The sequence below is a fragment of the Salmo salar genome, chromosome 13 (assembly GCF_965601325.2).
Source record: "Salmo salar chromosome 13, fSalSal1, whole genome shotgun sequence".
NCBI classification, from domain to species: Eukaryota; Metazoa; Chordata; class Actinopteri; order Salmoniformes; family Salmonidae; genus Salmo; species Salmo salar.
Window position 1 is genome coordinate 102,328,012 of NC_138303.1, and position 135,112 is coordinate 102,463,123.

General features: G+C 43.3%; 6 protein-coding genes, 2 long non-coding RNA genes and 1 pseudogene across 11 annotated transcripts; 6 read left to right on the forward strand and 3 right to left on the reverse strand.

Moving 5' to 3' along the window:
• Positions 1-17,227: 17,227 nt before the first annotated feature.
• Positions 17,228-29,101, forward strand: LOC106568392 (ras-GEF domain-containing family member 1B-B). Of its 2 annotated transcripts, none has more exons than XM_014138700.3 (11): positions 17,228-17,336; positions 20,291-20,488; positions 22,992-23,114; positions 23,317-23,454; positions 26,301-26,516; positions 26,708-26,782; positions 27,100-27,192; positions 27,344-27,446; positions 27,584-27,855; positions 27,990-28,186; positions 28,309-29,101. In XM_014138700.3, the coding sequence occupies exons 2-11, from the start codon at positions 20,297-20,299 to the stop codon at positions 28,337-28,339; spliced, it is 1,440 nt and encodes a 479-aa protein (XP_013994175.1). In that variant the 5' UTR covers positions 17,228-17,336; positions 20,291-20,296; the 3' UTR covers positions 28,340-29,101. The 2 variants fall into 2 exon arrangements, with proteins under 2 accessions (XP_013994175.1, XP_013994176.1); XM_014138701.3 differs by lacking the exon at positions 17,228-17,336 and adding an exon at positions 17,347-17,500.
• Positions 29,102-29,145: 44 nt separating this feature from the next.
• Positions 29,146-31,376, reverse strand: LOC145860088 (uncharacterized). Its single transcript, XR_014380208.1, has 3 exons — positions 31,250-31,376; positions 30,851-31,076; positions 29,146-30,604 (listed from the first exon to the last, which is right to left on the reverse strand). It is a non-coding gene; the product is annotated as an uncharacterized LOC145860088 (long non-coding RNA).
• Positions 31,377-32,418: 1,042 nt separating this feature from the next.
• Positions 32,419-47,346, forward strand: LOC106568391 (anthrax toxin receptor 2). The gene is made up of 17 exons (XM_014138699.3): positions 32,419-32,835; positions 33,136-33,207; positions 33,783-33,854; positions 33,971-34,052; positions 34,141-34,245; positions 34,366-34,434; positions 34,918-34,998; positions 35,094-35,154; positions 35,272-35,367; positions 35,905-35,974; positions 36,750-36,828; positions 37,475-37,570; positions 37,688-37,744; positions 37,859-37,954; positions 38,159-38,338; positions 38,479-38,559; positions 46,593-47,346. The coding sequence occupies exons 1-17, from the start codon at positions 32,699-32,701 to the stop codon at positions 46,629-46,631; spliced, it is 1,473 nt and encodes a 490-aa protein (XP_013994174.1). The 5' UTR covers positions 32,419-32,698; the 3' UTR covers positions 46,632-47,346.
• Positions 47,347-50,100: 2,754 nt separating this feature from the next.
• LOC106568390 (progestin and adipoQ receptor family member 3) lies at positions 50,101-55,178 on the forward strand. Its single transcript, XM_014138697.3, has 7 exons — positions 50,101-50,496; positions 50,846-51,077; positions 51,298-51,460; positions 51,683-51,838; positions 52,094-52,291; positions 52,418-52,508; positions 53,229-55,178. Exons 2-7 carry the CDS (start codon positions 50,887-50,889, stop codon positions 53,363-53,365), a joined length of 936 nt encoding a protein of 311 aa, XP_013994172.3. The 5' UTR covers positions 50,101-50,496; positions 50,846-50,886; the 3' UTR covers positions 53,366-55,178.
• A 7,772-nt stretch (positions 55,179-62,950) lies between these two features.
• Positions 62,951-72,109, forward strand: LOC106568389 (progestin and adipoQ receptor family member 3). 2 transcript variants are annotated; one of them, XM_014138693.3, is made up of 7 exons: positions 62,951-63,166; positions 67,370-67,595; positions 67,815-67,977; positions 68,190-68,345; positions 68,513-68,710; positions 68,842-68,932; positions 69,063-72,109. In XM_014138693.3, the coding sequence occupies exons 2-7, from the start codon at positions 67,411-67,413 to the stop codon at positions 69,215-69,217; spliced, it is 948 nt and encodes a 315-aa protein (XP_013994168.1). In that variant the 5' UTR covers positions 62,951-63,166; positions 67,370-67,410; the 3' UTR covers positions 69,218-72,109. The 2 variants fall into 2 exon arrangements, with proteins under 2 accessions (XP_013994168.1, XP_082816655.1); XM_082960529.1 differs by lacking the exon at positions 62,951-63,166 and adding an exon at positions 64,529-66,579.
• A 743-nt stretch (positions 72,110-72,852) lies between these two features.
• On the reverse strand, positions 72,853-80,153 carry anxa3b (annexin A3b). The gene is given in 14 exon segments (NM_001140943.2): positions 72,853-73,247; positions 75,395-75,517; positions 75,818-75,876; positions 75,953-76,048; positions 76,165-76,258; positions 76,508-76,564; positions 76,717-76,796; positions 77,460-77,550; positions 77,677-77,790; positions 77,936-78,030; positions 78,370-78,457; positions 78,539-78,586; positions 79,202-79,232; positions 80,137-80,153. Coding segments are annotated over 13 exon segments (1,020 nt in total). The 5' UTR covers positions 79,217-79,232; positions 80,137-80,153; the 3' UTR covers positions 72,853-73,187.
• LOC106568388 (uncharacterized) lies at positions 79,502-87,830 on the forward strand. The gene is made up of 3 exons (XR_001320278.3): positions 79,502-79,679; positions 86,400-86,801; positions 87,415-87,830. It is a non-coding gene; the product is annotated as an uncharacterized LOC106568388 (long non-coding RNA).
• Positions 87,831-93,996: 6,166 nt separating this feature from the next.
• LOC106568386 (ribosome-recycling factor, mitochondrial) lies at positions 93,997-111,894 on the reverse strand. The gene is made up of 7 exons (XM_014138692.3): positions 111,789-111,894; positions 106,315-106,509; positions 105,863-106,018; positions 101,648-101,766; positions 96,799-96,890; positions 95,743-95,902; positions 93,997-95,571 (listed from the first exon to the last, which is right to left on the reverse strand). Exons 2-7 carry the CDS (start codon positions 106,505-106,507, stop codon positions 95,494-95,496), a joined length of 798 nt encoding a protein of 265 aa, XP_013994167.1. The 5' UTR covers positions 106,508-106,509; positions 111,789-111,894; the 3' UTR covers positions 93,997-95,493.
• Positions 111,895-111,947: 53 nt separating this feature from the next.
• Positions 111,948-132,727, forward strand: LOC106568415 (putative RNA-binding protein 18; annotated as a pseudogene). The gene is made up of 7 exons (XR_014379952.1): positions 111,948-112,130; positions 112,502-112,895; positions 119,425-119,450; positions 124,363-124,463; positions 126,628-126,712; positions 131,721-131,740; positions 132,568-132,727. The product of XR_014379952.1 is annotated as a putative RNA-binding protein 18 (transcript).
• Positions 132,728-135,112: the final 2,385 nt, after the last annotated feature.

Sequence of the window (135,112 nt, forward strand, 5' to 3'; positions counted from 1 at the left end):
TCAAGTGAGCATAGCACAACAAGGTGAGACCAAAAATGTGTTGTATGCTGCTGAATAAATTAGGTAATATGCCAGATATGTATACTGTAGCTAAGAAAGTAATACTACTGTATGTGATTGTTGTGTAGTAAGATGTTGGTAGCCCATGTGCCTCACCCTAATAATTTGGTCTATTTACCCTTCTAATTTCGCCGACTGTTCTGACTTGGTGGTGCACATGTAACCTATAACCTGTTTCAGAGAAATGTAATCATCGAATATTGTTAAGAACCTTCATTGTCTACTTATATGCCCCCTTTATTTATCCTATGGTTCTGACTTGGTGTACAGGGAGAACACTGTAAGAACGGCCCATGTTCTGAATTCTGTCGCTGTACATTTCAAAAGTGCTATACAAATAGTTATATTTACTACGTCCGTCCTAGCTCGCTCATTAATGTCTTAATCGAAATTCCGAATGCCTCTTATCCGCTTGTCGTCCCCTTATGCCATAGTTTGTACATTTCAATTGTCATTAGAAACCATATTTGTTTAAGCAAGACAGCCATATCAGCCTGATAGCCAGGTGTAACAGTGGTAAGATGTTGGGACTGCGGTAGGGACAGCTTTATGTAGGCCCTAACAGTTTGTAGGTACCGTTAAAGTGCAATTAATGTATTGTTCAGTGTTGTGTAGTGGCTTTGCTGGCATGCATCCCACTTTAATTTTTTTTTGACCCACCAAGATTTACATGCTAAAATCGCCACTGCTGATGGCCCCAATTCCACTTTCTTAGGTTGGCTACATTGTGAAAACAGTTACACAGATGCACTGTCATCAACAGCTCAATTCACTATTCATAACATACCTCTTCAACATACCTCAACCCAAACAATGAGAAACTAACTATGGCCATTGGAAAGCCATTGCAGCCAGGGCACAAACAGAGCTTTCAGCCAACACTTTACTGCTTGGGTCAGCCCAGCTGAATTTGTTTCTTTGTCAATGACAGAACACACCGAAACAGTGCAAAAGTTCTTAGAACTCGTTACAAAGATTCTTTAAAACTTTGGAATCGCATTTGATTATCCATCAACGGAACTCCATTCGATATTTTGGTAGAAATGTACTTACTGGTAACTACTTGTAATTGCCATGGTTATTACTATGTTATAACCCAATGATTCTGAGCTGTAGAGTAAAGTGCAACAGGTTACTTATTTTCTTGTGGCTCTCAGTATACCTCAGCTAGTCAGCACTGGGGCTTATTGTGGCCAAGACACTTCACACTCCTGGTGACTCAGGGGCTGAGGTAATGATGAGTGTCCATCCAGCCCAGTAAAATCTGGATTTCATATTCCCTTTGGGCAGACGGCTAAACAGTATGAACAGAAGGTATTATGCAAGAGTGCATGACGCTCTTCTCTTCTCCTCTCTTCTCTTCCCCTCTCCTCTCTTCTCCACTCCTCTCCTCTCCTCACTTCTCTTCTCTTCTCCTCTCCTCTCCTCTCTCCTCTCCTCACTTCTCTTCTCCACTCCTCTCTCCTCTCCTCACTTCTCTTCTCCTCTCCTCTCCTCTCTCCTCTCCTCACTTCTCTTCTCCTCTCCTCACTTCTCTTCTTCTCACTTCTCTTCTTCTCTCCTCTTTCCTCTCTTCTCATCTCCTCTTCTCTCCTCCTTCCTCTCTTCTCACTTCTCCTCTCTCCTCTTCTCTACTCTTTCCTCTTTTCGCTCTTCACTTCTCTTTGCTTCTCCTCTCCCCGCCTCTCCTCTCTTCTCATCCAGAACAGTAAGTGCCTATTTGAACCATATTGAATGATTTCTCACTCTGTGTTGCTGATTAACTGAATTAGCATAGTCTACTGTACATTGACAACTGCCTAAAGCACCAGGAAGAGGAGAGGTAAGTGCCCATTGCCCAACAAACACAGGGTTAGAGGCTGACAATTAGCTTGATTCTTAGGGTAAACCAAAATACGGTAACTAATGGTTAATTTAAAAATAATTCTGTCCCAAACCAGGAAGCAGATAGCCTCAGTATTTTTGTATTTACTAGGGATCCCCATTAGTTTTTGCCAAGGCAGCAGCTACTCTTCCTCGGGTCCAAACACATTAAGGCACTTACATTACCCATAAAACAAAAGATAAAACAGTACAGCATAAAACATTATTACACCACTACATATCTACAATACAAAATGTATAATACCACCATATAACAATATTACAATGTAATGTGTGTGTAGAGTGCATGTGCTAGCGTTTGTTTGCGTATGCGTGTGTCTGTACCCGTGTGTGTCTCTTCACAGTGTAATGAATACTCAGGGAGAAAAAGGTGTAGATTCACGCGCAGAGCGCGGCAGGTGTTTATTTCACCTTCGCAGGAGGCAGGAATCGGGGTCACAGGCAGGCAATGGTCATACACAGGTAGACAAACAGGCAGGTGAATCAAAACTAGAACTGAAGGCTATTACTGCTTCTCACAAACGAGCTAGGAAAAAAACTTAGTAGAGTCAAAACGAACAATACCTCATAAAGGCCCAAACAGAATGAACTGAACTAAATAAGGAGCTGAGACCAGGTGAGTAACTAACACAGGTGAAATCAATGAACAAAAATGAAAAATAAGGCTACATTCAAGAACACAACGAAACAGAACACAAGGTTGACTAAGAAAATAAATACAAAACCTTACACACAGAGCTCGCTGTTCCATAAGATGCATTTTTATCATTTTTTTTCAATCTGATTCTACTGCTTGCATCAGTTACCTGATGTGGAATAGAGTTCCATGTAGTCATGGCTCTATGTAGTACCGTGCGCCTCCCATTGTTTGTTCTGGACTTGGGGATTGTGAAGAGACCTCTGGTGGCATGTCTTGTGGGGTATGCATGGGTGTCCGAGGTGTGCTAGCAGTTTAAACACACAGCTCGGTGCATTTAGCATGTCAAAACTTCTTACAAAAACTAGTATTGATGAAGTCAATCTCTCCTCCACTTTGAGCCATGAGAGATTGACATGCATATCATTAATGTTAGCTCTCCATGTAGATTTAACGGCCTGTTCTGAGCCAATTGTAATTTTCCTAAGTCCCTATTGGTAGCACCTTACCACACGACTGAACAGTAGTCCAGGTGTGACAAAACTAGGTCCCGTAGGACCTGCCTTGTTGATAGTGTTGTTAAGGCAGAGCAGCACTTTATTATGGACAGGCTTCTCCCCATTTTAGCTACTGTTGAATATATATGTTTTGACCATGATAGTTTACAATCCAGGGTTACTCCAAGCAGTTTAGTCACCTCAACTTGCTAATTTTCCACATTATTCATTACAAGGTTTAGTTGAGGTTTAGGGTTAAGTGAAGGATTTGTCCCAAATACAATATAAAATACAATATAAAATACAAAATATTTCGGACTAACTTATTACTTGCCACCCATTCTGAAAATAACTGCAGCTCTTTGTTAAGTATTGCAGTAATTTCAGTCGCTGTAGTAGCTGACGTGTCCAGTGTTGAGTCATCTACATTCATAGACACTCTGGCTTTACTCAGGCCAGTGGCAAGCCAGTGGCATGTCATTAGTAAATATGGAAAAAAGAAGGGGCCTAGACAGCTGCCCAGGGGAATTCCTGATTCTACCTGGATTATGTTGGAGAGGCTTCCATTAAAGAACACCCTCTGTGTTCTGTTAGATAGGTAACTCTTTATCCACAATACAGCATGGAATGTAAAGCCACAACACATACGTTTTTCCAGCAGTAGACTATGATCAATACTGTCAAAAGCCACACTGAAGTCTAACAAAACAGCTCCCGCAATGTTTTTATCATCAATTTCTCTCAGCCAATTATCATTCATTTGTGAAAGTGCTGTGCTTGTTGAATGTCATTCCCTATAAGCGTGCTGAAAGTCTGTTGTCAATTTGTTTACTGTGAAATTGTCACGTCTTTCGTAGGTATTGGACCAAGACGCAGCGGGTATGTGAATGCTCATTTTTATTAAACACGAAACAAAAGAAGAAAACGATGAACGGATGACAAACAGTCTTGTAGGCTCACACAGCAATACAAAGAACAATCTCCCACAATCCCCAAAACAAACAAACTCCTAATTATAGGACCTTCAATCAGAGGCAACGATAACCAGCTGCCTCCAATGGAAGGCCCCAATCCCAAATACTAAACATAGAAATAAACACCCTAGAAACAGACATAGAACTGTACAACATAGAACTAAATCAAAAACCCCAGAAACATAAATAAAACACTCCTCTACATAAACACACACTCAAAAGCATATAAAACAAATACCCCCTGCCACGTCCTGACCAAACTATAATAACAAATAACCCCTTTACTGGTCAGGACGTGACAGTACCCCCCCCCCCCCCCCCCCCCCCCCCAAAAGGTGCAGACCCCGGATGCACCTGACAACAAAAATACCCACAAAAAAAACTCAACTAAAGGGAGGGAAAGGAGGGTGGCTGCCGTCAGCGACGGCTCCCGTGCTACACCCCCCCTACCCAATCCTCCTACAGTGGAGGTGGCTCAGGCTCAGGCCTTAGTCCCCTACCTGACCAGTCCACCCCCACTGAATACCTCTGCCTGAAGCCTGTCACTGTGGACCCTGGACTGTACTCTGGGAGCTCCGGACTGTAGGATGACTCTGGGAGCTCCGGACTGTAGGACGACTATGGGAGCTCCGGACTGTAGGACGACTCTCTTGGTTCCGGACTGTAGGACGACTCTCTTGGTTCCGGACTGTAGGACGACTCTCCTGGTTCCGGACAGTGGGCCGTCTCTCTTGGTTCCAGACAGTGGGCCGTCTCTCTTGGTTCCGGACACTCTGGACGAGGCACTGTTGCCGGACACTCTGGACGAGGCACTGTTGCCGGAAGTTCTGGACGAGGCACTGTTGCCGGACACTCTGGACGAGGCACTGTTGCCGGACACTCTGGACGAGGCACTGTTGCCGGACACTCTGGACGAGGCACTGTTGCCGGACACTCTGGACGAGGCACTGTTGCCGGAAGTTCTGGACGAGGCACTGTTGCCGGAAGTTCTGGACGAGGCACTGTTACCGGACACTCTGGACGAGGTACTGTCGTCGGAAGCTCGGGACTGGGCTGATGCACTGGAAGCCTGATGCGTGGGGCTGGTCGTGGAGGTACCAGACTGGGGACACGCACCTCAGGGCTAGTGCGGGGAGCAGGAACAGGACGTACTGGACTGGGCTGATGCACTGGAAGCCTAGTGTGTGGGGCTGGTACTGGAGGTATCAGACTAGGGACATGCACCCCAAGGCTAGTGCGAGGAGCGGGAACAGGACGTACTGGACTGGGCTGACGCACTGGAAGCCTAGTGCGTGGTGCTGGTAGTGGAGGAACCAGACTGGGGACACGCACCTCAGGGCTAGTGCGGGGAGCAGGAACAGGACGTACTGGACTGGGCTGATGCACTGGAAGCCTAGTGTGTGGGGCTGGTACTGGAGGTATCAGACTAGGGACATGCACCCCAAGGCTAGTGCGAGGAGCGGGAACAGGACGTACTGGACTGGGCTGACGCACTGGAAGCCTAGTGCGTGGTGCTGGCATAGGAGACGCCAGATTAAGGACACGCACCTCACGGCTAGTGCGAGGAGCAGGAACAGGATACACTGGACCGTGAAGACGCACTGGCGGTCTCGAGCGCAGCACTGGCTCCACCCTTACTGGCTGGATGCCCGCTTCCCCCTGGCAAATGCGGGGCGCTGGCACCACGCACACCGGCCTGTAAATACTTGGCCTTGATGCAGTGCGCATTACTCCGAAGCGCGGGACCTGTCCAGTAGTAGTTTGCCTCCAAAAAGCACGGGGATTTGGCTTGGGGCTTAATCCTGGCCCTGCCAAACTACCCGTGTGTCCCCCCCAATTTTTTTTATTGGGGCTGCCTCTCAGGTTTAAACGCCAACCGTGTACCCCTGTAACATTCCCGGTCCTCTTTAACCTTCCTCCATGGGCCCTCTCCGGCTATAATCTCCTCCCAGGTCCACAACTCCTGATAGTCAACCTGCTGCTCCTTTCTCCGCTGCTTGGTCCGTGGTTGGTGGGAGATTCTGTCACGTCTTTCGTAGGTATTGGACCAAGGCGCAGCGGGTATGTGAATGCTCATTTTTATTAAACATGAAACAAAACAAGAAACCGATGAACGAACGACAAACAGTCTTGTAGGCTCACACAGCAATACAAAGAACAATCTCCCACAATCCCCAAAACAAACAAACTCCTAATTATAGGACCTTCAATCAGAGGCAACGATAACCAGCTGTCTCCAATTGAAGGCCCCAATCCCAAATACTAAACATAGAAATAAACACCCTAGAAACAGACATAGAACTGTACAACATAGAACTAAACCAAAAACCCCAGAAACATAAATAAAACGCCCCTCTACATAAACACACACTCAAAAGCATATAAAACAAATACCCCCTGCCACGTCCTGACCAAACTATAATAACAAATAACCCGTTCACTGGTCAGGACGTGACAGAAATAGCATTGTATCTATCAAACACCATTTTTTCCAAAAGTTTACCAAGGGTTGGTAACAGGCTAATTGGTCGGCTATTTGAGCCAGTAAAAGGGGTTTTACTATTCTTAGGTAGCGGAATGACTTTTGCTTCCCTCCTGGACTGAGGGCATACACTTTCTAGTAGGCGGAAATTGAAGATATGGCAAATAGGAGTGGCAATATCATCCGCTATTATCCTCAATAATTTTCCATCCAAATTGTCAGTGCCAGTCTGTTTGTGCCATCATGCCAACTCCTTGTCCCTCATTGTCATGCCAATGTTTGGTTTGACAATGACGGCAGTGGAGTTGGCAAGAGTACAAACAGATCTGTGACACAGCTGTTTACCATTTAAAGACAAAATACACTGGTCTCAGCAATTACTGTAGGACCAAATCACAATCAGTGAGTAACTCTTAAACTGTTTAGTAAGTAGACTAAAATTAGACTAAATACGCAGAAGGGACCAGAACAAAAACAAACTGTCCTAAAAACATTCTTGTCCCACAGGCAATGTTTGCTGTGATAAGATGTGACGCATTGTTTGCTGTGACAAGATGTGATGCACTCATTGTTGAACCAGACCAGTCCAGACCTCTCTTGTGAGGGAGGGAGGGAGGGAGGGAGGGAGGGAGGGAGGGAGGGAGGGAGGGAGGGAGGGAGGGAGGGAGGGAGGGAGGAAGGGAGGGAGGGAGGGCTGTGGGAACAGTTCTGTCTAGGGTGTTCTCTTCTAGTTTCCTCATCTTCCTGAACGCCCCCTCCTCATCCCCCTTCTCTTTCCCGTTCCCACCCCATTTATGTCCAAATCAGGTCAAGTTACCAGACACATGAGACACACACAAACCCTGCCCCTTGTGCACTCAGACTTCAGTAAACAGAATGGTTAACTTGGAGCACTGACTCACTGAACTTTATCATCTCAAGTGTCTGGAAGAGATTATACTGACAACTCAATATAACACTGGTGTTCTCAGATTGAGGATTAGCTCTCTATATAGAGACGGTAGTGAGTTCAGGGTGTCCCACACAGCAGGCCTGCAGGGAACACACTGCTTCCTGTTTGTGTCACATTCATATGCCCCATGCACCTGCAGCAAGGCACATGGCCCTGGCCGTGGCCCTGGCTGAAAACACTTTCAGCCCAATTACTTTCTACCAGGCAGAGAGAGAAAACAAAGCAGCACATGTTGTGGAACAGTAGCATGGTGTAAAAACATTCCTTGCCGCTGGAGTAAATATAGTTCAACTAAACCCCATTGTACAACGCCTACAGACTGGTCCTGGTTTAATAAAAGAATGCAATGATAGTTTGTTGTGGATGGATAGAAAGTAAAAGGTACTTTCCACTAAAACTATAGTCTTGAGTAGCTGGCCAATGGATGCCAAGATCACTAAAACTAGTAGAGCCACATCTGTAGACTGCAGCAGCTATAAGCATAGTTTACAGTAAACTGCAGTAAATCACGGTATAGCTTACAGTAAATCACCTTCAAATGGCTTTTGAATTGCATTGCTCACCATTCACAGATGTTCCTATTGGACCATCTCCAAATAGACACATGGCTTCTGTTCTAAGCCAATGAAACACAGCTATCTTCTTGTGTTTCTATCACAATATTCTCCAACGAATATGTCTGCATGTGACATGGAAGTAAGGGTGCATGATCTCCGGGAAACAGGGGCCTCCACTGGCACTTTCCATTTACCAGAAGTCCTCATTGAAAACAGACAGGAGGGGAAAACAGAGGGTGGAGGAGGGGGGCATAGTGTGTGGGGGCGTATAAAACAACCAGATCCTGCCAAAAGAGTGTATAACTTCTGGCTAGTAACTCTGTCCCTCATCGCTCTGACACACAAAGAGCTCTGTGATCATCCATAGTGCTGTGCCTGTGTTAGTGTGTGTGTGTGTGTGTGTGTGTGTGTGTGTGTGTGTGTGTGTGTGTGTGTGTGTGTGTGTGTGTGTGTGTGTGTGTGTGTGTGTGTGTGTGTGTGTGCATAAACATTATTGTCTAAGGGGAAACTAGTTTGATGTTGATTTGTTTTCCGGTGTACCAAATACAGCAGATATTGTTGTTGTGGGGGGAGACCACGGGGAGGTGCTCAGGTTGGAAGTGGGCTGTTAAATTGACAGCTCCATGGAGCAGGCCTTTGCCAAGAAGCTGCTTAAATACCAGGCCCTCGTGGCACGCTGGGATGCCTCGGGTGTAGGTGCAAGCTGGTGGCGCTGATATTTGGCAGTCTCGGCCAGGTACACAGACTTGCAGGGCGTGGCCTCCAGTATGCGGGCCTGACAAAAAACTAGGGCAAAGCAACTGGCTAGGTACTGCTCTGTTTCAGCTGTCGTGGACAGCCTAGCTGTTTGGAGAAGGAGATGCTTTCTGTACCCTTGAGTGCCACGCATACAGGGACCTTTGAAATGTTTGGATCCTTTTCTTGTCTATGTGCGTGTGTGCATGTGTGTGTGTGAGTGTCATTCATACCAGTGTTGCATGCAGAGTGAATGTGTCAGTTGACACCCATTAGGCCTTCCGTCAGACAGTGGCTGGAGACAGAATACTTTGCAGGGTCGTTAAATCTAACTTGTCTAACAGAGAAAGCTCCATGTTGGACCTAGTCGGGTCAAATGGGAGAGATTGGCTGCTGACTCACAGGCCACTGGGGAACTATAAGACTTACTGAAAGATCTCTGAGTCAGATAGGGCACCCCTCCCTCATATCCACCAGTCTCCCCCCTCTACCCCAGCCAGTCTCTCCTCTGATCTCACAAAGTGGTCTGTCTGTAATCCCAGTTAGACAATAACACACCAAGGCCATACTACGTTGATGTTTGGTGACCTCGTGTTTTCTACAGTTTTTTTTTTTTTACAACAAACAAAAACATACATAGACAAAAACAATACACAACATAACATCAATGGAGGACCATCCTCCTCAGTGAATTTCATTAAAAAAAATGTGTAATACATTTTAAAAAGTTATCCTTTTTTAGATTAAACTTAACTAAATATAATCACGTCACCAAAAATAATGAATAAAACACACTATTTTGCAAAGGTCGACAGTAGCCACAACAGCACTCTGTAGGGTAGCACCATGGTGTAGCCGGAGGACAGCTAGCTTCCATCCTCTTCTGGGTACATTGACTTCAATACAAAACTTAGGAGGCTCATGGTTCTCACCTCCTTCCATAGACTTACACAGTAATTATGACAACTTCCGGAGGACATCCTCCAACCTATCAGAGCTTGCAGCATGAACTGACATGTTGTCCACCCAATCAAAGGATCAGAGAATTAATATAGTACTGAAAGCATAAGCTACAGCTAGCTATCACTGCAGTGTATAAAATGTGGTGAGTAGATGGCTCAAAGAGAGAGAAAGACAATAGCTAATTAATTTCTTCCAAAATGAAGGAGAAGCAAGAGAGAAATATACACTGCTCAAAAAAATAAAGGGAACACTTAAACAACACAATGTAACTCCAAGTCAATCACACTTCTGTGAAATCAAACTGTCCACTTAGGAAGCAACACTGATTGACAATAAATGTCACATGCTGTTGTGCAAATGGAATAGACAACAGGTGGAAATTATAGGCAATTAGCAAGACACCCCCAATAAAGGAGTGGTTCAGCAGGTGGGGACCACAGACCACTTCTCAGTTCCTATGCTTCCTGGCTGATGTTATGGTCACTTTTGAATGCTGGCGGTGCTTTCACTCTAGTGGTAGCATGAGACGGAGTCTACAACCCACACAAGTGGCTCAGGTAGTGCAGCTCATCCAGGATGGCACATCAATGCGAGCTGTGGCAAGAAAGTTTGCTGTGTCTGTCAGCGTAGTGTCCAGAGCATGGAGGCGCTACCAGGAGACAGGCCAGTACATCAGGAGACGTGGAGGAGGCCGTAGGAGGGCAACAACCCAGCAGCAGGACCGCTACCTCCACCTTTGTGCAAGGAGGAGCAGGAGGAGCACTGCCAGAGCCCTGCAAAATGACCTCCAGCAGGCCACAAATGTGCATGTGTCTGCTCAAACGGTCAGAAACAGACTCCATGAGGGTGGTATGAGGGCCAACGTCCACAGGTGGGGGTTGTGCTTACAGCCCAACACCGTGCAGGACGTTTGGCATTTGCCAGAGAACACCAAGATTGGCAAATTCGCCACTGGCGCCCTGTGCTCTTCACAGATGAAAGCAGGTTCACACTGAGCACGTGACAGACGTGACAGAGTCTGGAGACGCCGTGGAGAATTTTCTGCTGCCTGCAACATCCTCCAGCATGACCGGTTTGGCGGTGGGTCAGTCATGGTGTGGGGTGGCATTTCTTTCGGGGGCCTCCATGTGCTCGCCAGAGGTAGCCTGACTGCGATTAGGTATCGAGATGAGATCCTCAGACCCCTTGTGAGACCATATGCTGGTGCGGTTGGCCCTGGGTTCCTCCTAATGCAAGACAATGCTAGACCTCATGTGGCTGGAGTGTGTCAGCAGTTCCTGCAAGAGGAAGGCATTGATGCTATGGACTGGCCCACCCGTTCCCCAGACCTGAATCCAATTGAGCACATCTGGGACATCATGTCTCGCTCCATCCACCAACGCCACGTTGCACCACAGACTGTCCAGGAGTTGGCGGATGCTTTAGTCCAGGTCTGGGAGGAGATCCCTCAGGAGACCATCCGCCACCTCATCAGGAGCATGCCCAGGCGTTGTAGGGAGGTCATACACACCACGTGGAGGCCACACACACCACTGAGCCTCATTTTGACTTGTTTTAAGGACATTACATCAAAGTTGGATCAGCCTGTAGTGTGGTTTTCCACTTTAATTTTGACTGTGACTCCAAATCCAGACCTCCATGGGTTGATAAATTGGATTTCCATTGATTATTTTTGTGTGATTTTGTTGTCAGCTCATTCAACTATGAAAGATTATTTCTTTCATTCAGATCTAGGATGTGTTGTTTAAGTGTTCCCTTTATTTTTTTGAGCAGTATATATATAGAGAGATTATCATTTTTTTCACTTTCAGTTTCACTTACTTAGCTAGCAAATACAGCTAGCTAGTTTAGCCTACTGAAACACCCTGCTCAAACAGAGGGATGCTATGTTAGCTAGCTGGCTATGACTAGCCAACACAACACTGGAACTCTTCCAAGTCAAGGTAAACTTTTGATTTTGCTAATTTATTGCCACCGGGGCCTGCCGGTGTAACTGCTTACTGACTATACACTGTAACATTACTGCATGATTGTAGCAGGTTTACTAATGCATTTGTAACGGTTGTCTGAAGGAGAAGTGGACCAAAGCACAGCGTGGTAAGTGCTCATGATTCTTTATCATCACAACACACTCAAACAAAGTAACAAAAGCGAAAAAACGAAAATGTACAGTTCTGTCAGGCAACAGATGCTAAACAGAAAACAACCTCCCACAAACACAGGAAGAAAACAGGCTGCCTAAGTATGATTCCCAATCAGAGACAACGATAGACAGCTGCCTCCGATTGGGAACCACACTCGCCCAAAAACAAAGAAACAGAAAACATAGACTTCCCCACCCGAGGAGTCACACCCTGACCTAACCAAACATAGAGAATAATAAGGATCTCTATAGTCAGGGCGTGACAGCATTAGTTCTATTAGCTATGTTGACTTTGACGTTACTTTAGCTAATATGGTGACAACGATGTAGGCTGTGTGTAGCGGTTAGCGGTTATGATATGAAGGTTTTCTCGCCTGGTCACAGACAGCTGATGTGTTGTGCATTGAAGTCCACAAGTGAAGGGAAGAGGTGAGAGGATGCAAGAAGTGCGCATGGATGCGAGAAGGAATACAATATGGCTGAGTGTTTACGCATGATCAGGGGTGTATTCATTCCGCCGATTCTGCTTAAAAACATTTCTTAAACGGAAGCAAACGGAACAAAACGGGGATAAACATACTTACATTTGACCAATAGAAACTGTAGTTTGCAACTGTTGAACAAATGATTACATCCTATATCAGCTAGATGCAGACAAGCATGTGCAAGGCGGTATTGAATGTGTCACTGTCTGTCCATGTGTCACTGTTTGTCACCTCAAATTTGTATCGCTGTAACATTGAACTGGGTGAATGGAATATGAATGATAATCATCCAATATGCTGTAATAGAAATAAGACCATGCTAATTAAACAAAAATCCTCCTCCCTCATTTTAAACGGCACTGACCGCCACTGCATCACATTTACATAAATACATTTCCACAAACATTAATGACATCACACTTGCTCAGACTTACATGTACCCACCATGTCCACATCCAACGCTGTTTCTAATACTTGTAAGACTCTGCCTCACATGACTTCAAATTGTATTATGTTGTTTCTGTCTGTAGACAGATTTTCTTTCAATATTTAAATAATAAAGCATTTTATTCTTCCATTCTCTTAATGTTGGAGAATCATATGTTTTTTTCCATGTACATTATTATTGTTATTAGGGCACATGGTTATTAACGCAATATTGTAAGTGATAATGAACAATGCAATGAGAGTTGGTGTTATGTTGGTACTATGAAGTCAGACTAATAGAGGTACAATACCATAAATGATGTGTTTCTTACTGTAAAACAAAACTTTATAAGACATTCAAAACATCAACTACAAAACATCCCGGCTTCTACACTAAACAAAACAATCCAACTCCTTCAGATTTATTTTCAACCAACAGAGCACAGTAAACAACATCCCTTCATCTTCTTCTTCATCATCACGTAACTGAACATCAAGCATCATCAGTAATAGAAGAGAGGTCCATTGTGAAGTGATATGAGTCCTGCTTGGGTTTCACCTGAGAGGAGAGAGAGAGGAGAGAGAGGGGAAAGAGAGGGAATAAATAGATGAGAGAGAGGTAGAGTGTCACGTCCTGACCAGTATAGGGGTTATTTGTTATTGTAGTTTGGTCAGGACGTGGCAGAGGGTATTTATTTTATGTGGTTCGGGGTGGTGGTTTGTTTAGAAGGGTGTTTGATTTATTATTTCCGGGTTTTGGGTTATGTTCTATGTTTTTGTATTTCTATGTTCTTTCTAGTTGAGTATTTTCTATGTTAGGTAATTGGGTGTTGGACTCTCAATTGAAGGCAGGTGTTTGTAGTTGCCTTTGATTGAGAGTCCTATATATAGGGATGTGTTTTGTTTGTTAATTGTGGGTAGTTGTTTTAGCACTGCTGTTATGTGTATAGCCTGCTAAACTGTTTCCTGTTGTCGTGTCTTTGTTTATTGTTTTTCCGTGTTCACAGTTTAATAAATAATAATGATGAGCACGCAACCCGCTGTGCCTTGGTCCTCTCTCTCCTACGACAGCCGTTACAGGGAGAGAGAGAAAGAGGGGAGAGTGAGGGGAGAGAGAGGGGAGAGAGAGGAGATAAAGAGAGGAGGGAGAGATAGGGGAGAGAGAAGGAAGGGAGAGAGAAGGAAGAGAGAGAGAGAGGGGAGAGAGGGGATGAAGAGAGAGGAGAGAGAGAGAGGAGAGAGGGGAGAGAGAGAGGAGAGAGAGGGAGAGAGAGGAGAGAGAAAGAGGGGAGAGTGAGGGGAGAGAGAGGGGAGAGAGAGGAGATAAAGAGAGGAGGGAGAGATAGGGGAGAGAGAAGGAAGGGAGAGAGAAGGAAGAGAGAGAGAGGGGAGAGAGGGGATAAAGAGAGAGGAGAGAGAGAGGAGAGAGGGGAGAGAGAGAGGAGAGAGAGGGAGAGAGAGGAGAGAGAGGGGAGAGAGAGGAGAGAGAGGGGAGAGAGAGGAGAGAGGAAGAGAGAGGAGAGATACAGGAGAGAGAGGAGAGAGAGAGGGAGAGATAGAGGGGAGAGGGGAGAGAGAGGGAGAGAGGAGAGAGAGGGGAGAGAGAGGGGGAGAGAGGGGATAAAGAGAGGAGAGAGAGGGGAGAGAGAGGAGTGTGTGGGTGGAAGCTCAATCTGAGTGTTTATGGAAGGCAGGAGTCAGTCAGTCCACTATGATGTCAGCGTGTGTGTGTGTGTGTGTGTGTGTGTGTGTGTGTGTGTGTGTGTGTGTGTGTGTGTGTGTGTGTGTGTGTGTGTGTTGTGTGTGTGTGTGTGTGTGTGTGTGTGTGTGTGTGTGTCAGTCGAGTTATATACTGCCTCTCTTTGAGGGAAGCTGTGGCCCGCATGCCCTAGCACTGTGGATTGAATCTAATCGAAAGGCTCCACAAGGGCCCTCACCAAGCTGAAGCCAAGCCGGAAGCCATCTCCAGCTAGCAGTGCTTTCAGGTGGCTGGCGTGAGTGTAGGTGCAGTAGAATAGAACGTAGCCTATAGGCATTGCAGGCTTTGGCTATTCCTGTATGAACAATGATGTAAGACTATGATTGAGAGGCTGTAAATGAATACCACCCACAACCTGGGGCCCACACTCTGTTCTCTGTAAATCATGAAACCATCTTTATGTAATATGACTCAAATCAAATTGTATTCGTCACATGCTTTGTAAACAACAGGTCTTGACTAACGGTGAAATGCTTACTTACTTCACAACAATGCAGAGAGAATGAAAATAGAGAAATATTATTAAAAAGTCAAACAAGATCAGCTCATTTGTCATGCTGATGTTGAGGATAGAGGTTGCTGTCCTGGCAACACACTGCCAGGTCTCTGACCTCCTCCCTATAGGCTCCAATTGTAAGAGGACACGCCCACTGCTGATGGAAGCAGGTCATTGCTACTAAAACATCTGTAGCTATCAGGAAAGATGAAGTCCTGTTTGTTTCTCAAGTTCCATTGATCAACTTTCAATGGTCATGATTTATGGTGAATTTGGCATTTCAATTGATTTATGTCCAATTGCTTTATCATTGTTTTATTACCAATACATTGGTAACATTTATAAAGGGTCTATAAGTTGTTTATAAACTATTAATTATCAGTTAATAGATTATAAAGTAGAACTAATAATCAGTAATGAAACACTAGTTGAAACTGTGTGATTGTTAATTTGGTCCTTGCCAAAACTTGCAATAATTGCATGACTGTCGTGCTTTAGTATTTTTTATTCTTACTGTAAAGTATTTTCAAATGTAAAACCGCAAAGTTTACTGTATTCTGAGACAATTTAGACGTACAGTACCAGTCAAACGTTTGGACACACCTACTCATTCAAGGGTTTTTCTTTATTTTTACTATTTTCTACATTGAAGAATAACAGTGAAGACATAAAAACTAAGAAATAACACATATAGAATTATGTAGTAACCAAAAAAGTGTTAAACAAATCAAAATATATTTTAGATTCTTAAAAGCAGCCACCCTTTGCCTTGATGACAGCTTTGCACACTCTTGGCATTCTCTCAACCAGCTCACCTGGAACACTTTTCCAACAGTCTTGAAGTAGTTCCCACATATAATGAGCACGTGTTGGCTGCTTTTCCTTCACTCTGCGGTCCAACTCATCCCAAACCATCTCAATTGGGTTGAGGTCGGGTGATTGTGGAGGCCAAGTCATCTGATGCAGCACTCCATCACTCTCCTTCTTGGTCAAATAGCCCTTACACAGCCTGGAGGTGTGTTGGGACATTGTCCTGTTGAAAAACAAATGATAGTCCCACTAAGCGCAAACCAGATGGGATGGTGTATCGCTGCAGGATGCTATGGTAGCCATGCTGGTTAAGTGTGCCTTGAATTGTAAATAAATCACAGACAGTGTCACCAGCAAAGCACCCCCACACCACCACACCACCTCCTCCATGCTTCACTGTGGGAACCACACATGCAGAGATCATCCGTTCACCTACTCTGTTTCTCCCGAAGACACGGCAGTTGGAACCAACAATCTACAAAAAATCTCAATATCTCAGACCAAATGACAGATTTCCACTGTTCTAATGTACGTTACTCGTGTTTCTTGGCCCAAGCAAGTCTCTTCTTATTATTGGTGTCCTTTAGTGGGTCCTTTGCAGCAATTCAACCATGAAGGCTTGATTCATGCAGTCTCCTCTGAACAGTTGATGTTGAGATGTGTTACTTGAACTCTGTGAAGCGTTTATTTGGGCTGCAATTTCTGAGGTGCAGTTAACTCTAATGAACTTATCCTCTGCAGCGTAGGTAAATCTGTGTCTTCCTTTCCTGTGGCGGTCTTCATGAGAGCCAGTTTCATCATAGTGCTTGATGGTTTTTGCGACTGCACTTGAAGAAACTTTCAAAGTTCTTGAAATGTTCTGTATTGACTGATCTACTTTGAAGAATCTCAAATATATTTTGATTTGTTTAACACTTTTTTGGTTACTACATGATTCCATATGTGTTATTTCATAGTGTTGATGTATTCACTGTTATTATATTTTGTAGAAAAGAGTAAAAATAAAGAAAAACATTTGAATGAGTAGGTGTGTCCAAACTTTTGACAGGTACTGTATTTTACACTCCATATGATGTACCAAAGCTGTTGGATAGCGCAAAAAACCTGGCCATGCCATATGCCTTCACACACTCCCTCTATCTCTCTAGCAAATGTCCTTTTCACGTTTTCCTTCTCACAAAACATTATATGTAATATTATGGTCCTATGTCGTTCAAAGAGAATCGATGGCTGGCAAACTGACCAATGAGAGTGCGCTAACGTTTCGATTTTTCTGATTCTTCACTGTGATTGGCTTACTGCCATGCAGAACGATCCGCCTCTAAGCCTATTATAGGCTGTTTCACCGCTTTCTGTAAGTCATTTGAATACGGCTGGTCGTGGTCACAGTTTCAAATGACTTGTGATTCGAAGGACTGCATGGACACAATGGATGGACCATACGAATAGGAATTTCACGCTCTGAAACACTGATCGGTAGTATTCGTATGCTTTTTGTGCACATATTTCCGAGGAATATCTTTGAAGGATTCATTTCTTACATATGATATTATTTTGCAAAGACTTGGAATAGCTGTATTTGATACACATAGTCTACATCCTTTTTATAATGTTACAATTGTTAGTTTTTTCTAGTCGGGGTAAGTTCATCACAATATGTCCACTATGAAAGTCTTATTATTTGTAATAAGGAAAACATGCTGGGAACTTTCCAGACAAAAGTGTTAGGCTATGCTATGCATTCCCAATAGATGTCTATTTGACCTATAAATTACAGTGCTTTCAATGGGTTTGAGGGTTGCACTTTGAGTGAATGCAAAAACGGCTTATGATGGCAGATCTTGACTTTTACAAACAAAAATTCTTTGCAAAATCAGTTACATATCCCAGTCACTTATATATGATATAATTACAGCTAATTTCAGTTGTTTTGTACTTCAATTGTGTTATTGTTTTGCTTTAGTCTGCAGCATAATGCCTGCCTGTGTAATTAATTGCCTGGCATGCATTAGCCTACGTTACTCACTAGTGTTGTGACTGAGTGTGGTTCAGCCCAGGAGGGTTCTATGGAAGACTGCTTTCCACATAATAAGACCGCGCGAGTCAAGAGTAATAAACAGCCAGAGGAGTGGGTTGGGCGGGCTGTGATTATCCGGTCAGTGTTTCAGTACCGTACGGTGGTTAGTTCGTTTGTTACAGTTAGCTGGATACTGGGCTGAGAATAAACATAACAGGGTGGGACATGAGATTTCTTTAAAACAATATCCATCTTATTAGATAATATGTCCAAGAGGGATATAGTATATGGATCTTATTTTATTACTCTACATTTGCTTCTCTATCAGATTTTAGTTCTTATCTTTTTCTAGACTAGGGAACAGGCAAAACAAGGTGGGACATGTGGGGTAATGAGATATTTTAATCCCTCCATTGTATCAATCTTATTGGACGTTATATCCAAGATGGATACAGTATAATGTATTGTATATCAGTCTTATTTTCTGACTGTTATTTTATTGGCTCCTTTATCAGGTAGATTGAGTTCTTATCTGTTTCCACATAAACCTTTAAACCCATTCAACCCCAGCCAGGCTAGTTTAGTGTAAGCCTGTTGCATCAGTCAGAGAATGTCACTTTCATTCAAATGTAGTAGGTCTATCTAGTACTCTGTACAGGGGTTACTGTGAATTTGATAGTAGCTTACAGGCAGCTCGGGGGCAAGTAAAATTCTATATTTCATATTACAGTACTCCTACTGTAATATAAAGACGGTATCAAAGCAAGTGCTACGTAATGACACAAGTACAATACCGTAAAATGTACTGTATTATATGGTAAAAAAAAAGTCAGTGCTACCGTAATCGGATTGGATGAATGAAATGAATTGAGGGGAGGGGTTTGTATTTCACAGTCATTTACTGTCAATACCAGGGATTGGTGCAAGCAGGTTGGCTCCTAGGTAAAGTGTTTTTACACATTACAGTATATAATTTAATATTTGGTGTTTTAGATCACTTGTACTTCCAGAGGCCTTAAGAACGGCTTCCAAACTGCAGCGACTACGGGAAAAATAGACCAAAAGGACATGGAAAAATGCTCAACCATTACTGTTTAAGACTTGCTGCCATTCCAGTCTGTCCCCTATACAAATTGATGGGGCACTATAACCACATATGCGTTAAATTGGTACAGCATTTTCACTCACTGGTGCAACAAATATAGCCTCTTACAAGGCACACCTCAAAATATGTCAACGAGCCAGAAACAACAATACCATGCACCCACTAGTGGTCAAAAGGTTTTTGCCACTCCAAAGATACGGTACAGTACTGTATTGTGTGGCGTGGAATTACAGTACCATTCAAAATACAGCAATTATTTCCCTGCCCACAACATTTTCCCACAATGCATCATCATTTACAGTATGATACAGTATTGTTGATAATACCCAACATTACCATATCATTTACTGTTTTCCAGTTACAGCGTAGATCTAATCTTGACTGGGTGGGGCGTCCCTGTAGTAGTAATGCTGGGTGGTGATTGGTTGAATAGCTCTATTGTGTTTTAGATCGTCAGCTCCTGTTGTAGCAGGTCGCCTTAAAGGCCACGTTGCAAACGCAGCGACGGAGTGTCGTTTTCTACGTCGTTCTACGTACTTTTGTGCGGCTCAAATATTGGAACGGACTGTATACAACGCTCCATGGCTCTGTTCGTGTAGGGGGTGTAGGGTCCTTTATCCCTGTTTGAACAGAGTAAAGAAGAAAGCACCTTTATTCTCTTAACAGTGTTAAGGAAGCCAGCAGGGAGAACGAGATCAGGGTTAGAATGTGCCAGGATGTCGGGTGAATGAGACAGTGGCAAAAACAGGCTTATACCAGCATGGTGTAGACTAAAGACTCAGCAGTAGTAGGGATATGAGACAGTGACACAGTCAGGCTTATACCAGCATGGTGTAGACTAAAGACTCACCAGTAGTAGGGATATGAGACAGTGACACAGTCAGGCTTATACCAGCATGGTGTAGACTAAAGACTCAGCAGTAGTAGGGATATAAGACAGTGACACAGTCAGGCTTATACCAGCATGGTGTAGACTAAAGACTCAGCAGTAGTAGGGATATGAGACAGTGACACAGTCAGGCTTATACCAGCATGGTGTTGACGTACAGTAATAGGGTAACATTATAGTAACTTCACACACACTGCCAGTACTTATTACATAAGTTGTTACAGTTCAGCTTTTCTCTCTCTCTTACACACGCAAGCATGCACACACACACACACACACACACACACAAACACACAATATCTTTCTTAGGGAAATAACATTGAATTGCAACCATGAAAAATAAAGTGATCAGTTAGGAGTTTAAGAGAAGAAAAACAAAGATTGAACATAGTTTTTATATTTCCACATCTCTTCAACAGGTCAACATGCCTCCTACGACACCATACGCTGGCAAGTTCAGTACCAGCACTTATAACAACAACATTCATCTCCACAAATACCACCAGCCCATGGACGTGAGCTACGGGGACATGTGCTACCATGACAACAGTCTTGTTTCTGGCTCCCTGGAGGCCCTAATACAACATTTAGTTCCCACAGTGGACTACTACCCTGACGTGAGTGCTATCCCTGGTCCAAGAACAACAACAACATAAAACACCAACACTGGAATCATACAAACATATTTGGGGTTATGATTGGGTCAAAACAGCATTAGAAGTTCCCTTCTTCAAGAACATGATGGTAGTGCTGTTATCTCTGGTCCAATACGATCTCTCAGGGGGACTCTAATGACAACAACAAAAACATAAATAATGGACTTCTACAACCTGTTGTTATGCCAAATAGAATACAGCTATATTTTGTGTTGTGTGTACTAACGAAGTCCATAAAGCATTCATAAGTTCTATCCTTCCAGAACAAATGGGTAGACTATGTACAGTATATTATTAGCTGATTTCACAACTGAATAGCAGGAAATGTGCCAGTATGTGCTGGGTTGATACTGGGTTTATGCTGGGTTGATACTGGGTTTATGCTGTGTTGATACTGGCTTTATGCTGGATTGATACTGGGTTTATGCTGTGTTTATGCTGGATTGATACTGGGTTTATGCTGTGTTGAATCTGGGTTTATGCTGGATTGATACTGGGTTTATGCTGTGTTTATGCTGGATTCATACTGGGTTTATGCTGTGTTGATACTGGCTTTATGCTGGATTGATACTGGGTTTATGCTGAGTTGATACTGGGTTTATGCTGGGTTGATACTGGCTTTATGCTGGGTTGGTACTGGGTTTATGCTGTGTTTATGCTGGCTTGATACTGGCTTTATGCTGGGTTGATACTGGGTTTATGCTGGATTGATACTGGGTTTATGCTGGGTTGATACTGGGTTTATGCTGTGTTGATACTGGCTTTATGCTGGGTTGATACTGGGTTTATGCTGGGTTGATACTGAGTTTATGCTGTGTTGATACTGGCTTTATGCTGGGTTGATACTGGGTTTATGCTGGGTTGATACTGGGTTTATGCAGAGTTGATACTGGGTTTATGCTGGGTTGGTACTGGGTTTATGCAGGGTTGATACTGTGTTTATGCTGGGTTGATACTGGGTTTATGCTGAGTTGATACTGGCTTTATGCTGGGTTGATACTGGGTTTATGCTGGGTTGATACTGGGTTTATGCTGGGTTGATACTGGCTTTATGCTGGGTTGATACTGGGTTTATGCTGGGTTGATACTGGCTTTATGCTGGGTTGATACTGGGTTTATGCTGAGTTGATACTGGGTTTATGCTGGGTTGATACTGGGTTTATGCTGGGTTGATACTGGGTTTATGCTGGGTTGATACTGGCTTTATGCTGGGTTGATACTGGGTTTATGCTGAGTTGATACTGGGTTTATGCTGGGTTGATACTGGGTTTATGCTGGGTTGATACTGGGTTTATGCTGAGTTGATACTGGGTTTATGCTGGGTTGATACTGGGTTTATGCTGGGTTGATGCTGGATTCATACTGGGTTTATGCTGTGTTGATACTGGCTTTATGCTGGATTGATACTGGGTTTATGCTGAGTTGATACTGGGTTTATGCTGGGTTGATACTGGCTTTATGCTGGGTTGGTACTGGGTTTATGCTGTGTTTATGCTGGCTTGATACTGGCTTTATGCTGGGTTGATACTGGGTTTATGCTGGATTGATACTGGGTTTATGCTGGGTTGATACTGGGTTTATGCTGTGTTGATACTGGCTTTATGCTGGGTTGATACTGGGTTTATGCTGGGTTGATACTGGGTTTATGCTGTGTTGATACTGGCTTTATGCTGGGTTGATACTGGGTTTATGCTGGGTTGATACTGGGTTTATGCAGAGTTGATACTGGGTTTATGCTGGGTTGGTACTGGGTTTATGCAGGGTTGATACTGTGTTTATGCTGGGTTGATACTGGGTTTATGCTGAGTTGATACTGGCTTTATGCTGGGTTGATACTGGGTTTATGCTGGGTTGATACTGGGTTTATGCTGGGTTGATACTGGCTTTATGCTGGGTTGATACTGGGTTTATGCTGGGTTGATACTGGCTTTATGCTGGGTTGATACTGGGTTTATGCTGAGTTGATACTGGGTTTATGCTGGGTTGATACTGGGTTTATGCTGGGTTGATACTGGGTTTATGCTGGGTTGATACTGGCTTTATGCTGGGTTGATACTGGGTTTATGCTGAGTTGATACTGGGTTTATGCTGGGTTGATACTGGGTTTATGCTGGGTTGATACTGGGTTTATGCTGAGTTGATACTGGGTTTATGCTGGGTTGATACTGGGTTTATGTTGGGTTGATACTGGGTTTATGCTGGGTTGATACTGGGTTTATGCTGGGTTGATACTGGGTTTATGCTGGGTTGATACTGGCTTTATGCTGGGTTGATACTGGGTTTATGCTGGGTTGATACTGGCTTTATGCTGGGTTGATACTGGGTTTATGCTGAGTTGATACTGGGTTTATGCTGGGTTGATACTGGGTTTATGCTGGGTTGATACTGGGTTTATGCTGAGTTGATACTGGGTTTATGACAACATGAGTTGTTGTTGATTATCTTTTTTCTTGTTCTCCATCAGAGGTCGTACGTCTTCACCTTCCTGCTGAGTTCCCGTCTCTTCCTCCACCCCTACGAGCTCATGTCTCGGCTTTGTCATCTGTGTGTGGAGCAGCATCGATCTGGAGACCTGCTGCTTGATAAGGTAGCTAACAGACACACACGCGCATGCATACACAGACAAACACGCAGGCACAAACCTGCAGGAACGCACACACAAACACACAGCGCAGACACACACACAGCACAGACACACACACACACAGTTGTTCTTAACAACCAGGAGTGGACACCACCTCCTTACAGTCTGTCTCACACTGGCATGTCTTTTTCCTTGTTGTTCTCAGATCAGAATACGGGACGTTGCTCCAAAGATCGTGCAGCTGCTGACTGAGTGGACAGAGACGTTTCCCTATGACTTCAGAGATGAGAGGATGATGCGCTGCCTGAAAGAGATGAGCCATCATCTGGCCAGAGGAGATGAGGTCAGCACCCTGACAGGACCTTTAACTGACTGACTCATTAGAGATGACAATAGACGTGACATCAGACATCTAATTTGACCAGTTACAGTTCAGTTTGACATCAGACACCTTATTTATCACAAATTGAGCTTGATAAAGAATGAACTGAACTGCTGCCTTGTGTTGATAGTGTTATATCATTACAAATACAGTACCAGTCAAAAGTTTAGACACGCCTACTCATTTCAGGGTTTTTATTTATTTTTACAATTTTCTACATTGTAGAATAATAATGAAGACATCAAAACTATAAAATAACACATATGTAATCATGTAGCAACCAAAAAAGTGTTAAACAAATCAAAATATAGTTTATATTTGCGATTCTTCAAAGTAGCCACTCTTTGCCTTGATGACAGCTTTGCACACTCTTGGCATTCTCTCATCCAGCTTCATGAGGTAGTCACCTGGAATGCATTTCAATTTCTACAGCAGAACAATTATCCTGCAGCAACAGGAAATGTGAATTATTATGTGCATTTTTAATGGACATTTTTTGTAGAGTTTTATACATTTGTCATTAGGGTAAATCAAGTCTGATATTAAGTGGAAATTACAACCTTTAGAAGCCTTTTTAAACCTTGAATACACTACAAGTTAAATTTCCTGCTCTGCAGGAAAATTGACAGCAACAAAAGAGTGATCAAATTAAGATCCTACATTTGTAGCATAGGAGGTGAGAATACACACCCATAACAAGTTCACAAATTCCAGAGCCAGATAATGGACTCAGTGCCTTCGTCATTATATCAGCACAAATAAAGATATACCTGGATATTGATTTCTCTCTCTTGTGGCTATACAAGTATACATTGATGTACAGATGTAGGATCGTAATTTGAGCATGTTTGCTACAGCAGGAAAAGAATCCTGCAACAACAGGAAATGTTAATTATTATGTGGATAATTAATGGACATTTTTGTAGAGGTTGATACATTTTTCACAAGGGAAAATCAAGTCTGAAATTTCAAAGTGGAAATTACAAACATCAGAAGCCTTTTAAAACCTCAAATACACTGCAAGTTTTAAATGTCCTGCATTGCAGGAAATTTCTCCTGCAACAGAGTAATCAAATTAAGATCTTACATCTGTAAGTCTATGATATATCTATAGATATTGATTTTCCTTTCTGTTGTTTGTGCTGAACTAGACTATGTAGAAATATACGGTATATATATTATTTCATATCCTCTTTCCGTTGTGTTCAGTACATAAATTGAGCTCCTCTTTACGTTGTTATATCAGTATGCGTATACAGTACATTCTCAATGGGAAGTTTATTAGGTACACCCATCTAGTACTGGGTTGGACCCCCTCTTTGCCTCCAGAACAGCCAGAATTCTTTGGGGCATGGATTCTATAAGGTGTGGCGTTCAAACGTTGCTCAATTGGTATCAAGGGCCGTAACGTGTGCCCGGAAAACATTCCCCACACCATTACACCACCGCCACCGGCCTGTACCGTTGATACCAGACAGGATGGGGCCATGGATTCATGCTGCTAACGCCAAATCCTGACTCTGCCATCAGCATGACGCAACAGGAACTGGGATTCGTTGGACCAGGCTATGTTTTTCCACTCATCAGTTGTCCAGTGTTGTTGATCACGTGCCAACTGGAGCAGCTTCTTCTTGTTTTTAGCTGATAGGAGTGGAACCCGGTGTGGTCGTCTGCTGCAATATCCCTTCCGTGATAAGGACCGACGAGTTGTGTGTTCCAAGATTCTATTCTGCACACCACTGTTGTACTGCGCCGTTATTTGCCTGTTTGTGGCAGGCCTGTTAGCTTGCACGATTCTTGCCATTCTCTTTAGACTTCTCATCAACGAGCTTTCGCCCACAGGACTGCCACTGACTGGATGTTTTTGTTTGTTGCACTATTCTCTGTAAACCGTAGACACTTTTGTGTGTGAAAAGCCCAGAAAGCCAGCTGTTTCTGATATACTAGAACCGGCGCGCCTGACACCGACAATCATACCACGCTCAAAGTCGCTTAGGTCAGTCGTTTTGCCCATTCTAACATTCAATCGAACAGTAACTGAATGCCTCAATGCCTGTCTGCCTGCTTTATATAGCAAACCACGGCCATGTGACTCACTGTCTGTAGGAGCAAACCATTTTCATGATCTGAGGGGTGTAACTAATAAACTGGCCACTGAGTGTAGGTAGATTAACTCTACCTACATGTACATACTACCTCAAATAACCGGTGCCCCTGCACATTGACTCTGTACCGGCACCCCCCGTATATATTGTTATTTTTTACTGCTGCTCTTTAATTACTTGTTACTTTTATCTCTTATTCTTATCCATATTTTTTTTAACTGCACTGTCAGTTAGGGGCTCGTAAGTAAGCATTTCACTGTAAGGTCTGTTGTATTCGGCGCATGTGACAAATAACATTTGATTGCTGTGTTCTATCAGTACTCATATCTCTCTATGTTGTTTTATATCAGTACTCATATCTCTCTATGTTGTTTTATATCAGTACTCATATCTCTCTATGTTGTTTTATATCAGTACTCATATCTCTCTATGTTGTTTTATATCAGTACTCATATCTCTCTATGTTGTTTTATATCAGTACTCATATCTCTCTATGTTGTTTTATATCAGTACTCATATCTCTCTATGTTGTTTTATATCAGTACTCATATCTCTCTATGTTGTTTTATATCAGTACTCATATCTCTCTATGTTGTTTTATATCAGTACTCATATCTCTCTATGTTGTTTTATATCAGTACTCATATCTCTCTATGTTGTTTTATATCAGTACTCATATCTCTCTATGTTGTTTTATATCAGTACTCATGGCGGGCCATGCAGCAGATGACTCAGCGGTTGATCCGGAGATTGGCGGCTCTGGGTCAGTATGAGGAGGCTATCGCCACGCTCAATGCCTCCGCAGCCGAGAGACCCACCGCTCTGAAGGCCAAGCAGCAGAACGGACAGCGGAATGATGTCCTCAGTGTCTGTGATGATGCCTTTATACTAGCCCAGCAGCTCACACACATTGAACTGGTGAGGAGAGATTATATTGTATATGTACCTTCTAGACATGTGGTGTTCAGAGAAGTTGAAACTGAATGGCATTTCTGTTTGAATTAGAAGTTATTGTTAACTAGAAGTTTCTCTTATACATAAACTTAATCCATCAAGTAACGTGAATGTAAGAATATTGAGTTTATACCTTGTGATTTTTCCAATTCCAGGACAGACTGAGTTTTATTGGGCCAGAGGAGTTCATCCAAGCCTTTGGTGTGAAAGATCCCCTGGACAACCATAAGGTAGGCCTGGTCCAATACCGTGTACATAACATTGTCCACCTCCTTCCACTGGTTACATAAGAGACCATATGTCAGTCATTAGGGGGAGGTTACTGAATGGGCTGTGGCTGACTATCATTGTGATAGTCTGTTAACAATCATCCACAGAGTACATCACAACAAGTAGCCAAGAACTGACTGACAGAAACAACTCTAGACCACATTAATTTTACAAGAAAATAAACAGAATTTAGTGGATTGCTCCAACAGCGGTTCGATGTTGTAATTCAGCTGGATAATAAGTTGAAAAGTAACCATGAACTTTCTTTCCCCCTCAGAGTTTCTTCCGGAAACGCAGGACTACTAACCTGGAGGCCTATGTAGCTTGGTTTAACAGACTCAGCTATCTGGTGGCTACTGAAATTTGCATGGTGAGTGCTCTCTGTCTTTCTTACTTACTTTCTGTCTCTCTCGCGCTCTTTAGCTCTCTCCATCTCTGTCTCTCTCCCCACAAGCATTCTCTTTCTGTCATCCTTTCTTTCTGACTCTGTTCCCATGGTTTTGTGTTTTTCTTCCTTCCAGCCTGTAAAGAAGAAGCATAGAGCCCGGGCCTTGGAGTTCTTCATAGATGTGGCTAGAGAATGCTATAACATCGGCAACTTCAACTCACTCATGGCCATCATCAGTATGTTACAATACAGGGCTCTAGAATGATTTCTATATTCTGCAATAATATGCTTAGAATTGGAATTTCAGTTTACTTCCTAAATTCACTGAATTGAACTGAAATTGATCCCCACATTCTGGTCTCTTCTCCCATAGCCGGAATGAACATGAGTCCTGTGTCTCGACTGAAGAAGACCTGGAGCAAAGTCAACACAGACAAATTTGACATACTGGAGCACCAAATGGACCCTTCCAGTAACTTCAGCAACTACCGTACTGCCCTGCGAGGAGCCACCCAGAGGTCTATCACAGCACACAGCAACCAGGAGAAGATAGTCATTCCATTCTTCAGCCTTCTCATCAAGGACATCTACTTCCTCAATGAGGGATGTGCCAGCCGACTACCCAACGGTCATGTGAACTTTGAGGTGAGTCTTACTGTAATGTACGGGATGCATTATTGTTGGGGTTATTGATAATGACAATACTCATCTTCTACGCTTTTAGTAGTGGGCAAAAAAGGCATTGTTGTCAATATTGTTAATTTCGTGTTTCTCTATAGAAACTGTGGGACCTGGCGAAGCAGGTCAGTGAGTTCCTGGTGTGGCGTCAGGTGATGTGTCCCTTTGAGAGAGACAGGAAGATCCTCCAATACCTGGTCACTACACCTGTCTTCACCGAGGATGAGCTGCACTTGGCCTCCTATGAGACCGAAGGTCCAGAGAACCACCTGGAGAAGGACAGTCGGAGGTCTCTCAGGTGTTCACTTTACTTTAGTTCACTTTACTAACTTCATGTCAACTTCAATCAAGGTTTTGCACTCATACACGGCACAGTTTTTATTTAAATAATACCATTGTGTTATGTGTCCTGTGTTTCAGGACATCCCTACTGCATAGAGAGCATCGGTAGGTGACGGTCATGAGTGGGACACTGGGCGATCCTCTTTCGCAACAAGAGGCTCACGGTTGACAGGGTCTGGAAGATTAAGATGTTCACAAAGGATGGGGAAAATAACTGTTTCAAGCACTCAGATTAAGGATGGCTCCTTCGGCTGGAGAACTGAAAATCTTGCCTCTCGCACTGTACATTAACAGATGATTCATTTGTAACTTGTCTACCCACACAGTATTACAGTTCTTTTACAGATGATTCATTTGTAACATGTCTACCCACACAGTATGACAGTTATTTTTTATACCAATGGGTCGAAATGGTTACTGATGATTTTCTAAGCTTTTCTGAAGTGGTATTTCTGAAGTGGCATGAGCTTGTTGCTGGTTGGCTTGCTCAGTGTTCTTAAAATGTAATCTATTTTTCTTTTATGTTTTTGTTCTTAGTAAATTGTGTGATTTGTATATGTCATAAATTACTTAAATATTTGTGCTGAACATAAAACAATTGTCATCTCATCTTTGGTGAAAGGAATATGAATATGACCCAATAGCCTGTGAATAGTTAACTCTGTTTTTTAAATGTTTTTGTATCATCATATGTGTTTGTTTACCTTACAAATATTACTTTTTATAAATGTTTTATTTTTATGTATTCTCATCTTTTTTTACTATTTGGTTTTGTATCGTGTATATTTTATTGTTTGCTCCCCCCCAATGTGTTACTTATCAGGGTAATAATAGGTATATTTTTCTTTCAAAATAAAATAAAAAAAATTAAGTGAGTTTTTTTCTGTCCCTGTAAATAGCTCTCTGGCACCATCTAGTGTTCGCAACTGACCTTACAATCAAGTCATAATACCCAAACTATTGTAATTTGTGTGGAAAACAAACATTTGATGTAAAAGAATATATGGTGTAAAAAAATATATGGCATTCAAAAATTGACACATTTTACAGAATTCAGAGAACAAATGTCATCGCATTGATAATTTACATTATAATAATTAACATAATAGTTTGTGTTTTATTAGTTCTCCAATTAGTATCTTCATCAATATGATGACACATCAAACATTAAAATATCAAGATCTTACCAATGATAAGAAGTAATTGAACTGAACTCATGTGTGAGAGGTCAAGTGTCCGCAAGGTGATGGCGTTGTCTGAAGACCTCGTTGCAGATGCAACACTTGAGCCTCTCTCGCCCTGCGCTGCTGTTGTTTCACCCCAGACCCTGACTCTGTGGCGTTCACCGCCCTCTTGTGGTGGGACCTCATATTGCTGCACCAGGTCTGAGGTCAGGCGGAAGGAGACGTTGCATTTGGCACACCAGTTCTGAGCCGTCAGGCAGAGGGGCGAGAGCCGTGAGACGGAGGGGGACAGGAGCACCGGGGATAGGTAAATCTGGACCTGGAGGGGGGAATTGCCTGTGGTCCTGGTCCAGAGAGCTGCTGGGCTGTATAGAGGGCGCCTCTGTTTCAGAACACCCTGGACCAGCAGGGTGATTGACAGTAGTAAAGGGGGTGATTGAGGTTTTATCCCTCCGAAGCAGGGGGGTAGTCTGGGGAAAGGAGACAGAGCGTGGGGGCTGGGAGAAGACACTCGTCCTGTTCTTAGAGACCTGGCTGAAGGCAGAGGTGACAGTAGTAGAGTCAGTGAAAGAAGACAACTCCTCTGAGTGACATGGAGACCGTAGTGTTTCTGACTTTGTTTTCTTTGGGTCTCTCTGAGGCTCTACTCGGCCACTACCGGGCTGAATGCTCTGGTTCTTTAGGCTGGATGAAGATCTGAGGTCTTCAGGCCCAGAACCTGGTGATGTTGTTGTTGTTGATGTTCCTGGGCAGGTGACAGGAGACTGGGCTGGGTTGCCTTTTCATGGTCAAAGTACAGTATCCTGTGTCCAGTGGTTCCTGCTTAATCACTAGATGCTGTGGCTCACTGCACCTGTCCTCCTCTACCTCTGTGTGTTTCCTTTTGAGGGAACCTCTAGTCTCAGAGTCCCTGGTGCTGGAAGACCCTGTCTTAATATTCTCCATATCCCGGGCTAAGTTATGGAAGTCTGTTGCAGGTTTGCTATCCTGTGGACTTGTTTCTGGACGGCTCTGTTTGAAGGCAGGAACAGGAAGGGAGTCAGGTTTCACATGGTCAGTGTTGCCTAGACCAGGTTTGGTGCTGTGGCTGTTTGGTTGTCGCTGTGTGCAGAGGAATCTCTGATGTGCCAGAAAGGGGAACTCAGTCTCAAAGCATTGGTTACAGTTAGCACATGTGTACGGACCAGTACCTGGTTATAGAGATGGATATGGATTAATATCACCTTATTCTGCTAATATTGCTTGACATAAACCTTTGCCAATACTGTTTAAATTGTACAAATATAATGAATAAATATAGTTTGATGTCCTAATTTATGTATAATTGCAGTCAGTATTAAAATCCTGAAAATTGATATGAACAATATGTATCTATAATGTAATACATCATATTTTATTACTATGTAATAACACATTCATAGAGTATGTAGACATACCTTTGCTTTGTATCTGCAGTGGTTTAGGAGAAAAAGCTTGGCCAGGTCTTTCCCGTACCACACCAACCGCTCCTCTTCCTTCTGGATCGTCCTGAGGGCTCTAAAGAATAGGTGTCCGTTCTTCACATCGTTTGTGTAGGTTCTGTTCTTCAGCGCTCCGGGCTGACTGGACCAGCCGCAGCCACATTGGACCATCAGTGCGCATGTTGGGCGCTGAGGCGTACACCTGTGTAGCCAAATAGAAACGGGTCTTTGTCATACAAAAACAAGTAAAATACAACATTTTATGACCTGAAAGGTTCGATGCATTTCAAACAATTATGCGGGCATGAGAAACTAACCAACCATTCGTTTGGAACACATTATTTTAAGACGCACGGATTTGGTAAGTGTTCTCACCCTCAAAATGTATGGTGCCGTTCTTCGGTCCATAGACTTGAGAGCAGTGAAGGCGATGCTGTCATAAACGGAGGTGTGTTTCAGCTCATACGGTCCAAAAACGGCGTTCTCGGGAACGTAGGAGATGTAGACGCGCGTAAAAATGTCACTTATACATCGTTGCTGAGCTCTCGCCTCTGCGTTCCAAAATAGTTTCAACAGAATATTTGCCTCCGGGGTCACCTGATAAACATATAATTTATATCATTAGGTTTAACAATTGAGAATAAATCATTTAAAAATTAGTTTGGCAAACGCCAAAGAAACCGTGCGTAAAACCGCAGGTTCTAAATCCAAAACAATACGAACAATTCTGCGATAAGGTTTGCTCTTCTCTTATTTGCACTGTCCTTGCTTGTATTATACAGCGCGCGGTTTCTTGTAGATGCCCATCAACACCTGCAATGCGACTGGTCTACTGGAGGAGCTGGTTTTATAGTCTAGTCTAATCTGCACAATGAGATTTAACTGTTCTCCGCTCCTCCTTTATCCTCTTGTTAGCTAGGTGACATTAATGATCTCTGACAATCAGAGAGTGTCGGTGGACAGTCTAAAGAGGTCGTGGGTGTCAGGGGCCAGTGTAGAAGAAGCCAATTTCGATAGGATATTGAATTCATGACATTTGGTAAATAGGGACGAAATATAGTGTATTTAGGTGACGGTGGGTGATGTTCTGGTGTTCATGCCCCGAGGCCACGACGACAAACGCGGGTGTGTGCGCCATAAACGCGCTTTTCTGCGACCTCATGCGATAGAGAAACCCTGTTTTTTGATGGATCACGCCAATGTTGGAATTCACTCTACACAGTATTCTAATGAGTGATGTCCATATTGTCACGTCCACAATGGCATGGCCATCAGAATCTGTCGAATTGAAGTTTTCAAACGAAACAATGTTTTTATTTCAGTGTGTAGAATGAAATTAAAAGTAATATCGACGTCTTTCTATGGTTTTGGCTATAATTAATTGCGTATCAAGCTCCAATAAAGTCTGGTTGTTGAACTGAAATAGTTACCTAAATTGTTAATTTAACAAAACATTTTGTCACCTGCTGTCTCCCCAACGCTGGTGAGGGAGCGATCCGGTTCAACGTGTCCGGATCTCTTGCGCATGCCCACTTCAGATGGGATGGTACAGTATCAGCGGTGATGCGACCGGCCAAACCATTTAATTCTCTCAATTCAGACAATGTATATATAACAACTATGCGAGTGGCAAGGACGATCATCGGTATTTACAAAGACATATGCTAGTAACATGTCGCGTAAAAGTAATGTCAGTTTCTTGTCAATTCTTTCGTTGGAAAATCAGTCAGTCTTGAGCCTTGATTTATCTTGTTTTACATACAAGGAAGCGCATGTAAGGTAGACAGTGGTACAGTGCAATGTGCAAAATATAATTGAGAAAATATGATTTTTATCAAGGCAATGATCCTCAACGGACAAGGGATTGTATTTCTTCTTACCTTTCTAATAAACACATTATTTTGTCAAAGCGAAGAGGCATCTTGCCATGGAGCTTTTGATATTTATTTTGTTTTGGATAGGTAAGTAGCCTAGCCTATAAACTAAATGCAAGATGTAGTTGATATGAACGTGACTTCTTGTTCTGTTTTTTTTTATGTGGAAGTATCTTGTATCAACATGATTCAATAGCATCTATCAAGTGTCAGAGTGCGCGTATCAAGAATTTTATTATCAAATGATGTGTGTGAAAAAAACAAATCTGTAACAAGTAGTCAAAATGCTAATGTAAATAGTATTAAAATGACTAATGTTCTACTTCAGTCTGTATAGTCCTTGTATGGGTTTGTTTGGTTCAGAGAGTTTCATTGTGTGCTCTACAGGTCTGGTAGTGTGTATGATAACTGGGGAGAGATCTATGAATTTGTGGAGCAGCTCACCAACCGCTTTCTGAGGTAAACTGTCTATGCTCTCAGGTCATGCTCTCTATGAGGTTAAATTTGCCTTGAACATGTCACTATCCTTCAGGACAAAGCCCACACAACTCTCTCTCTCCCTTTCTCTCATGATACAAGTTTTCAGTATATTGACTGAATGAGCCCCTTTTATCAATGATTTACCAAGGGCATGTTTTCACAGCTGGAATCAATAGATAAACTTTAGTAAACACGGTCCTGTGAAAGTGGGGCATATCTTTATCGAGCAGAAGCCTAGGCATTTAACAAAAAGTAGGTCCACCAAACACTAGGATGCCTGGGATTATTTTTAAACTTAATAATGGGGTACTAAATTTAACTCCACAAAACATTCGGCACATCTGGCTGTGGTGGCAACTGGTGTATAATTGTAGGCTAATGTAGAAAAAAATGGTTAGCCCCAAAGGGTGTGGGGAGTAGGGCTAAGTAGAGCTACTGTTGGTGTAGTCTTTTAAATACAAAATGACCAGTCATTGCTGGAGTTAATCTGCTTCTGTATCTTCTTGGGTGTTTAATCCCGTTTATCCCCTTGTGTATCCCTGTGTTTGTTCTAGTCCAAAGATGAGAGTTTCCTACATAGTTTTCTCATCTAGAGCGGAGGTGATTCTACCACTAACTGGAGACAGGTACTACTACAGTAAACATACTTCACCTAACGAGATGGCACACACACTCTCTCGCGGTACACATCATCTCTCAGATAATATCGGACCTAAAATGCATATTTCTTGTTCCTTTGTAGGTATGAAATAGAGGAAGGCTTGAAAAAGTTAAGTGAAATCAGACCAGCTGGTGAAACATACATGCACGAAGGAATGAAAGTGGTATGAAGTTTTGATTCATAGCAGTTATATATATTTTTGTAGTTGTACTGTATGTGTTGTCCATTAAAACATGGCTTCCTACATGTAGGCTTCAGAGCAGATAAAGGCCCAGGTCACACGGTCATCCAGCATCATCATCGCTCTGACTGATGGGAAACTGGAGGTCTATCCCTATGAACTGACAGTAGAGGAGGTAATGCCATTATAATAGACTGTGATGAGCAATAACATAGTACTTACTTTGCTTTGAGCTCTTACTAGTACACAGCTATTTTCCATAAATGAATCTATTGGTCCTCTCTTTTTGTTTCAGGCTAATGCGGCCAGGGAGTTTGGTGCTAGAGTGTACTGTGTCGGTGTGAAGGACTTTGATGAGAGACAGGTATGATTTTGAAGTCTCACTTTATCAATTGTAGGCTGGAGAAGCACTCACAAACTGCACACAGCCATGCACAAACAGTATCCCTGCTGAAATATTTGTTTACAATGATGAGAGACTGTTGGATAAGCATGCACAATGCTGTAACAGCTGATTGATATTGATAACATAGTGAAAGGAAAATGAGAGTACCAGTTTAATGATTTGATCGTCTGTCCCTCTCAGCGAGCGTTAGCAGTCTGGACAGGAAGTCCGTTGTACTGTAGTCATCTAATAAGATCACGATCGTGCCAGCCCTGCTTCCTGTTATAGTTTCATTACATTAGATGAAAGCTTTGGAAACCAGGCAGGAAAACATCAACAGAGAGACAGAGTAATGGACAGACAATGAGGGAGAGAGTGCTATGTCGTACGTTAGATGTGGAAAGGCAATCTCTCAGATGTTGTGTAACATCATAGAGTATGCTTGCATTCTTATCCCTACAGCTTGTTGACATTGCAGACAGCAAAGACCAAGTATTCCCAGTGTTGGCTGGATTTCATGCACTCAAAACCATTGTGAATTCGGTGAGGTCACAATAATTACATAGAGCAATATGTCAGAATAAACTTTAAGACACATACCATGTAATTTACATCATCGTTATTTATATTTTTCACAGATTTTGAAGAAATCCTGCAGGGAAATATTCAGTATAGAGCCCACTAATGTTTGTGTGAACGGTATGCTGCAAAGATTTAGTTTGTCATTATACTGATTAAATGTTATCAATATTGGTTAACATTATTATTCGTTTGTGCCCGAAAATCCTAACATTGTGACCCTCCATAACATTCCAGAATCTTTTAACATTGTGCTGAGAGGATATGATTTCACCCGTGGGAGGAGCCAGGAGGGAGTGATCTGTGTACTCACAGTCAACCAGAAGACATACAGTTAGTATACCCTACCACAAGCTCCATAATGCATCACATTCTGCATTGCAATATTGACATACCGACCTACTGTAAGAGTGCAAATTTACAATAACTCCCCCTAACCGCTTGTTACACCACATTCATTCATGTATATTACCAGATGACACAGTCCTTTGTAGTTGTACACCAAACAATGCTCTTCAATGCCATTCCTCAGGATTCATTCAATTTCATCATGGAAAGATGTTGGTCACCCAGTTCATTCTGTAGCCATACTAATAGAGTAATGAGACCATGGAGTGAATGTTGGGGCTCACTATTTTCCAAACCAGAGAGAACAGAACAGTGTCGTATTTAGTAGCTAGAGAACAGAGACGTCATTCTGTAGCCAGCTGAGTGCATGGAGCTAGTCTCTGTCTCATTGCTTAATATAGAACATAACAAGCAATGTCTCCTCACTGAGAGGGCATAGAGCTCACACACCCCTCCCTTTCACACTTTCTCTCGCTCCCCACAACCCCTCCCTCTCGCTCTCTCTCTTTCCCTCTCTCCCAGATGAGAGGCCCAGTGTGGTGCAGGATGGTTATCTGTTGTGTCCAGCACCAGTGCTGCATGAAGCCGGACAGTAAGTGCTGCACTTGATTCTCTCCTTGTGGAACTTCCTGTAGCCATAAATGGCCAGTGAGCTACTGAGCGTGTTCAGATGGCCAGATCAAAGGAATGGCGTGTTGTCTGTTGGTTGCCATGAGAGAAGAACCATGCTGAAACCCCAAGCTCCACTGCCGAAGACTACACACACTTTCATTCAGGGTGGGCAGTTGGTTCCACGGGTAACGGATCGATTGCTTTATAAAAGCAACAAAATCAAATAATTCAAGTATAAAAATAGAATAGAAGTTTGGTGGAGATTGGAGAATAAATGCGGTTCAGTCCTATTCCATTACAGTTACCTGCCTGGTTTCTTTATAAAATATAAACCGAATAGGCTGAACCATTTCAACCCCAAAAATCTATGTGATAACGTTGAATCAACGTGTGAAACTGATTGGAAAAGGACAGAGAAAGTCATCAACATCAGGGCAATTTCTTCTCCCAACTTTTACTCTAAATCCCAATGACATGGTAACATTTGTTGTTGATTGTTGACAACTCAACCAAATACGAATCAAAACTAGACGTTGAACTGATGTCTGTGCCCAGTGGCTTCCCACCGTTGACCATGTAATAGTGTTTACCCTGCCACCAGCATGCCTGTTTGCTATGGCACAGTGTCTTGGCATTTCAACGTTTGGTCTGCCAGGCCGATACTTCAATTAAGTTCGACCTGACCTACTTTGTTAGTCTCTTTCTCTCTCAGCAATAACAGAGAAATGGGCTGGATTGTCTTTCTCTCTCAATAGATCGATAGATGTGCTGATCAGCTTGAACAAGGGTCAGTCCTACATCTCAAGTCCATTCACTATCTACGCTACAGTATGTGTGAGTATCAGTATTACAGACAACACCAACACTCAAAACAAACAGCCTCACGCCACTGACATTCAGTTTGCTCAGTCTTAGTTCACCAAAGTCTAGTCTGATAAAGTCCATCAAATATTTAAGAAATAAGGCCCGGGGGGGTGTGGTATATGGCCAGTATACCACGGCTAAGGGCTGTTCTTAAGCACGACGCTACGTGGAGTGCCTGGATACAGCCCTTAGCCGTGGTATATTGGCCATATATCACAAACCCCTGAGGTGCGCTTTTGCTATTATAAACTGATTACCAATGTAATTAGAACAGTAAAAATACATGTTTTATCATACCCATGGTATACGGTCTGATAAACCACAGCTTTCAGCCAATCAACATTCAGGGCTTGAAACACCCAGTTTATCAAGTATGATATATTATATTTATGTTTGATATAAAGTAATCTGTTCAAGTCTGTGTTGTGTACCAGGCTGCTTTGTTTACCATTCAGACTCAGATTCAGATCAACTTTATATTCCACAAGAGGGAAATGAATTTGGTCATGTGCTTAAAAAGATGGTACATAAAACATAAAAACACAGAAACTATACAATAGAATTCATTCAGAGTGCTATAGCTACACATTTAAAGTGACAGTGTCTCCTGATGCAGTCTGATGGGACAGTGGTGCTGGTGCTGGTCTTGGTTCTCCTCCTGCTACTGGCTCTGGTTCTGCTGTGGTGGTTCTGGCCGCTCTGCTGCACTATTGTGAGTGGTTCAACGCAGCACTTTTCCCCTTGAAAAACAGAAACAGTATGAGTGAATCAGTTAAAATGGTTGTTGGTTGATAGTATATAGTAATGGAAGAAGGCTTCTATTTTACAGGTGATCAAGGACCCCCCTCCCCGTCGCCCCCCTCCTCCCCCTCCTCCACCAGTACCTGTGAGTGGACTGTCGCTTAGATCCTTAAGACTGTTGTTTAAATCAACATGAATGTCAGTTCATTCAGCTCTTCACAGGGTTAATGCAGTGGTTTCGCGGTGTCTCCTCCATTAGGAGCCTGAGGAGGACCCTCTGCCCAAGAGGAAATGGCCCATGGTGGATGCATCCTATTATGGGGGAAGAGGTATCGGAGGAATGAAACGCATGGAGGTATGTCAGAATGAGTATTACCCCATTCAACCCCATCTATTTGGGCTGCACTATATCTTGACAGTGAGTTGTGAGTCACTTTATTTTGAGTGATGTTAGTAACTCTAAAGGTCTGAATGGTTATTTTCTGCTACAAAAAATATATAAATGGTATAAAATGAAAGATGAACTGTATAAAAGAACCTAATGTAAAGTGTGTATTAGGTTCGATGGGGAGAGAAGGGTTCCACGGAGGAAGGTGCACGGCTAGAGAAAGCTAAGAACGCAGTGGTCACAATGGTGGAAGAGGAGGTGGAAGAAACCATTGGAAGAAAACCAATGCCTCAGAGCCCACGCCCTACCTATCACATCCCAGAACAGTCCAGATGGTACACACCCATCAAGGTTAGTTCGGATGCTTTCAAACCCAGTTGACAATGGCAGTCAGTAACTGATTTGATATCTTTAAGATTTTTTACTGGTTTCATCATATCTTTGTTTAAACTGGTTTCATCACCATGATTCTCATTGTTTCTTTCTCTCAGGGGCGTTTTGATGCTCTAGTAGCATTACTCAGGCACCAGTATGATCGAGTTGCTGTCATGAGACCAACAGCACAGGACAGGGTAAGGTACCCCCTTCTATAAATGTTTTCAGATTACTTCCTGAATTGACTGAATTTAAATGGAATTGACCAAACTCTGATTGCAACAAAAGAAAGAGAAAGGAAGAGAGAGAAAGAGAGGGAAAAGAAGAGAAAGAGAGAAAGAGAGAAAAGAAGAGAAAGAGAACGAGAGAAAGAGAAAGAGAGAGAAAAGAGAAAGAGAGAAAAGAAGACTGAGCTCTCTGTTTGGTCATTGTTGTCCAGTTTTCACACGTTAGTAACCTTGTCTAGCTCATCAGTGGCGAGGGGCAGTAAGGGAGAGAAAGAAAACCTACAAGGTTAGTTATGACTCTCCACTGAGAGAAGAGGATGGATGTCCATGTTGGTGTGACTGGCCACCCTGACCCTTAATGTCTACAGTGTGTTCGGAAAGTATTCGGACCACTTTACTTTTTCCACATTGTTACGTTACAGCCTTGTTCTAAAATTTATTAAAATGTTTTTCCCCCCTCTAATCTACACATAATACCCCATAATGACAAAGCAAAAACAGGTTTTTAGAAATATTAGCAAATGTATATATAAAAGAAACGTAAATATCACATTTAAATAAGTATTCAGACCCTTACTCGGTACTTTGTTGAAGCACCTTTGGCAGCGATTACAGCCTCGAGTCTTCTTGGGTATGACGCTACAAGCTTGGCATGACTGTGTGACTATGTACGCTGAGAGGCGGGAAGCAAGTTCAGAGTGAATACATTTAATTAATAAATGAACAAAACAAGAAACACAAACAGCGCAACGACATGAAACAGTAAAAATGACAACTGGGGAAGAAACCAAAGGGAGTGACATATAAAGGGCAGGTAATCAAGGAGGTGATGGAGTCCAGGTGAGGGTCATTATACGCGCAACGCTGGTGACAGGTGTGTGCCCTAACGAGCAGCCTGGTGACCTAGAGGCCGGAGAGGGAGCACACGTGACAGTACCCCCTTCCCCGGAGTGTTCGGCTCCAGCCGCAGGACGCCAACCACAGGGCCGATCCCGGGGATCCGGAGTGGACCGGTCGCCTCCACTGAGGCGCAAAAAACCTGACGAACCGGCTGAGGAGTGAGAGCCTGATGAGCCGGCTGAGACCTCCCCGGTTGCCTCGGTTGAGGCTCGGGAACCTGTTCATCCAGCTTTGGCTTGGGAGCCTATCGAACCCACTGAGGTATGGGAGCCTACAAACCGGCTGAGGCATGGGAGCCTACAAACCGGCTGAGGCCTCCCAGGTAGCTCCAGCTCCAGCTCCAACACCCGGACCCGACATCACCCCCAACACACACAACAACAACAAAAACACTCCCTGATGCTTCCCTTTGTTGAGTCGTCATTCTGTAAGCATGTACGCTGAGAGTCGGGAAGCAAGTTCAGAGTGAATACATAAAATAAATAAATGAACAAAACAAGAAACACAAACAGCGCATCAACATGAAACAGGAACAATGATGACTGGGGAAGAAACCAAAGGGAGTGACATACAGTTGAAATGGGAAGTTTACATACACATTAGCCAAATACATTTAAACTCAGTTTTTCACAATTCCTGACATTTAATCAGAGTAAAAAGTCCCTGTCTTAGGTCAGTTAGGATCACCACTTTGTTTTAAGAATGTGAAATGTCAGAATAATAGTAGAGAGAATGATTTATTTCAGCTTTTATCTCTTTCATCACATTCCCAGTGGGTCAGAAGTTTACATACACTCAAATAGTATTTGGTAGCATTGCCTTTAAATTGTTTAACTTGGGTCAAACGTTTCGGGTAGCCTTCCACAAGCTTCCCACAATAAGTTGGGTGAATTTTGGCCCATTCCAAAATTCAGGGCTTTGTGATGGACACTCCAACACCTTGACTTTGTTGTCCTTAAGCCATTTTGCCACAACTTTGGAAGTATGCTTGGGGTCATTGTCCATTTGGAAGACCCATTTGCGACCAAGCTTTAACTTCCTGACAGATGTCTTGAGATGTTGCTTCAATATATCCACATCATTTTCTATCCTCATGATGCCATCTATTTTGTGAAGTGCACCAGTTCCTCCTGCAGCAAAGCACCCCCACAACATCATGCTGCCACCCCTGTGCTTCACAGTTGGGATGGTGTTCTTCGGCTTCCAAGCCTCCCCCTTTTTCCTCCAAACATAACGATGGTCATTATGGCCAAACAGTTCTATTTTTGTTTCATCAGACCAGAGGACATTTCTCCAAAAAGTACAATCTTTGTCCCCATGTGCAGTTGCAAACCGTAGTCTGGCTTTTTTATGGTGGTTTAGGAGCAGTGGCTTCTTCCTTGCTGAGCGGCCTTTCAGGTTATGTCGATATAGGACTCGTTTTACTGTGGATACAGATACTTTTGTACCTGTTTCCTCCAGCATCTTCACAAGGTCCTTTGCTGTTGTTCTGGGATTGATTTGCACTTTTCGCACCAAAGTACGTTCATCTCTAGTAGACAGAACGCATCTCCTTCCTGAGCGGTATGACGGCTGTGTGGTCCCATGGTGTTTATACTTGCGTACTATTGTTTGTACAGATGAACGTGGTACCTTCAAGCATTTGGAAATTGCTCCCAAGGATGAACTAGACTTGTGGAGGTCTACAATTTTTTTCTGAGGTCTGATTTCTTTTGAGTTTCCCATGATGTCAAGCAAAGAGGCACTGAGTTTGAAGGTAGGCCTTCAAATACATCCATAGGTACACCTCCAATTGACTCAAATTATGTAAATTAGCCTATCAGAAGCTTCTAAAGCCATGACATAATTTTCTGGAATTTTCCAAGCTGTTTAAAGACACAGTCAACTTAGTGTATGTAAACTTCTGACCCACTGGAATTGTAATACAGTGAATTATAAGTGAAATAATCTGTAAACAATTGTTGGAAAAATTACTTGTGTCCTGCACAAAGTAGATGTCCTAACCGACTTGCCAAAACTATAGTTTGTTAACAATAAATTGGTGGAGTGGTTGAAAAACAAGTTTTAATCACTCCAACCTAAGTGTATGTAAACTTCCGACTTCAACTGTATAAAGGGCAGGTAATCAAGGAGGTGATGGAGTCCAGGTGAGTGTCATTATGCACGTAACGCTGGTGACAGGTGTGCACCCTAACGAGCAGCCTGGTGACCTAGAGGCCAGAGAGGGAGCATACGTGACAGACTGTATTTGGGGAGTTTCTCCCATTTTTCTCTGCAGATCCTCTCAAGCTCGGGCAGGCTGGATGGGGAGCGTCGCTGCATAGCTATTTTCAGGTCTCTCCAGAGATGTTAGATCGGGTTCAAGTCCGGGCTCTGGGCCACTCAAGGACATTCAGAGACTTGTACCGAAGCCACTCCTGCGTTGTCTTGGTTGTGTGCTTAGGGTTGTTGTCCTGTTGGAAGGGGAACCTTCACCCCAGTCTGAGGTCCTGAGTGCTCTGGAGCAGATTTTCATCAAGTATCTCTCTGTACTTTGCTCCATTAATCTTTCCCTCGATCCTGACTAGTCTCCCAGTCCCTGACTCTGAAAAACATCCCCACAGCATGATGCTGTCACCACCACCGTGCCAAGTTTCCTCCAGACGTATCGCTTGGCATTCAGGCCAAAGAGTTCAATCTTGGTTTCATCTGACCAGATAATCTTGTTTGTTATGGTCTGAGACTCCTTTAGGTGTGTTTTGGCAAACTCCAAGCGGGCTGTCATGTGCCTTTTACTGAGGTGTGGCTTCTGATGTCTACTCCCCCGATTGCTCAGTTTTGCCAGACGACCAGCTCTTGGAAGTCTTGGTGGTTCCAAACTTCTTCATTTTTAAGACTGATGGAGGCCACTGTCTTGTTTGAGTCCTTTAATGCTGCAGACATTTTTTGTTACCCTTCCCCAGATCTGTGCCTCGACACAATCCTGTCACGGAGCTCTACGGACAATTCCTTCGACCTCATGGCTTGGTTTTTGTTCTGACACTGTCAGCTGTGGGACATTATATATACAGGTGTGTGCCTTTCCAAATTCAATCAATTTAATTTACCACAGGTGGACTCCAATCAAGTCGTAGAAACATCTCAAGGATGATCAGTGGAAACAGGATGCACCTCAATTTCGAGTCTCATAGCAAAGTGTGTTAACATTTATGTAAATAAAGTATCTGTTTTTTATTTTTTATACATTTGCAAACATTTCTAAAAACCTGTTTTCACTTCGTTATTATGAGGTATTGTGTATAAATTGATGAGGAAAAACAATTATTTAATCAATTTTATAATAAGGCTGTAACGTAGCAAAATGTGGAAAAAGTCAAGGGGTCTGAATACTTACCGAATGCATTGTATTAGCACCATTATGTGAGGCCTCTGCCCTGTCACAGTCAGCTCAGGACAGCACTAACGAGATAACAAGCAGAGCAGGGCTGGATGTAAACGAGGATGGGGGGATGTCATACTGTGTTCTTATACTCTGTCACGCTGTGTTCGTGTACTCTGTCACGCCGTGTTCGTGTACTCTGTCACGCTGTGTTCGTGTACTCTGTCACGCTGTGTTCGTGTACTCTGTCACGCTATGTTCGTGTACTCTGTCACGTTGTGTTTGTGTACTCTGTCACGCTGTGTTCGTGTACTCTGTCACGCTGTGTTCGTGTACTCTGTCACGCTGTGTTTGTGTACTCTGTCATGCTGTGTTCGTGTACTCTGTCACACCGTGTTCGTGTACTGTAGTACGTGTTAATTAAGACACTGGTCATTCATACTATTGTCCTGTCATTATAGACCAGACACTCTAGGTAAGTGCAGGATGCTGGTCATCGTCTTTCCTTTAATAAGGGAGGTGGGGTCTGTCTGGGGTGTCAGTTCATGTGATAATACTATACTGAATTTGTTCTGAATTACTACACTACATTTACTATAACAACGTTTTGTTGTAAATGTTTTATTTCTTGGTTATGGTTTTGTAAGTTACAGGTCAGTTGAGGTCAAATGTAACGTATTATTATGGTTCCAGATTTCGGTTTCAACTTAAAACTGCAACCAAAATGTACTATTTCAAGCAAAACTGCGTAAAACATCTTGGCTTCAATAAGTAATTGATAAATGTGAACATTGAACAGCCATACTAGCTGTAAGCATGCGTTTAACCATGCACCAATTCCTCTTCCTGGTGTGTGGCTATAGGAGGGCTGGTACCTACAGTTCCTCTTCCTGGTGTGTGGCTATAGGAGGGCTGGTACCTACAGTTCCTCTTCCTGGTGTGTGGCTATAGGAGGTCTGGTACCTACAGTTCCACTTCCTGGTGTGTGGCTATAGGAGGGCTGGTACCTACAGTTCCTCTTCCTGGTGTGTGGCTATAGGAGGGCTGGTACCTACAGTTCCTCTTCCTGGTGTGTGGCTATAGGAGGGCTGGTACCTACAGTTCCTCTTCCTGGTGTGTGGCTATAGGAGGGCTGGTACCTACAGTGGCTTGCGAAAGTATTCAACCCTTGGCATTTTTCCAATTTTGGAATTAAAATAGATTTTTTGGGGGGTTTGTATCGTTTGATTTCCACAACATGCCTACCACTTTGATGATGCAAAATATTTTTGATTGTGAAACAAACAAGAAATAAGACAAAAAAACAGAAAACTTGAGCGTGCATAACGATTCAACCCCCCCAAAGTCAATACTTTGTAGAACCAGCCAAGTCTCTTGGGTATGTCTCTATAAGCTTGGCACATCTAGCCACTGGGATTTTTGCCCATTCTTCAAGGCAAAACTGCTCCAGCTCCTTCAAGTTGGATGGGTTCCGCTGGTGTACAGCAATCTTTAAGTCATACCACAGATTCTCAATTGGATTGAGGTCTGGGCTTTGACTAGGCCATTCCAAGACATTTAAAAGTTTCACCTTAAACCACTCAGGTGTTGCTTTATCAGTATGCTTAGGGTCATTGTCCTGCTGGAAGGTGAACCTCTGTCCCAGTCTCATATCTCTGGAAGACTGAAACAGGTTTCCTTCAAGAATTTCCCTTTATTTAGCACCATCCATCATTCCTTCAATTCTGACCAGTTTCCCAGTCCCTGCCGATGAAAAACATCCCCACAGAATGATGCTGCCACCACCATGCTTCACTGTGGGGATGGTGTTCTCGGGGTGCTGCTGCTACTCTCTGTTTATCATATATGCATAGTCATTTTAACTATACATTCATGTACATACTACCTCAATTGGGCCGACCAACCAGTGCTCCCGCACATTGGCTAACCAGGCTATCTGCATTGTGTCTCGCCACCCACCACCGGCCAACCCCTCTTTTACGCTACTGCTACTCTCTGTTCATCGTATATGCATAGTCACTTTGACCATATCTACATGTACATACTACCACAATCAGCCTGACTAACCGGTGTCTGTATGTAGCCTCGCTACTTTTATAGCCTCGCTACTGTATATAGCCTGTCTTTTTACTGTTGTTTTATTTCTTTACTTACCTATTGTTCACCTAACACCTTTCTTGCACTATTGGTTAGAGCCTGTAAGTAAGCATTTCACTGTAAAGTCTACACCTGTTCAATCCGGCGCACGTGACAAATAAACTTGGATTTGATTTGATGAGAGGTGTTGGGTTTGCGCCAGACATAGCATTTTCCTTGATGGCCAAAAAGCTCAATTTTAGTCTCACCTGACCAGAGTACCTTCTTCCATATGTTTAGGGAGTCTCCCACATGCCTTTTGGCGAACACCAAACGTGTTTGCTTATTTTTTCCTTTATTAAATTAAGCAATGGCTTTTTTTCTGGACACTCTTCCGTAAAGCCCAGCTCTGTGGAGTGTACCGGCTTAACGTGGTACTATGGACAGATACTCCAATCTCCGCTGTGGAGCTTTGCAGCTCCTTCAGGGTTATCTTTGGTCTCTTTGTTGCCTCTCTGATTAATTCCCTCCTTGCCTGGTCCATGAGTTTTGGCAGGTTTGTTGTGGTGCCATATTCTTTCAATTTTTTAATAGTGCTCTGTGGGATGTTCAAAGTCTCCTTGGTCTTTGTGGTGCCGCTTGCTTGGTGGTGCCCCTTGCTTAGTGGTGTTGCAGACTCTGGGGCCTTTCAGTGTATATATACTGAGGTGTATATAGGTGTATATATACAGGTGTATATATACTGAGATCATGTGACAGATCATGTGACACTTAGATTGCACACAGGTGGACTTTATTTAACTAATTATGTGATTTTTGAAGGTAATTGTTTGCAACAGATCTTATTTAGGGGCTTCATAGCAAAGGGGTTGAATACATATGCACGCACCACTTTTCTGTTTTTTATTTTTGAGAATTTTTTGAAACAAGTGATTTTTTTTCATTTCACTTCACCAATTTTGACTATTTTGTGTATGTCCATTACATGAAATCCAAATAAAAATCCATTTAAATTACAGGTTGTAATGCAACAAAATAGGAAAAACACCAAGGTGGATGAATACTTTTGCAAGGCACTGTACCTGCTCTATACTCGCCTGGGATAATGATGGGCGCTCCCTTCTTGACAGAATGGGAGTGGCTGTCTGTTCAGCCAGTTATGCTCTCGTGCTTGATTGGCTAAAATTGATGTTGTGACATTGCGCCGGCCCATTCGCCATCTCCACCTTACCCATTACAGGCTGCCTCAATTGAGTTTAATTATGATCAATTATTGTAAATACCAACTCTGCATTGTCCAAAAATGTCCATGATATGCCACGTATATAGCGACTCCCATTAGGAGCTCATTTTGTAACTGATGTACCTTATTAATCTGAGATAAACAAGTCCATACATGGTTGGGAGAATGGGTAGATACAGCCATGCACTATTCTTCATGAGGATTAGGCTGATATGGAGGTGGGGGTGGGGAGGTGTTACTACTGTAATGAAATATAGTGTATGCTAAGGAAGCACTGCTGTTCATTTTCTAATAAGTGTAGAATACAATAGGTACATTTAAGCCTAACTGCTCTCTATTGTAAAAAAAGGATGTGTTCTTAATAACTTACCTGGTAAAGTGAAAGGTTTAAATGGAATAAATAATCTGCATTTTGTTTCGTTTCAGGGGCGCTGTGTGAATTTCACCCGAGTTCCCAATCATTAGGTCAAACACACCATAATCTTTGGACTATGAGGCTATGGAGAGAACAGGAGCCCATAGCCGTGGGAAGAATGGGTGCTGAGGGTGCTCTAGGCACCCTGGAAAAAATATATATAAAACATTTATTATTACATATTTTATTTTTATTTATATATATATATATATTAAAAAAATACTTCACAAAAGTAGTACACTGGGGCTTTGCTAGTCCTGTATTTGCGGACCGATATAGCCGCCTGTATCAGCACCACCACCCTCAAACTACTTCCTGCGACTATGCAGGAGCCTATGGACAACACACCTAAACATCCAACTGTAAATGTGCCTCTCCTAGGACTTATTATTTAACATGTATTTATCTGGGATAAAACAAGGCTGTTCAGTAGCATTCAACAATGTTAGCTTGCTTACTTGCTATAAAATCCTCATGTCACAGTTTCATTTATTGTCAGGAGTCATTCAAGTTCAAGTGTGTTTATTGGTCATATAAACATGATATACAATTCAATAGTTCACTTACAGGTTCACCTCTTGACAATAAAACAACAATCGTAAGTAATTAAGTGAATAAAAGAGTACTAAAAATAAAGCTCAGTGAATGAAAAAAAATTGGATAGAAATGTTGACATTTTTTGTACACAGTGTATTTCTCTTATTTTTTACTCAAGCTCTGCTGTTTCAAATGTGGTTTTCTAAATAAAGATATTTTTCAACATTCTGTGGAAAGATTGTAAGGGTTTCACTTTCAAGTAAAACTACAACGGGGTCCTATTTTTCCCAAGCTGCAGACCTAATCTCATTCATGTTGCTAAATGCCATAATACAAATCACATGGTTTATCTAATCCCTTTGACCTAATGCTTATTGTACATAAAAACCCTGCTTCGGTTTCCAGTCCCCGAGGACAAACAGAACAAGAGAGAATAATGTCAGATCCGCGTTTTATTTTCTAGAGGAGGTATTTAGGGGAAAGACTATTATAATTGCAGAATGCAATGGACTTGATACACATAATTTGCATATAAAATCCAATGGGAATCCCAAAATAATTGATTTACATGATAAAATGTACATAAATAAACAGTACGCCTACTCCTACATTTTCATCAGTCTATGTGGCTACTTATTTTCCCATCATTGTAGCTGCCTATGATGTGATCATAAAATCTGGTGAATTTGCTTATCTACAGTACCAGTCAAAAGTTTGGACACACCTCAAGGGTTTTTCTTTATTTTTACTATTTTCTACATTGTAGAATAATAGCGAATACATCAAAACTATGAAATAACACATATGGAATCATGTAGTAACCAAAAAAGTGTCAAACAAATCAAAATATATTTAAAATGTTAGATTTTTCAAAGTAGCCACCCTTTGCCTTGATGACAGCTTTGAACACTCTTGGCATTCTCTCAACCAGCTTCATGAGGAATACTTTTCCAATAGTCTTGAAGGAGTTCCCACATATGCTGAGCACCTGATGGCTGATTTTCCTTCACTCTGCGGTCCAACTCATCCCAAACCATCTCAATTGGGTTGAGGTCGGGTGATTGTGGAGGCCAGGTCATCTGATGCAGCACTCCATCACTCTCCTTCTTGTTAAAATAGCCCATACACAGCCTGGAGGTGTGTTGGGTCATTGTCCTGTTGACAAACAAATGATAGTCCCACTAAGCGCAAACCAGAAGGGATGGCATATCACTGCAGAATGCTGTGGTAGCCATGCTGGTTAAGTGTGCCTTGTATTCTATATAAATCATAGACAGTGTCACCAGAAAAGCACCCCCACACCATCACACCTCCTCCTCCATGTGTCACAGTGGGAACCACACATGCAGAGATCATTTGTTTTCCTACACTGCGTCTCACAAAGACACAGAGGTTGGAACCAAAAATCTCCAATTTGGACTGTCCACTGGTCTAATGTCCATTACTCGTGTTTCTTGGCCCAAGCAAGTCTCTTCTTCTTATTGGTGTGCTTTAGTAGTGGTTTCTTTGAAGCAAATCGACCACGAAGGCCTGATTCACGCAGTCTCCTCTGAACAGTTGATGTTCAGAGGAAGGCCCTAAAAATTGTCAGACTCCAGCCAACCTAGTCATAGACTGTTCTCTCTGCAACCGCAAGGCAAGCGGTATCGGAGCGTCAAGTCTAGGTCCAAAAGGCTTCTCAACAGCTTCTACCCCCAAGCCATAAGACTCCTGAACACATAATCAAATGGCTACCCAGACTATTTGCATTGCCCCCCCCCCCCCCCCCCCTACTCTTTTACTCTGCTGCTATTCTCTGTTTATTATCTATGCATAGTCACTTTAACTCTATCTACATGTACATATTACCTCAATTATCTCTACTAACTGGTGCCCCCGCACATTGACTCTGTACCGGTACCCCCTGTATATAGCCTCACTATTGTTATTTTACTGCTGCTCATTAATTATTTGTTACTTTTATTTCTTATTTTTTTACTTAACAGGTATTTTTCTTCAAACTGCATTGTTGGTTAAGGGCTTGTAAGTAAGCATTTCACTCTAAGGTCTGTTGTATTCAGCGCATGTGACAAATACAATTTGATTTGATTTGTTTTGATGTGTCTGTTACTTGAACTCTGTGAAACATTTACTAGGGCAGCAATCTGAGGTGCAGTTAATTGCCGATTTCTGAGGCTGGTAACTCTAATGAACTTATCCTCTGCAGCAAAGCTAACTCTGGGTCTTCCTTTCCTGTGGCGGTCCTCATGAGAGCCAGTTTTTGCAACTGCACTTGAAGAAACTTTCAAAGTTCTTGACATTTTCCAGAATGACTGATCTTCATGTCTTAAAGTAATGATGGACTATCATTTCTCTTTGCTTATTTGAGCTGTTCTTGCCATAATATGGACTTGCTCTTTTACCAAATAGGGATATCTTATGAATGGCAACCCTACCTTGTCACAACACAACTGATTGGCTCTAACACATTAAGAAGGAAAGAAATTCCACAAATTAACAAGGTACACTTGTTAATTGAAATGCTTTGTAGATGACTACCTCATGAAGCTGGTTGAGAGAATGCCAAGCAGTCATTATTTACCTTTATTTAACTAGGCAAGTCAGTTAAGAAGAAATTCTTATTTTTAATCAGCCTAGGAACAGTGGGTTAACTGCCTTGTTCAGGGGTTGGATGACAGATTTCTTTACCTGGTCAGCTCGAGGATTCAATCTTGCAACCTTTCGATTACTAATCCAACACTCTAACCACTAGGCTACCTGCCACGAGTTTTCAATAAGGCAAAGGGTGGCAACTTTGAAGAATCTCAAATGTTTAACACTTTTTTGGTTACTACATGATTCCATATGTGTTATTTCATGGTTTTGATGTATTAACTATTCTTCTACGATGTAGAAAATAGTCAAATAAAGAAAAACCCTTGAATGAGTAGGCGTGTCCAAACTGTTGACTGGTACTGTACATTTAATTTAGTAATTGTACGGGGGGCGGCAGCGTAGCCTAGTTTGTAGCGCGTTGGACTAGTAACTGAAAGGTTGCAAGTTCGAATCCCCGAGCTGACAAGTTACAATAAATATCCATATGGGCAATACAAATATATTTCATTTCTGGACACAGACTTCTTCAACTGCGGTTCATGAAATCGTATTTTATTCAAGCAGTTTATAAAGTACAGAGGGGGGTCCATGGGCACGTCTGTCGCAGGGCTATTGTGTAACTTCAGAACGCCGATTTTTGGTTTCGTTTATGGACTAGTCGCATGAGCTGCTGGGCTAGCCAGCTGCTTAGCATAGTGTAGTGTGTCATTGATTTAGCTATAGTCTATGAATTAAAAGCTTGCTAGATGACACCCCGTAGACATCGATAGCATGCAACAAAAGGTAACGCTGCTTTTCCTGCCACCGTATCTCTGCGTGCCAGCATGAAAGCTATAGCTAGTTAGCTAGCTAGCATGCCCGGCTAAATTTTCAGTTGAACTTCATGTTATATATTTCGATCAATCGCTTAGCTCTGATTTATTCCTATAAACTAACTTAGCTATTGCCAAAAGCATGTTGACTTTCTGATTGTATTAGTCATATCTTCAGATCCTCTGTTGTCTTTGCTATCAGCAGAATAGTACGTTGTTGAACTACAAAAGCGCTCCATCTATGTCAATGTTAGATTGCAGTGAAACCTTTGTGCCATGCCATAACATTACCCTGTTGTGTGTCCCTTTCATCTTTTCAGCCTTAAAACGGTGCCAGAACTCTGAAATCTGATGGTCCAAAATGCCTCAAAAACTCAAGTTACACAAGAGTAGTCACTACATTGAGCTGGGGAGTTACCAGTACTGGCCAGTTCTGGTGCCTCGGGGAATCCGTCTGTACACATTTGAACAGATCCCGTTATTCTTGAAAGAAAACCCATACATTACAGATGGATACAGAGCACACTTGACATCAAAACTCTGTTTAAAAAGGTATGTGAAATCAAGAGAATAAGCCTAGTTGTTGTAGCTTCAGTTTTGTAATATATAGATAGTTGTTGTGTAGCCTGGTCCCGGATCTGTACTGTCTTGCCAACTCATATGGTCCTCGTCACACCAAACAAAATGACCATAGCAGTTGGCAAACAGCACAATCAGATCTGGAACCAGGCTAGTTGTTGAGTGTGTTGTGTATTGTTTTCCACCCCTCTAGCATCTTTGTGCTGTCCAATGAAACAGTCAACATATGGACTCATCTGTTGGGTTTCCTCCTGTTCTTCCTACTGGGGGTGAATGACATGTCTACAGTCCTGCCGGCTTCAGGTGCCAACAGAGAAGACTATGTCATCTACTGCATAGGACTCTTCTGCTTTCAGGTGTGTGTGTGTGTGTGTGTGTGTGTGTGTGTGTGTGTGTGTGTGTGTGTGTGTGTGTGTGTGTGTGTGTGTGTGGGTGCATGTGACAGAGGTCACAGCGATCTGTCTTATGTCCATGAAAATCTTTAGCTACTTTGCTTTTGTGCCTACACACCTGTAATGTTCTATTCTGCAACTCTGCGTTTAGTACTGTTGTAGTATTGTTACCTGTTGTTTTTCTAGGTGTGTATGCTGTGTTCAGTGGGGTATCACCTCTTTTCCTGCCACCGCTCAGAGAAGACGTGTCACCGCTGGTTGGCGCTGGACTTCGTTGGAATCTCTGTGGGAATCCTGGGCTGTTACATTCCAGGGGTCTTCTATGCCTTCTACTGCATCACTGTATGTTGGACAATATAATAGACATTTCAGCCCATTGTTTTTATTTCACCCATAATGATATATAAAAAAAAATATTTTGCCCATAAAATATATAAATATATAGTCTTGTGAAACCAGACTGATCTGTCTGGTTTAACAAGGCTAATAAAGATAACATGTTAAACTAATGGGGAGATATACCTACATAAACTGGCTCTGAAATGTAATCTCTTCTTCTCCTGCCCTTTATTCTTGTTTTCTCTCTTCACCCCCCAGTTCTGGAGACAGGTGTACTTGGTGATTGTTCTAGCGTTGATATTGGCCATATTCTCGGCTCAGATCCACCCTCACTACCTCTCTAAGGAGTGGCAACACCTGCGGACCACCATCTTCTGCTTTGTGGCTGGCTACGGAGTCATCCCAGCTATCCACTGGGTCTGGCTCAATGGAGGCTTCAGCTCCGCTGTCGTCCAGGTGAAACTGCAGAATTGTTATACAATTATTACAAAGATGAAATGCATACAAAGATTTATAAATACAAATATTACAATGCAAGAAAATATTCTGCGCAGGAGTGAAGTATTTCTTACTGTATTGCAGTTGTTCCTCCCTCGTGTGATTGTGATGTATTTGATAGCTGGAGCTGCGTTCCTCTTTTACATCTCTAAAATCCCAGAACGCTGCTTCCCAGGTGAGCCTTCATGCTTGACACATCTATTCCACAATATTACAAATGACCTTGCATAGCAAATAACCACTCATGTGATTAAGATGAGTAATTGTGCACCTTGCCTTCCCAGGTGTGCCTTCATGACTTCATGCTTTTGACCCATTTATAAGACATGTATAACATAATACTCTTTCCATTTGTTACTGTACACTGAGTGTACAAGATATTAGGAACATCTGCTCTTTCCATGACAGACTGACCAGGTGAATCCAGGTGAAAGCTATGATCCCTTGAATGGGGTATGGTAGTAGGTGCCAGGTGCACCGGTTTGAGTGTATCGAGAACTGCAAAGCTGCTGGGTTTTTCACGCTCAGCAGTTTCCCGTGTGTATAAAGAACAGTCCACCACCCAAAGGACATCCAGCTAACTTGGCACAACTGCGGGAAAGATTGGAGTCAACATGGGCCAGTATCACTGTGGAACGCTTTCGACACCTTGTAGAATCCATGCCCCGAAAAATGTAGGCTGTTCTGAATGCAAAAGGGGGTGAAACTCAATATTAGGGTGTTCCTAATGTTTTGTACACTCAGGGTATTTTTCAGTCACCTTTTTTTTTGCCAACTTTTGATTGGCCAAATAGCCTGTCTTCCATTTCCTTATTCCAATCTCAAAAAAAACTTTGAACACTTAATATTTGAAGTGACCTTTTGATGAGCTTGTGATGCCCTTTGACCTCCACAGGTCAGCTGAACTATCTGGGTGCCAGCCACCAGGTGTGGCATGTCCTGGTAGTGTTTATGTTCTACTGGTGGCACCAGACTGCAGTGTATATAATGAACTTCAGACACAACCAGCCATGCCCTCCTCTACACCAATAGTAGCTAGCTGGAGCCACACAGACTAGCATCCAGCCACCAAGCAACCACAGCCTGTACTGTAGCCACTCAATGCAATCAAGCCAGAATACAGACCTCCTATATAAGCCTATTCTACAGATGCCCAGTCAAGACCCATATCCAAGAACACCCATGACAGTACTGTTAAACCTTACAGGTGTCTGTAGAAAGCTTGAAACCATCTCTGGTTTTAAGGTTTGCTTTTGGTGGTATGCAATCATGTCTGCTTTCTGCTGAGACTTCTGTAATGCCAGGTTATAAGAGATGGAAAGACAGGTCAATCATAACCTGGTCGCAGGTCTGGGAAGCAAGATGGTACAAACAGATCTGGGACCAGGCAGGGTAAGTCCCTAGACACACTGTACACAATACATATACCGCTACAGCTGAAAATTTTCTGTGATTCTCCAATTATCTTTTCATATTCAAGATTTTTTAACCTGATTTGTATCTATTAATTTGCATGTAAGCTACTGTTTGAATGTTACATGCTGTGAAATAATTATCTGCTGCCTTGAGCAAATGGGACCTTACAAAGGGTTATGTGCAATCTACCTACCTACTATCCTATGGAAATGGAACAACAACAAAAAAGTTATTTTTGCTTGAGTAGTTTTATCTGTATTCATCAATACTTGAATTGTTTGTGTGTTGTATTATTGCCTCTGGCACAAACTTCATTGGGTTCTATGGTGGGGCTGAGTAGTTATCTTACTGTATTTCATTAATGGTGGGGCTGAGTAGTTATCTTACTGTATTTCATTAATGGTGGGGCTGAGTAGTTATCTTACTGTATTTCATTAATGGTGGGGCTGAGTAGTTATCTTACTGTATTTCATTAATGGTGGGGCTGAGTAGTTATCTTACTGTATTTCATTAATGGTGGGGCTGAGTAGTTATCTTACTGTATTTCATTAATGGTGGGGCTGAGTAGTTATCTTACTGTATTTCATTAATGGTGGGGCTGAGTAGTTATCTTACTGTATTTCATTAATGGTGGGGCTGAGTAGTTATCTTACTGTATTTCATTAATGGTGGGGTTACTTTTAGTATTAGTGGTCAACTGACCCCCTTCCTCTCACAATCCACTTGAATCTAAGGGCTGATTCAGGAACTGTTTTGAGAAATGTAACCAACTAAACATTAACCCAACGAAATAGATTGGGAGTAAATTCCCCTCGCCTTAATTTGTTAGTCTCCCTGTTGTCACTCTACAGTGTGTGAACAACTGCATAAGAACAAAAGTCCTACTGGCCAGTATTATTGATTGTATGTTGTACACCACAATAGAGTAGTACACTTGAATTCAGGTTAGGTCAAATTACTACCCAGTCTCTCTCCATGCAACAATATACTGGACATCTCCTGCCATTTTAATCCAGTTCCCGGTCATTTAATTAAAGGAAATGTATCCAGCAATGCAATGACATTTTGGTGACCCGTTTTTAGATTGTCTCCAGCTGACATACTTAGCCTCTAGTCAGGTAAGGATGCTCAGAACATATCACAGCCTGTAATGACTGGAAACGCAGCAGACTGTTTGTTTGCCTTGTAAATTCACTTTTGTTTTTAAGTATGACTTTCATTATTTGACTGTGTAATTACTGTATTATTTTACCTGTCTGTCTTGTTTGTTACATTGTTCAACATTTGTTTTTAATTTATTTTGGCATGGTTGATGGACCTTTACTTTTGAATGCTGGCACTGACTAAAGGGGCACATTATTTTAATCTATCTGTAATATGACATGTTTCTCTTTGATTAATATCAATAAATAAAGAATGCCTCAAGAAATATCATTGTTGAAGTTATGTAATGAGAATATTATATCATTTGCAATGACATTTACTTTTACTTGTAGCTACAGTTTTCAGAAAGTGCCCTCATCCTCAAAGTTGACTATATCATGGTCTTCTCCATGCAATCAAACGTCTTCCAGAGCATAGGCTAATTTTGGCATATGAGGATTATATTTTCTCTAAACCGATTCTACAATATAACCTCCCAGCGTAAATTGAGGGATTATAATCTACAGCCATTGTTCTTTTCTTGCAGCCACTAATTCGAATTTTGTAAGGGTTTGAGTTGTCAGATACTCCAAACCTAGATTACAAATCTCCAGATTACAGCCTTGCCTGAGATGACAATTTAATTTTTTAATTTTATTTATTTAACCTTTATTTAACTAGGTGAGTCAGTTAAGAACAAATTCTTATTTACGATGACGGTCTACCCCGGCCAAACCCGGATGACGCTGGGCTAATTGTGCGCCCCCCCATCAGACTCCCAATCACGGCCGGATGTGATGCAGCCTGGATGACAGAGATCATCAATCAAATTCAATCAAATGTATTTATAAAGCCCTTCTTACATCAGCTGATGTCACAAAGTGCTGTACAGAAACTCAGCCTAAAACCCCAAACAGCAAGCAATGCAGGTGTAGAAGCACGGTGGCTAGGAAAAACTCCCTAGAAAGGCCAGAACCTAGGAAGAAACCTAGAGAAGAACCAGGCTATGAGGGGTGGCCAGTCCTCTTCTGGCTGTGCTGGGTGGAGATTATAACAGAACATGGACAAGATGTTCAAATGTTCATAGATGACCAGCAGGGTCAAATAATAATAATCATGGTGGTTGTAGAGGGTGCAACAGGTCAGCACCTCAGGAGTAAATGTCAGGTGGCTTTTCATAGTATCATTCAGAGTATCTCTATCTCTCCTGCTGTCTCTAGAGAGTTGAAAACAGCAGGTCTGGGACAGACCAGTTGAAACTGGAGCAGCAGCATGACCAGGTGGACTGAGGACAGCAAGGAGTCATCAGGCCAGGTAGGCCTGAGGCATGGTTCTAGGGCTCAGGTCCTCCGGGAGCGGGAGAGAGAGAGAGAGAGAGAGAGAGAGAGAGAAAAAGAAAGAAAGAGAGAGAAAAAGAGAGAATTATCGAGAGCATACCGAAATTCACACCGGACACCGGATAAGACAGGAGAAATACTCCAGATATAAAAGTGGAGCTCTATAGGAGAAAGCCCTGCCTCCAGCTGTTTGCTTAGAAATTCTAGGGACAGTAAGGAGGCCTGCGTCTTGTGACCGTAGTGTACGTGTAGGTATGTACGGCAGGACCAAATCGGAAAGATGGGTAGGAGCAAGCCCATGTAATGCTTTGTAGGTTAGCAGTAAAACCTTGAAATCAGCCCTTGCCTTAACAGGAAGCCAGTGTAGAGAGGCTAGCAGTATTATGATCACATTTTCAAATCATCTCTTTCCATGACAGTCAGTTGGCAAAACATGGCAGAGCAAAGAGAAAGTTAGACGCACAAATAACATAACGCCCAAAAGATGCTAACTTCCCCTTTTATTGTAGTGGTGAGAGGTTCACATGTCTCAGGGGTATGATATTTGTGTGTAACTTTCTCACTCATCTTTATTCACGATTCATTCAGGACTATCCGTAATCATGGTAGTATCTACATGAATGTAAAAGTGTTTAGAAACATATTCTAACCTTATTTACTGAACCAAAATATAAACACAACATGAAAAGTGTTGGACCCATGTTTCATGAGCTAAAATAAAAGATCCCAGAAATGTTCCATACTCACAAAAAGCTAATTTCTCTCAAATGTTGTGCCAAAATTTGTTTAGTGGGCATTTAGTCTTTGCCAAGATAATCCATCCACCTGACAGGTGTGGCATATTAAGAAGCTGATTAAACAGCATGATCATTACACAGGTACAGCTTGTGCTGGGGCAATAAAAAGCCACAAAACAATGTGAAGTTTTGTCACACAACACAATGCCACAGATGTTTAAGATTGAGGGAGCATGCAATTGGCATGCTGAATGCAGTAATATCCACTAGAGCTGTTGCCAGAGAATTGAATTCATTTCTCTACCATAAGCCGCCTCCAATGTCGTTTTAGAGAGTTTGGCAGTACATCCAACCGGCCTCACAAACACAGACCACGTGTATCGTGTCGTGTGGGCGAGTGGTTCGCTGATGTCAACGTTGTAAACAGAGTGCCCCATGGTGGCAGTGGGGTTACGGCATAAACTACGGACAACAAACACAATTGCATTTTATCGATGGCAATTTGAATGCAGAGATACCATGATGAGATCCTGAGGCCCATTGTTGTCCGCCGCCATCACCGTGTTTCAGCATGATAATGGCGCAATGATCTGTACACAATTCCTGGAAGCAGAAAATGTCCCAGTTCTTCCATGGCCTGCATACTCTCCAGAGATGTCACCCATTGAGCATGTTTGGGATCCTCTGGATTGACATGTACAACAGCGTGTTCCAGTTCCCGGCAATATTCAGCAACTTCACACAGCCATTGAAGAGGAGTGGGACAACATTCCACAGGCCACAATCAACAGCCTGATCAACTCTATGCGAAGGAGATGTGTTCCGCTGCATGAGACAAATGGTGGTCACACCAGATACTGACTGGTTTGCTGAACCATGCCCCTACCTTTTTTTAAAGGTATCTGTGACCAACAGATGCATATCTGTATTCCCAGTCATGTGAAATCCATAGATTAGGGCATAATTTATTTATTTCAATTGACTGATTTCCTTATATGAAAAATCTTTGAAATTGTTGCATGTTGCGTTTAGATTTTGGTTTTGTATACAATAAAATGTACTCCAAAAGGACACAATACATAATTTACCATTAATTTCTATTGGCCACAAAATCTGAAACACAGCCAAAACGAACAGCAAATACATCCAACAAGTTTGTAGAATCACAAGCCTCATGTAATCATTGCGAGCTAGGAATATGGGACCAAAACGTTTGACTACTTTAATACACAAGGGAATTTGTCCCCTAAAATGGGGGGACTGTGTACAAAAAGTGCTGTAATTTCTAAACATTTCACCTGATATGGATGAATATACCCTCAAATTAAAGTTAACAGTCTGCACCATCATTTCAAATCCAAAGGTCTGGAGTACAGAGCCAAAACCACAAAATAATAACTGTCCTAATATGTTTGGAGCTCACTGTATATATATGTATATTCCGGTCTCTCACATTGCTTGTTCTGATATTTATTAATTTCTTTATTTTCTGCATTATGTGTGTATTGTTTTTTTTGTGCTAGGTATTACTGCACTGTTGAAGCTAGAAACACAAGCATTTAGCTAGATATTACTGCACTGTTGAAGCTGGAAACACAAGCATTTAGCTGGATATTACTGCACTGTTGAAGCTGGAAACACAAGCATTTAGCTAGATATTACTGCACGTTTGAAGCTGGAAACACAAGCATTTAGCTAGATATTACTGCACTGTTGAAGCTGGAAACACAAGCATTTAGCTAGGTATTACTACACTGTTGAAGCTGGAAACACAAGCATTTAGCTAGGTATTACTACACTGTTGAAGCTAGAAACACAAGCATTTAGCTAGGAATTACTGCACTGTTGAAGCTAGAAACAAGCATTTAGCTAGGTATTACTACACTGTTGAAGCTGGAAACACAAGCATTTAGCTAGGAATTACTGCACTGTTGAAGCTAGAAACAAGCATTTAGCTAGGTATTACTACACTGTTGAAGCTGGAAACACAAGCATTTAGCTAGGAATTACTGCACTGTTGAAGCTGGAAACAAGCATTTAGCTAGATATTATTGCACTGTTGAAGCTAGAAACACAAGCATTTAGCTAGGTATTACTGCACTGTTGAAGCTGGAAACACAAGCATTTCGCTGCAGCTGTGATAACATCTGCAAAGGGTGCTCTAAAGCGGTGAGATGTTCTTTACTATTCGGCCATCAGATTTCCCACTAATGCTCATTATAGGACACATCACTGCACTCTATACTCCTCTGTAAATGGTCATCTCTGTATACCCGGCGCAAGACCCGCTGGTTGATGCTTATTTATATAACCCTCTTAGGCCTCACTCCCCCCTATCTGAGATATCTACTGCAACCCTCATCCTCCACATACAACACCAGTTCTGCCAGTCACATTCTGTTAAAGGTCCCCAAAGCACACACATCCCTGGGTCAATCCTCTTTTCAGTTCACTGCAACTAGCAACTGGAACGAGCTGCAAGAAAACATTCAAACTGGACAGTTTTATCTCCATCGCTCTACATTCAAAGATTCAATCATGGACACTCTTACTGACACTTGTGGCTGTGTGATGTGTTTTTGTTTCTACCATTTTGTCCTTCGTGCAGTTGTCTGTGCCTACAGTGCATTCAGAAAATATTCAGACCCTTTACTCAGTACAGTACTTTGTTGAAGCACCTTTGGCAGCGATTACAGCCTCGAGTCTTCTTGGATATGACGCTACAAGTTTGGCACATCTGTATTTGGAGAGTTTCGCCCATTCTTATCTGCAGATCATCTTAAGCTCTGCCAGGATGGATGGAGAGCGTTGCTGCACAGCCATTTTCAGGTCTCTCCAGAGATGTTCGATCAGGTTCAAGTCCAGGCTCAAGGACATTCAGAGACTTGGCCTGAAAACACACCTGCGTTGTCTAGGCTGTGTGCTTGGGGTCATTGTCCTGTTGGAAGGTGAACCTTTGCCCTAGTCTGAGGTCCTGAGTGCTTTGGAGCAGGTTTTCATCAAGGACCTCTCTGTACTTTGCTCCGTTCATCTTTCCCTCGATCCTGACTAGTCTCCCATTCCATGACGCTGAAAAACATCCCCACAGCATGATGCTGCCACCACCATGCTTCACCGTAGGGATGGTGGTGCCAGGTTTCATTGGCATTCAGGCCAAAGAGTTCAATCTTGGTTTCATAAGACTACAGAATCTTGTTTCTCATGGTCTGAGAGTCCTTTAGGTGTCTTTTGGCAAGCAGGCTTTTACTGAGGAGTGGCTTCCGTCTGGCCACTCTACCATAAAGGCCTGATTGGTGGAGTGCTGCAGAGATGGTTGTCCTTCTGGAAGGATCTCCCATCTCCACAAAGGAACTCTGGAGCTCTGTGAGCCATCAGGTTCTTGGTCACCTCCCTGACCAACGAGCCAAGACGTAGTGGTACTGAATCAGCAGACCTAGACCCTGTCACAATGAATGAGCCAAGACGTAGTGGCACAGAATCAGCAGACCTAGACCCTGTCACACTGAACGAGCCAAGACGTAGTGGCACAGAATCAGCAGACCTAGACCCTGTCACACTGAACGAGCCAAGACGTAGTGGCACAGAATCAGCAGACCTAGACCCTGTCACACTGAACGAGCCAAGACGTAGTGGCACAGAATCAGCAGACCTAGACCCTGTCACACTGAACGAGCCAAGACGTCCGACAATCATTTACGACCTAAGAATTTGCCCACGACATGGACATTTTGTCTGGGATGTCAAAATCACAGCTAAAATCGTACTGTCTGCAAAGGCCTTAACAGAACCTGCCTCCCACCTGCTGTGTATGGGCATCCTAGCTCGCTAGTAATGCCTGCCGAACACCTGCCCTCGCAGTCGTTAACAGAACTGTTGGAAAACAGTGTCAGACAGGCGGGGGCGAAGTACACTATCGATGTGCTCGCTAGCTAGATACCTATACCACCAGAGTCCTAGCTAGCAGTGTCCTTCGCTCCCGCCTGCCCTCGCCGTCGTTAACAGAACTGCGGGAATGCATTGCCCAACAGGCGGGGTCGACAGTCTACGGTTGTCCTAGATATCGCTCCCGCCTCTTTTTCTTCCATGGGTTTTAATTGGCGGTTGACATCCAACGTTATGGTGCATCACCACCACCTACTGTACTAGAGCGCCCCCAACTCCCGCCTGTGTCCTAGCTAAAAAAGGTACCAATGGAAGGGAAGTATAAAGAGGGGTTCCTGCATACGATGCCGTCTGATGGAGACATGAAAAAGAAAGGAGAGCCGCACACTCTAGGAGCTCAGATGCAATTATTTAATAACCTAATAATCAACGTTTCGACAGACGTTGGTTATTATTGCATGCTATCAGCCGCTAAGGTTATTATTAGGTTATTAACTGATTGCATCTGAGCTCCTAGAGTGTGCGGCTCTCTTTTCTTTTTTTTGTGTTCTATTCTGCTAGCCAGCACTTTGCCTAAACAGGTGTGCGTTTCTTCCGCCTCCAGTCTCATGGAGACATAACATGCGCAGTTTGATCTACTCTAGAGATACAAGAAAGGAGGAAATAGGAATCCCATTGGGCAATGAATGGAGGTAGTATAACGCCCCACCCAGCAGACTGTTGACCAATCGCTTTCACGTTCACGCGTCATGCTACGTCACGTGGTTGCTAAACTAACGTACCTATTTTCCTCGAAAGTACGTAATGTCACGATTTCAAAGCCATACAATATTGCATAGGAAATTAATTATCTTACATCTAGGAAAATATTTGTAATGTTGTACTTCTTGATGACAAAATTCATGCTAATGTGTTTTTAAGCTAGCGCCCAACTGACTCCCATTCACTCCATGAAGGAGAGCTCTCCTTGTCCCAGAATCGTCCAGACTGCACCGTATGGCTCACTGACGTACAATGGGCAACGTACACAATAGGCGTTAATACGATTGCAATGGAGTTTCCCATCTCCTCAAAAGGACTGTATTTCTGGCTACTCCAGAAAGTGATGTTGCACGCTACCTCAGTAACTCAAGCAGAAGGCCAACCTGGGTAGTCTACTGCTGGCTGCTATTAGCAACTAAATTATCCTTATAACTTCTTCTGTTAGCGATTTAAATAAATTGTTTCATGGACATAGATCTGGTATATTACAAGCAATTATTGGAACCATAATTGTCTTCGATTAATTTTTTTTACACAAAGATATACATTTTTCCATTCACTATAATGGGGCCCAGTTCTGCTAACAAATGCCTGCAGTACAGCGGTCGGTCCCCAAAAAATATATATAGCGGTCGGTCTTGAACTTCCGTGACTTCAAGAGGGAGCAAGCGTTCTCCTCCATAGAGAATGATAGATGCCTCTAGTGGCCAAAATGCTATTTTAGCGTGGGCAGCGCTATTGAGTGCATCCACCATGCTTCCGCCATTTTAAAGTAGTCAAAATAGTCATCTGGATGGGGTTTCCTATGGGTTGTAGCCACAATGGCGCTGCGGCTGTCCATGCTGTCACAGATGAGTCCTCTATCTATCTATCTCTATGTTCTCCCCTAGTCTGCTGCATACTTTTTGGGGGGACAGCTGGGGCACCTTTTTCGGCAATCAAAGCCAATCGAGGAACACGGCCAAACTGATCTCAACACTTGAGTACTAGGCTATTGGAAATCCAAATAATTGATTTAGATTATGTATTTGGATAAATACCACATCATTTATTTACAACTAATATTCTATATTCTTCAATAAATTGACTTGTTCATATCTTTCTATCTCTCCAGTGTAGCTATCCATTGTAGTAAAATTAAATCATTGCAGTAGCTGTAGCTGTATCATAAATCATATACATTTGGCTATTTGGGTCATTTCCATAATATCCAGATGGGCCATAAAAAAGCTTTTATTTATGATCAGATATTTGGAGCCAACCAGACTTAAACTGGTGTTCATGAAATCGTATCACAGAGTAACTGTCTTTGATCGTATTGTATTCAGGCAGTTTATAAAGTCCAGAGAGGGGGTCCTCGGGCACGATTTGCGCAGCCATGTCCATTGTGTAATTTCAGAACTCAGTTTTTTTGTTTTGTGCTTATGTATTTTCAAGCATGAGCTGCTGGGTTAGCCAGCTGCTTAAAATATTGTATTAATAGCTTGCTAAATCACAAAGTAAGGTGTATTGTAGCTAGATGACACCACGTAGCCATCGATAGCATGCAACAAAAGGTAATTTTCTCTCTGCGAGATCAATTCCGCATGCTAGCATGTCCGGCTAAATTTCAAGTTGGAATGCAAGAGGAATGCATATATTTTGATCGATCGCTTAGCTCTGATTTATTCCAATAAATGATCTATTACCAAAAGCATGTTGACTTGCCAATTTTATTAGTCATAGGTTCAGATCCTCTATTTGTCTTTCCTAGAAAAGCGATCTAACGTTATGCTTGCCAGAATATACTGACCCCTACCATTATGCTTGTTTACACTGAGCTGCACTGGGGTCGGAACGCAATCATGGTTACATTAAAAGCTCATTTATTATTGATCTGTCAATGCCATCAGGAGGCTCCATGTGGAGGTTATGATGCAAAATTGCAGAGCCTCTGGAGGCTTGCAAAGGCCAAATCTAGCTCCATATGGCAATACATAGGGCTCAACGTAGCCAGTGCTTAATATTGTCAGGAGCTGAGTAGGGAAAGGGGGGATACCTAGTCAGTTGTCCAACTGAACATATCTTCCACATTTAACCCAGAGAGGTGCAGGGGGCTGCCTTAATCAATGTCTTCGGCACCCAGGGAACATTGGTTGAACTGCTTTGTTCAAAATAACAGATTTTTACCTCGTCAGCTCGGAGTTCGATCCAGCAACCTTCCAGTTCCTCGCGCAACGCTCTAACCACTAGGCTACCCACTAGTACCGGCAACTCACATTTTCTACTGCTTGAGCTCCTGTTCCTCTTATAGAATATTAGCTCAAAAGTAGTGTAGAGCTGCTGCACATAAGTATAAACCGTACCGGCACAAAAATTGAGTACCGGCAGCTATTTCAGTCCAAGTCAAGCACTGCCTATAGCTCCACAGTGACATGATTGGTTGATGGTAGGTGGGGGGCAGTTCATCCTGTATAAACACAAACTCGCTTACTTCACAAAAACACATGGAGAACTTTGACGAGGGACTATCAGAACAAATTCAGCAGTATAATACATCTTTATGTATGGATTTCAAAGACACAAAAATAAGTTTGAACTCCTGGAAAGACATTGTGGAGGAAGCTTCCGAGTGGCGCAGTGGTCTAAGGCACTGCATCTCAGTGCAAGCGGCATCACTACAGTCCCTGGTTTGAATCCAGGCTGTATCACATCTGGCTGTGATTGGGAGTCCCATAGGGCAGCACACAATTTGCCGTGGTAGGCCGTCATTATAAATGAGAATTTATTCTTAACTGACTTGCCTAGTTAAATAAAGGTAAAATAAATAATAATAGGAATACAGTTGAAGTTGGAAGTTTACATTGTGTATGTAAATGTCAACTGTATTCCTATTATTATTTATTTTACCTTTATTTAACTAGGCAAGTCAGTTAAGAATAAATTCTCATTTATAATGACGGCCTACCACGGCGATGCTGGGCAAATTGTGTGCCGCCCTAGGTTGGAGTCATTAAAACTCATTTTTCAACCACTCCACAAATTTCTTGTTAACAAACTATAGTTTTGGCAAGTCGGTTAGGACATCTACTTTGTGCATGACACAAGTCATTTTTTCAACAATCGTTTACAGACAGATTATGTCACTTATAATTCACTGTATCACAATTCCAGTGGGTCAGAAGTTTACATACACTAAGTTGACTGTGCCTTTATACAGCTTGGAAAATTCCAGAAAATGATGTCATGGCTTTAGAAGCTGCGGATAGGCTAATTGACATCATTTAAGTCAATTGGAGGTGTACCTGTGGATGTATTTCAAGGCCTACCTTCAAGCTCAGTGCCTCTTTGTGTGACATCATTGGAAAATCAAAGGAAATCAGCCAAGACCTCAGAAAAACAATTGTAGACCTCCACAAGTCTGGTTCATCCTTGGGAGCAATTCCCAAATGCTTGAAGGTACCACGTTCATCTGTACAAACAATAGTACGCAAGTATAAACACCATGGGACCACGCAGCCATCAAACCGCTCAGGAAGGAGACGCATTCTGTGTGCTAGAGATGAACGTACTTTGGTGTGAAAAGTGCAAATCAATCCCAGAACAACAGCAAAGGACCTTGTGAGGAAACAGGTACAAAAGTATCTATGTCCACAGTAAAACGAGTCCTATATCGACATAATCTGAAAGGCTGCTCAGCAAGGAAGAAGCCACTGCTTCAAAATCGCCATAAAAAAAGCCAGACTACGGTTTGCAACTGCACATGGAGAAATGTCCTCTGGTCTGATGAAACAAAAATAGAACTGTTTGGCCATAATGACCATCGTTACGTTTGGAGGAAAAGCGGGAGGCTTGCAAGCCGAAGAACACCATCCCAACCGTGAAGCACGGGGGTGGCAGCATCATGTTGTGGGGGTGCTTTGCTATAGGAGGGACTAGTGCACTTCACAAAATATATGGCATCATGAGGAAGGAAAATTATGTGGATATATTGAAGCAACATTTCAAGACATCAGTCAGGAAGTTAAAGCTTGGTCGCAAATGGGTCTTCCAAATGGACAATGACCCCAAGCATACTTCCAAAGTTGTGGCAAAATGGCTAAAGGACAACAAAGTCAAGGTATTGGAGTGGCCATCACAAAGCCCTGACCTCAGTCCTATAGAACATGTTTGGGCAGAACTGAAAAAGTGTGTGCGAGCAAGGAGGCCTACAAACCTGACTCAGTTCCACCAGCTCTGTCAAGAAGAATTGGCCAAAATTCACCCAACTTATTGTGGGAAGCTTTTGGAAGGCTACCCAAAACGTTTGACCCAAGTTAAACAATTTATGATCCTAACTGACCTAAGACAGGGAATTTTTACAAGGATTAAATGTCAGGAATTGTGAAAAACTGAGTTTAAATATATTTGGCTAAGATGTATGTAAACTTCCGACTTCAACTGTAGATGCAGTAAAGAGGTCAATGGAATGCAGACCGTGGGGGATAGAAGGGCGATTGGCGCACATTCAACAAATCTGATCTAAGAAAGTGGATATTTGTGAAATCCGTCATGATTGATGTATTGTAACAGACCCACAATGTGGTTATTAAAATCAGATATAGATGTATTTGGCTGTTTTCGCTGCATAACATTTAGATGTTGTCCCTTTTCAGGTTTAGAAAATGTGACTAGTAAATGCTATCTCCCGTTTGTATAATCAGGTTAGCATAGCTAGCATACAGAAATTGGTGGTGTAGTCAAAGTCGTTTTATACTGTAATGCAGTTGATTGATGACATGAACATGTATTGGGGTTGACCTCCATACAAACATATAGTGTGAAATACACATATAAACAACAGCCTAAATGTAGGCTGATTTTGCTGGGGGGCAATGAGGAGATTCGGGATGGAGATGCAGGTGGGAAAACGGTGCATCCTTTTTACTTCATGCTATTTTGGCTGAGCTATGTCAAGCACCGGGAAACGGACTCCAACAACTCAGAAGAGGTAAGGACTTTTCTTTTTGTTTAGCCAGTTGCTCGTAATTAGCTGGATGGCTATAGAGATTAATCCTGAATCACTACGAGTGGTGTGGTGCAGACCAATTTATTGGATGCGTATGACAGCTGCCCGAAGCTCAAGAAGTATGAATGCTTTGACTTCTGCTGAGGCCGCATCGCTGTAAATGCTGTACAGCCACTACAGACTCGGATTGACCATAAAATCAGCTTTTAAGACACTGTGGAGCTGGCGCGAAATATGGATCGGAAAACATACCTCAATGCAGGATGGGATATGCCACTAAATTTGACCTTTATCCACACTGATACATCGAGAAGATTGAAATACTGCTAATTTTCCCAGAAAACTGCCCTTTTTGTCCTCATGCTAGCTAGCAGTAGCCACCGCAGTCATTTTGAAATGTAGGGTCAGCCAATCACCTCCTTTGTTGTTCAACGCCACGTGCCATTCCATAATGGCTGCTTTGGCTGATGTTAGCTAGCATGATAACACAAAGGGCTGTTTTTCCAGTTTTTCAGTGTGGATGTGGATGAAGTGTGGATGAAGGTACAACTTGCAGTACAGTACCCATTCCTTAATTGAGGTACGTTTTCCGACCTTTATCTCCTGTCGGCTCCACAGTGTCTTAATGTAACCATGATTGCGTTTAGACCCCAGTGCAGCTGTGTAAACAAGCATAATGGTAGCGTGGGTATCTTCGGCCAATCTTTGATTGCAGTGACACCTTAGTGCCATGCCATAACTTTACCCTGTTGTGCCCCTTTCATCTTTTCAGCCTTAAACCTGTGCCAGAACCGTGAAATCTGATGTTCCAAAATGCCTCAGAAACTCCTCAAGTTACTCCTGGGAAGTTACCAGTGGCTGGCCAGTTACTGGCCCGTCCTTATGCCGAGGGGAATCCGTCTGTACACATTTGAACAGATCCCGTTATTCATGAAGGAAAACCCATACATTACAGATGGATACAGAGCCCGCTTACAATCCAAACTTTGTTTAAAAAGGTATGTCAAGAGAATAATATAGCTAAGCTCAATGTAAAGTAGTACGTTGTTGTACAATGTTGTTGCTAGTTGTTGTATAGCCTGGTCCCAGGTCTGTACTGTCTTGCCAACTCATATGGTTATTGTCATGTCAAACAAAATGACCATAGCAGTTGGCAAGACAGCACAAACAGATCTGGAACCAGGCTAGTTGTTGTGTATTGTTTTCCACCCCTCTAGCATCTTTGTGCTGTCCAATGAAACAGTCAACATATGGACTCATCTGTTGGGTTTCCTCCTGTTCTTCCTACTGGGGGTGAATGACATGTCTACAGTCCTGCCGGCTTCAGGTGCCAACAGAGAAGACTATGTCATCTACTGCATAGCACTCTTCTGCTTTCAGGTGTGTGTTTGGGTGGGTGGGTGAGAGTGAGAGAGAGACAGACAGAAAGAAAGAGACAGACAGAAAGAAAGAGACGGACAGAAAGAAAGAGAGTGAAAGAAAGAAAGAAAGCGAGAGGTCACAGCTATCTGTCAGTCTTATTTTGTTGTGGTTTACAGGTCTAACCTGTGTTCAGGAGAAGTAATGCTGGTGTATTTGACCTGTTTTTCTAGGTGTGTATGCTGTGTTCTGCAGGGTATCACATGTTCTCCTGCCACCTCTCAGAGAAGACGTGTCACCGCTGGTTGGCGCTGGACTTCGTTGGAATCTCTGTGGGAATCCTGGGCTGTTACATTCCAGGGGTCTTCTATGCCTTCTACTGCATCACTGTATGTTGGACAATAATACATTCCATTATTTGTTTTCTTTTTCCACTCATACTGTTTGTTTCTGTAAATATATACCTGTGCAAACTGGCTCTGAAATCCCATCTCCTCCCCACATATCTTTCCCCGTTTCCTGTCTACTACCCCCACCCTCTTTCTCTCATCAATAGTTCTGGAGACAGGTGTATCTGGTGACTGCTCTAGCGTTGATATTGGCCGTGTTCTTAGCTCAGATCCACCCTCACTACCACTCTAAGGAGTGGCGACACCAGCGTACTGCCATCTTCTGCTCCGTGGCTGGCTACGGGATCATCCCCGCCGGCCACTGGGTCTGGCTCAATGAAGGCCTCGGCTCAGCTGTCGTCCAGGTGAGGCAACAGATTCCTGAATTAACACTTTATTTGAAAGTGTGTTGACTTCATAACACATTCATAAACAGTACAATTATGCATCAGAGTCAAGTATTGTTACCCTTACCATCTGTTCTCTCTGTCTGCAGTTGTTCCTCCCTCGTGTGATTGTGATGTATTTGATAGCTGGAGCTGCGTTCCTCTTTTACATCTCTAAAATCCCAGAACGCTGCTTCCCAGGTGAGCCTTCATGCTTGACACATCTATTCCACAATATTACAAATGACCTTGCATAGCAAATAACCACTCATGTGATTAAGTGCACCTTGTCTTGCTCAAGTGACCTTGTGATGCACTTTGACCTCCACAGGTCAACTGAACTATCTGGGTGCCAGCCACCAGGTGTGGCATGTCCTTGTGGTGTTTTTGCTCTACTGGTGGCACCAGACTGCAGTGTATATAATGAAATTCAGGCACAGCCAGCCCTGCCCTCCTTTCTACACCCAGCCTGGTCTCATAGACTAGACGTAACATAGTAAAAGTTAATCCGGGACACTCAAATTAGTATGATATGTTACGTTTGGTATGGGTGGTTGGTCAAGGTGGATGGGTGGGCGTATAACATGAATGTCTAGCTATCCAAAAGGTTGTGTGTTCAAATCTCGTCACGGACAACTTTAGCAACTTTTCAACTACTTACAACTTTTTAGCTACTTTGAAACTACTTAGCATGTTAGCTAACCCTTCCCCTAACTCTTTTAGCAAGCTCTTCCCCTAATTTTAACCCTTTAACCTAACGCCGAACCTTAACCCGTAACCCTAAACTAGCTAACATTAGCCAGCTAGCTAATGTTAGGTACAACGAATTGGTATTCGTAACATATCATACGTTTTGCAAATTCGTAACATATTGTACATTTACAGATTCATAACAAATTGTACATTTAGCAAATTCTTAACATATCATCCAAATTGTAATTCATAACTTATCATACGAAGTGGATGATGACATCAACAAATTAATACATACAATACGAAACGTAACATATCATACTAAATGAAGTGTCTCAGAATTACGTACAGAATAATACAAAATGCTGAGAGACCAGATTGCTACACAAGCAGTGACTAGAGCCTCAAGCTGGCCCAGCCACCAACTGAGCAACAACCGCCTGTACTGTAGCCACTCGATGCAATTAAAAAAGACTACAGACCTCTAGAATTCTATCATACAGATGCCCAGTCAAGCAGACAAGAGCATAGCCTCCCTACCAGAACAACTATAACCACACCGTTAGACCTTGCAGATGTCTGTAGAAAGAGCGAACGAGTAAAAGAGTGGAACCATCTCCCTGGTTTTAAGGATTGCGATTGGTGGTATGCAATCGTATCTGCTTTGTGCTGAGACTTCTGTAAGGCCAGGTTATAAGAAGGAAAGACATGTCAGTCATAGCCTGGTCGCAGGTCTGGGAAGTAAGATGGCACAAACAGACCTGGGACCAGTCTTGGTGAAGTCACTAGGACACACAGTACAGCTTCAACTGAACATGTTCTGTGAATCTCCAATTATATTTTCATATTCAGGATTGTTTTTTTAACCTGATTTGTATCTATTAATTTGCATGTAAGCTACTGTTTGAATGTTACATGCTGTGAAATGGTACTTCTTGAAATGCTTTCTTGAGCACATGGGACTTTACAAGGGTTATGTACAATCAAGAATATATATCCTTTGGAAACCGAACATAGAGCCTATGTTCAGTTATTTTTGCCTGCATAGTTATCTTACTGTATTTCATTAATGGTGGGGCTGAATAGTTATCTTACTGTTTTTCACTAATGGTTGGGCTGAGTAGTTATCTTACTGTATTTCATTAATGGTGGGGCTGAGTAGTTATCTTACTGTATTTCATTAATGGTGGGGCTGAGTAGTTATCTTACTGTATTTCATTAATGGTGGGGTTGAGTAGTTATCTTACTGTATTTCATTAATGGTGGGGTTGAGTAGTTATCTTACTGTATTTCATTAATGGTGGGGCTGAGTAGTTATCTTACTGTATTTCATTAATGGTGGGGCTGAGTAGTTATCTTACTGTATTTCATTAATGGTGGGGCTGAGTAGTTATCTTACTGTATTTCATTAATGGTGGGGTTGAGTAGTTATCTTACTGTATTTCATTAATGGTGGGGCTGAGTAGTTATCTTACTGTATTTCATTAATGGTGGGGCTGAGTAGTTATCTTACTGTATTTCATTAATGGTGGGGCTGAGTAGTTATCTTACTGTATTTCATTAATGGTGGGGTTACTTTTAGTATTAGTGGTCAACTGACCCCCTTCCTCTCACAATCCACTTGAATCTAAGGGCTGATTCAGGAACTGTTTAGAGAGTTGGTTACATTTAAACATAAACCCAATGAAATAGATTGGAAGGAAATGACCCTTGCTTTAATTTGTTTGTTAATAGACTATTTATGAATCCGTCCCTCTAGTCACTTACTATATAACCTAACGTAGCGACGTAACATAGCGACGTAAAAGAAACACTTGAGTAGGATACCCCACATTCTGGTCCTGATGAGAATTATTTTTTTAATTTGTGGGAGGTTCTCTTGTGCACTGTTCAACCAATCCAGTAAATGTGAAGGAGGAGTTAAGATGGAGCGTCGCCTTTTTAAGTGTCCAAAATCTGAAGTGCGTCACAGGCTCTTCCATTTCCACTGAAAACTGGTTGCACCCAGTTTTTAAACCCCGCTGATGGTGCTTACTATATAGTACAGGGGTGTGTGAACAACTGCATAAGAACAAATACTTTAGAGGCCAGTATTATCTATTGTATGACTAATACTGTACGGTTTTACAATCACATTACTGACAGGTCTATCTATGCACAATATGGTGTCCTGTAGATCACAGGTGGCTGGTGGCACCTTAATTGGGGGGGGGGGGCGAGCTTATAGTAATGACTTGGAATTGATTTGATGGAATGACACAAGTGTTTTAATACCATTGTTATGAGCCGTCCTCCCCTCACCAGCCTCCTGTATTGTAGATCTCCTACTGTGTAGCTAATACCCATAGAGGTCATTCGACCTTGTCAGATAATGATGCTCAGAACATATCACAGCCGTTAAAGGCCCACTGTGACATTCACAGCCTGTAATGACTGTTCATTAGCCTTGTTTGTAAATTAGCTTTTGTTTCAAGTATGCCTTTAATTATTTCACTGTATTTTACATGGTTGCTATAATGTCGGTCTTTGGTTGTCCAACATTTGTTTTTCCATTCATTTAGGCATTATTGATGGACTTACTTTTGAATGCTGGAATGCACTGACTAAAGGGGCACATTATTTTAATCTATCTGTAATATGACATGTCTCGAGTATTATAAATGAATAAAGAATGCCTAAAAGGAATGTCATTGTTGAATTCAATTGTCAGAAAAAAGAAGCCATTACTCTCATTATTTACTTTCACTTGTGGCTATATACAGTTATTAGAAAATGGCATCGTCCTCAAAGTTCAAACTTTTATTTTCAATTAATCCCATTCCACAGTTTGTTGTAATCTCTGACCTCCCAGCACAAATTGAGGGATTATAATCTACAGCCATTGTTCTTTTCTTACAGCTACTAATTGGAATTTTGTAAGAAAGGGTTAGAGTTAGATACTCCCAACAGACAACAAATCTCCAGATTAGACCGTCTTGCCTGAGATCATGAATAACCATATCTTTCTTCACGACAGTGTTGGCAAAACATTGCAGAGCAAGAGGATTTATCACGCTTTGTCTCACTTGACATATTGTCTTTATTCTCAGGTGCAGACAGAGATTAAATATTCATGCCATGTAAAATACCATTCATAAATTATATCAGAATTAGGCTAAACAGCTTTCACTGCATTACATGTCAACATTATTTTGAGGATTACAACGTGAGATCTGGGCTTTGTATTAAAAGAAAAACTACATTTCACATCTGATTCAGAAGCATTGTCAGTTATTGTTAGCAAATCCAATTCAAGTCTTTGTAGAACCACTTTACAAGAAAACTGAAAATAACATTTCTAGATTGAGTCACTGATTGTTGATCAACATGGTATTCTGCAGATATGCTTTATCACCACCCACTGGACAAAAGACCACATGACAAGCAACTGTTAGTAAACATTTTTAATAGTACTTCTCATAGAATACCTTCCTTCCTAATATCATTAATAATTTGGATAATACCAATAAAAGGTTTGTCTTAATGAGATGCATTAAGAAATGTAAATGTTGGAAATACATGAAACAGAAATAGGGGACTCTGACTAAGGAATCCTGGAGTGTGTCTGGACACATGACATGTTCCAGGTTACACATCAATGTCAAACATTGTGAACATTGAAAGAAACATATCTATGTTTCTCAGGGTAACACAGTGGCACTACAGCCTTCACATTGTTATGATGCGTCAGTGGGAGGTCCCTCAATGCCGAGTAGACAGGACCTTAGTCGTCTTCACCACACAGCTTCAGCAGAGCTTGTCCATAACTTCCAGCAGTTTCAGACTACAATTGAACACAGGGATGGAGAGGACTTTTACATGGCTATGACACAGTATGATCAATTTCACAGATCCTATTAGTCAATCGTCATTTCCTCCAGAGAATCTTCAGTGTTGCCACCAAAAAAAATTCCCCAAATTACAATAAAAGGTCTGATTCGCAATCGCATGCAGATAAGATTGGCTGAACAAATAATAAAATCACAAGAGAGGTAGGGTTGAAAATAAATTCCAATCATGTTTATTTCAGCAGCCATTAAATAAAAATCAGCAGATACAGTGCATTCAGAAAGTATTTAGACCCCTTGCCTTTTTCCACATTGTTATGTTACAGCCTTATTATAAAATGGATGAAATATTCCTCCCATAAATATACACACAATACCCCATAATGACAAAGCGAAGACAAAAATACCTTATGTAAATAAGTATTCAGACCCTTTGCTATGAGACTCGAAATTGAGCTCAGGCGCATCCTGTTTCCATTGATCATCCTTGAGATGTTTCTACAACTTGGAGTCCACCTGTGGTAAACTCAATTGATTGGACATGATTTGAAAAGGTACACACACACACGTCTATATAAGGTCCCACAGTTGACAGTCCATGTCTGAGCAAAAACCAAGACAGGATTCTGTCGAGGCACAGATCTGGGAAAGGGTACCAAAATAAATTCTGCAGCATTGAAGGTCCCCAAGAACACAGTGGCCTCCATCATTCTTAAATGGAAGAAGTTTGAAACTACCAAGACTCTTCCTAGAGCTGGCTGCCCGGCCAAACTGAGCAATCGGGAGAGAAGGGACTTTGCTCAGGGAGGTGACCAAGAACCAGATGGTCACTCTGAAAGAGCTCCAGTTGCTCTGTGGAGATGGAAAAACCTTCCAGAAGGACAACTATCTCTGCAGCACGGCACCAATCAGGCCTTTATGGTAGAGTGACCAGACAGAAGCCACTCCTCAGTATAAGGCACATGACAGCCTGCTTGGAGTTTGCCAAAAGGCACCTAAAGACTCTCAGATCATGAGAAACAACATTCTCTGGTCTGATGAAACCAAGACTGAACTCTTTGGCCTGAATGTCAAGCGGTACGTCTGGAGTACGTCTGGCACCATTCCTACGGTGAAGCATGGTGGTGGCAGCATTCTATATTTATTTCACCTTTATTTAACCAGGTCGACCAGTTGAGAACAAGTTCTCATTTACAACTGCGACCAGGCCAAGATAAAGCAGTGCGACACAGAGTTACACATGGAATAAACAAACATACAGTCAATAACACAATAGAAAACTCTATATACAGTGTGTGCAAATGAGGTAAGATTAGGGAGGTAAGGCAATAAATAGGCCGTAGTGGCGAAGTAATTACAATTTAGCAATTAAACACTGGAGTGATAGATGTGCATCATGCTGTGGGGATGGTTTTTAGCGGTAGGGACTGGGAGACTAGTCAGGATCAAGGCAAAGATGAACGGAGCAAAATACAGAGAGATCCTTGATGAAAATCTGCTACAGAGCACTCAGGACCTCAGATTGGGGCAAAGGTTCAACTTCCAACAGGACAACGACCTTAAGCACACAGCCAAGACAATGCAGGAGTGGCTTCAGGACAAGACTGAATGTCCTTCAGTGGCCCAGCCAGAGCCCGGACTTAAACCCAATCGAACATCTCTGGAGAGACCTGAAAATAGCTGTGCAGCGACACTCCCCATCCAACCTGACAGAGCTTGAGAGGATCTGCAGAGAAGAACTCTCCAAATACAGGTGTGCCACGCTTGTAGAGTCATACCCAAGAAGACTTGAGGCTGTAATCACTACCAAACGTGCTTCAACAATGGACTAAGTAAAGGGTCTGAATACTTATGTAAATGTGTTTGTTTGTTTTTTATATTAGCAAAAAATTCTAAAAACCTGTTTTTTTCCTTTGTCATTATTGGGTATTGTGTGTAGATTGATGAGGGGAAAATTAATTTAATCCATTTCAAAATGAGGCTGTAACAAAATGTGGAAAAAGTCAAGGGGGTCTGAATATTTTGAATGCACTGTAACTAATTGGTCAAAACAAAATCGAGCTGTAAAAAATAGAATATTGACCCCATGAAATGCAGCTATGGGACAAGTATGTTTCCAGTCAGCAAGATTATCAGCAAATACCTTGATGGTGGAGTAGAGAGAACAGCCAAACAGCTTTTTGAACTCTGCCCTGATGTCCAGCATGTCCATCTCAGAGCGGCCAACCATTATCCTGGTCAGAATGGACTCTGTGGTCCCCACGCCCTGAACACACAACCACTGGATTAATCCCAAAACCCCACAGATTAACATTCTACACCACCGGAGCCCACTGGATTAGAAGAAATTAAACAAAAAATGTCAGTCCCAGATCTGTTTGTGCAGTTTGGCATGACAATGACCATAGAAGTTGTCAAGACAGCACAAACAGATCTGACGTCAGACTAGGCACCGTGCACTATGACCTTGTATGCCGTTGGGCTGTGCGGGTGGAGAATAGTTAAAAAAGAAAATGTATACCGCAAGCAATTTGTAAAATGCATAAACAGGAAGACTTCTGCTCACCTTTGTGCTTTTGAACAGTCTCTCAGCCAGGTAGGCAGGAACACTCTTCACACATTTCACTGGAAAGTCAAAGGGTTTGTTAGTAATAACAGTGCATTACATCTTTGAGAGTGACCTGTGAATAGTCCTTCGTACCAATAGCCACCAGTAGATCCTCTAGATTCCCTGACATCTCCCTCTCAATGCTCTCCTGTAGAGTTTTGTTGCTCAAGGCCTTATACTCCACTAGGGCTGTAAGGGGAGGGAGAGAAACAGGCATCTCGTTAGCCTACATCATCATCATCATCATAGAAGACAAGACTACAGTATTGTGTCCGTCAGTGCTTTGCTAGACCAAGGTTACTAACTCTGTCTCAGCTGAGGAACACTCCGGTGACACAGGATGTCAATGAACTTGCTTTCATCAGTCCCCCACTTCTTCTCTCCTGCCTCGTACAGGGCCTAGAGAGGGGGAGGGACACAGACAGCGAGACAGAGGTAGTACAGTACTTGTTAGGCATTATCGTGCATTGGCTTGAGTGAGAGAACATGGAAGAGGAACAAACCAATATATTTAACTACATTAAGGTACACACTTCACGATGACAAGTCTTTGGCAGGACGTCTGAGTGAGTCACTCCCAAGGAAGCTTAAAACCAAAACCAGTGAAATACTGAGCATGGTTGCAAAATTAATTATAGCTTAATGTACCTTAGCGTCCGCTTTAGCTTTAGCCGTGTCCACATTCGTACTCTCATCTCGCTTTCCCTTAAATGACAGACACAGAACCGAAAAGTTGAAAAAGTAATCTAAGATTTACAGGTCACAAGCAGCTGAAAAAAACTATGTAACAGAAATACCACTGTTACTTGTAAGTCCAAGTCAAATTCCCCCTGGGGACAATAAAGTTCTCATTTTACCTCAGCCAAGATGAGAAGTGTTGTAGCATAATCCCCAGATACCTCAGACTTGAGGTCATGAGTCATCGAACGCCCAGTTTCTGTGGTCAAATACAATATCTTATTATTATCCAACTAACAGATGACTGACAATCAATTAATATGTAACTTTTTAGGCGACCGACCAAATTCACTAACAATTGTGGGTTATAGAGCTATCATTCTAAGAAGAGTAAATCTGTTTTACGTGTGCTATTTCTATGCTTCCCATTCTTAAATGTAGTTTTTGCATCTTTTACTTTTGGTAATACAACAATATTTTTCGTTATGGAAAATATAATTCCACAGTGGTTTGGATCGTACAATGATTATCTACACTATAGTAGCTTATTTTATCACACAAACTGAAATTAGGCGAAATATTAGAGTTAAATTAAGTGAACTATTAGAGTTTTAGCAACCAGGAAACGGCAGAGCGATTTCTGCATAGTGCAACTTTAATACTATTTTTTATTTAACTAGGCAAGTCAGTTAAGAACAAATTCTAATTAACAATGACGGCCTACCCCGGCCAAACCCTAACCACGCTAGGCCAAACGTTGCTGTGCCCTATAGGACTCACAATCACGGCCAGTTGTGATACAGCCTGGAATCGAACCAGGGTCTGTAGTAATGCCTCTAGCACTGAGCTGCAGTGCCTTAGACTGCTGCACCACTTGGGAGACCTTAGTAGTACATACTAAGATAGTTTAGAGACTACTAACCTGCTAAGTAAGCATCAGATAGAGCCTTGATTTGCTTGTTGGATCTTGAGGCAAATATCTCTGTTAAAGTCGCCTCAGTTGTCCCAGGACCCTGTGTGTGTGTGTGTGTGTGTGTGTGTAAGTGTAAAACAGGCAGGTATGCACAAAGTACATAAATGGTCATTCACAGTAATGTTTGGTACCAGATTGTTACCTAATACAGATAAATGTCCCTTACCTTGATGGCTCTGATGACCTCATGACAGTCGAAAAGAGCAGGAGGGGTGACCAAAGCAACCAGCAAGTCCTCAAAGTCCCCATGGGTGTCCCCCTTCAGGTCATCCACTAATGTCTGGGGGGTCAAAGGCCATGGGTTATCAACAGGGTTGGATATTGACTCATGCAATATTCAGAGATATCTGGACAAGATGTTTTCTATAAATTCTAGAAGAACTATCATGCTGCTGATATTTAGAGTAGTAGAGGGATAGTTGTACCCGGTTGGCCGCTTCCTGGTACGCTTTACAGATGAGCTGACGCTGGGCGTTGCTCCTCCCGGTTAGAACTTCAACTAAAGTCTTCTCAGTGGTACCTGAGAACATCAACACACAATGTTTATAGAAACTGAAATGTTACATTTTAGTCATTTAGCAGACGCTCTCATCCAGAGTGACTTACAGTAGTGTGGGCATACATTTTCATACGGTTTTTTATTTCTCCATACTGGTCCCCTGTGGGAATTGAACCCACATCCCTGGCGTTGCAGGCGCCATGCTGTACCAACTGAGCTACACAGGATCACATGGAGTGAAAATTCCTATCAAAGTGGAAATTCCTATGGTGAGGCATCAAATAAGTTATTTCTTGGTTGGTATGTGGTAGAGTACAGTGAAGAGCTTAGAGAGTATGGTGGACTGATTGACATTCCTACCTATTCCCTCTATGGCCTTCCGTAGAGCAACTACATCTTCTGCTGCTTTGAATCCTGCTTTCTCTTTAATGGTTCCTCGGGCAGTGGACTGAGAAACAGCAAAAACTAGTTAATTACATTAAGGTACATAGCCCATAGTTGAAATACAAGTATAACTTAGTAGGCCTACCGTTAATGTCAAAGAGGAAGGTGAATCCAAAAGGAGATCCAAGTCACCCTGAAAAGGAACAGCTTACCAGAGGATCATTATTGACAAAGACCAGCAGTCATCCTCCAATGAGTTCTTTCCCCTCAATGAACCTCCAACTCGCTGTGTCAACACTTCAAAAATGTAAATTCTTAAACTTACCGTGTCCGTATGTTTTAACCTCTGTTGTTGCCTGCCTTTGTTTGCTGAAAATCATACTTTAATAATCAAATACAACCACCGACTATTTCCTTGTTAAGATTAAATTGGCACAATTTATGTGGTTGTGGTATATTTGACTAACGTTTTATTAAAACGTATGGATTTCAGCAAACTAAGAATGGCACGCAACAGAGGACAAACATAGGTGCATGGTAAGGGTTGAAGAATTTAAATTTGGGAAGTATCGACGCATAGCGACTCGAAAGAGTCTCGAGGTTCATTTTAAAAAACGACAGTCTGCTCTCAAGTCTGTAGAGGAGTGGAGGTACTTGGAAAGCAGCCAACAAACACAGGCCAGTGAGAGAAGTGGCTTAGAGATGTGTAAACAGAACCAACAATCATCTAAAACTATATATTTACGCATTTCATCTAAATCAATATATTTCCGTTACAGTAATTAGAGTGATATATCTGGTAACTTACCCAAACATTGGCCATTGCAGCAGTGGATATTCTACAATTGAGGGGGGAAAGAGCTGGGTAACAATTCATAGATTTATATTTCTTTGATTATGCTCTGCATAGGCCTAATTTGTACAGCAATTCCAAATCCGTCTACAATGACAGTGTAACGTTGCACATTCCACCGTACTGGTCGGTTAGCCCATTCATACACACTAAAGCCATCTTCTTCCCGGGGTACAATACTTACTATAGACATTAAAACACACCCCTTGCATTATGGTTTTGGAGACATAAAGAACACATCTTTCATATCAGCAAGAAATCCTAAAAAGGTTAAATTACTACAGACCTTTATAGTGTAAAGGTTAGGGTTTGGTTATGTAAGACAGAGCTGACAACTTGTACCTATTAGTTATCTAACATGTCGAACACCTGTGTGGACGCGGAACTGGAGTTCAACTGGAGGCCCAGAGTTTGTCTCTGAAAATCTGCTACAGTAAGTATCATTTTCATTTGAAAGATTATTTCTTGCTGATATCAGAAAGGGGCATATGTTTTTCGAAAACAGTTTCGCAAGCGATGATTGACATTTCTAAAAGTTAAAACAGCTTCGGAATTACAGTTCAAGGAGCCAGTCGTGGACGAAGTTAACCAGTGAAAACCCTAAGGAGAGAATGGGTTTTCGAGAACTATGGTAGGTGTGTTACTTTACGCATTTCATCTAAATCAATTGCGTACGTTAACGGTTTTAAATACACCAAATATTTTTCGGAGATTATGATAGACTATATCACATCTGGTGAGTTGAAACGAATTCTTGTCGAGAAAAATAATCGCAGTATACTACTTGACGCACTTGACTAAACTTGAACAATAGCGTGCCGTACCTTCGATAGTCTTACATTTTCCGTTTTATAATTAGTTAAAACCCAGAAAAAGCTGTTTTGCCTTACCTGAGCTATAGTTCCCAACTGGCCACACCTTTTTACTAGAGTGCAGAAGCCAACGCACATAGGCACCGAGGGAAATGAAGTCACTACCGGGAATATTCCCAAATCCCTCCTCGTTTTTAAACGGATAGAACAGTCAAATACATCTGTGGTACAGTCATACTAATAGGATCAATTATGGTGGTCCTGGTACATTTTATTAGCTGTCATGATGATACTGGAGTTGCAAATACATTGTTGGACAACATTATTACATTGTTGCACTGCATAACCATCACTCAGTGATACATTGTATCAGCTGATCACAACCTGACGATGATTAGTCACTATTATGTTTCTCTTTGACAAATTATTTAACAAATCTAACAACAGTGTCCTGGTGAAAATATTCCAGAGTCGTGTAGCCACTGTCTATCCAATATAATGAATACATTTGAATGGACATGACTTGAGAAGCATAAGCATGCAGTATTGTAGAGACACTCCCTCTTAAGGAATCTAACATAATACACATGCAGGAATAATGAGTCCAAAGTTCTATTTGCACTGTGAGGGAACAGTCGCAGACGTCTGTCCAAGACTAAAGAGTACTGAGTTACTAATTAATTAGTGAAATTAAAATAAATGCCTGCAAAAACAATGGTCAATGTGAAACCTTTTAGATACCAAAACAAGGTGTGGGAAATATTTTATTTTTTAGATACATGTCTTACTATGTTTATCATGACTGAGAAACAATTTCAAATTGTTTACATAGACAGCTGCACCCAACTTATAAAGTCCACTTACAATTTGTCATTTGTCATTTCAGGCCAACACCCCTAAACCTTATTTCTGTATTTGCAGATAACTAAAAGCTGTGAGGATGACACCACACATAGTAATTACACATAAGTCCCTTGATTACGATTGTGAGTTGAGCCATAATTCAATTGTGTATGGTATGAGGGGGACAGGGGGAGCTAAATCAATCTCATAGCACCCAGTGGCCCTACTCCAACACCCTGCACATTTCAGACTGTATTAGAAACATTCAGGATGTATCTAGGCAATACCTACTGTTTACTTGAGGCATGTTATCATACTATGGAAGGAAGGTGTGAGGGGGCGACTCAGATGACCAAGATGTCATATCCTCACACGTCTTTGCTTACAATCATATCATGAGTAACCTGCTTAATTACTCACAATCCTCAACTTGTGACAATCCAACCTTGAACTGACTGAACTGTACTCAAAGTAGCAAATGACTCACTGTTCTCATTGTTCAATTGAAAGTTGTATCAGTTGGTTTTAATATATAATGTATAATGTATAATTAAGCAATAAGGCCCGAGGGGGTGTGGTATATGGCCAATATACCACGGCTAAGGGCTGTTCTTAGGCACGACGCAACACGCAGTGCTAGGACACAGCACTTAGCCTTGGTATATTGGCCATATATCATAAACTCCCGAGGTGCCTTATTGCTATTATAAACTGGTAACCAACATAATTAGTGTAGTAAAAATAAATGTTTTGTCATACCCATGGTGTACGGTCTGGTATACCACGGCTTTCAGCCAATCAGCATTCAGGGCTCGAACCACCCAGTTTATCATTCTGAATGACTAGTCTTGGGCCATTTGGCTTCTAAGCCATTATGTCTTTGTAGCCATTTGCTGTTGGACACTAGGGCTGTTATCCCATCCATGTTAGCCTCTGGTGCTGGTAGCCTTTGCATTTTTACATGACTACTTGTATCCTGAAAAGCTTTGCATTAAAATCTTTACTTCGACCGGATCCTGGAACTCAAGTCTCCTCTTCTACCTTGCCAAAGTCAACTTTGCTACTGCACAATTCAATCTACAGAGGGTATGTAAAATTAAATCAATGTTTATTTGTCGCTTACACAGATTAGCCGATGTTTAAGCAGGTGCAGTAAATGCTTGTTTCTATCTCCAGCAGTGCAGTAAATGCTTGTGTTTCTATCTCCAGCAGTGCAGTAAATGCTTGTGTTTCTATCTCCAGCGGTGCAGTAAATGCTTGTGTTTCTATCTCCAGCGGTGCAGTAAATGCTTGTGTTTCTATCTCCAGCAGTGCAGTAAATGCTTGTGTTTCTATCTCCAGCAGTGCAGTAAATGCTTGTGTTTCTAGCTCCAGCGGTGCAGTAAATGCTTGTGTTTCTAGCTCCAGCAGTGCAGTAAATGCTTGTGTTTCTATCTCCAGCGGTGCAGTAAATGCTTGTGTTTCTAGCTCCAGCAGTGAGTGTCTAACAGTACAATACTAATACACAAACAATCCCAAGAAGAAACAAGAAATTAAGAAATATCAGAACGTGCAAAGTCAGAAATACATATAAATGTGTGGTGTGTATAGACAATGTATCCTAAGTAGGAAATAGGTATGTACAGCAGTAGATATATAGGATGAGCTTTGTCGAGAATACAGTATGAGTGAGTAATCAATTATCTTCATTTCTCAGAGATCAAATTACATTTCAACAGAATATTGTTGCAGGAATGCTAATGTTATCTGTATCTAACTACAGAAACGATTTCAGAACAATAAACATTATGTAAACATTATTAGTGACCAATGTTCAATGAGTACGGTTATATGCACACACAACGACTATTATGGATAGTCAGATTAATATGATAGTTAGTTTAAAATGTTTACATGCTTTACAGGAAGAACGATTTCTCTAATCCTGTTTACATCTGACATAAGGCTACCTGATGGGATTTAAATAAATGCAGAAAATTGGCAATATATAAACGTTCTACCACAAAGACCATTTGATTTTAAGTTCGGACATAAAGTTTATATGGGGGAAAAAAACATTTATAAGATGCATACTTTCAGTTCTTTCACAAATTTACTTCACTCGCATATAACAGGTATATAACAACCTGCACAGGCATGAATTTTAAGCCCGAGCCAAACCCATGCCCACAACATTCAGGCCATACCCTACCAATGCCCGATTGCTTCTGACAAATTTAAGGCCCTGCCAGAAATAACTCCCTCTGTTAGTAAATCCATTAGCTGCTCCGCTCTGTCTGTCACTCGCTCCCTGCATACAGTTCATTCTCTATGCGCTCTGCTCAAGGCGGTTCTGAGTTTGAGTATCCATAGCAACGGCTCCACTTGGGCTGCTCTGCTCAATGAAGAGACATGAGACAGCAGTTAGCTGTTAGCTACTTTTCATCACTCTAAACTCTGACAAAACTCAAGGAACATTATTTTCTGTGAAATAATCTCTGCTGTCTTATATTTCACGAGGTTGAAGCACTTCTGTCACCATGTTATGATCTTAGTCAGATATGACTGTACTGCGCAGCAGAGCATGAGCAAATGTTAGTGATCAATTTAGCCGAGTTCTGCCGTGCCCTAGTTATTGATGAAAAAGCAGGCCCTACCCGGGTTCAACCTGATGTGTATGATGTCAGAGCCCATCGGGCTCAGGTAGGGTAGCAGAGCTCTAATAAGAGGGAGAGTGTTGGTACATACGCAGATCAACTACACCGCTGGAACGCTGATTAAGCTGTTTACATGCCCTGATCATTTCAATGATTGCTCAGAAAACCAGGTGTTTTAATCAGGGTATTTACTCTAAGACAAACAGTGTAAAATGTTTACATAACTATTGCCATACTCGGCCTACTGCCATAGTCAGTTTACATGAACACTAACAATTCGATATTAAACGTGACTATGTACCTATGGCAGCAGGGTACTGGGCGGAGGCCGACTATTGATGGCTGGAGATGGAGGCTGTTTTTCAGTCTCTCGGTCCCAGCTTCGATGCACCTGTACTATCTCCGCCTGCTAGATGGTAGCAGGGTGAACAGGCCATGGCTCGGTTGGCTGAGGTCCTTGATGATCTTCTTCAATGTGCCCCCGGTGATGCGTTGGGCTGACCGCACCACCTTTTGGAGAGCCCTGCGGTTGTTTGTGGTGCAGTTGCCATACCAGGCGGTGATACAGCCTGACAGAATGCATCTGTAGAAGTTTGCGAGAATCTTAGGGGATCTTAGCCGAATTTCTTCAGCCTCCTGAGGTTGAATTGACGCCGTTGCGCCTTCTTCACCACACTGGCTGCGTCGAGGGGCAATTTCAGTTCCTCAGTGATGTGCATGCCAAGGAACTTGAAGCTTTTTGACCCTCTCCACAGTGGCCCCGTCTATGTGGATGGGGGCGTGCTCTCTCTGCCGTTTCCTGTATTTCATGATCAGCACCTTCGTTTTGTTGACATTAAGGGAGAGGTTATTTGCCTGGCACCACTCCTCCCTGTAGGCTGTGTCGTTGTTGTTGGTAAACAGGCCTTCCACTGTTGTATCATCTACAAACTTGATGATTGAGTTGGAGACGTGCATAGCCACGCAGTCATGGGGGAACAGGAGGGGGCTCAGCACCCACCCCTGTGAGTCCCCTGTGATGAGGATCAGCATGAGAGTTGCTGTTATTGAACATGTCAGTGGGTAACAGTAATATACCTTTGGAAGAAAATATTCTAAACTAACTCACATTTTTCATGTTTATGTAAAAAGATATTATACTGAACAAAAATATAAACGCAACATGTAAAGTGTTGATCCCATGTTTCATGAGCTGAAATAAAAGATCCCCGAAATGTTCCATACACACAAAAAGCTTATTTCTCTCAAATGTTTTGCACAAATTTGTTTACATCCCTGTTAGTGAGCATTTCTCCTTTGCCAAGATAATCCATCCATCTGACCGGTGTGTCATATCAAGAAGCTGATTAAACAGCATGATCATTACAGAGGTGCACCTTGTGCTGGGGACAATAAAAGGCCACTCTAAAATGTCCAGTTTTGTCACACAACACAATGCCACAGATGTCTCAAGTTTTAAGGGAGTGTCCAAATTGGCATGCTGACTGCAGGAATGTCCACCAGAGCTGTTGCCAGAGGATTGACTGTTCATTTCTATGCAATAAGCCGCCTCCAACTTTGTTTTAGAGAATTTGGCAGTACGTCTAACCGGCCTCACAACCTCAGATCACATGTAACCACACCAGCCCTGGATCTCCACATCCGGCTTCTTCACCTGTGGGATTGTCTGAGACCAGCCACCTGGACAGCTGATGAAACTGAGGAGTATTTCTGTCTGTATTAAAGCCCTTTTGTGGGGGAAATCCATAGATTAGGGCCTAATGAATTTCTTTCAATTGACTGATTTTCTTATATTAACTATAACTCGGTAAAATAATTGAAATTGTTGCATGTTGCGTTTTTATATTTTTGTTCAGTATAATATGTACAAATGTCCTGTCACTCAAATTAAAATAAGTCATTCAACAAATGTTTTAAATGTAGTTTCAGTATGAAAGGCATACCGGACTGACTAACTAAATATGTAACTACCGGACTGACTAACTAAATATGTAACTACCGGACTGACTAACTAAATATGTAACTACCGGACTGACTAACTAAATATGTAACTACCGGACTGACTAACTAAATATGTAACTACCGGACTGACTAACTAAATATGTAACTACCGGACTGACTAACTAAATATGTAACTACTGGACTAACTAACTATGTAACTACTGGACTAACTAACTAAATATGTAACTACTGGACTAACTAAATATGTAACTACTGGACTAGAATTTTAACTCTCACTGTAAGTATACCTGATCAGTTTGTCTCCACTTAGGACTGGGTCCGCCACTTTGGCATCTCTAGGTAGAATAAATATATTATAAACCGGGCCGTTCGAGCGTTGAATGCTGATTGGCTGAAGGCTGTGTTATATCAGACCATATACCACAGGTATGACACAAATGACTTGATTACTGTTCTAATTACATTGGAAACCAGTTTATAATAGCAATAAGGCATCTTGGGGGTTTGTAGTATATGGCCAATATACCACGGCTAAGTGTTGTATCCAAGCGCTCCATGTTGCGCGGTGCATAAGAACAGCCCTTAGCCATGGTATACTGGCCATATGCCACACACCCCCGGGCCATATTGCTTAAATAAGATGTACTAAATAAGGTTTCATCATCTTATTGGAAGAAATGTAAGAAAATAAATTCTACTTACCAGTGATAAGGTTGCTTGGGGCAAAAGCAAAGAGAGACAGAAAACTGGAGGGTTGCCGGTTCAAATCCCAAGTCTCTCATGAAAAGATGATGGGAAGTGAGCATCCTAATTGCCATCTCCTGCCATTGTGCCCTTGAGCAAGGCACTTAACCTCTAACCTACAAAGTATTCTTCCCCTTTTCTGTCATGTTCTCACAGGATCTCTGATCTCAGCAGATGTAACCTCTGAACTCTCCATGTCAGTTTCCTCTCCATGTCAGTTTCCTCTCCCTGGTTCTTCCAGCACAGGGAGCATAGCAGAACCACACAGGTAGACAGCCACCACCATCCACACCACCACCCCAAACAGCATGAAGGACAACAGGTTGCCGTCCATGGTCCCTCTAGTTGTGGCGCGGAAGGGAAAGAGATATTGAGAAAGAAAGAGAGGGAGGTGGAGACAGAAAGAGGCTCCCTTGACCTTCCAAATGGACAGTGTGCAGACCCTACTGACCAAAAAGGAGGACGATGGAATAAGTCTGTGTGTTCGTGTATGCATCTGTGTTTACGTGGGAGACTAAGTATTCTGTAAAGAGGACATAGTTGGCTGCCTAGAAACAGGTGAGTGTTTAAATGATGCCATTATCTTAGTGCAAACAGAAAGCACATTATTCTCTGCTGTCAGTACAGCCTCACACCATTTAGTTCATATTCATGTGTACATACACTAGGTATCCAAAACATTAAGAACATGACAGACTGACCAGGTGAATCCAGGTGAAAGCTATGATCCCTTATTGATGTCACTTTTTAAATCCACTTCAATCAGTGTAGATAAAGGGGAGGAGACAGGTAAAAGAAAAAAGTAAGGTGAGTGCAACTCAATATTAGGAAGGTGTGGCTAATGTTTGATATACTCAGTGTAAATACTATCTGCTTATCTGTTCAACCAAGATTAAATATAGAAACACTATAGAAAACCTGTCAGCCATGTCATATGGAATATTAGTGCAGCAAAGGTAGGCTACAGATTATTAGTTACTTCTATGTGAGACTCAGTCTCTGTCTCCCTCTGTTGGCTAAATGAAGCGGTGAAGTTTAAGTTGGGCAAACGAAAAGACAAAACAACTTATTGCTGAACACCACAGCTCAGTCAGGTGTAAGAACACTGACTACCCAGTAGCAGCCTACTTTGTTGAAGCCAACCATCCTATTTCCTCCCTCATATACACAGGTATGGAGCATGTTACCCTACCAAGGAGAAGAGGTAACATTGAGACGTCACTGGATCTCCCACCTAAAAACACTGACCCCTAGTGGTTTAAATATTGACTTTGATCTCAGGCCCTTTCTATGAACATTTCAAACCAATGAACATGTTTTCCCCACAGCTTATTAGCTGATACTGCATATCATGTTTCCCATGTTGATGATGCTCATTATGCATTATGTTTGAACCACAAGAAGATATTAAATCCAGGCTGTATCACATCCGGCCGTGATCGGGAGTCCCATAGGGCAGCGCACAGTTGGCCCAGCGTCGTCCGTGTTTTGGGAGGGTTTGACCAGGGTAGGACGTAATTGTAAATAATAATTTGTTCTTAACTGACTTGCCTACTTAAATAAAATAAAAAATTACATTATGAAAAAGATTCAAGTAAATTAAATGTAACAAATAATTGATATTAACATGTATTCTATTAAATCTAATCATATAGACATGATTATGTAAATAACTGCCTCGTGTATTCAACATCTTGACACATGCTGTAAAATAAGTTTAACAGTTCCACTTTTTCATCCCTCATTACCTTAATTACTATGACACGCCCCTCACTGTGTTCATTGGCTGCACTACTTGCACCGTTTCGCTACATAACCTGGCTCAAGCGTTTACCAGAAACCCTGAAGAAGGTTCTGTGTGCTGAAACGTTGGCTGCCAGCCCATTAGACCTTTGGGAGCATAATTAGAATGTGTGACTTTCTTTCTTTGTATAGTTTACACTCAGTTAGTCAACACCTCTACTATAAATTTTTTGGGGTGGGCTTCAACTAATACTTTTACTAGGCTAAATGAAGAATAACAATTGTTTCTAGTCCTCCCTGACTCTTATGACAAACTATGTTAACTTCAGATTGGTCATTTGAGAACCCAACGGATGAAGAGTCCTATTACATTATAGACTGACCATCTCTGGCGTAAGGAGGGCTGTAACCATAGAAGAGGATATTGAGAACGAGTCGTCTTCTCAAAATCCTTCTCAGAAGTTTTCACCACTTATACGTCTTCTAGCTCCAACACGCGTTTAGTAGAATTGATTCACTCAAGATGGTATTTTCCTCTCATGAAGTGCTCTGCGTTTTTTGTCGCTTGCTTTTTTTAACAGCACCATTTGTCTATATTCTAATCTTAACTGTAGCAGCACACTCAGAGATTGGGTCTGGAGATAATGAGGTTGAAGGAGGGGTTGTATGTGAGTCAGAACAAAGACTTTCATCACTGATGATTCTAGAACACTGTGAGTGTTCCATTAAACAGAGAGAAACCTCTCAATACAACTGAAGGAGCACGCTGAGCTCCCCAAGTAGCATAAAGACAGTCCCAGACGAGCAGATAACACTAATTCCTTAACTTAAATAACAATAATGTAACCACAGGAGTTATAGCAGCAGATATATATCTCTTACTGGACTCAGCAGCAATGATTACAAAACAGAATGGTGTTTTTGGAACAAGATACATGGGAAATCATTGTATCCTCCTCTGAGTGTTTGTGGCAACCAGATTGTTAGTTTATGTGCTGTCACAAGGTGGTGCCCTCTCATCTCCTTGTAAACACATTCACAATGATGCTGAGAGGATGTGGACTCATGGTTACTATGGAAACCAACCATGCCTTAAACTACAGGTAAGTGGTTGAATGAAAATGAAGAAGAGAGGGTGATAGGAAAAAAAATGTGTGTTAACAATGGATATAAAATCAATTCACGATCTGAAGCATGTAGTCTGTAGCCTAGCCTACATCCAGTTTGACACTGGCAGGTTCCATGGCAAGTGCATACCTAGGTAAATTCAACCTGCACAGGTGAGAGAGGGAGAGGCAGGGGGAGTTAGAGAGAGCGAGACAGTGTAACAGAGGAATCCCAGTCTCGGACTCTTTACCTGAAACGTATCTTTCATCTGATCTGAAATAAGTCAACAGAAAACATCTCTGTTAGACACCAAATCGGAACAGAACATATGTTCTGCAGATTTCTGCTCTTTCCTGTTTGCTGTTTGACTTTTCGCATGTGACCTATGAAGAAATTACATGCTCCAGAACATTAATCCACTAGCCTGTGCCACAAATACTTCTATAGCAGCCTGAGCCTAGATCTTCAGATGGCCTGTGTCCCAAATGGCACCATATTCCCTTCATAGTGTACTACATTTAACTAGGGCCCATTAGGTGCCATTTGGGATGGGCCCCAAGGCTTCCGAGATCCTCCAGTCCTAAGAATAAAAATATTCTACATCCTCTGGAACTGGAACCCACCTGTCTGATCTCCTCCTCCCACAAAATGTCAGTTAAACCCATCAAATAGGACTTCTTCCTATACCCTAGGCCCCACTTCCTCCAACAACATCAACCAAAAAGATTATGGCTGTGTCTCAAATGGCAGTGGGCGGGCACCATATTCCCTATGGTCAAAAGTAGTGCACTAGGAAAACTATTTGGTCATTAATATTCCAAAGGAAAGGGGCGGAAAGCATCAGGAACCAATTATTCAATAACGCTTTCCCCTCCTCTTGCCCTATTGGCGGTGTCCCAAATTGGCAGTGTCCCAAATCCTTATATGTTGCACTACTTTTGACCAGAGCCCTTTGCACTATATAGGGAATAGGCTGCCATTTGGGGCACAACCCTTTTATTCTAAATGAGAGGGACAGAGAGCAGGTAGATCTGTGTCGGGGTACGGCTCGGCGTCTCACCAGTTGCCATGGCCTTGAGTCAGACTAGGGGTCCGGTATCACTACGCCACCACCAGTCAAACCTGGGTTCAAATACTATTCCAAATGATTTAAAATACTTTATCTGTGCTTGATTGAGCTTGCCTGTTGCAATGGAACCAAAAGTCAATAGTCCAACTCACAAACCCTGTGCACCTGATTTACACCCCAGGCAGGTTAAAGCCATCGCTCATTTGACAGATTTCAAACACTATTTGAACCCAGGTCTGATCACTCCACCACCACTATAGCACCACCAACCAACTCACTGAGGTAATTGAGATCAGATGGGCTGTTGAGGCGAGGCAGGGTGAAGAGGCAACCTGGGCAAGGCAGAGTAACCTGGAAGCATTTATTTTATGGGAAAGATGTTTAGTTAAGTGCAGTGCTGCAACCTAATGAGTCGGGGCCTGCCCGGGCCGACCGGCTGTGATGAATATGATTGGTGAAAGATCTCAACGCTGGTTCCTGAGTCCTTCCTTCCTGCCGGATCAGGTTTCAGATTAACCAACTTCCTGTTTTATCTGTGGCATTTGGAAAGCAAATGATCACTTTTTTTATAAGGGAATTACCATGTATTTGTCTAGTTCAGGACATCTCAGAGGATATCTCAGGAGCAGTTAGAGTTTGAGCGACCTAAGGATTGGAGTCAAGTGGTGGACTGTGTGCCGAGGCATCTTTTAAAGGACTTTTGGGATGGGTTAGGAGGTAGTATTGATTCACTTGATCTTCTAGGAGGTTAAAACAGTCTTGGAGTAAAGATGCTGGGGTGTCTGTTAGAGCTGGGACCACTAGCGTCAACATACACATTGACACTAGCAATGTGTCCAATATACTGTTGTAGCACAAGTTAGTGTTGTAATTAACAGGTATCACCTGTTTGCAAGTTGGCCTTCAAAATTTCATCACAGTCCGGAAGAACGGCAAATACATTCTCAATCATAAACTAGGCTGCTGAATCAACTGACATATTGCCGCTTTAAGAGCACTAACGGCCACGACAGGCCTCGCACGTGTCATTATGTACATAGAGACAAGGCCACAAGTGAGAGGTCATTCACAAGGTCAAAAAAGACAAGAAGGTGGTCAATGCAATAATAGGTCTTGCAGCAACTTCAACTAACATGTTTTGCTTTCTCAAACTGGTGAAGCCTTGCTGTAACAAACTATATACCATACATACTGTAACAAAAGAGTTGTTGTAAGAGTGGGGGACTGAACTGAACACCTCCATACATTTTCAAATATAGCCGTAGCCATTTACTTATGAATGTATTAATGTCTGTGCTGTAGTAGGGGTCATATTAGAATAGGAACACAGAACATGGTCATTTATGATACCCCAGCCCCATCACACCCACCACCATCTAATTCTCTCTCTCTCTCTCCACCACGCTGAGACCCTTGATTACAGTGTTCCCAGGGGTTGAGATCAACTCCTCAGAGATAGGAACCATTGAAGGTACCAATCACTTAAGATAAAAAAATGGGGGGAAGAAATCACGGCGGACATAAAGCTAAATATATAATTCCTCTCGTGCCGGTAATCACGACGTCCAGACGATTTGGAATGACAGTTTAAACGCTTCAGATTAAAGCAACGCTCTGTTAGAAGGGGATCAGTCTTTCCTTACTGCGATGGGTGCACGGGCAGCCAAGCCCGCGGCGAGACGTGCATGGACCCGCCCAGGGACCCCCCAAACAAGCGCACGTTCCACCTGTGACACTGAAATGGCTCAAAGGCCACAAGGCCAGGTCAACACAGTCATCACAGGCCACAAGGCCAGGTCAACACAGTCATCACAGGCCACAAGGCCAGGTCAACACAGTCATCACAGGCCACAAGGCCAGGTCAACACAGTCATCACAGGCCACAAGGCCAGGTCAACACAGTCATCACAGGCCACAAGGCCAGGTCAACACAGTCATCACAGGCCACAAGGCCAGGTCAACACAGTTATCACAGGCCACAAGGCCAGGTCAACACAGTTATCACAGGCCACAAGGCCAGGTCAACACAGTCATCACAGGCCACAAGGCCAGGTCAACACAGTCATCACAGACCACAAGGCCAGGTCAACACAGTCATCACAGGCCACAAGGCCAGGTCAACACAGTCATCACAGGCCACAAGGCCAGATCAATATAGAGGAAAGAAATGAAGCCGTTTTCTTCCCCAGTATTAGTTACCTGATGATTAAGATGACCCACCTCCTGCTAATGGTGTTTCGTATACACAATAACAATTTCCATACTATAATAACTATTTCTGAGTGGGTGGAAAGGCTTACAAGGCCTAGATTTCACCCAGTACAGCATCATATAGGCTCAAAACCCTCTGCATTAATGTATATCAGTCATCCTACATACTCATTTGACCCTATGACCCCAAAGTCACACATTACAGTCTTCAGGTAGACCTCACATGACATTCCATTAGCCCTGAACTGAATGCATAGCAGGCCATCAAGATTGTAGCCTATCACAGTAGACCTACAAGGGCACTCGTTCTTATCTGAGAACCAACTTATTTGTACTGAACAGAAATATAAAAAAAACACAACATGCAACAACTTCAATGATTTTACAGAGTTACAGTTCATATAAGGAAATCAGTAAATTGAAATAAATGAATTAGGCCTATGGCCTAAATCTACGGATTTCACATGAGGGGACAGGAGAGCAGCCATTGGTGGGCCTGGGAGGACATAGGCCCACCCAACCAGAATGAGTTTTCCACACAAAAGGGCTTTATTATAGACAGAAATACTCCTCAGTTTCATCAGCTGTCCAGGTGGCTGGTCTCAGACGATCCCGCAGGTGAAGAAGTTGGATGTGGAGGTCCTGGGCTGGCGTGGTTACGCGTGGTCTGCGGTTGTGAGGCCGGCTGGACGTACCACCAAATTCTCTAAAACAAAGTTAGAGGCGGCTTATGGTAGAGAATTGAACATTAAATTCTCTGGCAGCAACTCTGGTGGACATTCCTGCAGTCAGCTGTGGCATTGTTTTATGTGACAAAACTGCACATTTTAATGGCCTTTTGCCCACAGCACAAGGTGCACCTTTGTAATGATCATGCGGTTTAATCAACTTGTTGATATGCCACACCGGTCAGGTGGATGGATTATCTCGGCAAAGGAGAAATCCTCACTAACAGGGATGTAAACAAATTTGTAAACAATATGAGAGAAATAAGCTTTTTGTGAGTACGGAACATTTCTGGTGATCTTTAAATTCAGCTCATGAAACATGGGACCAACACTTTACATGTTGCGTTTCTATTTTTGTTCAGTATATTTCAAACACCATCACCAAATATGAATTACAGATCAGAAACTGTACAGACCCTATTCTTTTCAGCCCATCTCATGAAAAAGGTCTCCCTCTGTTCCCCCTCCTAACACCTTAAATCTTTCTGAACATCAAATCCATGATAACTTAGTCTGATTTACATAGGGGAAGATTCACTGCATATGACACAAACTGCCGGGCTGAAAGTCTTCCCATCACACCAGAGGTTCTACATCACTGATTGGATTCTGGATGAGATCGTCGGGTGGCTCGTACACTTCACAGGGTGAGGACGCGACAGGCATATGGGACGCATTTCTATGGTCTCTCTCTCTCTCACTCTCTCTCACTCACTCACTCTCTCACTCACCTCTCTCACACACTCACTCTCTCTCACACTCACTCTCTCTCACACTCACTCTCTCTCACACTCACTCTCTCTCTCTCACTCTCTCTCTCTCTCTCTCACACTCTCTCTCACCGTTCAGGAACATGGGCTGGGTGTTGGGTGTGTAATCAGAGCGGCACTGGCAGGGAGGTTTGATAACTGCACGACCCCTCTGCCAGGCTTTAGTGAAGTACTCTCACCAAACCTAACCGGTATAGCAATGTTACACCATTGTCACAAGCATCTTACAAGACTCCAAAAAAGTATAATTCAAACATGCAAAATCTGCATGTAAAGTACAAAGACAAGGCCCCTGCGAGATACTTACAGTTCCTTGCTCCAACTGAAATAATATGTAACATCAATTCACTACAGGGACTACAGCCAGGTAGTTACAGTACGTCTTACTTTATCCTCCCAGACAGATGGTGTCCAAAGGGAGTGCACCAACACTGTCAATTCAAAAGTTTACTGAGCCAATTTAGACTTGTGCCTCTGGTAAAAATGTACAAGAACATCCACTTCCTCTCTCCTCACCGTCCCTCTATTCCATGGCAGCAGTAGTAAAACAGAGCGAGGCTGCGAGCAGAAGACCAGTAATTCAGTTGCTAAATGTCAAATGAAATAAAAGTATTCAGCTGAAAGCAATTTCCAGAGCTGAGTTCGGGGCCAGGGACTTGAGTCTTTCACTCCTCCATCGATCATGTTCTGGGCCAAGGTACACAATGCCCCCAAATTACTGACATATGGACCCAGACTCACAAGAAACACTGCCAGGTACCTCATCTGTGCACTCCTCCTCTAAACTGTTGTTTATCCAATGACCATCTGTGTGTGTGTGTGTGTGTGTGTGTAGCGTCTCAGGGTAGGGCCAAGCAAACCCTGCCTAATAGATGAATGGTGTGATACATTATAATTTAGTACAGAGGAAGAAAGTAGACCATTATCACTCACTAATCTAACATCAAAGGTAAAGAAAAAAACTAAACAGATGATGTACAAAGCAGTGTTTCAGTTAATGGCATCCATAAATAATGGTAGTAGCCACTTTATTGTGTTTGCATTGGTAGCTGTAGGATTAATCCTGGACATACTGACAGAACTAATCAGTGAGTTTGGAGTGGCGTTAAAGGGTTGCAGTCACTCAATGTCGAGAGGCTGCTTCCAAGTGTAAGGAAACAAAAATGTAATGTGTAAAATGGCTGAACTATCCCTTTAAGGGTGAATCTGAAACAAATGCTGGCACCACGAACATCTCTTCTTCCTGTCCTCTGGGAGAGTGTCTCGGTGTCTCAGACCAGAAAAGCCACTCCGTTTACATCGAGTGTGGTGCTTTCTACATAAACAGAGCTCTCTAGCATCAGTTTGATTAGGAGGAGGCTCCCAGAAGCCATTAAAAGTCAATTTCTCCCCTCTGTGTTTGTTTGAAGACGAGAGTGAGTGAGGAACCCAGCAGCGTCTGTTGTACGATGCTAACTTCTGGAACACACAAACAAGCCCCCAACGAGCGCCAAACAAATCTACAGCGCAGTACGAGACCTCCATATCAACTAGTGTCCAGTACCGTGTCCAGTCATATATACAGGAGGAACCGTTGAAAACGTGACAGTATCAAAATAAAGGTGTGGTGCTGTTCGTCGTCATCACCCCAGCAGCTCTTTTGTCTTGGTAGTTAACTGCTTGTCTACATCTGCTGCAAAGCTGTCTGCCATCTGCCCAATCTGAGAGAGCAGAGAACAGACACATTCTTAGACAACTATTACAGAAATACTGTAAAAGGATAGTGGTTCCACAAAAAACAGTAAGGATTCATCTGAACAATTGTAGCCTTCTGACTATTATAACCATTGTATTTCTGTCCTCCGACAGGACAAGTTGAGGTATCTCAGTACCTGTTTCTCCACCAATCGGATGGTGTCCTCGGAGACAGTGTCCTTGGCCTTCTTCACCTGAGTGATAGCGTTGGACCTCACCTTCCTCAGAGACTCCTTGGCCTTGTTACTGAACTGCTTAGCTAGCTTAGCCAGGTTCTCCCTGTGTTCCCGCGTCACCCTGCATGGACACATTAGCACACAGTGTTACGAGCGATAACACAGTCGCACGCACAAAGCATGAAAACACACACGCACAAACACATTGTTTAATAGAGATAATATGGGAGAAAGAAGGAACAATTCATATTAATGCCCAAAGCATTAAATTCCTTAAAACAATACCTGGCTAAATGCCTGGCTCTGTGCCACAAAAAAAATGTACAAAAATAAAAAAAATTCTCATGGTCACAGAACAGGCAACAACTTTATTTTCTGTAATTGGTATTTCTGCCTGGGACTATTTACAAACAATCCAAGAGTGGTGTCTATTTACTGCAAACAATAATGTGTAATTACTGATTCTGGGCCAATCAAGACGCTCGCTCACTTTGGAAATGCAAATGTTGTTGCGTGCTGAGACTGATTGCAGAGGAAGAAGGCGTCCGTCCGTCTGTCCGTCCCCCTAGCCTGCGCTGCCAGACAAGCACCTGCTGCTGGGCGTACTTATTAATCACACAGCCTGCATCCCAAATGTATTCACTACAGGGTCAAAGCAGCGCACTACATAGGGAGTAGTGTGCCATTTGTGATGTAGCCACATGTTTTTGTGGTTAAGCGAGTGACGGCTGCACGTCAAGCTATTTGATTTGGCAGGGAGCAGAAGACTTCTGACCAAGGTTGGTGTTGTTGAACTGTTACAGTGGGGTGACAGCCAGATAAATGTGTCAAACTCCTAGAAACCACATACAGATCCATGCATTTCTTATCTGTGGCACTTTACAAAGACACGGATGGTCAGGGAAAGGACTGACAAGAGCAAAAGTAGGAGAGGATAAAATATAAAGACATGGAGAGAAAGGTTAAAACAGAGAGATGAGAGAGAGGGAGTGTTCTGGCCCAGCCTGGTTGACTCACTTGGGAATGGCCACCCTGATTATGGTCCCGTCCACCTCAGGGTTGAGTTTCATGCTGCTCTCTCGTAGGGAGCGGGTGGCAGCACCCACGGCCTGAGGACATAAACACACATTAGACCTGTACCTAATGACTGCCAGCTGGGACTGGGGCAGTAGTAGTCTCAGTGCAGACACCGGCGGTCTTAGTCATGCTGGCTTTGATCCATGGCGAGCTGGGTGAACTGTGTAGAATCTCTGGTAGAGGGGGTTGGGGGGACTAGGGGGTGTGTGTATGTGTTGGGGGGGAGCACATGCAGTGGGGAAGTGCTGCGGGGTGCTGTCAGGACGGGGTCTCCTGGGAACAGGGGGGGGGGTCTGGCCTGGTACTCACTATGCATTGGAAAAGGATATTCTGAGTAAAGTTTTGTTCCACTATAGAATATATTTCATACAGCACAACGGTCTGGTAGACAACAGTCATTATCTAGGAGATGTATGTTAGAACTAACAGTCTGGTAGACAACAGAGTCATTATCTAGGAGATGTTAGAACTAACGGTCTGGTAGACAACAGTCATTATCTAGGAGATGTATGTTACAACTAACGGTCTGGTAGACAACAGTCATTATCTAGGAGATGTATGTTACAACTAACGGTCTGGTAGACAACAGAGTCATTATCTAGGAGATGTATGTTACAACTAACGGTCTGGTAGACAACAGTCATTATCTAGGAGATGTATGTTAGAACTAAGGGTCTGGTAGACAACAGTCATTATCTAGGAGATGTATGTTAGAACTAACGGTCTGGTAGACAACAGTCATTATCTAGGAGATGTATGTTAGAACTAACGGTCTGGTAGACAACAGAGTCATTATCTAGGAGATGTATGTTACAACTAACGGTCTGGTAGACAACAGAGTCATTATCTAGGAGATGTATGTTACAACTAACGGTCTGGTAGACAACAGAGTCATTATCTAGGAGATGTTAGAACTAACGGTCTGGTAGACAACAGTCATTATCTAGGAGATGTATGTTAGAACTAACGGTCTGGTAGACAACAGTCATTATCTAGGAGATGTATGTTACAACTAACGGTCTGGTAGACAACAGAGTCATTATCTAGGAGATGTATGTTACAACTAACGGTCTGGTAGACAACAGTCATTATCTAGGAGATGTATGTTACAACTAACAGTGGTTGAACTCCAATAGACAATTAATGAGAAGGCTGTAATCTGGATATGTGATTTGTCTGTGGTGGTGGGAGAGGTGCCTGAGGGAGAGCATCAGAAACAGGGAAGACAGAAAGGAGAGGTGCCCGAGGGAGAGCATCAGAAACAGGGAAGACAGAAAGGAGAGGTGCCCGAGGGAGAGCATCAGAAACAGGGAAGACAGAAAGGAGAGGTGCCCGAGGGAGAGCATCAGAAACAGGGAAGACAGAAAGGAGAGGTGCCCGAGGGAGAGCGTCAGAAACAGGGAAGACAGAAAGGAGAGGTGCCCGAGGGAGAGCGTCAGAAACAGGGAAGACAGAAAGGAGAGGTGCCCGAGGGAGAGCGTCAGAAACAGGGAAGACAGAAAGGAGAGGTGCCCGAGGGAGAGCGTCAGAAACAGGGAAGACAGAAAGGAGAGGTGCCCGAGGGAGAGCGTCAGAAACAGGGAAGACAGAAAGGAGAGGTGCCCGAGGGAGAGCATCAGAAACAGGGAAGACAGAAAGGAGAGGTGCCCGAGGGAGAGCGTCAGAAACAGGGAAGACAGAAAGGAGAGGTGCCCGAGGGAGAGCGTCAGAAACAGGGAAGACAGAAAGGAGAGGTGCCTGAGAGTCCGAGACTGGGCCTGTGAAGCTTCCAGTACATGGAGCCTGTTAGACTAACTGACAGTACAGGCCGTGTGGGAACACACTAACGCTGAGTACACCGAATTCAGGTTCAACACTGAGAACCAGTTTGAAACTCAGCACTAAGAGCAACATCACCAGATATGACCATGGAGCGAGAAAGTTCATACAGGAACTCCAAATAGTACATAATGAAATGGACCAAATCCCACTGGTACCAGAGAGAGTTACTGTATATCACACATTCACAAATCTCTGCTGCTGCAACATGACAACTGCTTCAGTCCAAAAGTGTGAATGTGTAATGTGGGAGGAGAGCAGGGCTTTAACCTTTCTTATGGTCTTAACCACCGAGGGGAGAAAGAATTGGCAGCGAGATTGTGAATTAATACAAACAAATAAATCCTTCAGTCTCTTGCCTTGCAAGTTAAATATATAAATAAAAACAGCTTGGGCCTCCCGAGTGGCAGAGCGGTCTGAGGCACAGCGGTCTGAGGCACAGCAGTCTGAGGCACAGCGGTCTGAGGCACAGCGGTCTGAGGCACAGCGGTCTGAGGCACAGCGGTCTGAGGCACAGCGGTCTGAGGCACAGCGGTCTGAGGCACAGCGGTCTGAGGCACAGCATCTCAGTGTTGCAGCAACACCACAGCCCGGTATTCCCATCCCATGACCGGTATTCCCATCCCATGACCGGTATTCCCATCCCATGACCGGTATTCCCATCCCATGACCGGTATTCCCATCCCATGACCGGTATTCCCATCCCATGACCGGTATTCCCATATGGCGGAGCACAATTGGCCCAGCGTCGTCCGGGTAAGGGGAGGGTTTGGTCGGGGGGGGCTTTACTTGGCTCCCCGCGCTCTAGCGACTCCTTGTGGCGGGCCGGGCGCCTGCAGGCTGACTTCGGTTGCCAGTTGAACGGTATTTCCTCCGACACATTGATGCAGCTGGCTTCCAGGTAAAGTGGTCGGGTGTTAAGAAGCACAACTAGGCGGGTCATGTTTCGGAGGCCTCTCCCGAGCCCGTTGGGGAGTTGCAGCGATGGGACAAGATCGTAATCACGAAATTGGGGAGAAAAAGGGGGTTAAAAATGAATTATTAAATAAACAGCTTCTCCCATTCTCTGGTTCTCTCCTATTCTCTAGGAACTCCAGAGAATCATCCCATAGCTATGTTTGATTGTTCTCAGCATTGAATTCATTACTTCCTACAGCTCTAGCCGTTAGGGAAAAGTGGGGGAATGCTGTGCTCTGTTCTGGCCAGCTCTGTAAACACCAGGCATGTTCTGGTTAATATGTTAAATTGTGGAATTACACTGAGGTTTATGAATAAACAGCCAGTTCAAAGCCACAGCCCAACCCGAGAGGAACGAACAGAGCTAAAGAAAACAGCTGGTTAATGATGTTGAGAATCCCACACAGACCTTTTACATCCCCTTCTTCCTTCAGATCCAAGTGGTTTAATTCATGCTGCCATCACCACTGCACAACAGCCACTGGGGGTTTGCAGTAACACTGTACTGCAGTACTGAATGGCTGGAAAACAATGGCCTCATTAGGATCATGGGTAATTGATGTGAATAATTATAATCCTATTTGCTCTGGGTGCTGTGCAGTCATCCCTGTGTTGCCTTAGCAGGGCAGTTAAGACTATTAGGTAATGGAAGGTTAGTAACGGGCTGTTAAGACTATTAGGTAATGGGAGGTTAGTAACGGGCTGTTAAGACTATTAGGTAATGGGAGGTTAGTAACGGGCTGTTAAGACTATTAGGTAATGGGAGGTTAGTAACGGGCTGTTAAGACTATTAGGTAATGGGAGTGCTTTTGTCACTTCTAGGTTAGACTACTGCAATGCTCTACTTTCCAGCTATCCGAATAAAGCACTAAATAAACTTCAGTTAGTGCTAACCACGGCTGCTAGAATCTTGACTAGAACCAAAAAATGTGATCATATTACTCCAGTGCTAGCCTCTCTACACTGGCTTCCTGTTAAGGCAAGGGCTGATTAAGGTTTTACTGCTAACCTACAAAGCATTACATGGGCCTGCTCCTACCCATCTTCCCAATTTGGTCCTGCCGTACATACCCTGGGTTCGTGCCATGGGGGAGATCTTCGGCCTCGTCTCAGGATGGTAAGTTGGTGGTTGAAGATATCCCTCTAGTGGTGTGGGGGCTGTGCTTTGGCAAAGTGGGTGGGGTTATAGCCTGCCTGTTTGGCCCTGTCCGGGGGTATCGTCGGACGGGGCCACAGTGTCTCCCGACCCCTCCCGTCAGCCTCCAGTATTTATGCTGCAATAGTTTGTGTGTCGGTGGGGCTCTCTGATAATGACAATATGCTTATCCGTATGAGTTTCACAAAAAAAAGGCTGTGATCTCTCATGAATAATGTATTAGTACACCTACAGTGACAAGAGTACTACGTTCCAGGTTCAGCTGCTCATGTTGAAAAAACAGTACTCTGCAGTACTAAACGGTTCTGAGCCAAGGCCAAAGAGCATCAACCTCCCTTTAAAACTGATCCCAGAATTAGACAGGGACAACCCTCATTAACAACATAGGACACTGGAGGGAGAAAAGACCAGGGGAAGGAGAAACAACAGGGAGAAGAGAAGAATGAAGAGGGAAAGAGTTGTTCCCTTTCAGTGTGTCTGTGAGAAAGAGAGAATCTATTGGCACAGTTAGCTCTCCTCCTTCCCAGAGGGCAAAGCGCGGTCACTTCCTGCTGATGACAGCTGACCAGAGTCTTGGCATTTGTTTCAATCTTATCCCAGAACAAAGAGCTTCCCTGAACCATCAATCACTAACCAACTCAAGTTTCAGACAGAGAAGGAGAAAGGAGTAAGAGAGAGATCGATGGAAGTTGTGTGTCGACACTTGACACTGTTCAACCTTCCATGCACTGGATGAGACAAGAGTAGGAGATTTCAGTCCAGGTTTCTAAAATGACGTGCCAATTTCACAATGTGTTGCCATCAGCCCAGAGTGTGGTTCATACAGAGTGTGTCTGTACTGTGCATATGTGAGCTCACCTCTGGGAAAGCGGTCATGTTGACCATGATGAGCTGAGGGGACTTCATAGAGATCTGACCCAGCTGGTTCAGTGGGAACTTGCCATCTGCCGTGGACACCACGATGTGATCCAGAGCTCCTGAAAACCAAAAGGACCAGGGCCCATATTCATACAGCGTGTCAGAGTAGGAGTGCTGATCTAGGATCAGGTCCCCACTGTCCATGTCTTGTTACTCCTAGTCTGAGATGCCTTATGAACAGAATATAAAAACAAATATAATTCTTGAGTCCCAGCATAAAATAAGACATGACCAAGACAACTGAAGCGTTGTGTGATTACTCAGACTGTTGGCAGAGAGTGAGCTGAAGGTTTTGGCTGGGGTGCAGGAGGTCCCCCCCCCAACCCTCATCTCTCTGGGTCACCCGCAAACAGTGCAGACTGCAGAGCTTCAACATGAGTCTCCTCTCTCATCTGGCTTACCTCAGACGCTGCCGTTTCCTCCCTCGTCGTCCTCTGGCTTACATCACCAACTCTATCCCTCGCTAGTGGAGAAGTGTGGAGGGTGGGGCCATAGAGTAATCTACCTTTTGTAGCCTGCGTTACTCAAGCCCTAACCTCGTCCCCGGGCTAACTGCTCGAGCCGGCTGGTAGACCACAGAGACTACCTGGCTGCCTGGACATCTGCTAGCGCTTCCAGAGGGCACACAGGCATTTCCTAAACGGCATGAGGGATGAGGATCAACTGGAAAGCCATTAGCCAAATGGGCTCTTCCTGGTCAGGGCATGGGCAGCTGACCCAACATGGCAGAAGGTAGACTAGTCAACAATACAGGCCTTCTCCAAAAAACACACATTTACCATGGGTTTTGTTCAGTAGGGCACACTGTAGAAAAACGTTTTCTTACAGGACATATTCAGGTAAGAGCTACCTCCCCTTTTCTCTCTCTAGTTGTCGACCCAACCCTGGGTTCCTCATGATAAAGTCCCATCAGACTTCACACTGGTGATGTTTAGTGGGTGGCTGCCCGCCTGGGCCACCTTATGATCGTGAGGATGACATTAACTAGTTGTTTTGAACTACGGAAGCTAATGCTCTGACCCGTCTCTGGGAGACAGACTGGGGTTGGAAATGTATGTGTGTGGGTTGAGGGTGACTGTTTTCATCTGAATCAGTATACAGAGCTGTTCACGGAGGACTGGATAGTTCCCGTGGACAAGAGAGGTTAGTCTTCTAGCAGAGGAACTGAGAGGTACAGCCTGTAATAGCTCCTCGCTGTCTGTGTGCCCAGATGCCCGGTTCACTGTATTAACCCGTCCAATACAACAGCCCTTCCTTCAGCTAAGCTGACTTTCCTTACAACAAAACACACCACATAATGAGACCCAGATGAGACTATCGAACACACACACACACACAAGAACAAAATGATGTCATGATTCCCCCCATTCCAGAATGTCTCCAGTCAGATTCCCTGTCAGCTCTAAATCCTGCTGCTTCCACAGATTACTGTGCATCTGGACAGAGGGGCAAAGAGGGGGAGGAGGGGGGAAGAGGGTAAGGATGAGGAATGGAAAGAGAATGTAAGAAGGGAGGGAGGGAGAAGGTGAGAGTGGGGGTCAGGGAGGGGTATTTAATCTGTGTATAAATCCTGGTATTACAGTTTCCTCCCCCTGGGGCCCTCCCTTCAGCCCCCCTCTCAGGGTTGGTCTGCCCCGAGGGGAGAGGGGGAGGCTTTGAACTGGATGTAGTTCAGGAAACAGGGTCAACAGGGGTCAAGGTAAAGGGCAGGGATCACTCTTCCCCCCCCCCCCCAGGCCATTTGTCAGGGAGAAGGTAAACAGATGGAGATGCACTTTTTCCTCATCTTTTGACCAACAATCAATAGTGAAAACCAACAGTTGACTTTGGTCTTTTAAAGCTTACAAAGAACACTTAAACTTCAGGCCTTCGGAGCTTTGCATCCCGCACTGAGCGGCGGCTACCCTCTACTGACGGGGCTGAGCGGCGGCTACCCTCTACTGACCGGGCTGAGCGGCGGCTACCCTCTACTGACCGGGCTGAGCGGCGGCTACCCTCTACTGACCGGGCTGAGCGGCGGCTACCCTCTACTGACCGGGCTGAGCGGCGGCTACCCTCTACTGACCGGGCTGAGCGGCGGCTACCCTCTACTGACCGGGCTGAGCGGCGGCTACCCTCTACTGACCGGGCTGAGCGGCGGCTACCCTCTACTGACCGGGCTGAGCGGCGGCTACCCTCTACTGACGGGGCTGAGCGGCGGCTACCCTCTACTGACGGGGCTGAGCGGCGGCTACCCTCTACTGACGGGGCTGAGCGGCGGCTACCCTCTACTGACGGGGCTGAGCGGCGGGTACCCTCTACTGACCGGGCTGAGCGGCGGCTACCCTCTACTGACCGGGCTGAGCGGCGGCTACCCTCTACTGACCGGGCTGAGCGGCGGCTACCCTCTACTGACCGGGCTGAGCGGCGGCTACCCTCTACTGACCGGGCTGAGCGGCGGCTACCCTCTACTGACCGGGCTGAGCGGCGGCTACCCTCTACTGACCGGGCTGAGCGGCGGCTACCCTCTACTGACCGGGCTGAGCGGCGGCTACCCTCTACTGACCGGGCTGAGCGGCGGCTACCCTCTACTGACCGGGCTGAGCGGCGGCTACCCTCTACTGACCGGGCTGAGCGGCGGCTACCCTCTACTGACCGGGCTGAGCGGCGGCTACCCTCTACTGACCGGGCTGAGCGGCGGCTACCCTCTACTGACCGGGCTGAGCGGCGGCTACCCTCTACTGACGGGGCTGAGCGGCGGCTACCCTCTACTGACCGGGCTGAGCGGCGGCTACCCTCTACTGACCGGGCTGAGCGGCGGCTACCCTCTACTGACCGGGCTGAGCGGCGGCTACCCTCTACTGACCGGGCTGAGCGGCGGCTACCCTCTACTGACCGGGCTGAGCGGCGGCTACCCTCTACTGACCGGGCTGAGCGGCGGCTACCCTCTACTGACCGGGCTGAGCGGCGGCTACCCTCTACTGACCGGGCTGAGCGGCGGCTACCCTCTACTGACCGGGCTGAGCGGCGGCTACCCTCTACTGACCGGGCTGAGCGGCGGCTACCCTCTACTGACCGGGCTGAGCGGCGGCTACCCTCTACTGACCGGGCTGAGCGGCGGCTACCCTCTACTGACCGGGCTGAGCGGCGGCTACCCTCTACTGACGGGGCTGAGCGGCGGGTACCCTCTACTGACGGGGCTGAGCGGCGGGTACCCTCTACTGACGGGGCTGAGCGGCGGGTACCCTCTACTGACGGGGCTGAGCGGCGGGTACCCTCTACTGACCGGGCTGAGCGGCGGGTACCCTCTACTGACGGGGCTGAGCGGCGGCTACCCTCTACTGACCGGGCTGAGCGGCGGGTACCCTCTACTGACGGGGCTGAGCGGCGGCTACCCTCTACTGACCGGGCTGAGCGGCGGCTACCCTCTACTGACCGGGCTGAGCGGCGGCTACCCTCTACTGACGGGACTGAGCGGCGGCTACCCTCTACTGACGGGACTGAGCGGCGGGTACCCTCTACTGACGGGACTGAGCGGCGGGTACCCTCTACTGACGGGACTGAGCGGCGGGTACCCTCTACTGACGGGACTGAGCGGCGGGTACCCTCTACTGACGGGACTGAGCGGCGGGTACCCTCTACTGACGGGACTGAGCGGCGGGTACCCTCTACTGACGGGACTGAGCGGCGGGTACCCTCTACTGACGGGACTGAGCGGCGGGTACCCTCTACTGACGGGACTGAGCGGCGGGTACCCTCTACTGACGGGACTGAGCGGCGGGTACCCTCTACTGACGGGACTGAGCGGCGGGTACCCTCTACTGACGGGACTGAGCGGCGGGTACCCTCTACTGACGGGACTGAGCGGCGGGTACCCTCTACTGACGGGACTGAGCGGCGGGTACCCTCTACTGACGGGACTGAGCGGCGGGTACCCTCTACTGACGGGACTGAGCGGCGGGTACCCTCTACTGACGGGACTGAGCGGCGGGTACCCTCTACTGACCGGGCTGAGCGGCGGGTACCCTCTACTGACGGGACTGAGCGGCGGCTACCCTCTTCATAATCTCAGCACCCAGAACCGAGCGCACTGGCCAGATAATCAACAGTCGGTCATGAGAGACTATCCTCTCCATGGAAACAGCCCCTACCTTACAGTTCAAGTCCCCTACGCACCTGGAGAGGTTCTGATGCTCAGGTTGCGGCTGAAGTCGTCCTTCAGGGTGGTGAGGACGGCGGCCATATCCTCCTTCACTTCCTCCAGACTGATGATGTCCTCCACCAGCGAGGAGTTGATGTTCACTTTGGAAGCCTGGCCCTTTGCTGCCTTAGCTGAGGGAAAAATATAAAAGCAGGCGTTCTTCAGAAAGACTTCAAAAGGGGAAGAACAGAAGGAGAGGATGGAGGGGAGAGGGAGGCCTGCATGCTGGTAGTCTTGTCTATCACTGCTATTACAAATAAAAGCAAGATGAGAAAACACAGCAAAGTGGGGTTTTCAACCTCCTGAATGTTCTGACCACTTCAGTAGGTCTTGATTCCAACCACTATATTTCCTTTGAGGGTAACACTACTAGCTAAATCCTTCAGCTAAAATTAAAAGCTGCTGAGGCAAGCAGCCCTCCACTCACCTTTACTCTTCTTGGTGGCATAGAAGCGTACGCAGGAGGCAGCAGGGGGGACCATGTTTTGATGAAAGATATTTGGGAGCAGCAGTTGGACCCTGGAGATGACTACCAGCTGAGGAGACCTCACCATGGGGACCAGGGCGACGAGGGATCGGCACAAAGCCGGCCGCATTAGGCCCAGCAGACTCAGTGTCATAGCTGTCAGACAGTGACATGGAGAAATAAAAAAAAACCATCAAAGATGAATGGACAAGACATGATTACTGTCTGACGATAAAACATGACTGTCAAGCTAATAAAAACACTAAAGCTATGAAGTGATCATATATCAGTTTGTAGATCTGGTTACAATTCTCTTTTCATAGTGCAGCGATCCTATCGAAGTACTGTACCACGCATACCCAACATCAGTAGTAACATCTGTAATACTAACCAGCAGGGGGGATACATATGTCTGTCTATCTACATACTGTATGCTACTGCTTCAATTACAACAGTATAAGTCTCAACTAGGGTTGCACATTTTGGGGAATATTCAGAGGTGGAAACTTTCCGTGGGAATTAACGGGAATATGCAAATTAATATTAATATAATTTAAAATGTAGATGTTTCTTGCATTGGACAAATGTCCCATATCATATGGAGACAGAAACCTTTTACCTTGTCTACTTATGATAATCGCAAATGATGAAATCCTTCCAATAGAAATAAAAATGTAGTAACAAACTGAACTTTAAATGAATCAACTCTTCACATGGGATGATTTCACTGAACAAAAGGGAATATGGAATGATCCCCTCGCATCTCCCAAAAATGTTTTCAACATCAGAAATGACAGTCTAGAAACTAAACCTTTGGTTGTCTTCCTCTCAGGCTTCCATGTCTTCTCCCTGCACCTCCTCAATGTCCACCTCTTGAACATCAGACTGAGGCCTCATCTTCACTGTCACTTTCCAACCTTGAGGGTGGCTCGTTGTCAGGCTCCAAAAGCCTCACATTTGCCTGGATGGCCACCAATTTTTCAACCCTCGTATTGGTCAGCCTGTTGCGTGCTTTGGGTGTGTGTTCCCAAACAAGGACCAGTTGCGCTCTGAGGCGGTGGGATTTGGAGACAACAGGGGAAAGAGCCTCAGATTCACAAAGTCCCTTCCACCAGGTGGCTGATGAGATATGTTGGCACGACTGCCATATTGCATCTCCATCCCAAAGCCCTTGCTTGGAAGTGTCCTTCGCCAGACTGCCAAGAACCTTGCCCTCATCCAGGCCAAGGTGGCGAGACACGGTAGTGATGACACCATAGGCCTTGTTGAGCTCTGCACCAGACAGGATGCTCTTGCCAACATACTTGGGGTCCAACATGTACGCTGCAGCATGTGTGGGCTTCAGGCAGAAGTCTTCATGCTTTTTGATGCATTTCAGAACTGCAGTTTACTCTGCTTGGAGCAACAGTGAAGTGGGCAGGGCAGTACGGATTTCTTCTCTTACATCTGCAAGCAGAGTCTGAACATCAGACAGGATGGCATTGTCTCCCTCAATCCGTGCAATGGCTACTGCTATAGGTTTCAGGAGTTTCAGGCTGCTTCCCACTCTCTCCCAAAACACATCATCCAGGAGGATCCTCTTGATGGGGCTGTCCATATCGGCAGACTGTGATATGGCCTTTTCTTGGAGAGACTCCTTCCCCTCCAGGAGACTGTCAAACATGATGACAACACCCCCCCAACGGGTGTTGCTGGGCAGCTTCAATGTGGTGCTCTTATTCTTCTCACTTTGCTTGGTGAGGTAGATTGCTGCTATAACTTGATGACCCTTCACATACCTAACCATTTCCTTGGCTCTCTTGTAGAGTGTATTCATTGTTTTCAGTGCCATGATGTCATTGAGGAGCAGATTCAATGCATGAGCAGCACAGCCAATTGGTGTGACGTGAGGGTAGGACTCCTCCGCCAAGCAGCATTGTCGGTCACCAGTGCAAATCCCTTCTGTGGTCCAAGGTCATTGATGACTGTAGTCTTGCATGACGTCTACTTTAATGCTAATTAGCATTTTCGAATCAGAGTAAATAGAGCCGAATATTGATACACGTCCGACAGAAATTCACAGGGTTATCAAAACGTCACGCCAGGGTAAGTCTACACAAACACAGCCTTTATTTTAAATGTTTCTAACATTCCCTATGGTAAAAATGAATTGTGGAAAAATGATTGGAACCATTTCCCTGTTTGACCGCTAGGTTTTATGGGTATGACACCTCCACTGTGGGGCTCTAAACAGTCAAATCAATCTGTTAGGAATTCCCTCCCAGGGACTCTTAAGGGCTATTTATACCCTACGGAGACGGACCCTACAGAGAGTAGCGTCGCAATGTCATTTTTCATCACAAAAGGGGCGGCCCCCAAGTACAGCACTCCAACAATCTACGTACTGCTGTGCCATATTAAAGGTGCAACAAGCCGTATAATGGGGGCAGTGTTGTGTTGGCAATGAAGCTTGCTTGGTTCCTTGATCTGATCTATAGGCTATGCATCAAAGTAACCCATTTTGCAGGTTTCCACACACTTATAAGTGTGTGGAAACCTTAAGCACACCCTCTCATTCTAACAGCCTCTCTCTGGGACACAAACTCTGGAACTTTTCTAACTCCTGCAGTAGGCTCCCCTCCTCCGCTGGAGCTTAGCAGGTTAGGCTATGGGTCGTAAACTGGCCCTTCACACCTCTGGCCATAGCCAAATCGATTGGTCGCTAGGGGTCATGGTTGTCAGGAGCCTTATCACGCCGAGGGGTCAGCCAATCATAGGCAGTCATCTTGGGTCCCAGATCCCAAACTCCTGTCTCCTTTTTATTTCTCCTTTATTTAACCAGGTAGGCTAGTTGAGAACAAGTTCTCATTTACAACTGTGACCTGGCCAAGATAAAGCAAAGTAGTTCGACACATACAACACAGAGTTACATATGGAATAAACAAACATACAGTCAATCAACAGTAGAAAAGGTCTATATACAGTGAGTGCAAATAAGTTAAGATGAGGGAGCTAAGGCAATAAATAGGCCATGGTGGCGAAGTAATTACAATATACCAATTAAACAATGAGGTGGTTGATGTGCAGAAGATGAATGTGCAAGTAGAGATACTGGGGGGCAAAGGAGCAAGATAAATACAAAAATACAGTATGGGGATGAGGTAGTTGGATGGGCTATTTACAGATGAGCTATGTACAGGGGCAGTGATCTGTGAGCTGCTCTGACAGCTGGTGCTTAAAGCTAGTGAGGGAGATATGAATCTCCAGCTTCAGTGATTTTTGCAGTTCGTTCCAGTCATTGGCAGCAAAGAACTGGAAAGAAAGGCAGCCAAAGGAGGAATTGGCTTTGGGGGTGACTAGTGAACTATACCTGCTGGAGCGCATGCTACAGGTGGGTGCTGCTATGGTGACCAGTGAGCTGAGATAAGGCGGGGCTTTACCTAGCAGAGACTTGTAGGTGACCTGGAGCCAGTGGGTTTGTCGATGAATATGTAGCGAGGGCCAGCCAACGAGAGCATACAGGTCGCAATGGTGGGTAGTATATGGGGCTTTGGTGACAAAACAGATGGCACTGTGATAGACTGCATCCAATTTGTTGAGTAGAGTGTTGGAGGCTATTTTGTAAATGACATCGCCGAAGTCGAGGATCGGTAGGATGGTCAGTCCTTCAAGCAGTCAGAGAGAGCAGCAAACTCATCTCTGTCCAGCACAACAACAGCTGGACTCATCTCTCTGGACTTGTGGGATGGTATGCATGCACAAAAACCACTACCTTTCCATGTCCATTTCACCCGTGTGCATGTCTATAAAGTATCCTTGTGTGCAACTTTGAGTTTGCCTTATTCCCCTCTGACGGGGGGAGGTGCTAGTCAGTGGGGCACAGATCAGCCCAAACAAAGAGTCCCCATCTTTCACAACAACAAAAAACCTTAGTTCTGAAAATGGCTCTTTCAAATCTTTAACACACTTCCTGACACAGGGGATCTCCATTCCAGGGTGCAGAACAGAAGAGCCCAGCAGCCACCCACCAAAACTCCCTCAAACTCTACTCATCCATGAGGGTCTTTCTGAACCGTGCCTTTCATTGGCAACGGGTGTGAACAACCAGCCGTGTATCATACCCTGGACGATTTCCTCCATTGTGTGTGATGAACACACCGTTAAGAGAAATGGGGCACTACACTATCACGCAGGTGGATAGACACTGTCAACATCACCCTCGTAAATCACCTCAACAGAATGTTTGCGTCCCATTTCCTACATAGGACTCTGGTTAAAAGTAGTGCACTATATAAGGAATAGGGTGTCATTTGGGACACATCCTGCATCTGGGTGAGGGGCTTGGCTTCTAGTCATAATACCACCTTGCTTTGTGTGTGTGTGTGTGTGTGTGTGTGTGTGTGTGTGTGTGTGTGTGTGTGTATAGAGACTGCCCCTTAAGCAGGCAGGGGGATCCAGCACAGCCTGACCTGAAACGTCTGTGTTGTGTACAGTCTGTAGTTCTTTACTCTATCAATAATATCTGGGCCAGAAGGCAGAGACCATACATGTGCTTTATTCCCTAAACAAACCCAGGTTGGCTGTGATTATATCACTCCCTTCACAAAGCCAGCAGCCGGCCACCTCCCTGAAAAACACGGCTAGCAGTAACACTACAGGAAAATATATATATTTTTTAAACATTACTCTTTTGTGTCTCCACTGAGCCTCAGTGTTTATCATAGATGTAACCATTGGCCGTGCCTCTGAGTCCAGTGGAAGGGATAGAGAGGGATGATGGTTGTCTTTACACGTTAAGTGAAGCAGAAAAACTGTAGCACAGGTGTTCAGTGAGATTTTGTATCTCTTTGATATTTCAGAAACGGCAAGGGGCCAGCTGGCATGCCCACGTTGTATGACACTTCTGAATAATTCAGGTTTATGTTGTTTTAACAGTTTAATTCTGCTTGTAAAAACAATGCACTGTTACACTGGACGGAAGACCTTAAATTCAGAACAACAAAGAACATAAGTGCAGTTAGAATTCTTCCCTTTCATTAAAGGGCACGCCATCTGTCTACTTCCCTAAGGGAACTATTTGGTTAACTTATTATTTAACCTTCATTTGACTAGGCAGTTAATTAAGAACAAATTCTGATTTACAATGACGGCCTACTTCAGTTGGTGATATATCGATAATATCAATATCACTCATGCATGTTACACAATGTTAAACAAAAGCAAGCTAGCTAATGATAGCAATGCCTCCATAGTCTTTGATGTTATTTAACTCAAGTTAGCTAGCTAAACAGTGGTGGCATTTAGCTATAACGTATGAAAGGTCGTTGCGTACGCAGGCGAACTAAAACATAAATAATGGATCGATAAAGGAGCATATTTGGGATTGGAACATGTTTACATTGTAACTACTAGCTATATCAAGAACAATTGTGCTACATTTTAAAGTAGTTACTTACTTATATCTTGTCAAATGTGTCTATTTGCACATGGCTGTGAAGAGCGTAGGAAAAAGCTGAACCTGACGCTTGTGTTCGTCGTCATCATAAATCAAATGCTATGTGTATACTGTCATTAATTTGTGTGCTCTCAATGGGGTGAGGTTGTGCATAACGTCATTGAATAGCGCCTTTGTTTTGCAATCTCGCGGCTAGCAGCTAGCAGCTAGCTTCCCGGTGTACTGTGTACCAAAGTATTTTAACGAAATGATAGATGTCTATTGGCGTACTATATGTACAGTAATCACCAGACGTGGAGTAGTTGAACTGTTCGCTGTCAGGCGAAAGTTTCTACCGAACAGGGTAAGTTAAACGTTTGATACAAACACTTTAGCTCTATGGCAAAGGCTCATGGCAAATCCATATTGTAAAGCGAGCATAAACATCATACTAACAACTGTTTTTTATAGTTTATCGTTAGTCATCTAGTTCGATCCCTTGCTAATAATAGTTAGCTGAATTGCTAACGTCAACTAGCTAGCTAGCGAATGTTTCTGGCCAAACAATGCAGTGACAAGTAGGTTATGATTGCAAAAATTGATAACTTGTGGTTAGGCTACTTGATAGCTGTTTTTATTTTCATAGGGATTTATCAGTATTTATTCTTGTTTTGGGTCACATTATTTTGCCAACGGCTTTGTGAGTATTACTAAAATGTGTGCTCCATCTCTTAGGAGACCCATGGAGTCTGCAGTGGAGAGTTCCCGCATTGGTACAGAAAACAAAGACATCACACTGCCTGAAGTGGAGAGTGCGTCCATTGTTTCAGAAAGCGAGAAACCTGTTCTCTCTGCAGTAGAGACCGTGGAGAGTCCCTCAACCATTTCAGAATGCAAGGAATTCACACCATCAGCAGTGAAGGACAAGGATGTCTCCATAGTTTCAGAATGCAAGAAAACTACCCCTTGTGCAGTGGAGACTAAAGACAATGAGGATGTCACCATTATTTCAGAACGCAAGAAACCCACGAAAGCACCGTCAGCAGTGGAAAATGCCTCTCATTTCAGAAAGTTCGTCACACGAGGGCCATCGCCTGTGGATCGGTAACATCGATCCCAAAATCACAGAGTGAGTGAATCCCTGTGGCCCATGAATCCTGGGCTCACTCTCAATTAGTCTTTCTAATTGTCATTTACATCATTGTCCTTGCATTCTATCTCCTCACATCCTTCTACAATGCGTTTTTGAAAAGGTGAGGAGAGAGGATGCGAAGAATCAAGAAAAGATTGATTGAGACGGAGCACGTCTTGCTTCTTACTCTTCCCAGCCCAGCGGAGTGGCCGCTGTGACTAGCCTGTATGATTGATTAGCTATGTGTCTGTGAGGGCTGGAGAATGAGCAGATGACGTTGGGCGTGTGAAAGAGAGGCACTCGGGCATGGCGACCTGTTCTGCTGAGGGGCTGCCATCATTTCTCACTCATCTGGCCTGTTTACTCTGTCAACCTGTAGCTCGCTGGCTGCTCTCTTTTGTTCAGGCGCAGGGTAGAGGAGGTGTGTGGAGGGGCAGCACAAGGTGGGATTGGCTGGTGGGCTCCTGGAAAATGTACAGCTTGCTTGGGCTGGTGTCTAGACAGGCGTTTCCTTCCAAACTACCTTCTGTTTTTCTTTAAATAACCTGTTGTACCTCCCCAATGGCTACCTATTCCCATAGGGCGCTAGACAAAAGTAGTGCACTGGATTGGGAATAGGGTACCATTTGGGATGCACGCTGCCTGGTAGAAGAAAAACAACAGAATATTCCCACAGGCTGGTGATTGGTAAGATTCATTAGCTCACATGCTCCCAGTGTTTGTTGTAGCAAGACCCACTTCAGGGCTCTCCCTCAGAAAATTAGCGTGTGTGTGTGTGTGTGTGTGTGTGTGTGTGTGTGTGTGTGTGTGTGTGTGTGTGTGTGTGTGTGTGTGTGTGTGTGTGTGTGTGTTAATCTCGAGCCGGGAGCCCAAATAAGTGGGTAATTGAGATGTGAGGTAAAAAGCTGTGCTGTAATTTCTTATTTTTCTGTATATTCTCTGTCAGAGATTGATTGTGGTGGTGATAAGGAGATGGGTAGGGGCTTAGTCTGCCTCCCAGATCTGTGGTGGGCCCAGGTTAAATATAGGGTGCCATTTGGGACAAAGACTCAGAGCCATTGATCACTCATTTCTCTAAGGAAAGTCCAAACTGGAAGATTCCCCCAGGGCTTCTGGAGCTACAGTAGCACTCAGAAACCTGGCAGGAAATGTTAACTCTTTTAAAACCACCACATGGTTCCTACAACTTCTGCTAAGCTATGTTCTCTTCTGTTTCTCTCTCTGTTTCTCTCTCTGTTTCTCTCTCTACCTCTCTCTTTCTCTCTACCTCTCTCTATCTCCCTACCTCTCTCTTTCTCTCTGTTTCTCTCTCTACCTCTCTCTTTCTCTCTACCTCTCTCTATCTCCCTACCTCTCTCTTTCTCTCTGTTTCTCTCTCTACCTCTCTCTTTCTTTCTGTTTCTCTCTACCTCTCTCTTTCTCTGTTTCTCTCTCTACCTCTCTGTTTCTCTCTCTACCTCTCTGTTTCTCTCTCTACCTCTCTGTTTCTCTCTCTACCTCTCTGTTTCTCTCTGTTTCTCTCTCTACCTCTCTGTTTCTCTCTCTACCTCTCTGTTTCTCTCTCTACCTCTCTGTTTCTCTCTACCTCTCTCTTTCTCTGTTTCTCTCTCTACCTCTCTGTTTCTCTCTCTACCTCTCTGTTTCTCTCTCTGTTTCTCTATGCAATTTTTTATTTTCTCTTGTTATTTTCCATCTGAATGAATCCAGGTCTTAATGATGTCAGACCCTCAGCACCATCACCAGTCATGTTCCCAAGCCCTCCAGATCTCTGAAATGATCGAGTCTCGGGACACAACGCTGAGAGATTGCTCATTTTCTCCTTTTCTCATTCTTTTTGGAGAAACTAAGAGTGGTGGAAAAGCTCAGCTGAAGTTGGGAGATCATCTCAGTTTTACTAGTATCATTCCCAGGTCGCAGTCTGCGTTCTGTCCACACCTTTGAATGACATGGGCTGCATTTCATCCGCGTGTGCTACCTCCCGCTATCTCAGGGAGGTGCATCACAATAGCGTACAGGGCACTACAGTGTGACCATTTTACTCGCATATGCGTCTAAATATTTTGCTCTGCGACCTAGAATTATAATTTAGGAGCACCAGTGCGGCTAGAAAAACATCACCCAGATGATAATGGTTGCAATGATTACTTCACTGTACTGCAGCCCCTGAGTGCCATGGAGAATACACTGAGTGCCATGGAGAATACACTGAGTGCCATGGAGAATACACTGAGTGCCATGGAGAATACACTGAGTGCCATGGAGAATACACTGAGTGCCATGGAGAATACACTGAGTGCCATGGAGAATACACTGAGTGCCATGGAGAATACACTGAGTGCCATGGAGAATACACTGAGTGCCATGGAGAATACACTGAGTGCAGATTCATGACCGTCATGTTTCACCATTACTATAAAGAAAACGGCTTGTTACCTGCTCCTAAATCTCTTTGTGCTTCTACATTTATCAACTTAAAGGACAATTACACCCAAAACTATATTTTGTTATTTTTTTCATTAGTCCATTGTTGACATAGTCCCAAAATGTTTTGCTTGTCAACAATCACGTTTTCAAAATATGTAACCTTCCAAAATCATCCCTGTATGATGCAAAATACATCATATGAGGCAAAATACATCATACAGGGATGATTTCTCTATTTTGAAAGTTACATATGTTGAAAACTTGATTGCTGACAAGCAAAACATTTTGGGACTATGTCAACAATGGACTAATGAAACAAATACCAAAAGATAGTTTTGGGTTGTGAAAAAGGTCATTTGTTTTTGGAGAGGAAGCTGAGCTGTTGAGCAGCAGATCTGATAGCATATGAAACATGTTGTGCACTGGTCTCCAGCCACCAGCTGCCTTAGCTTCAGCAGTGTGTCTTTACAGATGGTGTCAGTCAACAGGTGACAGAAACAATGAAGAGACCATTCAACAACATCAACACCCCGAGCCGCCTGCTCGAGCCACATGCCCAGGCAGGTTTCCCTCAGACACACACACGGCTCCACCCACTCCATTCACACAATGAGAGTGGCTGCTGCTGCAGTCTTGATTATGCGCTGACATGTTGACCTGTCAGTCCATGCTCTATTGGGGCCCATTCACGGCCAGTGATGGATTCAGCATGTGCTGTCTGAGCTGCAGGTTGTTTGTGGTACTAGACTGGGGGGGGCTACAGACCGGACACAGGGCCATGCCCACACGGTGGAGGTGGAAGTGGAAAAGAAGGAAGGACCTGGCAGTGAGACATCACTGCCCTCTTTAACTTACCCTTTACCAGGAAAGACGTGCTTGGAAAGACTGCCTCTTTTACCTCATGTCCACATGAGATAACCATGAAGCATGGCCTCTGGGTCATGTCAGACATTGGACCAGTGTAACGGATGTTTCGTCCTATCCTTGTCTTGCTTTTCCCCCTGTTTCTTTCTGGTGCCCAGTTTGAGAGTGAGTATTCAGATCCTGCCTTAATGACTCACTCCTCAGTCCTCAAATAGATGGCCTTAGAGTGGAGGATCTGCAAGTGCTGGGCCCTTTGTTGTTCTTTAGACATTTAACAGATGTCTTGCTTGGCTCAGCTTCATGCTTTCACAGAAGAGCACCCTCAAGCAAGGAAATCACTCTTCCCCTCAGCGGACCTATACTCCCCTCCACCTCCCCCTACCACCACCTCCTCCCGCCGGCCGGCACGCTTTATAGCCCCCAGGAGAAGTGCATTGTGGTCTTGTTAAAGGCCAGAAGTGGTCCGTCCCCTCCCGTGGTCCTTCCCGGTGTATCAGTCCACTATCAATTCCTCAATCTGTGCCAGCAGCAGGTCGCAGGAAGACCCACCATTCCAGCCTGCAGAGGGTGGAGTCTGGGAAAGTGAGAAATTCTCCTTGGAGAGAAATCTCCAGGGAGGCTAAGGGAAGACATTAATACATCCAGGGCTGTGGCCCAAATGGCATCCTATACCTTATATAGTGCACTACTTTTGACCAGAGTGGTCCCTGGACAAAGGTAGTGCACTATATAGGGAACCATTTGGGATGCAACCCAGGACCCCCTGTACTCCCCCTCCTAGGCTACATACCTTTCTAGAATTAAATATAACAGTGCTGGACAAAACTATAAAAGTAACTTTGGCCCAAGCTTCTCTGTTGTACACAACACAATTCCCAGGCTGTCTCTCCGGGGGGATTAAGGCTTTTTTATATATATATATATATATATATATCTGTATCTGTGGCTATCAAAGAAACTAAGTGATTAGTCTTCAAAAGGGAACATGTTGTGACATATCAGACTTTGGGTCTAAGCTTGAGATCAATAAATACCTAATGTTAGACCTAGGCTAATGTTAGACCTAGGCTAATGTTAGACCTAGGCTAATGTTAGACCTAGGCTAAGGTTTGACCTAGGCTAATGCCTGACCTGAGGCTCTATTGCACTGTGCGGAATTCAACTTCTGCCAATGTACAGGGAACTTCCAAAATAATGGAAACACTTGAGTAAATGAGGGATACAAAGTATATTGAAAGCAGGTGCTTCCACACAGGTGTGGAGTCAATTAACAAATCATTAGGGCCGTGTATTAAAATGCTGGGCAGGCCATTGTTTTGGCTACCATGGCTATGCCCACATAGGATGACAATGCCCCATCCACAGGGCACAAGTGGTAACTGAATGGAGTCTGGAACTCTATTGTAGGGATGCGACACCATTCTTCCAAAATAAATTCCATCATTTGGTGTTTTGTTGATGGTGGTGGAAAACTCTGTCTCAGGTGCTGCTCCAGAATCTCCCATAAGAGTTCAGTTGGTGTGAGATGTGGTGACTGTGACGGCCATGGCTTCTGGTTTTCATAGTTTTTCTGCTCATCAAACCTGTAGAATCTATGCCAATGGCTCATTGTGTCCCAACACACTATTAAGACACTTGTTAGTGTTTCCTTTATTTTGGCAGTTAGGCTACTTGTGGCTTTATGTCTTGCTTCCAACATACCTGTGATGACTATTAGTGGTGCTGTTTGTACAACCACACCCATCTGCCCTCGCCCGTATATATGTGATATAACCTACTAATATAGAACTTAGGTTAGTTAAGAGAAGGCAGGACGTATATATGTGATATAACCTACTAATATAGAACATAGGTTAGTTAAGAGAAGGCAGGACGTATATATGTGATATAACCTACTAATATAGAACATAGGTTAGTTAAGAGAAGGCAGGACGTATATATGTGATATAACCTACTAATATAGAACATAGGTTAGTTAAGAGAAGGCAGGACGTATATATGTGATATAACCTACTAATATAGAACATAGGTTAGTTAAGAGAAGGCAGGACGTATATATGTGATATAACCTACTAATATAGAACATAGGTTAGTTAAGAGAAGGCAGGACGTATATATGTGATATAACCTACTAATATAGAACATAGGTTAGTTAAGAGAAGGCAGGACGTATATATGTGATATAACCTACTAATATAGAACATAGGTTAGTTAAGAGAAGGCAGGACGTATATATGTGATATAACCTACTAATATAGAACATAGGTTAGTTAAGAGAAGGCAGGACGTATATATGTGATATAACCTACTAATATAGAACATAGGTTAGTTAAGAGAAGGCAGGACGATTTGAGGGGGGGCGCAGGATTCTTTTTGCCTGGTTTTAAATATGTTTCTGCTTATAATTTCCGACATTTTGGTAGACTATTTGTTAGTAAACTTATGTATAATTAGATACTGTAGATGCAGCGTCTCTTCTGTCATTATATGTTGACCTAGAAGACTAAATAAACCTTTTCTCACCAGAATAATGTCATAAATGATAGAATGAATGTTTCAATCTAGTTGACATTGGTAAAGTTTTCCCTGTCGTCTCTGCTTCTTTCTCGGAGAAAAGACTTAAAATAAAAAAGTACAAAAATATTCAGTGCAAAACATGAAAATGACATCAGTTTGACCGGTTGTACGGAAATAGAAAGCTGTGTAAACGACCCAACATGTTTCTGATAAGATTTCAGTTCTGCTTGGATGCATATTTAATGTGGTTGAAATACTATCAGCTTTTATGATGCTGATAAATATAGCACCTCTACAGACGGTATCTAACTGACCATTCACGTTCTCTCAAGATACTGAAATAAATCATATTTCTCCACTCCTGTTCCCCAGTAATAATTTAACCTACATTTGGTGTATAATCTTACTGCAATAAATGTTTAATTCTGCAGGAGTTAACATTAAGGCTATGTGAGAGGTTATAGACCTACAGTCAGTGTCCAGATTTCAGTTTCCATTTTACCCATCTGAACAGTAGGCTACAGTTCCCTTGACGTGTCATTGGCCTATTTGAAGTGCGATCTTGTGACTGTTGAATTTGTATAGCGCCTCACAATCCATAAAACTGTTATCATCCTCTTTTACCGCTTCACCAACTCTTTCCCAAATGTATTTTCTGGCCCTCCCTTCTCTTTACTTACAAACCCTTAACCAACAATGCAGTCCAAGAAATAGAGTTAAGAAAATATTTACTAAATAAAGTAAAAAGTAGCACAAAATATCAAGGCTATATATAGTGGTACCGGTACCGAGTCAATGTGCTGGGTACAGGTTAGTCGAGGTAGTTTGTACGTGTAGGTAGGGGTAAAGTGACTATGCATAGATAATAAACAGCAAGTAGCAGCAGTCTAAAACAAGGGGGGTCAATGTAATAGTCTGGTGGCCATTTGATTAATTGTTCAGCAGTCTTATGGCTTGGTGGTAGAAGCTGATATGGAGCCTTTTGGACCTAGACTTGGCATTCTGGTACCACTTGCCGTGCGGTAGCAGAGAGAACAGTCTATGACTAGGGTGACTGGAGTCATTGACAATTGTTTGGGCCTTCCTCTGACACCGCCTTGTATATAGGTCCTGGATGGCATGAAGCTTGGCCCCAGTGATGTACTGGGCTGTACGCACTACCCTCTGTAGCGCCCTATGGTCGGATGCCGCCATACCAGGCGGTGATGCAACCAGTCAGGATGCTCTCGATGGTGCAGCTGTAGAACTTTTTGAGGATCTGGTGACCCATGCCTGGGGACCCACATCATTTGCTCACATTGTATATAGTCTTATTTTTTTCTACTGTATCATTGATTGTATGTTGTTTTACTCCATGTGTAACTCTGTGTTTTTGTATGTTGTCGAACTGCTTTGCTTTATCTTGGCCAGGTCGCAATTGTAAATGAGAACTTGTTCTCAACTTTCCTACCTGGTTAAATAAAGGTGAAATAAATAAAAATGCCAAATATTTTAAGTCTCCTGAGGGGGAAAGGGTGTGGTGTTGTCGTGTCCTCTTAATGACTGTCTTGGTGAGTTTGGACCATGATAGTTTGTTGGCGATTTGGACAACAAGGAACTTGAAAATCTCAAGCCGCTCCACTACAGCCCCGCTGATGTGAATGGAGATGTGTTCGGCCCTCCTTTTCCTGTAGTCAACGATCAGCTCCTTTGTCTTGCTCACGTTGAGGGAGAGGTTGTTGTCCTGGCACCACACTGGCAGGTTTCTGTCCTCCCTATAGGCTGTCTCATCGTTGTCGGTGATCAGGCATACCACTGTTGTGTTGTCAGCAAACTTTATGATGATGTTGGAGTCATGCTTGGCCACGCAGTCGTGTGTCAACAGAGAGTATAGGAGGGGACTGAGCACTCACCCCTGAGGGGCCCCCGTGTTGAGGATCAGTGTGGCAGATGTGTTGTTACCTACCCTTACCACCTGGGGACGGCCCGTCAGGAAGTCCAAGATCCAGTTGCAGAGGGAGGTGTTTAGTCCCAGGATCCTTAGCTTAGTGATGAGCTTTGAGGACACCATGGTGTTGAACACTGAGCTGTAGTCAGTGAACAGCATTCTCACATAGGTGTTCCTTTTGTCCAGGTGGGAAAGGGCAGTGTGGAGTGCAATAGAGGTTGCATAATCTGTGGATCTGTTAGGGCGGTATGTAAATTGGAGTGGGTCTAGGGTTTCCGGGATGATGGTGTTGATGTGAGCCATGACCAGCCTTTCAAAGCTCTTCATGGCTACCGACGTGAGTGGTCCGGAGCGGTAGTTATTTTGGCAGGTTACCTTCTCTTTCTTCGGCACAGGGACTATGGTGGTCTGCTTGAAACATGTAGGTATTATAGACTCGGTCAGGGAGAGGTTGAAAATGACACTGAAAACACCACTTGCCAGTTGGTCTAGCAAAACAGTCTTGTAGCATAGCATTCACAAGAATGATAGATGAATGGTGGATTAATCATAGATTAATCATAGATTAATGGTGGATTAATCATAGATTAATGGTGGATTAATCATAGATTAATCATAGATTAATGGTGGATTAATCATAGATTAATGGTGGATTAATCATAGATGAATGATAGATGAATGATAGATGAATGATAGATGGATGATAGATGAATGATAGATGAATGATAGATGAATGGTAGATGAATGATAGATGAATGATAGATTAATCATAGATTAATGGATTTTTTTAAGGCATTGTTGTTTTTATTCAATCCACACAATATTTCCTGACCTTAAACCCGCCCGCCCAGCTGATATAACCTCGAGTGCTGGTTGTGAGTCAACCCGTGCATCACAAACGACTATGACACAACGACTACCCGTTTTAGAATGAGGATTCCATAAGAGATAATGAATATAAAGGTTATATTATGACTGTATGACAAGGTAACCTTTCTATTCCTGATCTGGTCATGCCCAGTCTACGCTGGAGATGTTCTTATAATGACCCCCGTGAATGAGTAGCGTGCAGCATAGACTCATGACGTGCATGGACAGTGATATTTGGCTTGGACAACAGAGAGAATACACTCTCCTATGCACACACTGCATGCTTGGCTGCCCACTAATACAGACAGTCGACATGGACATATGAAATTGGCTGCGTCTTGTTCAGACTTCTCCTCCCCCATCTACATTACAGCTCGGACAACACATACAGTATATCCTTTACTGTTTTCTTAACTTCTCTCTCTGTTCTAGGCTACTGTAGGGATGTTTGAGAGAACTCTCATAATCACTTCTACTTAAAGGGATAATCCACCCCGTAAACCACTACTTCCTATGATTAACAATGTTAAACAATGTAAAATAACACTAATATGTGAAAATATTTTTTTACAAATATTACATTTTGTTATATCAAGGTTGGTAGAAAAAATCGTTATGGAAATCTGTTGGGGCTCAAGTTGACAAAACCCACAATGCAATGCTCTCTCTCTGGGCTCGCTAGCTCGCTAGCTAGCAAACGTAGCTACATACAATAATACCAATGTCAGCATGTGAAGTTGCTAGCTAGCGGTAAAATTGCCATAAACAAACTTTACTATCAATTTAGTAGTCTATCCCACCCAGTTCAACTTGCAGTTGGTCTCTTGCCCAGAGCCAGTTCAACTTGCAGTTGGTCTCTTGCCCAGAGCCAGTTCAACTTGCAGTTGGTCTCTTGCCCAGAGCAAGTGCAGCACTATGTTTTATTTCATCCACTGATACAACATAGGCTTTCACCAAATTGACAGTTTCATGATTTTATTTCTGGGGTATGGATTATCCCTTTAAACGTCACAGTGTGTAGGCTGTGTAGAATGTATGTAGGCCGTAATCTTCTTACAGTGTTGAGACTCTTGTGTCTGGAGGCCCTCTGTATCACTGGTACAACTGTTAGCCATGTTAATGACTAATGAATCCAATTGAGTCTATTGTGTCGTACAAGGCTGGGCTGGTCTAGTACAGCATGTACCACTGTAGAGGACTCCTCCTAGCCTAACGTGTTTACAATGAGGCTATAGTCTAGACCTTCTCACAGTCAGATGGTCAAACAATTCATATTATACTTGCTATCTGGGATCCTTGGGATGTACCAACTCTGACGTTACCACATTGAAGTTGAAATGTTAAATGTTTAAGATAAGGTTTATGGTAGGGGTTTTGCTGAGGGTTATGGTAAGGGTTAGGGTTAAGGTTATGGTAAGGGTAGGGGTTTTGCTGAGGGTTATGGTAAGGGTCGGGGTTATGGTTTGGGTTATGGTAAGGGTCAGGGTTAGGGTTATGGTAAGGGTAGGGGTTAGGGTAAGTGTTATGGTAGGGGTTAGGGTAAGTGTTATGGTAAGGGTAGGGGTTAAGGTTAGGGTTATGGTAGGGGTTAAGGTAAGGGTAGGGGTTAGGGTTATGGTAAGGGTAGGGGTTAGGGTTATGGTAAGGGTAGGGGTTAGGGTTATGGTAAGGGTAGGGGTTAGGGTAGGGGTTAGGGTTATGGTAAGGGTAGGGGTTAAGGTTAGGGTTAAGGTTAGGGTTATAGTAAGGGTAGGGGTTAGGGTAAGTGTTATGGTAAGGGTAGGGGTTAGGGTTAGGGTTATAAGGGTAGGGGTTAGGGTTAAGGTTAGGGTTATGGTTAGGGTCGGGGTTATGGTAAGTGTTATGGTAAGGGTTAGGGTAAGGGTAGGGGTTAAGGTTAGGGTTAAGGTTAGGGTTATAGTAAGGGTAGGGGTTAGGGTAAGTGTAAGTGTTATGGTAAGGGTAGGGGTTAAGGTTAGGGATGTCCGAAGGATCCCGGATAGCACTAACCATTCATATTATTAATGGTTCCTGGATGTTAGTGAGAATGAATCCCACTGCTAATAACCTTCTGAATGGAAGGTGGACATGTTACATTTCCCACGAATTCTATAGGTTACAGCAGCACGGCAGCTAGCCTGCTGCACGCAGAAGTGGATGTTTTTCTTGAATTAGAGTCTGTTGGGAATTCAGGCTTCCTTTGTTTTAGTTTTTCATTGTCCTGCTGCCGTATCCTCTGCATTGTGTGGATATAAGATTTACTGTGCCTAAAAAGGTGTTAAGAGACCTGTCATTCTAATCAGGCTCAGCTGACCGGGATGCCTAATATACTGTAGTTATGTTACATGGATGAATGATGTATATGTTAAGAATAGGATGCACTGTCTGTGACAAAGGAACGTTAACCAATTATGTTGTCATGTTCTTAGTTGATAGTAGACATTCATAAAGGCATATAGGCCTTCTGCCTGTATTGAGAATGACATTCATTAATGTGTTTGGAGATTACAAAATGTTACTTTAAAGTGACTTACTTTATCTAAGTACTTTGAAACAGCAAATCAAAACCAAGAGACATGATTTTTTGGGGGAAATTTTAGTAATTTAGCAGATGCACTTATCCAGAGTGACTTACAGGAGCAATTAGGGTTAAGTTCCTTGCTCAAGGGCCCATCGACAGATTTTTCACCAATTCACCTCGGGGATTCGAACCAGCAACCGTTTGGTTACTGGCACAATGCTCTAACCTCAGTATTGTTTGTGTTTTTCTCCCTCCCTCCCTCCCTCCCTCCCTCCCTCCCTCCCTCCCTCCCTCCCTCCCTCCCTCCCTCCCTCCCTCCCACTACAGGTAGAGGTGGAGAGAGGTTGGGAAGGTGAAACAGTTTGACTTCCTGTTCCACAAGTCTGGACCAATGGAGGGCCAGCCCCGAGGATACTGCTTCGTTAACTTCCACACCAAAGAGGTACAACACCAAACCAATAATTTCCCATCTCTCCCGTGAAAATATTGTTTCAAACTTAATAGGGCTCCACCAACGGTAACATGGAGATCTCTTGTTCTCTATTTCTGTCTGAAGTAGAGGTCGACCGATGATGATTTTTCAACGCCGAAGCCGATTTATTGGAGGACCGAAAAAAGCCGATACTGATTAATCGCCGTATTTGTGTATATATATATATATTTGTAATAATGACAATTACAACAATACTGAATGAACAATGAACACTTTTATTTTAACTTAATATAATACATCAATAAAATCAATTTAGTCTCAAATAAATAATGAAACATGTTCAATTTGGTTTAAATAATGCAAAAACACAGTGTTGGAGAAGAAAGTAAAAGTGCAATATGCGCCATGTAAAAAAGCTAACGTTTAAGTTCCTTGCTCAGAACATGAGAACATATGAAAGCTGGTGGTTCCTTTTAACATGAGTCTTCAATATTCCCAGGTAAGAAGTTTTAGGTTGTAGTTATTATAGGAATTATAGCACTATTTCTCTCTATACCATTTGTATTTCATATACCTTTGACTATTGGATGTTCTAATAGGCACTTTAGTATTGCAAGCCTAATCTCGGGAGTTGATAGGCTTGAAGTCATAAACAGCACAATGCTTGAAGCATTGCGAAGAGCTGCTGGCAAACGCAGGAAAGTGCTGTTTGAATGAATGCTTACAAGCCTGCTGCTGCCTACCACTGCTCAGTCAGACTGCTCTATCAAATCATAGACTTAATTATAACATAATAACACACAGAAATACGAGCCTTAGGTCATTAATATGGTCGAATCCGGAAACTATCATTTCGAAAACAAAACGTTTATTCTTTCAGTGAAATACGGAGCCGTTCCGTATTTTATCCAACGGGTGGCATCCCTAAGTCTAAATATTCCTGTTACATTGCACAACCTTCAATGTTATGTCATAATTGCGTAAAATTCAGGCAAATTAGTTCGCAACGAGCCAGGCGGCCCAAACTGTTGCATATACCCTGACTCTGCGTTCAATGAACGTAAGAGAAGTGACACAATTTCCCTAGTTTAATATTGCCTGCTAACCTGGATTTCTTTTAGCTAAATATGTAGGTTTAAAAAGATATACTTCTGTGTATTGATTTTATGAAAGGCATTGATGTTTATGGTCAGGTACATTCGTGCAACGATGGTGCTTTTTTCACAAATGCGCTTTTGTTAAATCATCCCCCGTTTGGCGAAGTTGTCTATCTTTGTTAGGAAGAAATGGTCTTCACACAGTTCGCAACGAGCCAGGCGGCCCAAACTGCTGCATATACCCTGACTCTGTTGCACAGAACGCAAGAGAAGTGACACAATTTCCCTAGTTAAAAGAAATTCATGTTAGCAGGCAATATTAACTAAATATGCGGGTTTAAAAATATATACTTGTGTATTGATTTTAAGAAAGGCGTTGATGTTTATGGTTAGGTACACATTGGTGCAACGACAGTGCTTTTTTTCGCGAATGCGCTTGTTAAATCATCACCTGTTTGTCGAAGTAGGCTGTGATTCGATGAGAAATTAACAGGCACCGCATCGATTATATGCAACGCAGGACAAGCTAGATAAACTAGTAATATCATCAACCATGTGTAGTTAACTAGTGATTATGTTAAGATTGATTGTTTTTTTATAAGATACGTTTAATGCTAGCTAGCACCTTACCTTGGCTCCTTGCTGCACTCGCATAACAGGTAGTCAGCCTGCCACGCAGTCTCCTCATGGAGTGCAATGTAATCGGCCATGATCGGTGTCCAAAAATGGCGATTACCGATTGTTATGAAAACTTCATATCGGCCCTAATTAATCGGCCATTCCGATAAATCGGTCTACCTCTAGTCTGAAGTGTGATGGGAGGCAAGTCCCCTGGGTGTTATTCAGAGGAGCTCTATGTGTATTAGCCTCATACACACAGACACACATCATCAGCCATTAATGTCTCTGTTGTCATCACTCTATGAAAAGGAATGATGGTATAATGATTTGTGTAAGAGGTCTTGGATAAGAGTGTCTGCTAAGTGACTACAATGTAATGATACTGACCTAGTTTCTGATGGGGGAAATTATGATTTTCATGAGGATCAAACACGTACTCTTTTTCCAATCTCCAGGAAGCAGAGCGGGCGATCCATTGTCTGAATGGGAAGCTGGCCCTCCAAGAAGCTGGTGGTGCGCTGGGCACACGCACAGGTAAAGGTAAGGGTCCCTCTCTGAAACTTCTCGCCTTTCACACACACACACACACACACACACACACACACACCACACACACACACACACACACACAGCATGGCCAGTGATTCATTATGGCTTCCTCTGTTAGGGTGCAAGGCTAGCCCAATACAGGTCATTAAGTTGTACAGAGTTAGCCTGTATGTTAGCGTCCTGCATGCAACTGTGTTTTCCTGTGTTCTGGTCAGTGGTGTGACTGTTGTTGGGTACTGCACGGTAGCAGCATGTAGGACATTAGCTGAAAGGCAGACGTGTAGGACGTTAGCTGAAAGGCAGTAGTGTAGGACGTTAGCTGAAAGGCAGTAGTGTACGACGTTAGCTGAAAGGCAGTAGTGTAGGACGTTAGCTGAAAGGCAGTAGTGTAGGACGTTAACTGAAAGGCAGTAGTGTAGGACGTTAGCTGAAAGGCAGTAGTGTAGGACGTTAGCTGAAAGGCAGTAGTGTAGGACGTTAGCTGAAAGGCAGTAGTGTAGGACGTTAGCTGAAAGGCAGTAGTGTAGGACGTTAGCTGAAAGGCAGACGTGTAGGACGTTAGCTGAAAGGCAGACGTGTAGGACGTTAGCTGAAAGGCAGTAGTGTAGGACGTTAGCTGAAAGGCAGACGTGTAGGACGTTAGCTGAAAGGCAGTAGTGTAGGACGTTAGCTGAAAGGCAGTAGTGTAGGACGTTAGCTGAAAGGCAGTAGTGTAGGACGTTAGCTGAAAGGCAGTAGTGTAGGACGTTAGCTGAAAGGCAGTAGTGTAGGACGTTAGCTGAAAGGCAGTAGTGTAGGACGTTAGCTGAAAGGCAGTAGTGTAGGACGTTAGCTGAAAGGCAGTAGTGTAGGACGTTAGCTGAAAGGCAGTAGTGTAGGACGTTAGCTGAAAGGCAGTAGTGTAGGACGTTAGCTGAAAGGCAGTAGTGTAGGACGTTAGCTCAAAGGCAGTAGTGTAGCCAGCCGGTCTGTCAGTACCTCTAGGCCGGGCCAGGGGAGATCTCTTGGACTCCAGCAACCCTGGTATTTCACTAACAATAGACAGCTGCCGTGTGGACTAAGGAAATCCTGTATAGTCCCAAATCACACCCCTTCTGTGCACACCCTGTCTCCCGTCTCCCACTCCTTGGACAACAACAAGTCTGTGTCCAGACACACACACACACACACATAACATTGATCAAAAATAGGAAAGTAACTAGTATGTTGCCATATTTATTTATTTTTTATCTAATTTAACTTTTATTTAACTAGGCAAGTCAGTTAAGAACAAATTCTTATTTTCAATGACGGCCTAGGAACAGTGGGTTAACTGCCTTGTTCAGGGGCAGAACGACAGATTTTTACCTTGTCAGCTCGGAGATTCGATCTAGCAAGCTTTCGGTTACGAGTCCAACGCTCTAACCACTAGGCTACCTGCCAACATGCCATCCACATGCCATCCACATGCCATCCATATACCATCTACAGTTGAAGTCGGAAGTTTACATACACTTAGGTTTGAGTCATTAAAACGTGTTTTTCAACCACTCCATAAATTTCTTGTTAACAAACTATAGTTTTGGCAAGTCGATTAGGACATCTACTTTGTGCGTAACACAAGTCATTTTTCCAACAATTGTTTACAGACAGATTATTTCACTTATAATTCACTGTATCACAATTCCAGTGGGTCAGAAGTTTACATACACTAAGTTGACTATGCCTTTAAACAGCATGGAAAATTCCAGAAAATGATGTCAAGGCTTTAGAAGCTTCTGATAGGCTAATTGACATAATTTGAGTCAATTGGAGGTGTACCTGTGGACGTATTTCAAGGCCGACCTTCAAACTCAGTGCCTCTTTGCTTGACATCATGTGAAAAATCGAAAGAAAACCTCCACAAGTCTGGTTCATCCTGGGGAGCAATTTCCAAACGCCTGAAGGTACCACGTTCATCTGTACAAACAATAGTACACAAGTATAAACACCATGGCACCACGCAGCCGTCATACCGCTCAGGAAGGAGACGCGTTCTGTCTGCTAGAGATGAACGTACTTTGGTGTGAAAAGTGCAAATCAATCCTAGAACAACAGCAAAGGACCTTGTGAAGATGCTGGAGGAAACGGGTACAAAAGTATCTATATCCACAGTAAAATGAGTCCTATATCGACATAACCTGAAAGGCCGCTCATTAAGGAAGAAGCCACTGCTCCAAAAACCGCCATTAAAAAAGCCAGACTACAGTTTTCAACTGCACATGGGGACAAAGATCGCACTTTTTTGGAGAAATGTCCTCTGGTCTGATGAAACAAAAATAGAACTGTTTGGCCAAATGACCATCGTTATGTTTGGAGGAAAAAGGGGGAGGCTTGCAAGCCGAAGAACACCATCCCAACCGTGAAGCACGAGGGTGGCAGCATCATGTTGTGGGGGTGCTTTGCTGCAGGAGGGACTGGTGCACTTTACAAAATAGATGGCATCATGAGGATAGAAAATGATGTGGATATATTGAAGCAACATCTCAAGACATCAGTCAGGATATTAAAGCTTGGTCACAAATGGGTCTTCCAAATGGACAATGACCCCAAGCATATTTCCAAAGTTGTGGCAAAATGGCTTAAGGACAACAAAGTGAAGGTATTGGAGTGGCCATCACAAAGCCCTGACCTCAATCCTATAGAACATTTGTGGGCAGAACTGAAAAAGCGTGTGCGCGCAAGGAGGCCTACAATCCTGACTCAGTTACACCAGCTCTGTCAGGAGGAATGGGCCAAAATTCACCCAATTTATTGTGGGAAGCTTGTGGAAGGCTACCTGATCCGTTTGACCCAAGTTAAACAATTTAAAGGCAACGGTACCAAATACTAATTGAGTGTATGTAAACTTCTGACCCACTGGGAATGTGATGAAAGAAATGAAAGCTGAAATAAATATTTCTCTCAACTATTATTCTGACATTTCACATTCTTAAAATAAAGTGGTGATCCTAACTGACCTAACAGGGAATTTTTACTAGGATTAAATGTCAGGAATTGTGAAAAACTGAGTTTAAATGTGTTTGGCTAAGGTGTATGTAAACTTCTGACTTCAACTGTATATGCCATCATATACAATCCATATACAATCCATATGCCATCCATATGCCATCCATATGCCATCCATATGCCATCCATATACCATCCATATACCATCCATATGCCATCCATATGCCATCCATATACCATCCATATACCATCCATATGCCATCCATATGCCATCCATATGCCATCCATATGCCATCCATATGCCATCCATATGCCATCCATATGCCATCCATATGCCATCCATATGCCATCCATATGCCATCCATATGCCATCCATATGCCATCCATATGCCATCATATACCATCCATATACCATCCATATGCCATCCATATATCATGTCTGACTCAGTGAGCCATTCTGAGTAGAACCTTTCTAACATGATGATCAAGTAATGGTTCTTCAACGATATGGTCTATTGATTCAACGATATGGTCTATTGATTCAATATTGATTCAATATTGATTCAATGATATGGTCTATTGATTCAACGATATGGTCTATTGATTCGACGATATGGTCTATTGATTCGACGATATGGTCTATCGATTCGACGATATGGTCTATCGATTCAATATTGATTCAACGATATGGTCTATTGATTCAACGATATGGTCTATTGATTCAATATTGATTCAACGATATGGTCTATTGATTCAACGATATGGTCTATCGATTCGACGATATGGTCTATCGATTCGACGATATGGTCTATCGATTCGACGATATGGTCTATCGATTCGACGATATGGTCTATCGATTCGACGATATGGTCTATCGATTCGACGATATGGTCTATCGATTCGACGATATGGTCTATTGATTCAATATTGATTCGACGATATGGTCTATTGATTCAATATTGATTCAACGATATGGTCTATTGATTCAATATTGATTCAACGATATGGTCTATCGATTCGACGATATGGTCTATCGATTCGACGATATAGTCTATTGATTCGACGATATAGTCTATTGATTTGTATGCAATTGTTGTTCCTTGTGATTGTCATGATCTCTCTTTGTCATGTGAAGTCAAGTGACCTTGACCAAGGCCATGTACTGGAGATCCCCTTCAGCTTGTCTTTAACCGTGGAATCATTTTATTTTTCCATCACTTCAGAGGCTGATTGCCTCATCTCTGAGCCTGACCTCTGAACCTGTGTACTTACAGATAATGGAGGGAAGAGACACTAATCTAAATCATCTGAAGATAGAGATATGAGACAGATCACACATGCAGAAAATAGACCTGTGGCCCTTGCCTATCCGGAACATATAGGATACATTCTAATAGAAAGCCTTGCCAAATAGAGGGAAGGGAGTATTTGAGGGTCATGGTCATAAATGTCTGTCCATTGTCTATTATGACTAGTGTGTTAGGTAGTCTGGCGTGAGAAACAATTATGGGTGTGTGTTTACTTTCAATGTAATACTTATTTCTATGTTACGTTGAGGAATAAAGGTATTCATTCATCCATCCAGCCATCCATAAAGCCATCCATCCATTCATCCAGCCATCCATCCATCCATCCATTCATCCAGCCATCCATCCATCCATCCATCCATCCATCCATTCATCCAGCCATCCATCCATCCATTCATCCAGCCATCCATCCATCCATCCATTCATCCAGCCATCCATCCATCCATTCATCCAGCCATCCATCCATCCATCCATCCAGCCAGCCATCCAGCCATCCAGCCATCCATCCATCCATCCAGCCATCCATCCATCCATCCATCCATCCATCCAGCCAGCCAGCCATCCATCCATCCATCCATACTGGATCAGAAAGCTAACTTGTGCTTTTTGAAACCAGGACATGGTGATCATGACAGTTTGATCCTAACTGATTACTGAACCTGGTAAGTCTGATATAGGTCATTTGTGCTGTACTGAAGTGTGTGTTGTGGTTCTTCTCTCCACAGGCTCACATTGCATCAGTCATGTGGGTGAAGTTGAGGGGTGGTTTTGAGAGGAATTAATACACAGTTCTATTGCTGTGCCGTTCAGCTTCCCCACAATGCCTTTGGATTTGACCAAAAACAGCACCAGACACAAACAGTGACACGCTACCTGCCTGGTCCATGGTGCGACTGTGAGCTAAACGGGCTCCGCTCTGGTTACCTTTCCCCCTCCTCCCCCCACACTCTCTAGTTTGCTTCCCCACTTACTCGCTCTCTGTAACTCTTTCCTCACAGTAACGCTCTCCTTCTCACAGTCACTCTCTCCTCTCTCTATAACACTCTCCTCATAGTCACTCTCTCCTCAGTCACTCTCTCCCTCTCTAAATAACGCTCTCCTCACAGTCACTCTCTCCTCTCTCTATAACACTCTCCTCATAGTCACTCTCTCCTCAGTCACTCTCTCCCTCTTTAAATAACGCTCTCCTCACAGTCACTATCTCCTCTCTCTATAACGCTCTCCTTCACAGTCACTCTCTCCCTCTAAATAACTCTCTCCTTCTCACAGTCACTCTCTCCTCTCTCTATAACGCTCTCCTTTTCAGTCACTCTCTCCCTCTAACTCTCTCCCTCTCTCTAACTCTCTCCTCACAGTCACTCTCTCCTTGTCTCTAACTCTCTCCTCATAGTCACTCTCTCCTTCTCAGTCACTCTCTCCCTCTCTCTATAGCTCTCTCCCTCTCTCTATAGCTCTCTCCCTCTCTAACTCTCTCTCTCTATAGCTCTCTCCTTCTCACAGTCGCTCTCTCCTTCTCACAGTCACTCTCTCCTTCTCAGTCACTCTCTCTCTTCCCCTCTCTCCCGTACAAAGTACGAGTGTGACGATCCGTGCGATTGAGGCCAAGCTTCAGATGATGGAGAACCCAGATGGAGAGGAGTACCAGGGCCACTCAGCCTACATGTACAACAAGCCCCCAGAGAAGAAATGCCTACAGCCCTACAGCAGACCCTTCCGTAACTTCAGGAGATGACACAAATGGGATGGAGACAGACCATCCAACACCTAGGCTCGAACAATTCCGGTAACTTTCCCAAAATGTCCCCCTTTTCCAGAAATCCCAGTTTGAAGATTCCCAGTATCAGGAGGGAATAAGCAGGAAATCCAGAATCCTCCAACCAGGATTTGTGGAAAATTTGGTAATTTTGGTAAAGTTACTGGAATTTTAGCCATTACTGGAATTTTGGTCAAGTTACTGGAATTTTGGTCAAGTTACTGGAATTTTGGTCAAGTTACTGGAATTTTGGTCAAGTTACTGGAAGTTTGGTCAAGTTACTGGAATTGTGGTCAAGTTACTGGAATTGTGGTCAAGTTACTGGAATTGTGGTCAAGTTACTGGAATTGTGGTCAAGTTACTGGAATTCTGAATATTGACTAACTGTTAAGTTATTATTCCACTTTGGCACTCAGGCTATTTCCGCTAGTCTGTTTGGACTATCATGTTTGGCTTGGTACTGACCAGTTGGCAAGAGCACAAACAGATCTGGGACCAGGCTACAGTGGGAGAGGTCAGGCCACAAAACTAAACCGCTGTACTGTATTGCTTCAGGTTTGGACAGACAGCACGACAAGCCATTTGACAGGTGAAATCCTCACTCTCTGCTTTATTTTGAGCTAGTGTGTATTCTTACTTGGGAGAGGAGGGTTTTTTTATTTGAGGAGTATTGTTTTTCTAATCTTATTTTCAATAACTTTTAACGGCTATATATTGTATGATGTGTACAACATCACACCTTCAATTTATCTTACTGTTGTTTATTTTTGTCATGGTAATGTTTAATTTCTCTCTTTGCTGTTTAGTGTTGGGAGTTTGACATTATTACCCTTAATAATTACCAATTTTCCAGGGCACGTCAGACCAACATAACATGATGAATAAGGATCAGGTCCCCTCTCTCATGCATTGTGATGTGGAAGGGAAGCCTAGATCAGCACTCCTACTCTGAGATGCTTTGTGAATATGGGCCCTGATTTAGTGGATCTATAATGTTTCCTATACATGCTCAGTCTGAGTCCCTTATTCAGCATGTTATGTTGGTCTGTAGTCACAAAAGGGAAGACATGGCATAAAAGTGGCTTTTGAAAACTGAGTAGTTGTCACCTTTCTGTGTTTCTTGTGATCAAAGGTTGTGAAAATGTATTTATTTAATTCATATTTGTTTGTTTGAGTGTGATTTGATGGCAACTTTGTACAATTGGAACTTTTTATTCCTGCTATGACACCCAGTAAACCAAGAAACTACATTGTAACTCAACTCATGCATGGTTCCTTCATTAAATAGTATTTTTTTTTAAATATATATTTGTTCTCCTTCTGATTTAAATGTTATGCCCATATTTTTCTGTATTGTAGCCTACTTGTTGTTTTTTGAAAGTGTTTACAGGGCTGTTTTATTCATCCCACAATTTGTAGATCTGCCAAATGGTTAGAAGAATCTGGTACTACTAGAGTATGAGATTCCCATCGCTATTTACCACTCCTCATCAATGTTGTGCACAGTAGCTCTATCCTCAATGAGGTTTTAATGTAATACCAGTCCTCAGTATAGTCTCGTCAAAAAACACGAATTAGATTTTCTTCAATCAAGAAATGAGTCACTTGATATCACATTTTTGTGCTGCCTCACTGCACTCTATTTAAATGTGTTGCAGGCAGCTGAAATGTAGGTGTCTGTTTGATGCCCATGTGAATGGCGCGTGATAACTCTGTCTGCAACCTGAATGGTAAGAAACGGACATGATTCATTTAGCGATCAAGACCTGTGAGATCATTTCATTCAAACGTAATGAATTACCAGACTGGATCAGTTATTAGGCTTTGCTTTAAAAAAAAATACAAAATAAATGTACAGTGAAATTATAGCTAAACCCTGATGATAGAAACAGTTGCGGTTCTAGACCATTTCAACTGGGGGGGCCAAGCTGGGGCCAGTTGTTCTGTTAGAGGGGCCAGTTACATTAGACGTTATTGTTGTCATATCGTTTTCTTCACTGCATTGCAGGCAAAAGGCCATGTTCATAATCATCATCGTTGCCACTGTCTAATAACGGATGTAAAAAAAAAAGATAGCAAAAATGAGTTATGTAAAAATTATTTCATACTCCACATTTAGGGGTGCCACAAGGGGTCCAAAATTGTTGTCACAGGGGCACTAGAACCGCTAGTGGATCGAAACAGCTTTGGTAAAATCTTAAACTCTTGGTGCTCATTTTCAACGCCTTCATTGCGGTGATGTCCATGACAGTGACAGATTTACCGCCAAAATTCCAGATGCGCGTTGGTCTCTATTTTTTATGCTTGATGCTGCAGGGCTGTGTTCCACTGCCTATCTTGTCTTTTTCATAGCTAGTTGGTATT

What these genes read in the sequence shown, in the direction of transcription:
- LOC106568392 (XM_014138700.3), top strand. Translation starts at nt 20,297, where the DNA reads ATGCCTCCTACGACACCATACGCTGGCAAGTTCAGTACCAGCACTTAT. An exon ending in CAGTGGACTACTACCCTGAC is followed by an intron (nt 20,489 to 22,991) that starts GTGAGTGCTATC and finishes GTTCTCCATCAG; the next exon opens with AGGTCGTACGTCTTCACCTT. An exon ending in ATCCCCTGGACAACCATAAG is followed by an intron (nt 26,783 to 27,099) that starts GTAGGCCTGGTC and finishes TTTCCCCCTCAG; the next exon opens with AGTTTCTTCCGGAAACGCAG.
- LOC106568391 (XM_014138699.3), top strand. Translation starts at nt 32,699, where the DNA reads ATGATTTTTATCAAGGCAATGATCCTCAACGGACAAGGGATTGTATTT. An exon ending in TCAAAACCATTGTGAATTCG is followed by an intron (nt 34,999 to 35,093) that starts GTGAGGTCACAA and finishes TATTTTTCACAG; the next exon opens with ATTTTGAAGAAATCCTGCAG. An exon ending in CCCCTCCTCCACCAGTACCT is followed by an intron (nt 37,745 to 37,858) that starts GTGAGTGGACTG and finishes CTCCTCCATTAG; the next exon opens with GAGCCTGAGGAGGACCCTCT.
- LOC106568390 (XM_014138697.3), top strand. Translation starts at nt 50,887, where the DNA reads ATGCCTCAAAAACTCAAGTTACACAAGAGTAGTCACTACATTGAGCTG. An exon ending in ATGCCTTCTACTGCATCACT is followed by an intron (nt 51,839 to 52,093) that starts GTATGTTGGACA and finishes TTCACCCCCCAG; the next exon opens with TTCTGGAGACAGGTGTACTT. An exon ending in TCAGCTCCGCTGTCGTCCAG is followed by an intron (nt 52,292 to 52,417) that starts GTGAAACTGCAG and finishes ACTGTATTGCAG; the next exon opens with TTGTTCCTCCCTCGTGTGAT.
- LOC106568389 (XM_014138693.3), top strand. Translation starts at nt 67,411, where the DNA reads ATGCCTCAGAAACTCCTCAAGTTACTCCTGGGAAGTTACCAGTGGCTG. An exon ending in TAGCACTCTTCTGCTTTCAG is followed by an intron (nt 67,978 to 68,189) that starts GTGTGTGTTTGG and finishes CTGTTTTTCTAG; the next exon opens with GTGTGTATGCTGTGTTCTGC. An exon ending in ATGCCTTCTACTGCATCACT is followed by an intron (nt 68,346 to 68,512) that starts GTATGTTGGACA and finishes TCTCATCAATAG; the next exon opens with TTCTGGAGACAGGTGTATCT.
- LOC106568386 (XM_014138692.3), bottom strand. Translation starts at nt 106,507, where the DNA reads ATGACACTGAGTCTGCTGGGCCTAATGCGGCCGGCTTTGTGCCGATCC. An exon ending in ACATGACCGCTTTCCCAGAG is followed by an intron (nt 96,891 to 101,647) that starts GTGAGCTCACAT and finishes TTATGTCCTCAG; the next exon opens with GCCGTGGGTGCTGCCACCCG. An exon ending in TCCGATTGGTGGAGAAACAG is followed by an intron (nt 95,572 to 95,742) that starts GTACTGAGATAC and finishes CTGCTCTCTCAG; the next exon opens with ATTGGGCAGATGGCAGACAG.